Raw genomic sequence first — 141,031 nt, 5'->3', positions numbered from 1 at the left:
GGATAGAAGTGTAGCGACTGATGGGTTTTTTCGTTTCACAGTTTCTGTGAAGGTGGAGAATTTATTTTCATCGGAACGTGGAATAGAGAGCTCGTAGGAGGTGGAGTTTAGATAGCTGAAAGCGCAAAGAAGGTGAGTAAAGAGAGCAGAATTATTCTCCGAAACGGCAAAACCGGTACCTTTATACCGGTAACCGGCTTTTACCCAAACTAGTGATTTTGCTGGTTGATTTATTTCTAAAGAGAGGAAAATACGAAAGGTATTAATAATTTTGCTCGCCATCGAAGAAAGCTCATGGCAATTAAGTATGGCTATGGTAAATTTATAGAGAAGATAGCTCACTGTTAATGCTCTTGGTCAATTTTCACGGCTAGAAAAATTTATATTGGGGTCTGATTGGTGGGGAACCCTTGGCCTTAAATACCACTAAATTTATAGAGAAGATAGCTCACTGTTAATGCTCTTGGTCAATTTTCATGGCTAGAAAAATTTATAGTGGGGTCTATAGGTGGGAGAAACCCTTGCCTTAAAGGAACACATTTGGTGGATGTGAGATTCAAATACGAGATTCTAATATTTTCATATACAAATTAATTTTTAGGACAAAGAAAAGATAATTCTAGCACTTCGAAGAGCTAGGAACCTCCCAATACAACTTTGTGAAAAATCCCATGCCCTAACCTTCTTATACCCAATTATCTTAACAAACTTGATGCCCTCCTCTGAACCTCTTGGAATGTTTAGTTTCCTATCAAAGACAAAAAATAAGCTTAAAGTAAACCAATAAAATGAAAGCATCAAGTCAAAGTCATCGTATTGGCCTTTTCTTTGAATTATCCATATAATACAAGAAGAAACCACAACCAATTAATCGCTTCCATAGTTGGCATCCTAGTTTAATGGCAATAGGTTCAAATATTGCAGAAAATTATAATGGTCAAATTAAGCAGCTTCCTTAAAGTAACACATTTGGTGGATGTGAGATTCAAATATGAGATTCTAATATTTTCATATACAAATTTATTTTTAGGACAAAGAAAAGATAATTCTAGCACTTCGAAGAGCTAGGAACCTCCCAATACAACTTTGGAATAATCCCATGCCCTAACCTTCTATACCCAATTATCTTAACAAACTTGATGCCCTCCTCTGAACCTCTTGGAATGTTAGTTTCCTATCAAAGACAAAAAATAAGCTTAAAGTAAACCAATAAAATGAAAGCTCAAGTCAAAGTCATCGTATTGGCCTTTTCTTTGAATTATCCATATAATACAAGAAGAAACCACAACCAATTAATCGCTTTCATAGTTGGCATCCATGTTAATGGCAATAGGTTCAATATATTGCGAAAAATTTAATGGTTAAATTAGCAGCTTCCTACCCTATCTCCAAGGACCGCCAAATATTGGTCTTGAAAAGCCTAGAGTCATCTTGCAACCACTTCAGAATTGTTGCGTCACAACCAAAATTAATCCTGAACTTTTGTCATTTTCTTTTCATCACTTTGTTCTGGAAAGCAGACTTCTTGGGGCTGATTACTGTATTTGTGGATCCAGTTTGAGCATTGAGGAAATTCTAACATGGACGGTCTATCATTTTGGTTTTCTTGGACACATAGTAGAGCTATTTGCAAGCATCTCATTAATTTACAGGAGGATTGTGTATCATCTAATGATGGATCCACAAACTCCATGCCTTTGTCATCTTTCCACGACTCATATGTCTGAAATTTTATATGAAAATATATATATCGAATTAATATTTCCAATGCTAATTAGTAATATTAATGGCCTGTTCTTGGGGGAACTTACATGCTTTAGAATGCTCAAGTCTTCATGGGGCATATAAAGATGAAACCTCTTTTCCACTTATGATTTGTAGAAGTAGAACCCCAAAACTATAGACATCAAGGTTAGTTGAATATATGCCGCTTTGACATATTCAGGAGGGATATAACCACTGCATTGAATTATTAGAGATAGTGTGCTAAGCATGTGTCTTAACAAGTGCAAGCTACAAAGAATATAGAAGAAAAGAAGGTTGATGTTTACTACTATGTTCCAATGATTCGCTTTGTTGATGATCATTTTCCTCAAAAATTTTGGCTATACCAAAATCTGATATTTTAGGCTTCATATCTTCATCAATAATATTTACTAAGTTTCAGGTCTCGATGAATAATAGTCAATCTTGATATTCTTGGAGATACATAGCCCTTGGATAATCCCCTAGATTTGAACACGTTTTGTCCAATCCAAAGAATTCGTCTACAAGGGTTGCATTTATTATAAAACCAAATTAGTAATACTCTAATCAATGTTTTCAAAGCTGCAAAATTGCAAAAATAAGTTAGTTGGAGAGAAATTATTGTACCAAAAAGGTGGTAGTCCAAGCTTTTGTTCGGCATGTACTCATAGATCAATATGTGTTCTTCTTTATCAATGCAAAAACGTATAACTTTGACAAGATTTACATGTTGGAGCTTTGCAGTAAGCATAACCTCATTCTTGGATTCCTCAAACCCTTGCTTTGAAGTTTTGGAAAGTTTCTTCACTGCTATTTCCTGACCATCTTCGAGGATACCCTAGTAAAATACATTCATTGTTTTATTTAGCTAAATAAACTAATTTTCTTGTAACTCTTGAAAATATGTTGATGATCAAGTGAAGAATAAAATGTTTAGGTAGTGCAGAAACATTGTGTTTTAAAAAAGGATAAATTGCCCTGTAATGTTGTACCTTGTAAACAGGACCATATCCACCTTGGCCAAGCTTATTTTCGATTGAAAAACTATTGGTAGCTGCCTCAATTTCAGGTAAAGGATATTGCTTAACAGTGGGAACATCGCTATTAAACTCTCCATCAGCTCTTAATTTATCTTCTTTAGCAGCAATATTACTCACTATCCCTAACATTAAAAAAATAGAGAAATAATTAAAACTTTGAGAAAACATTAAACAATTATCAAGTGTGTTATAAATGAAAAATACTTGAAGCTGAAAATGTTACCTTCAAATTTGTGCTTTCTCCCCCAGCAATAATATATAACAACTGCTAGTAAGAGAACAGTTGCTATTGTAACAATCAGGACGATTACTAGCAAATTTGTCTTATTTCTTCCTCTTTTATTATCCTCTGTAGCTGAGATTTTTTTTTCTTCCCAAAATGAAAAATGATCACTATATTATAAAACGATCTACAAAGATACTTTACAATAAATTTGTGTTTAGCAAGGATAACTAAATGCTAGTGGTATAGAGGTAAAGTATGCAATACGCTAATAATTAATTAATAGAGCATGTCAAATCCAAGTATAGACATTGATAAAGAGATTGAAATAGTTTAACAAAAACTAGTACATATATCTATGTAATGTTGAGAATATGCAAAGTCATCTTAAAAGTATAAAATTTTGCATTCTCTTTAATGTGTTTCTCTCAATGTAAATTTTATAAATACATTGTACTATAATACAATCCATGCAATCTTCAACCAATTCAAGTGATATCGGTATCTTTCCTTCTTCTTTTAGCAAATCAACCATGCCACCCAAAGTTAATATTTTATCAAATTTTAAATTTTTATTATAGTTAAGGTATTTTAGCTAAATTCTTAAATATATGGAGTTAAAAGTAATAATATAAATAATAAAATAATAATAATAATATTATTATTATTATAATATTTAAAAAGAATGACAATTCAATAAAAGGTTCTTCTATAATTCTTTTATTCTATCAACCAAACATATTAATTATTTATATCCATTATATGTATAATATAATATTCCCTTTAATCTTCAAAGTATAATTTATCTTATTGATAATCTTATTTTTTTAGTAATAAAATATTCCTGAAAACAAACGCACCCTATATGTAAAGATTTTCTAATGTATATAAATGCACACTTCCAAGTAGATATATATGAATAAAGGGGCCGGTAGTGATTTATAATGTTGCTGATGCATATAATTCACATCGGCAACATTATGTCACGACAAAAAATTACGAGAATATATGAGATAAAAAATCATTATATATCCTACCCAGCAGGAGGCTTACCCTTCATCGATCTTTCATTTTTAATCTATAAATTTTTCAATAAAGGATGAATAAATTCATATTACGTAATTCTTTCAGCACTCTCTCTGTTCAAATTAATAAACACAGTCAAAGGAAAGTTAACAAATAACTGAGTGAGCCGTAGAAAATTTGCAGCAAGAGTTAAATATTAATGGTTCTTTCAGCACTCTTCTCTGTTCAAATTGCTGTTGCTACTATTCCAAAAGTGTTGATTCATTAACATAAAACAGGCTGTTTATACTCTGTTTTCCTTTTTCTCACAGTTTCAGACCTTTACAAAGTGAATACATAGCTTTTCTTGAAAATAAAATGCATCCAAGGTGTTCCCACTTTTCACCAAAGAAAATAACCCAGCTCTAAGTACATGTTTAACGTAGACAAAAACATAAAAAACAGGACAGTTTGAACGAAGATATCTGCACATTAACATGGATAATTTTTTTTCATCTGAAGGTGTGGAATAGAGAGCTCGTAGGAGGCGGAATCTAGATCGGCAAAAGCACAAAGAAGGTGAGTAAAGAGAGCAGAATTAATCTCTGAAGTGACGAAATTGGTACCTTAATTTATACCAGTAACCGGCTTTGATCCAAGCTTATGATTATGCAGGTTGCAATATTATATTGTTGAAGAGAGGGAATATGGAGGACAATACTTATAACAAATTTACATGCCATGAAGGAAACTTGCATAAAGCAAGTTTATTGGTATCGAATTTATAGAGAAGAAGTCACCTTCTTTGTCAACTTTCACTGCTACAAATTCAGAAAGGGCCCCTCAGGCCTCAATCAGAGGCGGAACTAGGATTTCTATATTGGGTCTCAAATATAATGTAGTCTTATATGGAAATTTAGCCTTGATTGACAATATTAATGGCTTATTATTGTAGAAACGTGCTTTACAAGGCTCAAATCTTCATGCAGGGCATATAGAGATGAATTCTGTTTTCCACTTATGATTTGTAGGAGTACAATCCCAAAACTATACACGCTGGATTTAGTTGAGTATATGCTTCTCTAAGCATATTCTGGGCCATGTAAGTTAATTTCTTTAAAAGCTAATATTGGTTGCAAGTTATGTATATCAAAATGTACTTAGCAATAGAATTTATAATTTGATGATTTCAGGCATATAAGCAGTGGATTGATGGCAAAAATATGGAGTTTATGGATGAATCACAAGATGATACATATTCATCCTGTAAATTAATGAGATGTTTGCAAATAGTTGTTCTGTTATGGGTCCAGGAAAATCCAGTTGATCAACCATCCATGTTGGAAGTTTTCACTATGCTCAAAAATAAAAACATGGTGTCATTTTTCCAGGGAAGCCTGCTTTCTCTAAACAAAACGAGGAAGATAAATACATAGGACAGTTGGAAGGTCATTCAGGGAGCAGTTCTTCAACTAATGATGTAACACTTTCAGATCTTGTAGCTAGATGAATTATGTAACGTATATTCTGAGATTGGTAATTTGTGCCCGAAATTCTGGCAAACTAGACAGGATTAATTCGCTCTGCTGCAGTGCGGATCAAATTTATTAGGTGTAGTTTCTGTATTCCTTGTTAATCAATTACAGTTCAACCAATTTAGGTTCAATGAAATCATGTAAAACATCATTGCTAATTGTTCCTCTAAATTTTGAAATAGCATTAACCGAAAATCGGCGAAACAGAAAGCACATTACTTGGGCAAATATGCAAAAGCAGAGCATCTATGAAGGCCTTAGAGCTCATTCCAAGAAATATGAACTTGTTCTTTCACCAGGGAGAGGATCTCTTCATATCTCTGCAACAAATCATTCTCATTGTTCAACTTCAGCAGGATTCCAATGTTGAAACATACATTCAACTGCTCAAGTTTCAAAAGAAAAGAGTTCGTTAAGAATTTCGTTAGCTCTGTTTTAGGGCCTGATTTTACGCCTGTTAATCAGGAAGTTTGACAAAAGGATTGATTAGCTGTACATTAGAGTATAAACACCACAGCTTGGTTGGCAATCAAAGTTTTTATTTTGTTATGCTGGGTATATGAAGTCTGTTGGGATTTAAACCGAATTCAAACCTAACTATAAACACTCACAAACTCAATCACAAGACTAACCAATCAAGAACACAATCAAGATTTTTACCGTGGTTCGCTTATTCCAATGGAATAAACTACATCCACGTTGAGCTCCAAGCAAATTGGGACTCATTGCACTATAAGGATCAAAGTATTACAAGTACAATTCAAATCACAACCAAATTACCCAACTCTCAACTCGTTACAACAAACCCTCAAATCTCTCTGTAATCACAATAAGCAAACCCAGATACAGAATGCTTACACCAGAAGAACTACCTAATCCTTCTACTCGCAATATTCCCAAAAACTGAGACCCAATTACAAGACTTGATTAAGAGTATCAAACAAGAACCCTAACCCTGTTGCAAAACGCGAAAGAGAGAGTTTCAATCACTGTTTGTTTTCCTCTGATTTTTGGCTTTATATACTTTGACTTGCTGGGCTGTTTGGAGTCGTTAGATCAGGCTGAATCTGATGGCTGAGATTCATCACTTGAGTTAACTTAAAAACGACAGCGTATTGACAGGTGAAATACGACACGTTTAAAGCTTCACTCCACAATCTCCACCTTGAAGCTTTAACACATCATCAAACCAAGAGAACCAATAAACCTTACCAGTGCAGTTTCATCACCAATTGCTTATCACAGCTCGATATCCGCAGGTCATTTGACATGCAGTAAGTTCAAGCAGTGCTTGAACTTGGCCAGAGTGACCACGTTTGTTCCCATATCAGCAAGGTTGTCTTCAATTGGTACCTTTTTAAGGCTGATCACTCCTTTCTCCACTAGCTCCCTCACAAAATGGTATTTAACATCAACATGTTTGGTCCGTTCGTGATACACCGAGTTCTTGCACAAGTAGATAGCACTTTGGCTATCTGAATAGACAGTAACTGTACCATCCAACAACTCTACTTCTGATAGTAATCCTTGGAGCCAAAGAGCTTCTCTGAATACGTCTGTAACAGCCACATACTCTGCCTCAGTGGTGGACAGGGCAATGATTGGCTGGAGCTGAGATTTCCAGCTTACCCAATTTCCTCCCAAGGTGAACAAGTATGCAGTAGTTGACTTCCTTGAATCCTTGTCACCTGCAAAATCAGAGTCTACAAAACCTACAAAATCAAGTGAGTCAAGTCTCTTTCTATATTCCAAGCCAACATCCAATGTTTTGTTAATATACCTAAGCAACCATTTGAGGGCAAGCCAATGTTCAAAACCAGGATTTGACATAAATCTGCTTAAGAGGGAAATTGCAAAGGAAATGTCTGATCTAGTGCTAATCATGGCATACATGACAGACCCAATTACATTAGCATAGGGGATATTTTCCATTTTAATTAAATTTGCATCTGTTTTGGGACATTGAGTCTTACTTAACATAAAATGTCTAGCCAAGGGTACAGTCACTACTTTAAAACCTGTCATGCCAAATTTGGTCACCAGTTTTTGTAAATATGAAGTCTGATGCACTTTTAGTTCATTATGCTTCCTGTTTCTATTTATGATCATGCCTAGAATCCTTCTTGCATGTCCTAAATCTTTCATATCAAATTCAGAGTTCAATTTTTTCTTTAGCTCTTCTATCCTAGACTTAGACTTGCAAATTAAGAGCATGTCATCCACATACAGTAACAGATATAAAGGCATGTTATCAGAGAGTGCATAATAAAAGCAGCTATCATACTTACTTCTATTGAAACCAATGCTGAGTATGAATGCATCAAAACATTTGTACCACTACCTAGGGGATTGTTTCAGTCCGTATAATGAATTATGAAGTAGACACACATGATTGGGTAGGTTCCTATCTACAAAACTAGTGGGCTATCTCATGTAAATTTTCTCATCCAAATTCCCATGCAAAAATGCAGTCTTAACATCCACCTGTTCTAATTCTAGGTCCTTATGGGCAACAATGGCTAACATGATCCTAATGGTCTTGTATTTCACAACGGGGGAGAATATCTCATTAAAGTTTAATCCCTCCCGCTGTGTGTAGCCTTTAGCTACCAACCTAGCCTTATACCTAGGAGTGTCAGAAGAGGTTATACCTTCCTTAAATTTGAATAACCATTTGCACTCAACCAATTTCTGGTCTTTGGGATTTGGAACGAAAGACCAGGTTTCATTTACCTTTAGGGACAGTATCTCTTCCTCCATTACAGCTTGCCATTTTTCTCTGTCTTTGGATCTAACTGCTTATTCATAATAGTCTGGTTCTGTCATCTGAACTTGGGCCCCTGCCACCAGGGCTGTGCAGATCAGATCAGCATAGGAATATCTGGTTGGTGGCTTGATCTCTCTTCTACTTCTGTCTCTTGCCAGCTGGTATTGTGCTAAGGGGTCAAGCTGGTGTTCATCAAGTTCTACAGTTTGTTCTTCTTCCAACTCAGGGTCCAAGTCTGATCCATTGACACCAGCTTCCAGTTGCTCCAAGTCAAGTTGAGGTGCAGCAGGCTCCACTTTAATTTGGACTCTCTTGGATGGTTGTTTGCTGATCCTGTATCAAGGTTAGTAATTTTGCAAGGAAATAGTTTTTCATTAAAGATTACATCCTTACTGATTATTATCCTAACCCTAGGGGCACTCCTCTCCCAAAGTCTATACCCTTTTGTTCCCTCTTGGTAGCCTAGGAACAGACACCTGAGTGACCTAGGTTCTAACTTCCCTTCATTGGTGTGCACATAGGTAGTACACCCAAAGGTCCTCAAATATCATAGGTTAGGTTTCCTATTGCTCCATCTTTCTTCAGGGCACATAAAATTGATTGCACTTGAGGGGTTTCTATTAATCAAATGGGCTGCAATGTTGAGGGCTTCTCCCCAAAAGGATTTTGGTAGGTTGAAGGTGAAGAGGAGAACCTAACCTTTTCTAAAAGGGACATATTCATCCTTTCAGCAATCCCATTCAGTTAGGGTGTTTTCCTAACTGTTCTATGTCTTAGGATGCCCTGTTCAGAGCAATAAGAGTCAAATTCCAAGTTACAGAACTCTAGGCCACTGTCGATCCTAAAGGTTTTAACCTTTTTGTCAGTTTGGTTTTCTACTAGGACCTTCCAGCTCTTAAACTTACTCAAGGCCTCATCCTTAGTCCTAAGTAAAAACACCCACACCTTCCTACTGAAATCATCTACTATGGATAGAAAATAACTACTACCCCCATGTGATTTGACCCTTTCAGGTCCCCACAAATCAGCATGCAAATATTCTAAGCAGTTAGTAGCCAGATGAGTTCCCTTTTGGAAACTCAGCCTGTGTTGCTTACCCATGATACAAGTCTCACAAAACTCAAGGGGTTCAATGGGGTCCTTAACAAATAGGCCCTGCTTATAGAGGATGTCCAGGCCCTTCTGGCTCATGTGATCTAGCCTTAAGTGCCATTTTTTTGTAGCATTTAGGTTAGTGGAAAGCAAAGCAAAATTTAAGTCACGGCAGTAATTTCCACACAGTATATACAGTCCATTTCGTTTTACACCCCTAAACAATACATTTTTATATACATTAAGGCACCCATTTTCAGCTTTGTAACAGCATCCACACTCATCTAATGTACCTAATGAAATTAGGTTTCTCTTTAATTCTGGAATGTCCTAACCTTAGTCAACATGACAATTTTTCCAATGTCTAGTCTTAGGGTTACATTACCTATTCCTAGGACTTTACAAGCATTGTTATTACCCATATAAACAGTTTCTAACCTAGTATCCTCAAAGTTCTGAAACCAATCTTTATTCGGGCTCATATGGAATGAACACCCAGAATCTAAGACCCAATCATTTATTTTTTCTATTTTAGAAACAGTTAGTACTTCAGATTCTTCTAAACTGGACTTAGAGGTTGCTAGGTTGCTTTCAATGTTCCCTTGTTTTTGTTTCTTGAGCTAGGCATAACAATTCTTTTTCAAATGGCCAGCCTTATTACAAAAGAAACACTTCTGGGTTTCTCCTTTGGCCTTATAGTTTTGTTTTCCCTTTTTCTTATTTCTAGAACCATTATCAGACTGGGTAGAATTGCTCATCTGGTTAAGATCACCCTTTCCCTTAACAAATAGGTTACTACCAGTTCTTCTCTATATTTTAATTTCTAATTCTCTGGCCTTTAGTCCTCAGACTATTAAGTCCATGCTTGGGACAATGCCAATGTATTGTAGGGCATTTTTTACAACCTGGTAATCTTTAGTTAATGAGTTCAACAGAATCATAGATAAACTAAAGTCCCCGAGTTCTTGATTTGTACCCTTTAACACTTGGGTCATCTTCAAGAACTCGTCTAGGTTTTCATCAATAGTCCTAGAGCTATCCATTTTGTATGCAAACAATACACCTTTTAAGTAGGCTAAATTAGGGGTAGACTGTAAAGCATAAAAAGATTCGAGTTTACCCCATATGGCAATTGGAGTTTCAAAGCCGTCTACCTTTCGCAGAACACTATCGGAGAGATTCATTATGATCAAGTTATATGCCTCCTCATCCACCTCTGCTTTCTTTTTCAGTTTTTCCTCAGACCATTTGGTTGCATCCATTTCCAGTGCAACTTTTACCTTGTTATGAGATAACAATGCCTTCATTTATTTCTTCCAACTATTGAAATCAATTTTCCCATCAAATTGGGTGATTTCAACTCGAGTAGTAGTAATGGTGAAGGGTTACTGTTTGGATTTAGGGTTCACACAGAAACCCTAATCTGGTTAGGATCGAATTCGAACTAATTTCAAGAAATTGACTGGATAATATAAGGTTTTCCAAGCCCTAAGACACCAATTTGACTGATTATAAAGAAACCCCTAATTTGTATAAACCCTAGGTTTCAAGAATCACTCAAATCAGACCGAAAAACCCTAATCTCGCTCTAATACCACTGTTGGGATTTAAACCGAATTCAAACCTAACTATAAACACTCACAAACTCAATCACAAGACTAACCAATCAAGAGCACAATCAAGATTTTTACCGTGGTTCGCTTATTCCAATGGAATAAACTACATCCACGTTGAGCTCCAAGCAAACTGGGACTCACTGCACTATAAGGATCAAAGTATTACAAGTACAACTCAAATCACAACCAAAATACCCAACTCTCAACTCGTTACAACAAACCCTCAAATCTCTCTGTAATCACAATAAGCAAACCCAGAAACAGAATGCTTACACCAGAAGAACTACCTAATCCTTCTACTCACAATATTCCCAAAAACTGAGACCTGATTACAAGACTTGATTAAAAGTATCAAAAAAGAACCCTAACCCTGTTGCAAAACGCGAAAGAGAGAGTTTCAATCACTGTTTGTTTTCCTCTGATTTTTGGCTTTATATACTTTGACTTGCTGGGCTGTTTGGAGTCATTAGATCAAGCCGAATCTGATGGCTGAGATTCGTCACTTAAGTTAACTTTAAAATGACAGCGTATTGACAGGTGCAATACGACACCGTTTAAAGCTTCACTCAACAAAGTCAATCAAAGATTTCAAGGTATACATAAACCAAGAAACCATTCTCACATACGACACCGTTTAAAGCTTCACTCAACAAAGTTAATCAGGAAGTTTGACAAAAGGATTGATTAGCTATACATTAGAGAATAAACATAACAGCTTGGTTAGCAATCAAAGATTTTATTTTGTTATGCTGGGTATATGAAGAGTCAATCAAAGATTTTATGTGAGAATCGTTGCTTGCCAATTAAGAAAAGTTAGAACAAGGTATAGATAAAGAATGGTGTAGTAACTAAGGGGTTCTTTTGTTTCTCAGTGTCCGTGAAGACAGAGAATGGTATTTCATCTGAAGGCGATACATAAAGCTCGTAGAGGTGGAATTGAGATCAGCAAAAGTGCAAACAATGTGAGTGAAGAGAGTAGAATTTATGTCAGAAATAGTGAATTACTCTTGAGACGTCCAGATATACCCAGCCCTGAGCAATCATGAATAGAGGAGCATATGAAAAACCATAATCACAATCTTGGATGCCATTTAGAAAGTTGCTTTGCTTTTCAGTTTTGGTTGTTGAATGTCTAACATATATATTGATGGCAACTTGGTTTCCTTTAACTTTAAGGGATTGATTTAACGGTCAAGGAGATTTACTCATTTTCTTGAGTTTTTGGGTTCAATCCTTGGGGCCACCTACCACAATAACATTGTGGTTTACCTGTCCTTTGGACTTGTAGAGTATTCAATGGATTCTGAAGTTTAGTTAAGATACACGTAAGTTGGCCCAGATACCCTAACTACCAAAGAAAAAAAAAAAAACTTGGTTTCATATTGGTGGTGACTTCAAACTTGACCTTTTCCTATCTCTAATTTGGAGAAGAGATGAGTTTATTAGAAACTTCATATTTTCGCATACGGAATTCAATATTTCAATAGATGTGACGGCCAATGGCTTGCTCCACAGTTGTAAAAATATTGGACACAGTTGGGTCCGTTGGGTTTTGGACTAACTCGATTCCCACTCAAGTAACTTTCAGCTTGATGGATCCGAAAATGAGTTATTTATGAGTTATTTAATTTAGTAATGTGTTCACATAACGTCATTCATAATGCAATGATAATACAAAAAATAAAAATATACCTGCAACACCATGTTGTTTCTCATGGCATGTAGGATTGTTGAGAATCGTTATATGATTGCCATTTAGGATGTCATTAATTGGTCCCCGTGTTTTCTGTTTATTGGGGTTGATAAAATAGGGATGATTCACATGCATTCAATTAATGTATTCAGTACAAATCTTTCACATTCCCCCTTTAATTTGATAAAATACAGGTGATGTAAGATTGGATTAAAATGGTCAGTTTGTAATTTAGCAAGAATTGAAAACTATATACTTTTATTTTAATTATGTTATTGATAACATAGGGGAAAAGGAAAAACTATATACATAGCGTTTTTCTAATTATTTTGCTGCCTTATCTGTAGTTCAACCTCCTTAGTAGTACCTAAAAACTCACGTAAAGTTAAATCAGAGATAATATCCATGGTTGAATTCATTATCTCTAACAGACCATGGATAATATTCAATTTTTAAAATAGAGTATGGAATTATGAATTAACAAAATTAGGAGGCAAAAAGAGAGATTTTACCTTTCCTTGTAGGGCTCATTCGGTTACTGAATTTCAATATCTTGAAGAACCCTCCTGCCCCTTCCATCTCCTAATGCATTCTTCTGCTTCACTTCCCCTAAATGATCTCTAAGAAATTCAATTTCCAAAAATCTTTGTTACAAAACAGATGACCAACAAAATCACATAGAAAACTAATAAAAGAAATTTCAACCAAATGTTTGCAAGATATAAAGAAATAACAGTATACACAATCCCAAATTAACATCTCTCAACAACCCCAGTTGCGAAAACCATAAACACGAAAGATGGTGAAGCTGGGACGAAATTTAGTTAAAGATTCAATGAAAAAAATGGTACTTTAAGCTAATATTGAAAACTTTGTTATGATTATGTTATGCCTGAAAAAGTAGGGCTGACACAGAGTCCTGTCAACATAAGCAGTCAGAGCTTAGGTAAGTCTTACAGCCATCCAGGTGCAGCCACATTGCATGCTGACATGAGCGGCATGCTCCTGCCAGTGTAGTAGGTATGTGCCAGACTAACGAAAGGCTGGAGACGGTCCACGTGTCCAATCCCTGCACATATCGCGTAAATCACTCGAGCAGGTGAGCAACGGGACACAAGGAAGGATTTGCATGGCAATCTAACCTACTCACATATTTAATAATCATTACCTCAACTCATCCCACTATAAATAGAGAGCTCCTCTCCCGTTTATGGGACTAGCTAATTTCTCTCTGGAATAGCACATATATTCTCTCTTGCAATCACTTGTAAATCAGCTCGCTGAATGCGATCTGATCTCATATATTAATACAATACTAGTGGGCGTAGAATTCGCTTACTTAAGCATTCGAACCACTTTAAACATTGTTCTTCATATTTTATTCAGTTCCATAATCCCATTCACGTGTGTCTTCTGGGTCAGCTCAGCATTTCACACGTGTGTTTAGTTGGTGTCGAAATCAAGCGTCAACAATTTGGCGCTAGAAGGAGGGTCTGATTTAGTGCTTGTTCTTCATCAGGAGAATCTCTAACTAATCAGTCCCACAATAGCAAACGGCTCGCCGATTCGAATTTGAGCGAACCAATCATGGTGATGAGAATATCCTCCAGGTACAGGATGACACTTCTCCCAAGGTGCCCTCCGTCCCACAAAATACCGTAGGGCATATCTCTTCAAGCTCACAGCTTGACCCAGCCGTCATGAGCTACCTGGAGAGGTTCAACAATACTCTCTAAACGGTCAGCCAAAGGCTGGACCGATTGGATGGAGTCATGCCACCCGAATCAAATAAGGCGGTGCAACCGCCAAAAACTCCTGCAGGTCGCATGAAAGCACAGAAAAGGGCAAAAGCCCATGCCGCGCTCATTGCAGCGCATGAAAGAAAGGGAAAGCAAGTGGTATACGACGAACCTAGAGGCTCTGAGGGGCCAGCAAACACTGACTGCGCCCCCGGTAAAATACTCAGGGCGTTAAGGCTCGGTGACATGTCGCGACCTGAGCCGTCCTGTGTCACGTCGCGCGAGCACTCCCATAAAAGTGCAAGGCGGGGAGATTCTTATTATCGCCAAAATGACAATTCTGATCGTCGTCTCCCACACTCCGCAGGTCGATTCGTACCACCGTCGAGGTCGTGAAAGTTTCCCAAACCATGCAGCGCCATCACACTACTCTAGCCAACGTGTGTTGAGATTGGTCAGAACTATCGATAGAGGCGAGGAGGAATCTGACCTATGGTCATTCCTTAACTGTAACCATGAAGGTCGAACCCACGTTGTGAAAAGTGATCCACGGGTAGCTCCGCTACCTCAGATTGAGGAGCTGCAGCGAGCTCTGGATTAGTTAAAGGCTCAACAAAAAGAGCGAGGGCAAGTCATAGAGGCGTCTCCCTTTTCTCTAGCAATACTAGTCGCCTCTCTCCCATCGAGATTCAAAATGCCCGACATGTGGGCATTCGATGGGAATTCTGATCCGCAAGATCACCTGTACGAATTCAACGACGTAATGGAACTTCACCAAGTTTTTGACTTAGCAAAATGATGTTCCTTAGCAGTAACTCTAACTTCATATGCTAAGCGATGGTTCAGGTCACTCCTAGCGGGATCGATCAGCTCGTGGAATCAGATGAGCTCGACATTCCTGAGACACTTCTAAGCGAACAGGAAGTTCTCAATGCCTTTGAGCTACCTCAGCAACATAAGGCAACAGAGGGATGAGTCCCTCCAATCTTACATTGACAGATTCCATAAGGAGCTCCATAAAGTAGCTCACACTCCCGAAGAGTCCATTCGAACTCTCATCATTGTGGGAGTTCGTCCATAGATAGATATGTGGAAAGAGCTACAATCAGAGGACAATGTTTCCCTCGCCCACTTCTACAACCTTATGGAGAAATAGCTCCGCATTGAGAACTCTATGGCGGCTCTCCATGCCACGACCCCGGCACTTCAAGCGGTGCACCTGATCGAGGGTAAAATAGGAGGACTGATCACAGATGGGCTAATGATGATCAGCGAAAAGGAAAGAAACCACGGTTTAAGCCCAAGGAGTCTTATGCTCTAGTTCTTTGTCGCGATCGCGACAGGAATCAATATACCTCTTTGAATGCATCTGTCTTGGCCATTCTCGACAAGTCAAAAGAGGCCGACCTGTTTCGGGAGCTTGAGCCCATGAAAGGTCCCCCTTCATCCAGAAACAGTAAAAAATATTATCGCTATCATCGGGACAATGGGCATCACACCGATGAGTGTCGAGCTCTCAAGCAGACAATCGAATACCTTATCAAGCAAGGGCATTTCAAAGAGTATGTTGATGACTCTGCTCCCGTACGGGAGAAAAATCAGGGGGAACTAAGCAAGAAGCATCATGGTCGTAAGGGTATCTACAGCATACGAGTTATATTTGGAGGACCGCATCTCGCAAGGAATTCGCGAGGTGCCCAGAAAAGATATGCTCGTGCAGCCCATCACGACCCCATCAGCATGATGAACACGACGCAACAACCACCAAAGGTTCACATAGAGGAGGAAATCACCTTCTCTGAAAAAGACGCAGTCCGATTACATCATCCCCATGATGATGCTCTCGTCATCATGCCCCAAATAAGGCGTTGTAATGTCCACAGAATGTTGGTGGACAATGGAAGCATTGTGAACATTCTGTTCCAACAAGCTTTCAAAAGAATGAAATTGGATGAGGCCGACCTGAAGCCCGCCTCAATCCCCCTATATGGTTTTACAGGGGATCACCTGATCCCCAAGAGAACGATCTCGCTTCTAGTCACACTGGGTGACTCTGACGAGGTGACCAAGATCACTGAATTCTTAGTAGTGATTGCCCGTCCACTTTTAATGGCATCCTAGGGCGACCTCTACTAAGGAACTTCAAAGCAGTCACTTCGATCTACCATCTCAAGATGAAGTTCTCCACCCCGATGGGAATAAGGGAAGTAAGCGGATCTCAGTGTGCATCTCGCGACTGCTATGTAAGGGTAATGTAGATGGCGTGTAAGGGGAAAGGCATCTCTCGTGGCATTCCCAAACAGGCAATGACGATCAGTCGGATCGAACCACAGCTTGTCCCAACTGAGGATAATATGGATCCTCGTATCTAGGAATGCCCTTCCAGTAGGCTAGTTAAGGATTTATCTGAAGTGTCAGTCGACCAAAACGAGCCTAGCAGAGTGTTGAGGATTGGAAGCAATCTTAACCCCTAGCTCACCAGCGACCTGACTAGCTTTCTCAGAAAAAACATCGATGTGTTCGCATGGATGCATACCGACATGATCGGGATCAGCCCGTATGTCATTTACCATGCCCTAAACATCGACAGTGAGGCTAAGTTGGTCCGCCAGAAGAGAAGAGCGATGGATCCAGAACGATATGCTGCCTTGAAAATCAAGGTAGATAATCTCCTTCAGAATGGGTCCATCTGGGAAGCTCTCTATCTGAGCTGGGTTGCCAACCCAGTTCTAGCAAAGAAGCTCAACGGCAAGTGGCAGACCTGTGTTGACTTCATAGACCTCAACAAAGCATACCCAAAAGATAGTTTTCCCCTACCAAGGATCGAGTAGCTCAAGGATGTCGCCACCGGGCACGAGTTACTAAGTTTTATGGACGCATACTCGAGACACAATCAAATTCTGATGTATGCACCGAACGAAGAGCATACCTCTTTTGTTATAGATTGGGGGCTGTATTACTTCAGAGTTATGCCTTTCGGCCTAAAGAATGCTAGCGCAACTTACCAGCCACTGGTTAACCGAATGTTTTTCGAGCAGATCGGGAAGTTGATGGAAGTCTATGTTGATGACATGCTAGTCAAGTCGCATGTTGCTTCAGATCACATAGCGCATCTTGCTGAGATGTTCGACATCCTCCAAAAGTACAAAATGAAGCTCAACCCCCTTAAATGTTTCTTCGGAGTTTCCTCGGGAAAATTTTTGGGGTATATGGTTAACCAGATGGGATTAGAGATCAACCGTGACAAAATCCAAGCTCTCCTTGATATGAAGAGCCCGACCAACAAAAAGCAGGTTCAAAGCCTCAATGGGCGAATAGCGGCACTAAGTCGCTTCATATCGAGGGCAACAGATCATTGCTTGCCATTCTTCAACATACTCAGGGCCAATAAGAAGTTTGAGTGGACTCTCGAGTGCGAACAGGCATTCCAGAGCATTAAAGAGCACCTCAGAAAGCCACCTCTTCTGTCCAAGCCTCTCTCGCAAGAAATTCTCCTTCTGTATATGTCCGTCTCTCAGTACGTAATCAGTGTAACATTAGTTCGAGAAGAGAACAGGGTTCAATGGCCAGTGTATTAAGCAAGCAAGCGTCTACTGGATGCCAAAATGCGGTATCCAAAAATGGAGCGATTAGCTTATGCCCTGCTAATCGCTTCTCGAAAGTTGTGACCTAATTTCCACGCCGATACAATTCATGTAATGACCAATTACTTGCTCAAGCAGGTCCTCTAGAAGCTAGAGGCGTCTGGTAAATTGCTCAAATGGGCTATGGAACTAAGTCGGTTCGTCTGCAGTATAGACCAAAAGCAACCATCAAGGGGCAGGCTATTGCCAATTTCATTTCAGAATTCTCATATCATCTAATCAAGGAATCTGAGCTACAAGCCAGGGAAGTCAATCAAGAAACTATTTAGAATATGTCGACCTGGAGCCTATATGTCGATGGATCATCGAACAAGAAGAGGGTCAGGGTAGGTCTTCTTCTCTTAAGTCCCGAGGAGACTCGTATTCATGGCATCCTCCGGTTTGGATTCAAAGCGACCAACAATGAGGCTAAGTATAAAGCTCTGCTCGTTGGATTGCGGTTGGCTAGAGAAATGGGATCAACCACGATTAGTATCCATAGCGACTCCATGCTAGTTGTCAACCAGATTTTGAGGGAATACCAAGCCAAGGAAGAAAATATGATCAGCTATCTGAAGAAAGCTAAGGTCGCGCTCAGGCCATTCAAGCACTTCAAGATCACACAGATTCCTAGAGATAGCAATTCTGTAATAGATGCCTTGGCAAGGATAGCCTCGTCGTTGGACTCAGATGCATTGAAAAGTATTCTTCTTCAGTTCATAGAGGCCCCTAGTGTCAGATCGATCAAATAGGCCGTGAATATGGCAGAATTAGTTTCCTGGATGACCCCTATCATTCAATATCTCTGAGATGGGACCTTGCCCAACGACAAGACCGAAGCAAGGACCCTGCGAACAAGAGCTGCTCGTTACACTCTAATAAGAGACCAGCTATACAAGTGAGGGTTTAACGCCCCTCTTCTCTGATGTGTAACCGATGAGGAAGCAAACTATATCATGAGGGAGATACATGAAGGAATCTGCGGCAATCACACGGCCGCACAATCTCTTGCTAAAAAAGTTGTACATCAAGGGTATTACTAGCCCCTCATCTAAGAGGACGCCTACAACTTTGTCAAAAGGTGTGACAAGTGCCAGCGGTTTGTGAACATACCGCGAGCTCCTTCCCACTAGCTGATAACCATGACCAGCCCCTAGCCATTCTCCATGTGGGGAATTGATCTCATTGGCCCCATGCCAGTTGGTAAATGAGGAGTCAAGTATGCGATGGTCGTGGTAGACTACTTCACCAAGTGGGTCGAAGCAGAACCATTGGCCACGATCACCACCAGAAAGCTCAAGGACTTCGTCTTCAAGAACATCGTGTGCTGCTATGGGATTTCTCATACCCTCATATAGGATCATGGGAAGCAGTTCGATAACGAGAAATTCAAGCAGTTTTGCGACGAGCTGGAAATCCATAAAAAAATTTGCCTCAGTCGCAAAACCGCAAGCAAATGGTCAAGTTAAAGCTGTCAACAAAACCATCAAGAACACTCTGAAGGCCAAACTTGGCGCAGCCAAGGGGAATTGGGCCAACGACCTTCTTGAAGTCCTGTGGGCATACAGGACAACTCCGAAAACCTCTACCTCAAAAACCTCCTTTTCGCTAGCATATGGTTGCGAAGCAATGATCCCTGTGGAAGTAAGGACCGGTTCACTTCGGAGGGACCTATTCAACGAAGCAGACAATAAAGCTCTTATGCGCATAAGTCTGGATCTAGTTGAAGAACATCGCAGCAAGGCTCAGCTAAGAATAGCAGCCTATCAGCAATGCGTGAAAAGGTTCTTCGACTCTAAGGTCAGAAGAAGAGACTTCCAGGTCGGCGACCTCGTTTTGAAGAAAGTCCTTCTCGGTACTAGAGAACCAAGTGTGGAAGTTTTGGGACCGAACCGGGAAGGCCCATACTGCATCGCCAAAGTGATAAGATCGGGGACTTATCATCTCAAAAGGCTAAATGGTTCCGAGGTACCACGAGCTTGGAATGTTGAACATCTCTGACCATATTATCAGTAATTCGGAACTCAATTTCTCCTTGTAAAGATTTTACTTTTCGTAATCTTTGTAAATAACAAGTGTATAATTCTATTCTTTTGTAATCATTTTTCTATGTGTATAATTTTGTTTGCATAGACTTGTACCAATGTTATTGTAAACAGTTAGAATGCGATCTCATGTATAAAATGGGGTATGGAAATTGTAAGTACTCATGAAAGATTAAGAAAGACATGTATTTATTCATTGATAAAAGGGAAAGTACATAAGCGAGCAAGAAAAAGGCTACAAGAGGAGATCACTGATCCTCACCCCGAAGCCCTAGGAGGGCGACCTCAACGTCCCCAGGATGGTTAACGACTGCCTGTTCAGGTGAGGGCTCCTCCGAGACGTACTATGGATACTCCTCTTCCAGGTCGGGTCCCCGAGCCGCTTCTTCGTCCTCGGCCAGCGCCATGGAAGCAAGTTCATCTCGATACTCGTCGGGGAGGTCGGACAGATCCATCACAAGGTTCTTTGGCCAAAGGGCAAAGATGGACTAAATCGTCCATGCTGTAGCGCTCCTCTCAATCTCCGTCTCCTGTTGTTGCATCTCCATAGTTAGTGAAGTGATGCGACTTCGAGAGAATTGGAGCTCGGCCTCAAGCGCCCATTGTTGCTTCTTAGTAGTCTCCCACAGCTTACCCCTTTCCCGCTCTACTCGTATGGCCCGCTCGGAGGTCGCTTGTAGCTCCTAGTCTTTCTCGCCAGCCTCCCTAGTGAGTCTGGTCACTGTCCTCTAGAGCTCTTTTACTTTCTCGCTGTGCTCCTCTAGCTCAACCTTCTGAAAATCTATCGTGAAAAGTGCAGCATCCCTTTCGAACAAATGCTGATTCGCTTGAACGACGGACTAGTCTCTGTCTGCTTATGCGGCCTCTAGTTCCCGGTTGAGCCTCGTATTCTCTTCCTTTAGCTCGACCAGTCCCTCAGTAGCCCCCAACTGAACCTTCTGTAGGGACAGGTGCATAGAGAACAGGGCTTACATAACGAAGAGAACAAAGAGTTAGTCATTCCTCTAAAAAAGCAAATATAAGTCCTCGCCAAGGGCAACTCGTTTACCTGGCTCAGGTGCTTTAAGGAAGTGGACACCAGGTCTAGGGGGTTGGAGGCCACGGACTGCTCGAATGCCTTTACAAGCTTGCATTCCAGCAAAGTAAAAACTAACAGCTACAAATGATCCGGTAGCTGACCCATTGACTCCAACACGGGTGTGCTTGTGCCCGCAGTAGGTAGAGTTCCCTCTACTGGCTCTTTACCCGACCTCCTCCCGGGGACTATAGCCTCCCTTGGCCTTATCTGCAGACCCTTGGGGGTAATAGAGATACCGATCGTGCCCCTGGACGGTCCTCCCTAGTAGAACGGTTGGTAAGGTTGCGACCTCTCAGGTTGAACACCTAGACCCTCCGTGTCGGACTCCGACTCTTCGGTCCAAAGTTGCCTCCTCTTCTTGGGCCTCTAGGATGTCGTCTTCTGCTTCGGGCAAGCAGCCAAAGGCTAAGGAGCGCCCACAGGTTAGATCGGAGCACCCACCGATATCCCTTCAACGGGGGGACTATTGGGAGCCGCTCCAGTTGGTCCGGTGGCACCAATTTGAGGGAAGGAAAATTGCCTTGGTCACAGCGATCTGGGCACCTTTGGAGGCTTGGTCGCTGCATGGAAACATTGTTAGTCAAACAGTTCACTGCATGCGAAATCTAAAAATAAGCTAAGGTTACGAAGCTTACTCGATGTGGTATCTAAGGTCACTTCAGGGTTGAAGAAACCGTACTTCTGCAAATTTGTGGTTGTCACGAGCAATCTTTTATCACGACTCTCTTTGGGCAGAAAGCCAAAGACAGTGATCATGTCTGGATCCTTGAGGAGCGTTAACCTGGTTGTTTTGTTAACTGCGAAGAAACAAATAGCTCGTTAGCGAAGAACAAAAGTAAGTTCGCAAACTCAAAAGAAAGGAGAACCTACTTGGCTTCTGAAAATGGCAAATGCCATCATGACGAAAGAAAAAGAACTTCGTCTCGTACGCCCCTACGTTGCTCGGGTAACTATGTATTCCCGCTTCGATGGTAGGTTGCTCGGAAAGATAATAGGAATCCTTGTCCTTACTCTTTTTCAGAATGTACGAGCAACCGAGCTCTAGCACGGTTAGCTCGCCTAATCCGTTTTTCCCGCATGCGATGTACATAGCCACGGCTATCATATACATGTTTGGCGTGAGTTGTAATGGTGCGATCCCGAAATGATCGAGGACCGACCTGACAAAAGGGTTGAAAGGGATCAACCCTCCACTCTTGAATAAGATCTCGAAGATCGCAGCCATCCCTCTTGGCAGACTCCGAGCTGTGTGTATCCTATCTCAGAAGACCTCCATGCTGGGAGCGTATTAGTCTACCACCTTCTGAATCTCCTTGGTAGCAATCATCGATAGGATCTCTTGAGGGGGACCCGCAGGAGCATCCTGCATAGGCGAACTGGTCCCCTTCTCAGTTCTGGTCGTTGGGGAGTCCATTCCTCCGCAGTCTGAAAAAAGCGACATGCAGGAATCACTCAGTTATCGTACACTATTTTGTATGATGACATGGAGGAAAAAATAAAAAAGCTTCCTCCTTTAAACCCTAGAAAAACCCTAACATAATACTTTTAGAGCCGACATCTATGGCTCAAACCCAAGGAGAATGTTTCATCTCCGATCAACTACCGGTAGACTGTCAGTGCATGGCAACTATTAAGAACAAGAAGTAATAAAAGTGGTAGAAGGAACAATCGTTACCTCTTGGAATGAGAAGATTAATCCTCCTGCTCCGAATATCAAGTGCACGCCAGTCTGAAAGGCAAGGAACCAATGCTCACGAAAGTTTCTTGCTCTCTTTGAGAAGATGAGTATTTTGACATTGCCTGAAGTGGAGCTGGGGTTTTATAGTGAAGGAAATAGTGCTTTGGTTTCCCGAAGTCAAACTACGTTTGGGCAGAAAACGCATCTCACCGTTGATCGTGACCACGTGTCGCAGATCAGCAAAGAAGAGTGATCGTCACGCTTCGAGAAACCGAATCGTCATTCTTTTCCGTTGAAACACTTAAGCGACGGCACATAATCCCTCTTCCACATTAAATGCGCCTACGTCTACATTTAATGCTCTGATAGGGAATGTCGTTTCAGCATGGCTTGCATTTAATGTGCATGGCTGGCACTTATTGCGCACAGGACACGTCTGTCAGAGCAAGAGGTATTTCATTAAATGTATCCGCTACAAAAGTGCAATGGATAACATCTAAAGAGGTCGTTATGAAGAACACTCTTCGTCTTGTAACTCGCGAAGCGACGTAACTCTTCTATCTTGTCCCATGTCAGTCGCGAGGCAACGTGACTCTTTGACTTCGATGTATATCAGTTTTGAAGCAACATGATCCCTTGCCTTTAGCAAAAATTCCCCTAAGTGCAATCAGGTCGTGAACCTCGGATGAAGATCAAAGTCATCGTCATGGCACTAAATATGGTCTTAGAACAGGTTGTTGACCCTTAAAGTAAAGTCCATTTCAGGTCCCCTGCATAGCAATGTTTCCTCGACCTCTTTGCAACCAGGTCGGGTCGACCAGTATCTTTTCAAACACATCAAGTCATGGCATAATATGTAGTTTCCAAGGTTTGATTCTCAAACCTAAAAAACTAAGGGACTTCTGTTATGCCTAAAAAAGTAGGGTTGATGTAGAGCCCTATCAGCGTAAGCGGTCAGAGCTTAGGTAAGCCCTGTAGCCATCTAGGTGCAGCCACGTCGCGTGCTGATGTGAGCGGCATGCTCTTGCCAGTGCAGTGAGTGTGCGTCAGACTAACGAAAGGCTGGAGACGGTCCATGTGTCCAATCCCTGCACATATCACGTAAATCACTCGAGCAGGTGAGCAACGGGACACAAGGAAGGATTTGCACAACAATCTAATCCACTCACAGATTTAGTAATCATTATCTCAACTCATCCCACTATAAATAGAGAATTCCTCTCTCGTTTGTGGGATTAGCTAATTTCTCTATGGAATAGCACCTATATTCTCTATTGCAATCACTTGTAAATCAGCTCGCTGAACGCGACCTGATCTCATATATTAATACAATACCAGTGGACGTAGGATTCGCTTACTTAAGCATCTGAACCACTTTAAACATTGTTCTCCATCTTTTATTCAGTTCCATACTCCCATTCATGTGTGTCTTCTAAGTCAGCTAAGCATTTCACATGTGTGTTCAGTTGGTGTCAAAATCAAGCATCAACAGATTACCATCCCCATTGCTCACTTAATTCTCATTAGCACCACACGCAATGTCCTCGGCCTGTTTCGTCTGTTTGTTCTTTGTGAATAAATAATCTTCAATTCTTTTTACTTGAAGAAGAAGATGGAAGGCTTGAGAATTTATGTAGATCATTGATACCAGCAAATTGAAATTTAAACTCTGGAATAGCAACTGTTAGTTCCTTGATCTCCTCGATAGAAGTATTTATGAGAAATTGTAAACGATAAGCACCTTCAACAGGCTTGTATGTAGCAGAACATGATATAACCTTCACATTTTTAATCAGATATATACGGCCTTCACAAATTTGGTTCTTAAATTTTACAACTCTATTTTTGGGTATAGTATCATGCATCACATCATGCTATAAAATAATTACAAATAGAAAAGGTTAACAAACCTACACAATTTCAATGTTAGTAAAATTATATAATTTAACAAAAATATATAATACTTGTTCATCAATAAGAATCATATCAAGACTAATCAGCTCGTTGTCTCTTCTGAAATTAAAACATTCCCACAATCTAGAAACCCTGACAATCAATATCCAATCATCTCGCAATTGATTAATATCTTTAAAAAAAATATTCGAAACTGTCATAACTCTCCAGCAAAGATATTAATCCAAAGAATCAAAACCTATGCAAAAATCAATTCAATAATCCCCCAAACACATGAAAATTGTTTTATCTGACAATGCAATACGTCAGACAATATACAATACAATTACATATATGCTAGAAAAAACATGGATGAACATCAAATTGTACAAAAAACAGTATATAATGCAAACAAAATATTGTTCGGCAATGTATTTGTAACAATTATCATGACTAAATAAAAACAAAGTTTCAATATAATATCACCACGAATTAACACTATTGTTCGCCCAAAAAAAAATATAAATCATATACAATGCGAACAAATTATTTAATATCTTTAAACATAACATTCGACACTGCCATAACCCGCCTGCAAAGATGTTAATCGAATTATTAACAAACAAATAAGCATATTACAATAATTCATGCTCCCTAACTAATGGCTCACCTCGATTGTTACAATTAGACGCGGTCATTCAACAATAATTTCAATCATAAGGAAAGGCGATAGCACTGTAATGATTTTTTATATAGTTTATCTCAACAAATAGAGGTGTTTATGCTGAATTTATATAGTTATATAGCTTCTCCTGGATCATAATATTTGTTCACATTGCTTAAAATTACGAAGTGTCAAAGGTATTGTATTAGAAACAAATAACCATATTACAATAATTCATGCTACCAATTGCTTTCGTTTACTCAAATTGTACAAACTAATAACTTATATCGATTGTTAAAATCAGACGCGGTCATAAGGAAATGCAACAGCAAATTAATCAGTCAACCACAACAAAAGCATTGTTGGAAGCTGTTCGACAAATATACAGACAATTGTTCGACATAACTTGACTTTTATTGTTGTTAATTTTGACAATGTGTGTTATTGTATATACATGTTATTAAAGTGTTTCAACACCAAATAATACGGAAATTAAATAAGTCAACCGCAACAAAACATAATTTAAAAAGGAATGATCAATAACAATTACAATTCTAAGAAATTCAGCAAAATAACTAACACAATTGTTCCCAATGATCTGCGTAGACACCTTCAATTGAAAACAATATTTATTTTTAAATTTAACCAACAACTACAATTATACAAAGATGGTTCCTCACATAAATGACTCAAAAGCAACAAAAAAACACTGTTCAAAATTGTTCACCACATACATAAAACAAAACCTACACTTAATAATAAATAATCAAACAGGACCTCTAACAATACAACAACAGACTAATTCCAACCAACTGAATGATAATACCAAAAAATAAAAAATACCTGCAACACCGTGTAAGTTCCAAAACAACAACAGATATTAAGATATAGCCAAAAGCATAAAAAAAAAATAATAGACTGATATATATATATATATATAAAAGAGTTATGCAATGTATCTCTTAATATTCACGGAAATCAATAACACACTTTATCAACGAATTAATAATCACGAAATACAATCTATCTATATATATATACTATGAATGTGAATATCAAACGTTTGCATAAAACATTGAATATATAAGAGATATAAAATGTGTCTCTTAATATTTATGGAAATCAATAACACAATCTATCTATATCTATTTATTGTGAATGTGAACATCAAACGTATGAAACATTGAATACATGAATCGAATGCATGTGAATCATTAGTAATTTATCAAATTAAAAGAGGAATGTGAAAGATCTGTATTGAATACATTAATTAAATGCATGTGAAAAATCCATATTTTGTCAACCCCAATAAACAGCAAACACATACTTGGCAATCATATACCAATTTTCAAAAGCATATCAAATGTTTGCATAAAATATTGAGTATATAAAAGATATAAAATGTGTCTCTTAATATTCACGAAAATCAATAACACAATCTATCTATATCTATATACTGTGAATGTGAATATCAAACGTATGAAACATTGAATACACAAATCGAATGTTGTGAATCATTAGTAATTTATTAAATTAAAAGAGAAATGTGAAAGATCTGTATTGAATACATTAATTGAATGCATGTGAAAAATCCCTATTTTGTCAACCTCAATAAACAACAAATACAAGAACCAATTAACGACATCCTACATGGCAAATTAGAAGAGGAATGTGAAAGATTTGAAGAACAAACCAAATAGCAAGCCCAATAAATAGCAAACACGTGGACCAGTTAACGACATCATACATGGCAATCATATACCGATTCTTAACAATCCTACATGGCATCAAAAGCAACAGTCTGCTTTAGCAAAAGAGGAATGAGAAATATTTGTATTGCATACATTAATGGAATGCATGTAAATAATCTCTATTTTGTCAACCTTAATAAACAGCAAACACGAGGACCAATTAACGACATCCTACATGGCAAATTAGAAGAAGAATCTGAAAGATTTGAAGAACAAACCAAATAGCAAGCCCAATAAATAGCAAACACGTGGACCAACCTATATGGCAATCATATACCGATTCTCAACAGTCCTACATGGCGTCAAAAACAGCAGTCTGCTTCAACATTATATAGATATATAGATGGGAGGAAATAAAAATCCAAAGTAATGGAATGACAAAGGCCTCAAGGTACTCTAATATTCTACTATTAAATTAATTTGTTATCATTTGTTTATTTCTTTGAATTTTATTTTCTTTAATCGAGGTGTCCAAACCAGTTTAAACACACTTTAACTAATTCTCGGAGGATACATAAGTTGGTCCCAACATCTCAGTTAACCAAAAAAAAAAATATTTACTAAACCCTACAAATTTATTATAGTGAAGTCAAGACTTTCTCTATTCTTCATGATCCAAATTACTCAAAAAAAGGCTAAAAATAAACAAAAAGTTGAAACTCATCCATTAACATCGTTAAAAATACAATTTTATTTTCTTTACCAAACAATAATTTTTCAATTTATGAAAAAACTATAGTATAAAATTCAACAATTGGACAATTTTTATTTATTTATTATATATATTAAAACTTATTAACAAATAATATATTTTTCTCTAACAATAATACTATACTTACAAAGAGATCTTATAAAGACTTTTATACAAAGTGAGGTGGCAAAAAATGAATGAAAGAGTGAAACAAAAAGTCAAACTCATTAAATTCACTTTTCCATTCATTTTTTATCACATCACTTTGTATGGAGATCTTTATAAAATTTATTTGTAAGTGTAGTATTACTCTTTCTCTAAATTCTTGGAAGACCAACGCTAAGATCATATTGTCGGCTACTATCAAGCCACGTGGCTCCTTGAAACATATTCCCGCCGGTTCCATTTCCCGCCCACTAGAACCAACCATATAAAAACCACCACCGCCACTGATACACACAACAAAACTCTTCGATTATCAAAACCCACAAACACTCTGAATCTCTTCGAGTTTGTGTTCAAATGGCGTTTGAACAACTGACTGAATACGAGCGAAAACGACTCCAAAACATTAAACGAAACGACGAGGTTTTTGCTTCTCTTAAAATACTCTCCAAGGCCTCCGATCTCTCTGCTGCTGTAAAGCGCCAAAAGTATATGTCTTTTTTCTCTCTATATGCGTTTGTGTTTGATTTTTAATTTTTATTTAAGACCCATCTTTATTTTCTCATTTTTTGGGGTTTCATTTGGATTAAAAGAAAAAAAAAAAAAAAAGGAACCTATTTTTGCCATAAAGCCATCATTTTTCCTAGAGAAATCATGTGGGTATTGATAATGAGCAAGGCTTGTGATTTGTCATGTAAATTTTATTTCTATTGAATTGATGCTTGATATGTACAAAGCTGGGTCGGAGAACAAACCCATCTTCATTTTCTTATTTTAGGTACTAATAAATAGATATGAAAAAGAAAAACTATTTTCTGCACCAAATCTATCATTTTTGTGGAGATATTTTTAGGGTTTTAGTAGTGAATGAAGCCAGTGATAAGATAATATTGACCGGTAATTCTGAAATATTAAAACTTGTAACAACATGAATTATAGCATAGAAAGATGCAAATAGGCTTTGAAATGTTACATATTTGATGTTTGGTTTTGATATATAGTGGTATTTGTGAAAATAAGTCTTTTATTGTTCTGATTGTGCATTGATGTGTAAACAAAAAAGTTGATTTGTGTACTTATGTTACTTTGTTGGTGGCAGAGTTGAGACTAAATCATATAAAGTCAGTCCACAGAAGAAGGTCAAATCCGAGACTCCAGTTGTGATCAGGCGATCTCTAAGAACTCGAGGGATGCCACCAGATTCTAAGGGTTTAACTGATGATTTTGCTCATTCTGATAATAAAAATTCGAAGTCTTTTAGTTTAGAGAAGTCCTCTTCTCCTGATTTAGAGGAGTCCTCCTCTCCTAATGTGAGCGGTCCTATTAGTTTCAAAGATGCTTATGCTGATAGAAGTGAGTCTGGTTCTGATAGACCACTTATCGATGCCATTTTGAGTGTTGCTAAGCAACACCATGGTGGTTTAATTGAAGAGAAAGCTGATGGAGTTTTGGATATTGAAAAGAAACCACAAGTGACTGTTTGTGTTAAACCAGAATGTGATGAGAACTTGAGTGAAAAATGTGATTTCGGTTCCTTAGTTAAAGATTGCGATGGGTCTAAGGCTTGTAAAGATGAGTTCAGTGGAAAGCATGACGCTTGTTCTTCTGATCTAATGAAGGGTGTGGTTAAGACAGAGAAGAGTGAACATGGGAGTCATGTTGATTTGGGATCATTGACTTTGAAGCCAAACAATATAGCACGACTTATGCCTGGAAAGATACTGATAGTGAAATTTTTTCCTTCTAATGACATGAGGATGATTATGGCTGGGAATAAGTATGGGAACGTTGGATTTTGGAATTTAAATCCTATGCAAGAAGGAGAAGATGGGATTTATTTGTACCGCACTCATACTGGTCCTATATCAGGAATTGAAGTTCAACAATCTTGCTTGTCTAAGGTACTTGTTGTCTGAAACATTTAGAAGTCTCATACATTATCTTTGCAGTTTCCAGTTTGTTATACATTTCTCTTATGTCTTTCACATGTCACTTGGACTAAGCAACGGAATTTTAAAATGCTGTAGGTGTTATTTAACCAAGTACCGAAACATAAGCTTTTAGTCTTATTTTGTGATTTTGTGAGGCAATTAGTGTTAGTATTTTGTAATCTTCCGTGCTATTCTTATATTATTTAATGTGTCTTGTCCTCCATGAGATGTTACTGATCTAAGTGTTTTGATTTTAATTTCAGATCTTTACCAGCTGCTATGATGGTTTCATCCGATTGATGGATGTTGAAAAGGAGGTATTTGATTTGGTTCACTCCAGTGAGTACTCCATATATTCTCTTTCACAAAACCCAAACAACGTGAACACCTTATATTTTAGTGAAGGTCAAGGGGGATTAAATATCTGGGATGTTAGAACTAAAAAATCCACAACTGAATGTCGTGTTCATGAAGCTAGGATCAACACCATTGATTTTAACTCACAAAACCTTAGTATCATGGCTAGTAGTTCCTCAGATGGGACTGCTTGCCTTTGGGATTTGAGACGTATGCATACTCATAAACCCAAACCTTTGAAGATAGCAAGTCATAAAAAGGCTGTGCATGCTGCATACTTCTCACCCTCTGGGAAATCCCTCGCAACAACAAGGTTTGTTATTTTATTAAGGTCACACATTTAGCTTTTATTCCTCTGTATTAGATTAATGCTATTTCATTAAGCACTAATTTCTAGTTTTTTCGTGTAGTTATGATGATAAAGTTGGAATATGGAGTGGAGTCAACTTTGAGGACACTTCCATGATACACCATAATAATCAAACGGGCAGATGGTTATCATCTTTCAGGTCTTCCTCTTGCCTGAAATGCTAACATGGGTCTTTCATTTCAAATTATCTGCTTTATGTTTTATGACCAATCCAACAGCTTTTTGATGGAAAACATTTTTCTGATCCTTATTTTCTTAATTTTCCCATCTTAATCTGTGGTTTCCTGTGTCAAATGCAATTTTTGCAATAAAATGGCATCAATGCCAAGACTCCGATAAATAGTCTAATCCCTTGAAATCGGAAAGCCATGTCTAACAGGCCTAAGTTCAGGCATTTCTTGCTTATTTCTCATGAAATGAACAGTATGATGATGCTGTGGGGACAAAGTTGGAGTTGTAGCCAACATTTTCTGCTTCTGCAGTGCATGCTTCTTTGTATATTATGAAAGTTGAGTATATTTTTAACACAACTTGCTTCTTTATGTTGGAGCAGAGCGGTATGGGGCTGGGATGATTCATATGTCTTCATTGGCAACATGCGAAGAGGAGTCGATGTAATTTCTCCAGCTCAAAGAAGAATAATAAAGACTTTAGAGAGCCCATATTTGTCTGCAATTCCTTGTAGATTTCATGCACACCCTTATGAAGTTGGGATGCTGGCAGGAGCCACAAGTGGAGGCCAGGTTTATGTGTGGACATCAAGCCAGGAATCTGCAGAAGAGTAATAATATTGTTGCTAAATGACACGCAACTGTTTTTGTTACCCAATTTAGAAGACACTCATGGCTTGCAGGATTTACTTATGGTTGTCAAACTGAATTATACTTACAGTTTTGAAACTGCTCTATGAGGGAAAGTATTATACTAGTTTTAGTGAACTTTCATGTAATCTGTAAATTTACAGTAAGATCGAGTTAATTTTTGATGTAGCAATTAAATCTCATCCCATGTTATCATCAAGGTATTGTTTACAACTCTAAATTTTCACAATAAAACGGGAGTTGATTTTTGATGTCTCTCTTCTTGTTGTGAGAACAGAGCAATTTGGGGTTGATATTATTCTTGTGTCTTCACCGGCAGAGTTAAAAGAGGAATTGATGTCCTGTCTCTAGCTGAACAAAAGATGATATGTTTTCAAGGAATCTGTAAAAATATTATTGAAACACTATAACCCTTGTTTGTTTCAGTATTTTGAATCATTTTTCTGTTATTTTATTTGTATTAAAAAACAGATGTTATCATTATTTTTAAAATTAATCCACATTAAATAAGATTTTTTCTATTGAAAATGAAAAATCAAAATTGGGTGTTGCTTGTTTTCTATACTCTTGTTCTAACATTTTTTCAACTTTATTCAACTAAAAACAATTACATTTTACAATAAAAGTTTATACATTAACAAAAACACTTTGACTCATCCAAACCATTCCAAGCCACCAACAATCATCGTTGGCCACCATCGACCGCTGTCGTCGAAATGATGCACGACCGGCCTGGCCAGAAACAACTAGATTTATGACTAGAGAGCTGGTCATTGATGATGGCCATAATTTGGCCATCAACAACGACGGCTAGATCCTAGTCGACCAGATTCAATCGATCATGTGTCATTCTGATGATTGTTGTTCGACAATGCTGATCAACTGTCGAAAGTTTTTGGGTGGATGAGAGTGTTTTTGTTAATTTATTAACTTTTATTGTGAAGGATGTTTAACTAAATTAACAAATGTAGAAGATTAAAAAATAATCTAAATTTTTCAGAAAATGTACCAAACAACTATTCTATTTTTATCCAATTCTGATATATTTTTCAAATATTATACCAAACACATTCTCAAAATCCTATCTTATCATATTCAAATAATTTTTTCAGAATAACTTTTTTTTTCAAATAACCTACCAAACAGGACATGTTTCCGAGAAAACTTTTAAAGACAACACAGTATAGTGGAATTTGAGATTGTAGTTGACTATTGATTTATATTCTTCCATGCGGTTAGTTCAGCTGGGATTCTATGTTCATTACAAGAAAGCACAGCCTGTGCCATTAATTTTCCAAGCCAAGCATGGTACAATAAACCTCTTGAACCAAGTCCTCCAAATAGCCAGAATTTCGAGGTCTGAGTTTTACCAATTAGGTCTTCAATGCAACCCAGAAGTGGAAGTGATCCGTTGGCTGAAAGTGGTGGCATTGCTCTCAAACCTGCCCTAGCTCCAGTGAAAGACCAATTCTTTATGCCTGGATATATGGACGATGCCTTGGGCAGAAGCTCTTCTAAGGCTTTCGAAGCTTCATCCGCTGAGACATTTGGTGACGAATTTCTTGATTTCCATTCCCATGTTGAGCCCATATATACACTGCGAGGTCCCTGGACAGCTAGCCATGCATCTGACAATATTGATGGGCCATCATCTGGATAATCTTGCCTGAAGTATAGCATTCCAGAGAATAAGTCTTGCAAACGAATAAAGTTTTACCATCAAATGGTAACAAAGCACATGGTATTGTTCACTAAACCATAGGCTTTTAATGCATAATAAAGCATATAGTAACTTTACCCTATACCATCAGATGGTTGTAGGCAAGCAATGACTCCTCGGCATGTTCTCAAAGGAAGCTTCCCGGAGAGCTCTGGCAGTACGTCTGCTTTGGCACCCATGCATATGATCACCGCATCATATTCCCCTAAACACATAAAGCAGAGATCAGAGTTCTACAAAAGAAAATGTCTTCATTAAGTATACTATGTTTGGAGCATGAAATATATGCTTCACAACTCTGGAAAACACCCATGACATGAGCTAAACACAATTAAGCATATAGAAAAATGACAACTGCCTGCCTGTCTATACATAAGAAACTTAAGTATATCATAAGATTGTTGCATACAAACTAGATGGGCAGTACCTGGGAATCCTAAAACATGAAAATCTGTCCAGCAGTTTTAATCACCGTTTGTAATATACAGAGAGAAAAAAAAAAAAAGAAGCTTAATCAACAGAATGAGAGATTACCTTCTAATTCAAGGAGATTGCTGATAGATTTTTTATGGAGACACAACTCTTTCCTTCCAAAACCAGAAGTAGACAATTCCTTCACTAGATTTTTACATGCTAAGAAGAGCCCCTAGTAGATAACCACAAAACAAAGAAAATTTACAAAAAGCAAATGAAAACTGATACACCTCCTATAACCAAAGTGTACAAAAAGAAGAAGAAAAAGGGCAACCTGGTCATTTCAGTGGACAAGGGCAGCAAGGGGAATTCAGATTAGAATTAGTTAAGGGGTATCTCCACGTAAGGGAGTGTGGAAAGTGTGAATTCGGTTATATATAAAGAGAGCAGTAGCTAGCTGTAGGGTAGGAAAAAACCCAGGGAAATATTGGGAGGTGCTAGACCCTCGAAGTGCTAGCGATCTTTTTATCTTTGTTATCGCGTTGTTATCATTTTTGCCATTGTTGTTATCACCTGCTGCTTGCAGAGTTCATTTATTTTAATCCTCTATATATATAAAAATCAGTGACAGAGTGTGTTTCTGAGTTTATATTACAGTTTATTATTGTTTGGACTGGTGTTCTCATCAAAAACTCAAAGTAAAAAGGTCAGTGTCTTAATTCTTCACACCTGAAGATAGCGCTGAGGATGAACATTGACAGCATCAGGCATATAAAAGGCTGTGTTCAAAGGAACACATAAATTTGGAACAAGACTTCGGGCAGCATCCTTACCAATAGTCTCTATTCTGCAACTGGAAAGGCAGTTCTGAGCATTCTAATGACATAAGCCAGAAACATCAATATTACCAGAAAATCATTTATCAATCACAAATATATCCAAGTTCCATTCAGGAGAATGAGAAAAATTACATCATTCAATGTAGTCAAGGTCTTCATATTGGTTGCAGGCCTCAATATGCCCCTAAATGAAAATGAAAGCAATGGAATATGTAAGAGCTAATTGATGCAGAGAATAAGATTTCAGCTTATATCCAAAAAAATAGGAATCTAAATGAATTTCCAAGTCCCCTGTGTATAAACAACAAAGTGAACATAAAAGGAATCTGATTCGACAACAACATTAATTGCACCCTGGAGTGCGTATTTTTTATACCACACTTGTTTGAGAAGGAATATCAAGATCTAGAAAGAAAATTTAGCATGAAATGAAAGAGAAACTTGACTGAAAAGGAGACAAACCTTCTCCTTACTACAAATTCACCCAAATTTGGACCAGATTCCACCATTTCAGAATTCGATTCTCCTGAACAAATTGCTGCTTCTGCAATGCTTAAAAGCTTTAAACTTTCTTTCCAACATTCAGCACCCCGCCAAAGAAGCTTAGCTGCAAAAATTACAACATGTAATTCCAAAGGAAAAAAAAAATCTCAACTTCTCAAACAACATTCACATAGTTACCAAAAACCATCTAGGCTAGACAGAACTGGTAAAGAACGTAAAACAAACACAGTACGAAGTTTTCTACAACTTATCTACCAACCAAAAAAAACTTTCTAGTATTTAAATTTATTGTCAATTTTAAAATGAAGTCAATAAGAAAAAAACATGTTATTTCAGAAATTAAAACAAGCATTTTCTCATGTGATCAAAACATTCCCGATATCTTTACCTTCAATAACACAGAACCATCTTCCGGAACTTAGTTAATAAACCGTACAAAACGGACCCGTATCAAAACAACAAAAGTAGCATACATCTAAAGAAGATTATTCAATGAAAACCTTTAGGAGAATAAGGATGAAGGAGTCCTCCAGATACTCCAGAAGCACCACCTCCAATGCCAATCTCATCATATATATCAATGTATACATCCAACTCCTTAGCACTCTCCTGCACATTCAATGAAACCAAATTCAACTTCAACAACACCTTCAAAGCCAGCAAAAGGCAAATTTTTTATTAATAAATCCATACATTGCAAAATCTATCTTTTTTTTGTGTTTGGGTAGATATAATACATTAATCTAATCAAAATTTATACCTTTTAGTGCCCTTTATGTGATTTACTTAAAAATAAATAAAAACAAATAAAAATAAAAGAGTACTTTCAACAAATGCCAAGCAACTGAGAGACCAGCAAAGCCAGCACCGAGCACGGCGTATCTGCATTTAATTATTATAATTGAAATTATCTGTCTTTAATTAAAATAAATAAAAAATAATTTAAAAGTATTAGAAAGATGACCTGAGAGGACGTTGGGGGAGAGACGAGACTACAACTTGTGAAGCGGTTCTTCTACTGCGTAAACGACAGTGGTGGTGGTGGTCGCCGCCGATTACCGGCGACTTCCAATCGGCCAGAAGACTCTTGCCGGCCGGTAGCGCCGGCGGCGGCATGGCGCGTTTTGAGATTATATCTAACAGTTACTGGTACGATATAGTTAATTCTGCCGGTGGTTTTAACATGTCTGTTAATTACATGTAGCCCCAAATATAGGATAAATGTACATTTGGATCCATAAGTTTCCAAAAGTATCAAAAAACCCCCTGAGAGTTTCTTCTGTTCATATAAACTGCTGCAAGAAATGCTATGTTAATGGCAAAAAGTGTTAAGTTTAACACTTCATCCCATTTAAGCCCTCCATGTGAAGCTTCTCTAAGCTTGGAGAATTTGTTCTTCAACTTCATAATTCCCCTTCTAACCAGACTAGTTTTCAACTCAAACTTCAAAACAGTGCTTTTTAATATAATTTGTCAAGAAAATTTAATAAAATTAAAAAATCTAATTATTATTTATTTTGTAAAAAGTGATCATATATAACTTTTGTTAGTTTTTTAATTTGATGATTTTTAGTTTTTCATTATTTATTTTGTAAAAAAGAATTCAATTACGTCTTTACCCTTATTTAAATTAAATCTAACATCTTCCCTTGTGGTCGGGTGGCGAGTTCTTTAACTACTGGAGTTAGATATATCCAAGGGTCTTATGTAGGATCTTGTGTTTAAGTCGCGAGAAAAATACTTATCATATTTGTACAATTATCTTGATCCATTGGATTTGTAGAATGTTCTGTAACCTTGAAAATTAGGCAGGCTCAATTAACAATGGTGCCCGAATACCTCAATTATTTAAAAAATTATAATAATAAGTCTAACCTTAAGTAAATGTTCATTGTCCCTTAATTGAACAATTTATAACTTCTATTTTCTCATTAATAAAGTTTGAAGAATTTATACCGTAATTGATAATATTTCATCCCAATATATATATATGCTTAGTCTAATGCAACATATATTTCGACCAATATTAATATTATATCGTTTCAGTAGCCAGCATTATTTGACACTCATCAACATAGTTAATAGAATTCGAATACTGCACAAGTGCACATACTTCTTGCAATAGTAGTGAATAAATGTCAATTGATAATGCTGAACATTGTTTTAAAACCCGGTTCGGCCAGTTGAATCGGTTCAACCGGGACCCGAGACTTTCTCTGGACCGAATTATCCGTTTCACTATTCATCAAAAACATTAAAAATTGGGATAATGATCGACGAATAATTGAACGTTGAGATATTAGAGCTTCTAAAGAAAAAGTGTCTATGAGTGTGATGGTGACAACGAAGTTGATTTCTGATAAATGAATCGACCAACTTTTGCCAATGATTGACGAGGCTAACGAGGATAGGCTCAATAGGGAGAGGTGGGTTTTAGTCAAGAGGCAGGGGGGACTATTTTCAGAGTGATGGGGAGGTTTGTCGACGTCAACATCAGTGAAATCTAATATAGAATGTCGACGTCAACATCAGTGAGATCTAACCGAAATCGAACCGATATCAGTCAGATCTTGACTAAATTTTCTAGGGAATGAGCTTAAGGGATGATTGAAATTGCATTTGAGATATCGCTGTCGCCAACTAGTCGACTACTGATTTGTATTTGGAATGTGTTCGCTAAATTTGAAACATGTAAAGACTGGACAAACTTTTAAGGGTGTATTTGCAAAATTTTAAATTTTTTGTCACCCAATTTGACCACCAATTAAACCGGTCAACCTGAGATCCGACAACTTTGTCGAGTTTCACCTCGGGTTGGGTTTTAAAACATTGATGCAAACATCAAAAACCTAGTCTTCAAAATCCTTTTTATCGGGCCTTATACAATATAGAGAAATACTACACTTACAAAGAGCTATACAAAGTGCCCCATACAAGATGTTGCAAATTCCTGAGTCTTCCTAATACACTCGGCCTACTCCCTCTCTATTTCTAAGCCATTTCCCCTCCAATGTTATAAAATCAAATGTTGATCAATCATATCAAGATATTTTTCCATGTAATTAGTGTTTAGATACTTGGATCTTGCATGCCAAAGTCATACATCTAGTACAAAATTCGAGCAACAGTAAACACTTTAGGGAGTTAATGTTCATGAAACATGATACACAGACAAAAATAAAAGACCTCCAACTGTACAACTTCGATGAACTCTGCAGTCAACCTAAGGCTCATGATCTTTGTCTTTGTGATGGCCAAAGCATCTATTAGCTAGCCATCTTTAGTCTTTACCACCCTCCAATCAGCAATCATATCTATGCAATAACTAAATAATTCTTGAATTCGCTCAGACAATTTACAGCAACTGCAAATAACAAATATTACATATATAAACATGCCTCACTACTGAAACTGATTGCTTTGTCAAATCTACTTGTTGACATTTCTTTTAACCGGATGCAGAAAAAATTGCGTCGTCCGAGTCCACCTTTTGCTGAAATCATGAATAAGATCGAATGGGCATGTCAGAAACTTGTGGGATTAAATTTGATTGCAAAAAATGTGTTATTAATCTACAATACAACATACCAGCTTGAGATGTTTCAGCAAAGCTCCATGTAGTATCCTTCTTAGCTTTTCACACTGATCAACCATGTGACCCAACCTGGTCATATCCTCGAGTTGGCACCATAGACGCTCTATTGTTGTGTATGGGAACCAAACAGCAAATGGTCTTTTCCTATTAATAATGTCAGCTGGTCTCTGCAAAAGTTTTACAACGGCAGCATTCTTTAGTACTCAACCATTGGAATATCATTAAAAAACACTTGTAGATGAACATAATATCTAGAGCAAAAACAAATAAATTAGGTATAGTTAGACTTTGTAATTTTCTTTTTTAAGAAAATATTAAATTTTATTCAAGTTTTATGGGTTTTAGGGATTCGCCCCAGCCAGGCCAAAGACATCAATCCCTGCCCCCGAAATCAAATTAGGGATGAACGATGATCCCCATCCAATAATTTGGACACTTAATCAATGCCTTTAAGATGACCGAGAAGACTTATCCAGTATCTACTACGGTTCCATTACTAAAGATGGGACAAGGATTGCTTAAATTAGAATTCAGAGATATACATAAAATTATGTACAAGTGTGATTAAAAAAAAGCCAATATTGATGATGCTTAGGCATTGCACAGCTAAAAGCACAAGTTATCAAAAGTTCTCTCTTCGGACAAAGATTTAAAAGGCTCACACAATTGCTTTTCTCACAACATGGGGAGAGCAAATTTGCATCCAAACCATGTCCAAAATCAGTTGTATAGTAGCATAAATTTTCACAATTTTAAGAGTTCAATGATAGTCCTGGTTAAAACAAACATACAAACAGGGATATTGGCTGGTCTAGTATGCAAGATAAGATAGCCAGGGAAGATAGAAACTTACCATTGACGCAAATGACTCTATGTACTCCAGCAGCAAATTTGTTGCCTCTGTATATCGACCATAATCAACATATAGTCGAAACAAGGATGCAGGACTTGATTCTTGGCCAGTCATACCCTTGGTCCTATCTCTTTGACCATCCTGTCAAACCAATGGAAACACAAATAGATTTTGGCATGACATATCATCATACTACAATGATGAGAAACTATGCAGCTCTAGTGAAAGACAATGGACTTATAAAAGAGAATTAATTGTGGAAAGGGAAGAGCTTGATGAAACGGATCATCATAAACATCTTGGACAGCTAGAATCATATAGAGTAAACTAGAGTCACTTAATCAAGCTTGCCAACGCAAGAAGGGCCCTCAAGAATAATACTAGGTTGATGAATATATCAATAAAAAAACTAATAAAAGGATCAGTATATGTTTGTCCCTTCTGGATTCATCACACAGTCGATAAAAACAAGATGTCCATCGTCTAGCAAGAAAAATCACCTTGAACATATGAACCAACCATAGAGGCAACTCAATCTCTGAATCCATGCGAAGAAGTGTCTCAGCAACAACTACTGGTAATCCAGCATGGAAATCTTTATATTTTTCCTGCAATTATGAAATATTCCGTCAGGGGAGATTTGACGGAGCAAAAATGTTTTTTTTTTTTAAAAGAAACTCAAGAAAACATTATAAATTGACAAGAGTATTACAAAGAAGTGAACAAGCTGTCCACAGTATATCTATACATGTATGAGTAAAGATAGCCCAAAAACAAAAACTAACTAAAGATACAGGACATAAAAAAGGTCCTCAAATCCAAAAATAAATAAATAAATAAATAAAAAGGAAAACACTCCGTTAATCACATCACTTCAGCCTCCCAATTGTTAAGAATACAAGGCACATAAAAAATTTATGTGACGTAGAAGCCCAAAAGTTAGCGTTGTCCCATCAGTATTCAGTTTCAACACAAAATCAGCACTTGCAATCCCTATCAACTTCCTTCCAATCATATGTAGAAACAGCATGAGGTGCAAGTAAATGTACCACTAAGTACTTAAAGAACTCTCAATATCAAATTTAATTCCCAAGAGTTTTACCAATTAGCCGTATTAGAAAACAAAATAAATCTCTAGACTAGCTTAGCCCCATCTGAACTAAATTGTGTAAGTTCAGGACTAAGAGAGAAAGGAAAAAAAGAGACATTAGAGGGAAATGTTGAGTGAAAAAACATAATAATAATATATGTTAGTTAAGCTACTTCTGCTAGAATTATTTTCATACTACTGTCTTCATCTAGACATAGTTAATATACAGTATTAGGTATTCAAGTTGAAGTGCCGCAGGCAGAAATATATATTAACTTAGTTAAGAGTAGCAAAAAGAAAAAAGGAAGCCAAAAAATTAAAGCATGCAAATAATACTGACAAGATAGAGCTCAAGGGTTTCCCATTGACCATTCGCCTTGTGTTGTTTAGTGGTTGGTATGTTATCAGGAGAACCATGAACAACCACTTCATCTTTTGATGATGTAAGCAAGAGACCGGGAGTCCTGAAATCCTTCCTAAGATTAGTGAATCACAGTATAATACATTTACAAGGAGATACACATGGTTCAAAGTAAATGAACAAAAGCAAACCAGAGTTGCTCGGATGAGAATTGTCTTACCCGCTATAAGAGGAACCTGCTTTACTCGGACAACAGTTTAATGACATAGCAGAGAAAACTCTCTCCAATTCACTGAGCAAAAGGAAAAATGTAATATTACTGAAATGTGAAAGGAAGCATGTATGCTAACTGTGGAATATATTATGCAACCCAAGAACAAAATATATATACCTCTTCAATCTTGAACCCTTGCAAAAGTTTAAAAGAACTGTAAATGCCATATCATACAAATTTTTCTGGACCAGCAGATCAACCAAATCTAATGGGGCTTTGTCAATTCCTGGAAGAAATTTAGTATATAAATAATACGTTATTTAATATGGAAAAGAAAAGATAAGCAACAAAGGAAAGCTAATACTCAAAAAATTCTTAGAACAAATCTTGAGAAAAAGAAAATAACGACAATTTTTTTAATAATAGATTTCGTGATTTCCCCACAGCAAGCAAAGATAACAAGGAAATTAAATTTAACAAATTGTTAGAGACCGTGGGAGTATATGTGTCAGATACCACGGCATGAGTACTGATCTGCTTTGTTGACATTCCATTCTATACCCATGCCAAATACTATGTTATATAGGAGACAACTACACTAACACATTGAGTTTAAGGTCTAGTAGATGCACCCGGTTAAATCATAATAATATAGGACCCCATAAAGAAGATTACCATTAAATGTCCATTTGACATTTTCCACTGAGAGTAAGTATTCAGCCGAAGTTAGCACAAACTCTTTCTCAAGTTTCTGAATATCTATATATGAATGCAGCCTTTGAGGTTGAATATCATTGCCAGCCACTGCAATGAGAAAGCATATTATTTCCTTGAACTAAATATTACATCCGTCATTTTATAAACATAAAGAAATATCAACTAAATATCCAGTCAATAAGTCACCAGTGGGCTGCAATATAAACATATACCAAGGAAAAATCAAATATGAAGAGCCAGTTTGAGACTGCTGTAGCCAGGCTATAGAAGATAATCTACTGTACAGACAACGTACAAGAAATTTGATAAACTTTAATTAAAACTTGTGTTTTTAAATCGTATATGTATTTGGTAATTGTAATTGGTAATTAATTTGGATAATGATTAATATAATACTATGTTGCAATATATATTATTTTATTAGGATACCTTTAGATTTATAATTTTATCAGACCATGATATAGGCTGATCTTGAAATCCTACTCCTAAATGATTTTGAAAATCCTTAATAAAAAATCAGCTTATAGCATAATCACTTTTGTAAGATAATTACCCAACACTTTTGAGTTGTTTATTTATTTCATAAGTTACAGCAATCCCAAACACGCACAAAACCTAGTAAAATAGCAAACATAAAAACCAAATTTCTTGGTTGACTACTTACATTGTTCTTTTACCATCTTTTTAGCCTTTTTACTAGGATAATTCCCATTTTGAAAAGAAGTTTGCCCAAGCAAAGGATCAATCCAAGCATATGTAGGATGAACAAGATGCAGGGCATTGATAGCTGCAGAGAGCCCATTCAGCCTCTCTTGAAGCACCAATAAAATCTGCTGGTGATCTTTTGGAAGTGGTCCATTTCTCAAACGAGCAGAATACAGGTATATGTAACTAGCTGCCCTTCTCCAGTTATGCCTTTGAATTTCAAATGCATAAAGCAACTTATATGGGTTTGGTCTCGCCAAGACATCTGAACGTTCTGCCTGATTAGTGCAAATATGTCAAAGATAAACAGTAAGCAAGAAACTATTGAGAATGCAGAAGCAAGGAAACTTGATTTTCTTCTTTGCAGCTAGGACATACCTTCCAGGCAAGCTCTCGTTCAATCTTCTCTGCTAAACCAATGAAGGGTAGTTGACCATCACAAAGAAACTGTAGTAAACATATATGAAAGTCCCCAAATAATTAAAATATTGATTAAAAAGTTTGTTTCCTAGGAATAAAAATGAGGAACTCTATAGACACTCGCAATAAACTTTGAGCAGGTTCTCCCACACATCACATAAAATAATACAACTCTATTTACTTTGGTAAACAAAAATAATTACATGTGTAACACTAGACAAGAACTGTAAACTTGGAAAGTGAAAATGACATAATAACAAGAAATTGATGGTGATTCCCTGCTAACATTTATGGCTTTTTCAGTCCCCGTTAACTCCAGTGTTTGGCATATACTTGATTCCTAATTTGAAAACAGAAGTATAATTGGAGAGAATATGTTCATCACCCCATGGAGGTCAAGTTATAAAGTGGTTCATGTTCCTAAATTACATTACCCAAACTCCAGTTTAAGAATATAATCTGTTTTCATTCCTTTCTAAAGGCAAAAATTAATAACGATACCAGTAACAAACAATGAAGAACAAAAGGAAGAATTATGATTTGGTACAGAACCTTTGTTGCTTTGCGCTCGTAGAGAACTATAACAAAACGTCTCAGGCAGATGTATTTGCTCTCCTCATCAGGATTTGAAATTATTGCACAGTATGCATCATGTAAAAGATTAAGATCTAAAGTAAATTTGAAGACATTCGCCCAAAGTCGCCCTTTGATAGTAGTGGCTGATTCATTTTGTGGATTTCCACCATAACAATCATCTTCTGGACCAACAGCTTCATCAACTTGCTCAAGTGCAGCAAGAGCAAACTGGCAAGAACCTTCACTACTATTATATTGCTCAAATATCTGCATTGCCCATTGATAGTAATGAAGCTTCCATGCAGCAGATGACAAACAACCATCTGGGTTGAAAAATAAAGATTTAAATTAATGAAAAAATTATATCAGCCATTAGTTCAAAAGATCAAAGAATTGTTGCTTTGTGTGGAATTATTAGAATTTTCTTGAATCAACTTACTTAAACCAAGATGTGGCAACCCTGTTTTGTGAGATAAACTTTGCAAAGCCTCACAAGCTCCTTGTCCAGATGAAGCTCTGCAGTAAGTAGTTTAAATGCCAATCAAAAACCACGCTATAGGCATTTAAGCNGGATACCTTTAGATTTATAATTTTATCAGACCACGATATAGGCTGATCTTGAAATCCTACTCCTAAATGATTTTGAAAATCCTTAATAAAAAATCAGCTTATAGCATAATCACTTTTGTAAGATAATTACCCAACACTTTTGAGTTGTTTATTTATTTCATAAGTTACAGCAATCCCAAACACACACAAAACCTAGAAAAATAGCAAACATAAAAACCAAATTTCTTGGTTGACTACTTACATTGTTCTTTTACCATCTTTTTAGCCTTTTTACTAGGATAATTCTCATTTTGAAAAGAAGTTTGCCCAAGCAAAGGATCAATCCAAGCATATGTAGGATGAACAAGATGCAGGGCATTGATAGCTGCAGAAAGCCCATTCAGCCTCTCTTGAAGCACCAATAAAATCTGCTGGTGATCTTTTGGAAGTGGTCCATTTCTCAAACGAGCAGAATACAGGTATATGTAAGTAGCTGCCCTTCTCCAGTTATGCCTTTGCATTTCAAATGCATAAAGCAACTTATATGGGTTTGGTCTCGCCAAGACATCTGAACGTTCTGCCTGATTAGTGCAAATATGTCAAAGATAAACAGTAAGCAAGAAACTATTGAGAATGCAGAAGCAAGGAAACTTGATTTTCTTCTTTGCAGCTAGGACATACCTTCCAGGCAAGCTCTCGTTCAATCTTCTCTGCTAAACCAATGAAGGGTAGTTGACCATCACAAAGAAACTGTAGTAAACATATATGAAAGTCCCCAAATAATTAAAATATTGATTAAAAAGTTTGTTTCCTAGGAATAAAAATGAGGAACTCTATAGACACTCGCAATAAACTTTGAGCAGGTTCTCCCACACATCACATAAAATAATACAACTCTATTTACTTTGGTAAACAAAAATAATTACATGTGTAACACTAGACAAGAACTGTAAACTTGGAAAGTGAAAATGACATAATAACAAGAAATTGATGGTGATTCCCTGCTAACATTTATGGCTTTTTCAGTCCCCGTTAACTCCAGTGTTTGGCATATACTTGATTCCTAATTTGAAAACAGAAGTATAATTGGAGAGAATATGTTCATCACCCCATGGAGGTCAAGTTATAAAGTGGTTCATGTTCCTAAATTACATTACCCAAACTCCAGTTTAAGAATATAATCTGTTTTCATTCCTTTCTAAAGGCAAAAATTAATAACGATACCAGTAACAAACAATGAAGAACAAAAGGAAGAATTATGATTTGGTACAGAACCTTTGTTGCTTTGCGCTCGTAGAGAACTATAACAAAACGTCTCAGGCAGATGTATTTGCTCTCCTCATCAGGATTTGAAATTATTGCACAGTATGCATCATGTAAAAGATTAAGATCTAAAGTAAATTTGAAGACATTCGCCCAAAGTCGCCCTTTGATAGTAGTGGCTGATTCATTTTGTGGATTTCCACCATAACAATCATCTTCTGGACCAACAGCTTCATCAACTTGCTCAAGTGCAGCAAGAGCAAACTGGCAAGAACCTTCACTACTATTATATTGCTCAAATATCTGCATTGCCCATTGATAGTAATGAAGCTTCCATGCAGCAGATGACAAACAACCATCTGGGTTGAAAAATAAAGATTTAAATTAATGAAAAAATTATATCACCCATTAGTTCAAAAAATTAAAGAATCATTGCTTTGTGTGGAATTATTAGAATTTTCTTGAATCAACTTACTTAAACCAAGATGTGGCAACCCTGTTTTGTAAGATAAACTTTGCAAAGCCTCACAAGCTCCTTGTCCAGATGAAGCTCTGCAGTAAGTAGTTTAAATGCCAATCAAAAACCACGCTATAGGCATTTAAGCAAATAAGCATAAGCCAAATATAATAATCAATTTGAGAAAGAAAAACAGTAATTATCTATTGAAAAAATAATGTTTATTAAGAAAATATGATTTTAGAGCTGATTTTGCTACCTATTATAAAGAACTCACATTATGTTTTACACTGCAAAAGAATTTGAAAAGAAGTAAATTATTAAACATACAAGCCAAATCTGCTTTATGCCAAAAGCAAGAAGTCTCGACATGGTCCAAAAATATGAAAATCCAATTACTGAGATGAGCACATAGCCTCAATCATACAGAGAGGTATTAAGTTTTGAAAAAGATCTCTAAGATAATAGTCAAAAATCCAATAAACTAAACAAATTTAACTAAAATTAGTATAATATTTTGGGCAAACATACAGCCCAATGCTCTCAATCTATCATCATTTAATGGAACTTTGCATCAAAACAAGTACAAGCTCCCAAACAGCTCTCATTAACACATGTCCAACAGGTTCAGTAGCTTTTCTCATTCTCAAAAACTGAAGCCTGTCTGCTGATGAACTTTTGAACCATTAGAAACAAAATTCTGAAATATGAAATAAAACGAAGTGAAAATTTTACATTATCTTTTTTCTCAATTTGCCAGACAAGTCAGATTCCAGTGCCCCCTCTGGAGCTGATTTCGTAGGTTACACAGTAGAACACGAAGATTATAGCAAGTAATTACGATATTTATAAAGATATTAAATACCTGAAGAAACAACGAACAGCTTCAGTGACTTTCTTCTCTTTAAGAATTCCAGGTAATCCACATTGTGCTTGTGCCAGAAGGCAACATCCCAAAAGATGTTGAAGAAGAGACCAATCACCACCAGTATCTTGGATACTTCTAAATATTTTCTCCTTTTGCGAATTTGACTCCACAAGGGTAAGTAGGTACTGAAAAAGTGGCCAGGAAAAAGAAATAGTTCAGCAAAAATTCTAAAAAAATATATGTACATCTGTGTGTTTATATGTCTATGTAAACTTTTCTCCAAACGAATTTTAATGCAGAAAAAGAAAGGCACAGGAATAACCTGAACAGCATCATACTGGCCATGCTTAAGCAGGATCAGTGCAAGCTGAGTTGAATGCCGCAAGAAAGAAGAAGATTCCTCCCCAGTTTTGCCCCAAATGATCCAGCTAGTAAAGCCCCGAACTGAACCAGTAACTTCTTGTGGATTAGGGAGACATCTTGGTAAGATGCAGCTAGGATCTCCCAAGGAACTTTGATTATTTAGTAAAAGTATAAAAGCTAAGGTGAAATCGCATTTGCCAAGCTTCTCATTCCATGATCTTTTCCCAATGTTGCTATCTAGAAAATTGACAGATATTAGGATGATTATCAAGTCAATATTACATCAGAAAAAATGATCTATTCAGTAAACGCACTAATGGCAGACTATTTACTTCAGCTCCCATGTTGTCAAGCATGTTATCATAGAATAGGCTAAATAGTAAATTTATTGTTCTAACGCTAAAGTAACATGGATCTTTCAAGTGACATTTAACTTTAAATTTTTCTGTAAATATGCAGTTTAGTTATTCCAACAATAACCAAGAAGAACTAAGTACACTATTTACAGAATTACCAATTTCATAAATAGTGTGAAAATACTATTAGAAAAGATTGATTTCATCCAACTGAAGAAAAAGAAATGGCAGAATGTAGACCAAAAATTCTGTTGATTCAACTATTAAAAGGAGATTTCATTCTAAACAACTAATAAAGAGGTGAACTTGGATCAGACAGGATGGAATATACTCACGAGCTGGTCCCCAGGCTCCCCACTAGTTAGAGAATGAGAGTTTGGGGAGATCAGTTGAATTGAGTTGAGAACAAGCACTTGCGATAAAGAAAATTTTTGAGTTTTCATTACTTTTAAAGTTTCGGGAACTTCCTTTCTTCATTATTCAACACAACTGAGAAGCTTCAACTATGTAGGTGGAAAAGATTTTAGTGTAGATCTTGAGTAAGGTTTTCTATGGTTTAAGAATGAGACCTATGTTACCCATCTTGTATATTTTTCAGAGCTTTTGGGTCCTTGAGACCGCTTGTCCTTTTTTGTTAACAACTTGTCCGTTCTTGTATACTTTTATGTTCTAATATGTTTTCTTTGTTTCCTTGGGACAAAAAAAAAGTTCAAGGAAATTTATTCGAAGAGTACATGTATTTTCTTTTGTGTCAATTAATTTACAAGGATTTCAATTTTAAGCCCCAAAGCCCTTAGAGTTCGAATCATATTGGCTGTAAATACAGAATATTAATCAAAAATCAAATTATACAATTTTGAACTTAACTGAATTGTCATTCAGGCAAAAATATTTGTCAACTCATCAATTTCCAAGAAGTTGATTTTCTTTTCGTTTATAATAGCAATTAGATATAATATTTCAACAAAACTTACCTGGACATATAAGATACTAATCAAAATCAGATAAGAGAATGCAACTTTTATTGTAATTTCGTTTGAATAAAACTATCCGTCAACCCATCAATTTAGAGTAGGAAATTGATTTTCTTTTGGTTTATAGATGAAAATTATTTATTACCTCAACAAAACTTACCAATTTGTAATGATGAAAGTTGAGAGCTGAAATCTTCTATTGCAGGTGATTCAGAAGGTGTGGTGCCAAAAAAGAGAATGATAAGCCACTCAGTAACAATTTCTTGAATCATCGGAATCAACTCAAGTTGTATTCTTGCTATGTCATCATGCAACATACTAATCTGCAAGCAAAGACCAAGAACTTACATATAGAATTTTAATAAATGCAACCAAACAAATTACAAAGCAAATTATTAACAAACACACAAGGGAAACATTTACAAAAAGACAAATAGATGATGTTAAAAGAAGCATATCTTGGATCTTTCAAGCTTCGTTTGGCTCACATTTGAGAATACTAATAATAGTATTCCCAATAAAGTTAAATAGTAAAATTGTAAAAACTCACAATATTATTTAGTATTATTCAAATTTTTTTAAACCCCCTAAATTTGTTAATTTAATTAAATACCCCTAAATATTTTTTTAGAAATTGCAAAAAAACCCCAGCAACCCACATTTACCAAATTCCGGCCACCACCGTCGGAAGATGGCCAGAATCTAGTATAATGGCGCACTACCGACTGAATCTGGCCGATAGTACGCCGATCTAGTCTTTTCTGGCTAGATCCATCGAAAAATGCCAGATCTAAGGCCAAAGATCTGGCTGTTGACAGCTAGATCTAAGGCCGTAGCCAGTCGTCAACGACGGCCAACACATGGTCGTCGTTGACCATCAACGACGCCGTATCTTTCGCCGTCGTTGACGAGCAAATACAGCCAGATCTAGCCTTCAATGGCCAGATCTAACCGAAGATCTGGCATTTGCAGGCCAGATCCACCATGGATCTGGCCGGAAAAGGCCATATCGGCGCACAACCGACAAGAACCAGCCGGTCATGCGCCGATACTCCGGCCACCCGCCGGCGGTGGTGGCCGGCTGTCCGTATTTAATGGGTGAGTTAGGGATGTTTTTGTTAACTTTTAATGTTTTATTATAGGGGTGTTTAGTAAATAAACAAACATAGGGGGCTTTTTTATTAATTTCCAAATCCTACATCGTAATACCCACCCAATTCAACTTTTTTTAACTTTTTTCAAAAAACTTTTTTAAAAAGTGTAAAAAAGTGAACCAAACGGAGCCTCAATTGTTAATTTTTCAATTTAGATCAAAAGCTCAGCTCTACAGTAGAAAAGTTCATTTACAATGGAAAAAGTAAATAATAGAAATGCAAAAGCATTCTTGTTCAAATAATTAAGGATAGGAGCACCATAGATAGTTCAAGACTTCCGACAAATTCTCTTAACAACTTCAAGTAAAAAAAAAAGAAAAAAAATGGCAATTTTATCCTTTCACAAAAAAATAAAATGAATTCTTTAATAGTCAATTCCTGATAAACAATAAGTTGTTTATGATACTACAGATATAGAATCCTTAATAGGAAACACAATGAGAATGCACACAATAAAAAAAAAATAGAGTTAATGACAATAATTCCCCTGAGGTTTGATTTAATAACAAAAATCCCCCTATGGTTACTGAAATAATAGAAATCCCCCTACCATTAAGTTTTAGGTTTAAAATAAAAAGTAGGAGGATAATTTGGTAAATATTCATTAACTCATATAACTGTATGATCTAATGGCTCACTAACAATTCACTAACCTTGAGGATTTCAGAAACCTCAAGGGGATTTTTGTCATTACATCAAACCTCAGGGGTCTATGATTTAACCCTAAAAACTATGCAAACATTATAGATGCTACAAACATGATATCAATATAAGAGGAAGTACAAGAAAGTTCTTCAAAAATATGGACACAGAGCAGACACTATAGTTATTCTATGAAGTAAAGTGCAACATTGAAATTGAAGTATAAGACAATGGGAGAATCTGACCTGGCCACTGATGTTCACCAAATAGCTTACAAACAGAAGAACATCTAATGTAGACTCAAACATCACCTTCGCAATTTGAGAAGTTGCCTGGACTAAAATGAAAGTATTGATATTCAAAACTATTTCAGAGTCAAAATTTTGTATGATTTTGCAAGGTACAAGAAACTGCAGATAGCTCTCGATGACATTTAGGACTCTATCCCAAGATGCAGCCTTTTTGCCCACAGCATGAAGAGACAGTAGCATGTCGACAGAAAATTTCCTAAGATTTTTGTGATCTACAAGCTCCTTCTCTCTAGCAACATCAGCTCCAAGATCTGATATATTGAGTGCCGTTACTGATGAACCATATCCTGTTTCTAGAATTTTCAGTAAGCGAGGAACAATTTCTTCAGCTGAGATAATTGATGTGCCCACAAGTGATTCATAAAATATTGCAGAAGCTGTTTTCCCCAATTGTTGGCTGATGCTAGTAATACATCTAAGCACTTCGAAAAGAATCTCACGTTCAGAACCATCATCCGAAAACTCCAACCCAAAACTTGTTGGCTGATCATCAAATTCATCAGAAGAACCTAGAAGAATATGGAAACATCAAAGTGTCATTAAAAACAACAATCAATCAGAGAACAGAAATAATACAACCAAGGGAGTGTGAGAGAGAGAGAGCATAAAGAATAACAGAAAAAAAATTGCTAGAAGCAAATAAGAACAAACTTCTTCATTCTACTTCATTTAAAAAGCATGAATCTCTAACATACCATCAATAAGCAGCTCAATTTTTTCTAGATCACGAAACACAGATACTGAATTCTTTCGGAGTAAACCAACAGCACCTGTTGAAGGGTGAACAAACAAACCATATGGCTCATTGATCTTGCACCAGTGATGGAAATAACGAGAACAGAAATTCTTCCAGCCATAAAATATGGACAGAGGATTTTCAGCAATGCCCTAGCACAAAACATACACTACATTAGTAAGCAAACAAGCAGAACAACCCTCCTAAACCCCTTTGAACGAAGATAAAACTAAACTCCAAAACAGTGGGACTAAGACAGAAGTTAAACAATAAAAACTACAATAATAAAGCCAAACGAAAAACCTCATGTTCAACAAGTGAAATGATCTCCTTTTTAAGTCCATCGACAGTTAAAGACTGAAACTCAGAATCAGTCCAGTGCCTATTATAATCCAGCAAAGTTGCACGTAAAACCATATTATGATGAACCCCAGGATGAAGCAGCCTGCGTATGAAAATAGAAGATAAAAACAGAACAACGTAATCCTGCAAAAATTAAAATGCACGGTAAGCAACATGACTTTTGAATTTAGAACTTCCAAAATGATGACGATGATCAGGAAATAGAATAACAATAAAACATAGATACAATAAAGTACACTTGCTGCAAGGGGAATTATTGGTTAGGCAAATGTCCATATCACTGGAAACGGGATTTAGAGAAGTAAATGAATAAACAACTTGAAAAGGAAAATATAAAGTAATTAAGCAAAGCATTCATGCATAAACAGTAATCCTAGGTGACATATTTCATTTATAAAAACTAGAATGCCAAGTGAAAATTGGAGGAAATTAGTGATATTTTCTCATTGTGTGCAAATATTAGAATGCCATGTAATTCTCTATATTAACGAGTAATTTGAAAACCTGACGGGAGGGTAATTGAATTTCCCTTCAATTCAATTCATAGTGTCTTCAGTAATATGAGAAGTGTGTCAATAATTCAGTATGTAAAACAAAGAGGGAAATATATAAAAAGAAAAAAGCAAAACCCTGTATCCTTTCTAATCTAAATGAAATAAACCAACAACTCCAACAGGAGAATCTAAATTTTATTATAAAGCAACAAAAGCATCAGTGTAGTCATGCACCTTGGGAGATGTAACTATTGAATGGGTAATTGACAGAAGATCATCAGATGGATGTTCAGAACTTTGAAAAAGCATGTCAGCAACAAACTCTTCCTGCAAAGCATAACAGTGTGCTTCTTCCCTGACAACAAAAGTCGCACAAATAATTTAGTTAGAAAAATGATACATTAGAAGTTTAGTCATGACCAATGGAGAAAAAAAAATCCAATTTCCTAATCAAAAGTCTGTAGTTCTAAATTAAAATATTCCTGCCATACTTCAACGCATTCTTTCCATTTTTTCATGTAGCATAATTTGGATAAACTGAAAGTACTACATGAAGTTTGAACATGATAATCTTAGAATTATTATAAAGTGTGTCAAATAATGATTAACTAGAAACTCACACAAGACCATCCTTATGGAACAAATTGTGAACTACCAATCCACTATCCTTCAATATCCATATCCTGTCTGAGGCAAGTTTGACATCAATGCATGAACCCTGACATTAAAAAAAAGAAAAAAAAGAAAAAAAGAAAATAGCAAATAGCAAATAGCAAATAGCAAATAGCAAATGTCAGCATATCAAAATACAATAAGGCAATATATATCTCTCTCTCTAATACTAGTGTTTACCTCCTCCATTGGAACATTTAGCATTGAGGGTTCCAGTGACAATATCGGCTCTTTCCCCCAACTACATTGAAGACTATATACATCGATTGCCTCCATGCCAACTTCCTTCACACAAGTATCAATCAAAATTACAGCAAACAATGAGAGACTAATAAGACATTAAAATGATCATATTTCTTAAAAATGTTAAACATAGATAAAAATAGTGAGTAATCAGATAAACATAACTAAATAAAAATACTGATAATAAAAGGACTTAAATATTGCATATTGTCTACAAAAGATCTAGACTGAAAGAAGACTAAAAGATTTAATCAGAAGTAATTTCTGACGTCACTACAAACAAGCATGTAAAATAAGCACAGTAGAATGCGACGAACACTGTCAACTATATACACAAACATAAAATGTATAAACAAAAAAGAAGAAAAAGCAAAGTCAAGCAAAAGATTGAAGAAAAATTGATAACTCCAACAAAGGGAACTTCAAAACTTCTGTATCTTTTCAATTGCATTCTATAACATTGTATCACATTTTATTTAGCAATATTTGAGAATCAACTTCAATACTATCGTGTGGGACAGGGATAATCCCTCCATTAAATTCCAATATATGCTTAGGAAATAACAAAACTCCTTGCCCACTTTATACAAATCTACCCATGCCAAAAATTTGCTCTAGTAGCCATTGTCATCCGTGTTCCCTTAGCATTGTTAGCCTTGGGTTTAATATAATTACAACAATATTGTATAAAAGGTACACAGCAAGACTTAAACATGGTAATCTAGCTGACACAAGAACGCATATCAAGGGACAAGATGAGGGATAAAAAAGGAAACAGATATATATGTAACAAGTCAATGAAGAGCTTTTTAAGACCTAGCCTTATCAACAATCACCTTCGGGCCACAATTACCTCTCTTTCTTGCTCTTTCTTCCCAGCTCAATAGAGCACATTATTACATCAACGAGTATTTATCCTAACTCCAGTCAAAATTATTTTGGCCAAACAGTTACAGAAATTTTGACTTGAGGCATGGCCAACCCTGACTTCCAAATCAACATTAGACATGAACCAAAGCTTAATCCAAGAACCCAAATAAACCTATCTGGTAAGCAAACTATCATATTTTTAACCCTATGAAAGATGTCAGAAACTGAACTTGAATGAAAAGGAAGAACTTATAGTTTGCCACTTGTATCAAAATCATTAAAAACAACATAAAAATACATGCTACAACCATGATCTTTAGTCTACATCAAATATTGAAAATTCCAATTCATAAAAAAATTAAAAAAAAAAAAAAATGTAAGATAGGATATAATAGATAAAATATGCAAATCCAAAATTTTATGCTTTAAAACCAATATAAAGACTAGTCATTCATTTGGGGTGCATACCGAAGTATATCTATACCAGATTGCCAAAGGAATAACACTTGAGTTGGAATTAGTTTCACCCACCCACAACCTCACAAATGGAGCTCCTGAAAGTAAGTGGAAGAGAATATGCAATGATAATATTAGTTTCAAAGACTAATAAATTGAAAACTTTAAAAAAAGCACTTTGATGTTATAAATAATTGGAGGATATCCACTTTCATGGTGCATTGGTGATTTCGGGTGGAAAAACAAAGAGCTCTAGCATTTTTGTCTTATTCACGATAAGTTCATCAAGCCACATCATCTATAAAGTAAATCTGAATCTCGATACATGCTAACCATATAATTCAAAGTGTTTAAAAATAAAACCCTTTTGTTCAAGAGCTAAGGCATAGACATAAAGGAAACATATTTTAATTTGCAATTCTGAAAAAGAGAAGCGATAGACATTGCCTTCCACTGATGGATTGGTAATTGTATGACTAAATATTCTGCTCCGAGAAGAAAGATCCCATACTCGAAAAATGCCACCAGAATGAAGCACATACACCAGTATTTTCCCTTGCACCTCTGTTATAACCAAATCCTGGACAGCCCCTACCATCCTACCCCTGCATCACATGACCTTAAGCAATATAAAAATCACCAAAGTTATTGTTCCACTAAATTAAAAAAAAAAAAAAAAAACAAGTACAAGTACCTTGACATTAAACCCCACAAACGACCAATTCCTGAATCGTCCCGTAGCTCCTGCACAAAACCTAAAACATAACAGGTAATAAAATTGGAAATTAATCATAACCATACTCATGGTTGATAAAGAATAAACCATTTATAGCATACCAGGAGCGGTGGGGTGATGAGTGGCAAGTTGAAAAAAAGCAACAGATCCATCATTTCTGCCCACAACCAGGCATCCAGAAGTGGCGGCTGCACTTGTTATGGGAATGTCTCCATAATTTACCAAATTAAACTGTAAAAGGTCTTCTTGTGGAAAAATAGGATAGGTTTCATAATCAGAGAAATTTGCAGAAAGTTTGAGAATGAAAACGATTCCAGAAACGGATAAGACACAAAGCGAGTAAACATTGGGGGCGAGTTCAAAAAGAAAAGCAAAAGAAGACAGTTTACAAGGGAAATTGATTCGCAAACCAAGAATGGGAAATGGCTTAGAAAAAGAGAAAGGGAGTAGGTCGAGTGAATTAGGAAGACTCTCGCGAATTCGCAAAATGAGATGGAGAGAAGGATCACCAACAAGAGCGCATGAAGCGTAACCATCAGCACGAGGAGCAATAAAATTAGAATGTGACTGTGACTGTACATTACTACTAGAAGAAGAAACCGAAATCTCAATAAATTTAAAGGAGTCGCTACCGATGATCGGCACTTCCGTCCCCGCCCACCTCCATTTACTTGACATGGTTTCCGCTTAAACCCTAGCTCCACTTGGTTAACTTTTGAATCAAACCCACCGTTGCAACAAATTAAAATGAAAGTACCAGAAGATCCTGTTAGGGACTCTTTTTAGAATTAATCTAATCAATAGGGGTGTTTGTATCATTTTATAAAATTATGTGTCAATTAAAATTTAAAGTTAGCCGGGTCAGACGGTTTAACCAATCCATTATGCTGACATCAGTATGATGATGTCAGCAAAAAAATCCAGAATCCTAATTTCTTATAATTCAAAAAAAAAAATATATATATATATATATATATATACGTTTTTTAATTTACTATTCTATCTTTCTTCCGTTCAAGTTAATGAACCCGGAAAGTGACCCGGCTAGTGGCATGTTCCCAGGTCAAACAGTTTAACTGATCCATTATGTTGACATCAGTATGATGATGTCAGCAAAAAAATCCAGAATCTCTAATTCCTTATAATTCAAGGATGTATATAATATATATTGAATTTACTATTTATCTTTTCAGTTTAAGTAGTGGACCGAATTAACGGTGTAGGGTAATTGACGTTTTACAACTTTTTGGTAGTCAATGTGGTTCGGGAAAACTTCGGGTGGGAGATGTCAACAATATAACTTATAAGAAATTAATATAATTTTAATCCATTAGTCTATTAGATCAGTTTAAAACAATTTTCCAATTTATCCTGATTGCTTTGCATAAAGATTATACAAGTTCAAAAGCAATAAAATAATTTATATAAAATATGTAATTATTATAGTAAATTAGCAATTAATTAATTGACTTTAATTTGGACCATTTAGATTTGAAAAGCGACTGGTATATAAGTGCTTTTCCATAAAGCACTTTAATCTGTATGGCTTGAAAATATAACAAATGGAAATCTTTATGTAGTTAGTAATATATATATATATATGTATGAAGCTTCATATGTCCCTTAATAGGCTGCTTATATATTAATTTTCATTTGCCTTTCAAGTTCTAAATTATAATTACACATGAATACAGTCAATACACATTAAAATAAATAAATAAATAATGGGTGGGTAAGGTTGTTTTTGTCAATTTTAAAACTTTTATTGTAGAGAGTGTTTAACTAAATTAACAAATGTAGGGGATTAAATTTTTTTTATCAAACACATTTTCAAATTCAAATCCTATTATCGTAATAATAATCAAACTCAACTTTTTTAAAAATACTACTCAAAATAATAAAACAAACACACCCTATAAATTTCAATTCAAACCTGGCAAAACGAGCAAGCCAAGTGTGCATGGACTGGGTTGTCGTGGGTACAGGTAAAACGGGTGGACTTGGAGGTACTTTTTTTTTTTTTTAAAGTTAATTTTAATTTTAATCTTTTCCAATCAACCAAAAATTAAATGATCCAAAAAGTAAAACATCATATTTCATAATAATGGTTACCAAAATAATTTAGTCATCAATCAACAAAAAATTAAATGATCCAAAAAGTAATTAAATAATTTTAAAATTTAAAATGAATTATATAATTTTTTTTATAATTATCGCACTCTCAGGTATACCCGATCCATCCGAAAAAAAAGGTTAGATTAGGTAGGGATAATTTATAAACAGGTCCTACGTTAGTAACCCGTACCCATTTTTAGTATAAACCCGCTTTGCTAGGTCTAAATGTTTTAAAAAATATTTAAATAATTTTATTTAAAATAAAAAAAAAATACATGAAATTTGAATTTCATAATTCATTAAAATTATATTCGTAATTATTTTATTAAAATTTATACATAATAATGATAAGTACTACTCCTTTAAAATATCATGTCACTCATTGTTGAATGTTTGGTGCATTATATTCAAATAAGGTAATTCATGCATGTAAGTCTTTCATGAAAGACTAATTCAGTTTATGAAAGAATCTACATACACAATAACTAATTAAGGTTTTTTTTTTTTAATTTGTTTATCGTTAAAACATCTAACTGAAATGACAAAAATACCCTTCATCGATCATTAAGGACAATTTTTCTTTCTTAAAAACATGTCCTATGAGACTAAGAAACTAACTGTAAACTGATAACATACATTTTGAGGGATTTTACAGAGGATTTGATTAAACTTTCCTGAAAATAACCCGCCTTTCTCGTTTGTATTCAACTTCATCTCTCTGGTGCATAACTATAAGAGCTCTTCTTACCTGCCAAAATGTAAATATCAATCTCAGTCCAAACACCAAAACTTTTAACTCAGAAGAGATTTAGCTGTGAAAATGATATCTATCTAATGAACAATCAGCCAAAGTAACAATGTATAAACTTTACTGAGAATCATTTCTTAACTACACTTTTCTCTAACAGCATACTCCAATAATACGTGAGTCATCCTGACAACAATTGTTAAGTCACAGACTCATAATGTCTTTTCTCCTCTGATTAGAAGGTAAAAGGACATGAACATTGAAATAAATACTTACTATTGATTCATTCATGCCCATTCTGCTGAGATCATCGATCAATCTTCTCTCTGATATTTGGTTTCCAATGCCTAGTCTTCTCTTTATCTGGGTTTCAGCTGATGTTTAAAGGGAACCAATGATTAATGGGAAGTCGGGGGGTGGGGGGTTGGAAAGGAAAAGAATGAGATCATAATGCATATGGACACCTTTTCATAGCCATCTCCCCGTAAGATTCACTGTTGATGTATTCCAGACGTGCTGCTCCATTGTGGAAACAGTAAAAAGTTACTGCTTTAACTTCAATTCGCACGGGACCTATAAGGTCATAAAAGATGCAAGTCAGTTATAGGATTCTAACCACATAGGGAAGACAAAAACTTGAGAAAACCTATGGCTATGATAGTTTTGTTAAAATCTCAAGTTTAAAGCCAGTACTTACAGTTCATTTTAGCAAGTGCCTCGCTAACCTTACATAGCTTCAAGCTGCCTTACAGTAATGGGTATTACAGAGCCTCACAGTTTCATTTGCCTGCGTCGTCATGTCCTCAAGCATAATCATGATATAGCTTATTGGTAAGCAGACTAGGCCACAGTCTACACTTGATATTCACAATATAATTTTCTGACCATCCAATAAATGTCCATTTCAAACCCCAAACTACTACTCAGAATTGAATATGATGGTATCCCAAGTTTCTCCAATAAAAATGTAGCAATGTTTTGAAAGAAAACTTCTGCTCAATAATAAAGAGAATTATGAATAAGCTAGTTCAAGAATACCTTTCTATTTGGACATACTGATCCTGAAGCTTTGCTGTGCAGATTCTGATAAACGGGTGGCATTCAACTCTACAATATTGTATATACCTGCCAAATGTAACTCACAGTTGAGCAATACATAATATTTAGTAGCACTTTGTGAAAGACATATGCCCGAGTTAATGATATAAATTACCTCTTCAGCCAATTCTCTTCTTTAGAAACTTTGCTGTCACCGAGACAGCATCTGCAGATCATGGATTTTGATAGGCTAGCAATAAGCTGCACAAATAGAAATTTAATTTCAGAAACCGATTTAAGGGAATTTAATAGCTGAGCAAGTGTGGTATATTATTGTCTGACTGTACATCTGACATCTTTAACAATAAAAATTAAATCAAATATTAAAGAATGGTTGTCTGCAAATCAATTTATCTGGGCTGTCTGGAAGGAGAAAACTTGTAGTTACTAAGCAGAAACCACAGTATGACAATGAGAAACAAATTCAAGTCAACGATGCTGCACGACCTTAAGATCATCATAACGTCCTGATGGAGGGTTAGCAGCAGCAAGAACTGAGGTTCTTGAATTGAGAACAGTTGTTATTCCTGCTTTGCAATGGATATTTCTGCTGCTCCATGGCTTCATGAATAGCAACCCTAAGCCACACAAAGAAAAAAACTCTTAAGGAGCCATAATCATGAGAGAGAAATTAGTTTTCAATCTATTATACTTTAATTACCTATCCTCTGATCTCATTTTTAAATTCATCAATGCAGACAACACCACCATCTGCCAAAACCATGGCTCCCTCCAAGATAAAATTCACGCTGATTTGGAAGGAAATGATGTCACAAACTAATTAATTCAAGTAACAGGATTTATTAATCAAATGGAAGAAAATAATTTGATGAGACCCTAATATGGGTTTATGGTAGGAGACATAATGGTGCAAAGTAGAAGTTTTGGTAGCTGGAAAGAAGGTCTTTGTGCGTGTGGTTTGTTTAGGAGGGACGATGGCATTAGGGGATGGGTGACTGAAAAGTCAATAGCATAAAAGGAGAGACAAGGGATTGAGAGGATTTCAAAAGAGAAAAAGTGGAGAATGGAGGTTGCTGGCGCACTATCTGGGGAGTTGGCCTCCAAGACCAAAATTATCTTTGATTTCTTGTTTTGGTTTTATGGTTTATTTGATTTCTTGTTTTGGTAGTTTTGTTAAGTTTTTGTTGCTGTGTATTTTGTGTTGCTGGAATATCAGTATAAGTGCTAGTGTTTCTGAATTTTGGCTACTGATTCTTGTGTTTCTGGGTTTATTCAATGTTGCTTGCTATTTCTGTTGTGGTTGGTTGGCTTGGGATAGGTATCTATCAAATTTCCATGAAGTAGGGGAAAGAATAAAATAAGCAGTATAAATTGTATCAACACAGAAGATCAAGAACTTACAGAATGCTATCTCGGATCACTGAGCTGTAAGACCAGAAGCTGATGAACCTTTCCCGAAGTAGAAACAGCTGTAGGAGCTGTCTTCTCGACAAACTTAGAAACTAATAAAGGTTAAACATAAAATCAGCACTGTTGTGGCAAAAGAGCAAGAGAATGAATTCTCTTGAATTATTTTATCATGCCTAGAGAAAAAAGGCTTACATAGAAGTTAGAACTTTCAATTAGAGCAGGGATAAAACAGATCGCAAAGCAACCACCGAACAGTGACTTTAAAAACCCATATGCCAGAACTAAAAAAAAATTACAATATTAACCTGTGATTTAGCAGTAGAGGGTCTCTGATAGACCTGACCTGCAATCTGGACAACTACCACACAATCCACACTCACACGCCAAAAATCAATATTTAACGAAAAGAATCTGTTATATTAATCACCCTAAAAGCATACAGCCTTATCAATAAAGCTAACAGACCTTTCCTAGCAAAGCTCAAAACAAACAACAATTAACTCAGAAAGACAATGTAAAAACACCAGAAATAATGAGTAACAGACTGACTTCGCGAGGGTCAGCCACTCCCCAAACAGACTCGAGGGTCAGTAGCCTCCTTGCAATTCACTCTCAAAATCTCGTTTATCTCCCCTTTCTCTTCTCCCCTTTTTTATTTTGTCACCTGTATGTTCTAACTGAATTCTCCCCCATCCCCTCATACCTGCCACCTGTTCCACAGATATTCCTAAATATTCCCCCATAACAAATCCCAACATGCTAATATTCCCACTTTCTACCACACCCTTCATGTGGTACACCAGCTTTGTTTGATGCTCATCATTAACCTCCCAAGAGAACCACCTTGCTCAGGTGAAATGTAGGAAACTGAAGGTGAATAATGTCAAAATTTCCATGTGTGTTTTCATAGGAAGGTAATCCCTTCCATTGAATCAGCACTTCCACTGGCCTTAGAAGTTTCCTTTTCTTGAGGACTGCTCTGGCTCAAGTTGTAAAGTTAAATCATCATTAAGAGCTGCGGGAAAGGCTGGCTGTTGGGAACTTGGAATGTTGCTTTCTTCAACTGCGAAACATGGAATACATTATGAATGCGGGCTGAGAAGGTAATGCTAACTTGTATGCACAGCTCCAATCTTGTCTGATGACAAAAAGGGACAATAAAACCGCGGGCTCAACTTCTCATTATAGCGACGGGCTAAGGCTAGTAACCGATATGGTTGTAACTTCAAGTATACTGATTCTCCTATCTCAAATGTCACCTCTCGGCGATGTCGATCAGCATACATCTTCATGCGCCCTTGAGCCTTGAGAAGATTTGTCCTTAATTCTTCGATGATGTGATTTCGGTGCTGAAGTTGTTGGTCAACCTTCAACTGGAGAAGTATGATCAGCATATCGTAATACGGTGGAGGTTCACGACCATAGAGAGCTTTAAAGGGGCACATTCCTGTGGAACTATGATATGTGGTATTGAACCAAAATTCTGCCCATGGCACCATTTGGGCCACTGCTGGGGATGGCTATTGAAAAACACGGAGGTAAGTCTTAAGCAAACGGTTGACTACTTCGGTTTGACCATCCGTTGCGGATGGTAAGCTGAACTCATGTTCAGTTGGGTTCCAGACTGCTTAAATAACTCAGCCAAAAATTACTCATGAAAACCCTATCTCGATCGGATACATGGTTCTTGGAAATCCATGCAACCTGATCACCTCTTGTACAAACAGGTCTGCTACTGTCTTGGCTGTATATAGGGTGTTTAAGAGTGAGAAAGGGGTATACTTGGTGAGCCCGGTCGAGACGACTAGAATAGTATCAACCCCATGTTGCTTGGGCAGCCCATAATGAAATCAATTGAAATATCATCCCAGACATGGTGAGGATAGGTAAAGGTTGAGTAACCTGCTGGACTCAGAGCATCGTACTTATTTGTTGGCAGATGTCGGCAAGCCGCTACAAATCCTTGATGTCATTCTTCATTCCGTCCCAAAACAACACAATTGAAATTCGCTTGTATGTCTTAAAAAAACCAGAATGACCTCTAATTGGTAAAGTATGGAATTCCTGCAGTATCTGATCAATGTGAGGCCCTGATTTGGTAAAACCAATCTGTTGTGATACATCAAATGGGGTCCCACCAGTCTGAAACGAGGGTGGCTGTTTGGGTCAATCAGGAGCTGTGGGATAATCTGCCGTAATTGACATCTTGTTGTACGCATCCTCAAAAACTGTCAAGGCCCGAAAAAACAACCCATCGAAACAGCATGATACTCAACTGTCTCTGACATCCTGGAAAGGGCGTCTGCTGCTTTGTTTTGTGGTCCGGGTTATATTGAATGATGAAGTGCAATCCTAAGAGTTGATAACCCACTTTTGCTGACTTTTCATTAGCAGTTTCTGGTCAGTTAGGAAATGTAAACTCCGTTGATCTGTCCTGATAAAAAAAACGTCGCGGCCCAGGAGATAATGCCGCCATTTTTGCATGGCAATACAACCGCCCATTAATTCCGCTATAGGCTGACTTAAGTTTGGAATTGATAGACAAGCTTACTGAGAAATGCAACGGTCACCCTTTTGCATCAATACTGCCCCCAGTCGTTCCCGAAGCATCTGTCTCGATGACAAATTCTTGAGTGAAATTGGGCATCCTGAGGACAGAGACGCTGGGCATGATTCGCTTTAACTCTTCGAGAGGCCCGTTGAGCTGCTGGATTCCATGCAAAAAGAGTCTTTTTTAAAAGGGCAGTGAGTGGAAAGCGATCTTACCATAATCGCGAACGAAAACGGCGGTAGTAGCCTGTCAACCCAGAAATCCCCTAAGTGCTGATGTCCTTTGGTTCTGGCCATTTAGTGATGCTTTCAATTTTGGTGGGATCAATGGCACACCCTTGGCTGAAACGACATGCCCAAAATTCCAGCTGAAGTTGCCCGAATTGACACTTCTTTTGATTAACCACCAGCTGATTCTCCAATAAACACCTGCAAAATAATACCTAAATGCACGGCTGTCATCATCTGCTTACTGTAAATCAGTATATCATCGAAAATACCAATAAAAATTTCTCAAATATGGCTGAATACATCATTCATAACTGCTTGAAACGCTGCTAGTGGCGTGGTAAGGCCGAAAGGCATTATGAGAAATCATAGTGCCCCTCAAGTGTCCGAAAGGCAGTCTTTGGTGTGTCTTCGGGTTTCACTCTGATTTGATGATAAACCGACTTTAAGTCGAGTTTTGAAAATACAGTTGCCCCATAACTCACAAGTTGTCGATAGCGGGGATTGGAAATTTATCCGGAACTGTCACCTGTTAACGGCCGATAATCTACACAAATCGCCAGCCTCGTCTTTCTTTTCACTAATAAAATAGGGCTGGAAAACGGGCTAATGCCGGTTTTATAATTCCTTATGCCAACATTTCTTTGATGATCGCCGATCTCATTTTCTGATAATAAGGGTATCGGTAGGGTCTGAGGTTTGGTGGCTGTGTGCCGAGAACTAGCGAATGGCATGGTCCTTGACTTGGTTGGCGGTAACCCGGAGAGTGGCTCGAAGACTTGACTATACTGTCCCAGTACCTCAACAGTCTGTCATCAATAGCCCCCATATTTTCACTGAGTCTGCAGCTGCCCGAACGATCAAATAGCCCTGTCCTTCACTTCGTAATGCCTTAATCATCCACTTGAGTGATACCATGGTCTTGCTAAGAGAGGGTCACCATACAACAGACTGCCGGGGTCATTGTGAATTCATAGTTTGTTTTCTCAGGTCTGTAATGTCTACCCAGTGTCTCAGCCATGCGATCCAGGACTACGTCCGCGCTACTCATCTCAAATGGAAAAAAGTTTTGCAGATTGTCACCGTCGATAACTCCAAACACAAATCCTTACATTCCCCTCACATCACACTATATCCATCACCCACTCTGACCCAAAGGACTGAGTCCTTTCCACTGGTATCCCCAATTGTCAACCACTTCGAGCTAACGAAATTGTGGGAAGCCCCACTATCAATCAACACAATCCATTCCTTACCTTGGATTATTCCTTGAGCTTCATAGTCTTTGGTCCTGAATCCCCACCACCGAGCTAAGGGAGAGCTCTACGTTTTCCTGTGGGTGCTCTGATTCAGTGTGACAGTTTCTCCACCCCACTTGGGTCCGGGTCATTCTTCATCGTCAATCAGGAGGATTTGAAACTTATCACCACATTTATGCCTAGCGAGTATTTCATCGTATCTGAAACAGATTCCCTTCTCTCGTTTCCTCTGAATCTCGGCGTCTGTCATCCTACGAAAAGGAAGTCACGTCGTGGAAAGCCTGGTCTTTCAAATGGCGAGAGTTCGTCGTTGTAGATTCACGAGTGGAAGCCGTCGTCGATGAACCTGGTTGGAATGATTCAGGTGTTCGTCGATTGGAAGGGGAAAAAAAAATTAGAGTTAGATTTTAGGGATTCTATCGCGTTAGGGAATTTGGGGTATTTTCATTTCGGTCGGGTTGGGGCTGAATATCAGGTACACTCCGGATCCATATTGAAAACCAGGCCAACTGAACATGAACCATTGTTTGCTTCTCCTTGGGCTTTCTTCAAAGCATGGTTCTTATCTTCAATCCGTGGTGCTGCTCAATCATTTGAGTTAAGGAGTTGGGTTGGGCCAATCTCACCTTAGCCCTAATCTTTGTTTTTAACCCATTAACAAATGCAGCTTGTAGGATCTCCTCTTTCTCCCCTACCAGTAGTGCTGCGACTGCCTCAAACTAACGACAGAACTCCACCACTGAGCTTGTCTGTTTCATTGCCATTAATGATTCATATGGGTTGAGTTCTTGGGATCCACTAAATCTTTGCAGTAAAGCTAACTTGAACATAGCCCAAGAGCTCGCCGGCGTCCTGGATTCTGTCCACTGGAACCAATTGATGGCTTCTCTTTCCATGCAGACAACTGCTTCCGCCAACCTTCCTTCCTCCGATATTCCATTGATGTTGAAGTACCTTTCAACCCTGAAGATCCAACCGTAGGGATCTTCCCCTGAAAAGATGGGCATTTCCAATTTTCGCCCCCCTATTTCATTATGGTTATGGTGACTACTTCCTGGCCCACTGGCTCCATTTTCGTCATGGTGAGACTAATTATTTTCTCCAGAATGTCCCTCTGCTCTCTCACCCTCTTCTTCATTCTTTCGTCTAACCCAAGATTGTAGCTCCACCAAACATTCTCTGATGTTACCCATTTCCACTCCCAACATTGTCACTTCTTTCTCAACAATATCAAGTCTAGAATCCATCCTCGTCAAAACCATTACCCAGACCACTCTGCTCTGATACCAATTGATAGGACCTGACCTGCAATCTGGACAAAACTACCAACACAATCCACACTCACACGCCAAAATCAATATTTAACAAAAAGAATCTGTTATATTAATCACCCTAAAAGCATACAGCCTTATCAATAAAGCTAACAGTCCTTTCCTAGCAAAGCTCAATAACAAACAACAATTAACTCAGAAAGACAATGTAAAAACACCAGAAAATGATGAGTAACAGACTGACTTCGAGGGTCAGCCACCTCCCCAAACACTGACTTCGAGGGTCAGTAGCCTCCCTGCAATTTCACTCTCAAAATCCTGTTATCTCCCCTTTTCTCTTCTCCCCTTTTTATTCTGTTTTGTCACCTGTATGTTCTAACTGAATTCTCCCCCATCCCCTCATATCCTGCCACCTGTTCCACAGATATTCCCTAAATATTCCCCCATAACAAATCCCAACTGCCTAATATTCCCCTACTTTCTACCACCACCCTTCCTGTGGTACACCAGCTTTGTTTGATGCTCATCAGTCTCCCAAAAGCAGGACATTGATATCACCTCTTAACTTCACACCATCCAACAAATTCTGTATTCACGGATAAATTAATTATGAAATCAATAAACTAGATCAGCATCAAACAGTCAAAGTTCAAGATATACCTGTCTTGATCCTCCAAACAGGAGGCAAGCCACGGCTTTCTTCACATCACCATGACCGAATATGGAGAGAGCAATTTTAGAGCATATTGTTTTTTATGCATCCGGTTGTGAAGAAATTTTTTTTAATTCTTCTATCTGCAAGTAGTGAAATTATATAAACAGTTTACAATATGAAAAAGGGACTCCCACGACAGGATCATATCATTCTTCAAGAAATATTTGCTCTTTTTTTCCGGGTTTCATTGATCAACACTTAGTACATGTGAATAGGGATATTATTACAAAAGGACTCAGTTAATGAAAATAATTTGAGAAGAAAAAGGCACAAGCTCTAAGAAGTTGGGAATCTAATGAAGATGACAACACACCAAAAATAAAAATATCTGGTCGTGCATCATAACTTCCAATGAAATTGTAGTTTTGTTCAAATAAAAATTTGACAAAAATCAGCTAACAATTAGCTTAGAGTTTGCTTTTCTCAACCCAAAGGAAAAAAAAACATGGACTTGTAAATGAGCACCACAATGAAGAAAATATCATTTATAAGAAAACCTTCTAAGAGAATGCACACCAGTGAATAGGCACTGCACTGTTGAGATGATGGTACAATTTAGATAAAGTGTTCAAAATAATTTCACTGCTTACCTCCTCTGGCGTGAAAGCAGAAGGACCTCGAGAGCTGGCCTCATTTGTTTCTTCTAAACCTACAACCCTGATATAAGGTTGTCTGACTGCAACTGCTCCTTTATGACGGAATAAAATAGAAGCAAAAAAAAGAAAATCAGCAACGGAATACAGTTAAGATATATCATATATTATAACTCCATTTCTCAAGGTGCAATGATTCTTACGAGGCAGATGAATTGGCGGCTTGAAAAATACTGTAAATCCCCATAATGGTCAATCTCGTCCCAGGTACAATAGATGGCGATCAACTGAGAGAAGCAGGTTCCTTGGAAGCTCTCCAGTGGGGACATCCTTAGTTATCAAAGGAAGGCATCAAGTATTTGAAGATTAAAATTCTAATTTCAATGTCTCACCAATCAAATAAAAATTTCATTACCTCAGGATTCTCCTGTAGTTTCAGGGTTTGTTGATCAACATACTGGCTCTTATCAGGAACCACAATCCAAGGATCAATTGGCCAAGCTTCTTCTCCCACCTACGAAAAATACCCATAATTCCTCTTTAACTCATAATTACAAAAGCATGAACTATAACAAGATTTCATGATATTAACCTCAGGGAGATGGCCACACGATCGAGGAACAATCGCCCTAACAAGGCCTGGATGAAAAGGGACATCAATTGTACTTTTACAATTCTTGCATGATAAATGCACATAAGTTGCCTTTGCCTTAACCCTGGAAGCAGCTATAGTAATCCCAGATATCCTTACCAGCTTCGAGATATATTGAGCCTGCCCATCAATTTAAAGAAACATCATTACCCTTAATTTGCCGCAGTTTTCTCAGCTTTCAAAACAGAACAAATTGACAATAATGTATAATAAAAATCCAAACCCACTTACGCCAAGCGACCTCATTGACATTGAATCCTCCTTAGAAGTAAGTAAAATCTGCACCTCCTCTGTCTTCGGTTCCTCCATATCCACCTTCATCTTCAAACTCGCCAAAACCTCCGCTGCCACCGTCTCAAACTAATAAACACACACATTTCAAGCACACAGGACTTAATAATTATCAAACCAATTACAAATCAAAATAAAACATTTATCAAATCCTTCATTATATGTGCTAAAATGATGCTATATTTTCAAGATTCACTTATATTAGACCACATCAAATGTTATAACCCTGATTTCTAATACATAATCAAAAATAAATAAACGTAAAAATAAAAACTTTTCAATCCGTACAAATAATTAAATTTGAAAATTAATCGAAAATTAGAGAGAGTACCAAAGGAAGGTAGTCGGCGAGCGAGGAGCGGAGGAGAGAGGGGAGGTTGGCATCGAAGGATAGGAGGTCCTCGAAGTGAGCCAGTAAAAACTTAGAGTTTTCGATCAAGCTTTCTCTTCTGTACAGGAACACGTTCTTTTCTTTCTCAAAGTTTCTGATGAACTCCCTGAATTTGATCTGAACCGAGTGGCAGTGTCCTCAGGGAACTGCACCTGATCACTGTAAAACGTCGCGCCTTCGTCCCATTCCGACATCCTTTTTTGCAATCTTTCGAGTTTCTTCTTCTTCTTCTTCTTCTTCTTCTTCTTCTTTGTTTCAGTGGTTGGAAGAGCGAAACAGGCTTAGACATTGTCTCTCTGCGTGTAAAAAAATGGAGGGAATATGGGATGGCTTTGTATTTTTTGGCGGGAAGACTTCGTGAGGTGATATATATGTATATAAAGTTGAATACTCGTCATGGCACATGATATATTTTAGAAGTTTTATAATTATTTTATTTTGATACATTGGATTGGGAACTAGGATGTGTGGTTTAATAAGCTCAATCAAATCATTTCATCTTGACATATTAGGTTTATATTTATTGCTACATCTTGATATGTTGGATTAATTAAATTGTTTCATCTTGATATATTAGTTTTGTATTTATTGTTGCATTATGTTGGATTTATATTAATGATTAATATTAATAAAAATTGTATTTATAGTAAATAATAATACTAATTATATAGGTGCATTACATTAACATTCAAAATGTCTAACCATAATGACACCTTAAATTTGTGATTGTCATGTAGTTGAATTTTATTGATGATGATGTAGACAATATTAATTGTTGCATTGGTATTTCAAAGTTAGATGTGTAGTTTAATAAGATATTACTGCATTGCATTGATATTCCAAATATTCATATCAACCAAATCATTTCTTATTATTTTAATTAATAAAAATTATTGGATATATATTAATAATTAATAATAATAATATAGGTGCATTATACTAGTATTCCAAAGCTGTAATTATTTTGACGCATTGGATGTGTATTAATAATAAATATACAAATGCATTGGATTGTTATTAGTAATTGTGGTTTAATAATATCTGTTTAAGATTGTTATTAATATATTGCATTGTATTGACATTGCAAACATTTTTTCGTATTTAATTGTGTTGGCATTCGAAATGTCTAAATAAGGGGTTATAAAAAGGGCATATGTTCAGTTGTGTATTATCGCAATATATTAGTTGGTGTCAACAATACTTCTAGTCTTTTGTTGATTGTTTATAGGTCATGTTAGTTTGTGTCAACAATACGTATGTTCTTCATGATTTTGTTAATTGATGATTTTTTTAGTTATTTATGTTTTTGTTGTTTACAGATCAAAGATTCATGAATGGGCATAGAATAAATGAAGGCATGATGTTCGATCGACATGAAGTTGTTATTTTGATTCGTTCTTCTAAACTATAAATATATCTTTTAACTATTTTAATACAAAATCGTAAATACATCTCTTAACTATTTTAATGGGTATTTTTTAATTGAATGATTGTTTTTATTCGATAAATCTATTTGAATGATTAATTGTGTTAGTCTTGCAAAACTGTAAGTATATTCCTTAACAATTTTAATATGAAGATTAATTAACTTTTGTTGATTTTGTTTTCAGGTAATAGTTGTTATACGAATAAATAATTATTCCTTAACAATCTTAACATGAAGATTGATTAAATTTTGTTATGTTTGTTTTCAAGAAAATGTTCATGAACTCTACTAAGATCAAATCGAGGATAATCTTATCGTCAGTTGAACTGTGTCATATCTATATGAATGATTAATTGTTTATATCCTGCTAATGTATGAGTATATATATTAAATGAATTAATTTTGGCTGATCCATTTTTCAATTAATAGGTGTTATTTGAAATATTTCTTATTAGTTATACATGATAATCCCTTAATGTGGATAAATCTCCAGTTAATGAGAGCTTTGAATATTTATAAACTAGACAGATAGAGCTTTAATTTGATGTATTATGCACTTAATGTGGATAAATGTAGCCTCACTTCTGAATCATTTCTTTTATCATCACATACATTTCAGTTTCCCGTGTTTCTCGATTTCTACTGAACAATCAATAGTAAATTGGCTATAACTTAATAAAAATCCAATTGATGAGCGACTTGAACCCCTGAAAACCAGAAAGATAGAAGTTTAATTTGATATATTATACAATGAATTTGAATAACTATAGACTTACGGGCGAACCATTCATTTTATCATCACATACATAAAACCAATTTAATTTCAGTGATGACAAAGGAAAACAAATATTGATATGTAGTTTTAATTGTATTTGTTCTATATTTTTTATGTAAACAATTGTATAATATGAAGGACTTGGGTTTAAGCAAACATTATGCATGTAATATATCTTAAGCCAAGGGCGGTTGCATGCATATTAAATGGGGAGTTCGTTGAATTAAAGTTGTTAAAACCTTCGAGCAAAACCGAAGCCTAGACTTTTCGATTTCATTGTCAAATTTCGTGGAATTAAAGATGCCATATTATACTTACATAAGTTACATTATCACATATGCTCATATGGGTTTGAGCCGACTACTTTCTGTTTATGTATAGCTATTTTTCTTAGGCTTTAATCCATGGCTTGACTAGCTATCGTGTGGTTTGCAAATGACCCATCAACCCACATTGCACTTGACCCAAGCCCATCAAGTTCATATAAGCCCATTAGTGGTGAGATGACCATGACCCATAGATATGTTGTGGTTACTTGGAAACAAAGGCCAATTACTTCACAAACAAAAAGATGAGTAGACATGGAATTGACTTGGAAAGACACAAATCTCAAGTCAAGCTAAAAGCTTGAGCTTGAGCTTCTTATCAAAGACTTCTCCTTAATTGAAATATTATTCTTTTCTCATTAAATGGTTATTCTTAAGGAATAAATAAAGTAGAAAAGCAATTTCATGTACACTCTTATTAAAGTAATCTTACATTTACTCAAGATCATTCGGATTTTATCTCTTAAATCCACCTCAAATAATGGGGTCAAAGTATGTTCTTCAACTCAAATATGGATGTCAACTTTCTAAACGAGTAAAGAATATCAATTAGGTTCATTTTATAATGTAAATCGACAAAAGTCCTCTCAACCATTTTTTCGTAGATAATTTGTTTATTAATACATTTATTATGAACTAATGATTCAAATATTCATAAAACCCTAATTTTTTATACCAAAAACTAGTGGAGAACCAATTGTACACTTTGCTTAGAATTGAAACACACACATACGAGAAAATGACACCAAGAAATTGCCATATTAACACAACCTCACCAAACGTACCCTACCATCAAAACCAAGTAGTCCCATAATTAGCCAACTGGACTTTGCATAAAAAAACAAATACAATAATGATAATACCAAACATAAACATGTTATCCCATATATAATAAACTACACTTGTATAATATAAAGATTTTAATCATATAATATAAAAAAATTGATAAATTTAATTTTTAAGTTATCCATATATAATAAACTACAGTTGTATAATATAAAGTTTTTAATCATATAATAAAAAAATATTTTGATAAATTTAATTAATTAAAAAATTCCAATAAATTTTGTGATTGCTTGTGGGTAACACCTAAGGCCTAAAATAAAGGGCTTAAAAAGTCACAAAAACTCAAACACAAAATTTAATTGAAACTTTTCAAATTCTCTCTCTTTCTCTTCTCTCCTCTCTCTCTTCAGTCTTTCTCGCTGAAATGGGTTCGGGCAACAGTAGACTTGGGTCGGGTCATCCTCGTACCCGGGTCAATCGCCGATCAAACCTACTCTCCTCTCTCCTTTGCGGTGGCTCCACCTCTCGCGCTGCTCCCGTCGAGGTAGCTTTAACGTTACTGTAGTTATCGTCGTCGTCGTCGTCATCATAATCATCGAGTTCTTCTTGTGTATTTTCAGCTTGTTTTTTTTATGTATAGCGATGCTCGATGATCGGTTTCTGTTGAAATTAGTTCTCATTTTTGAGTTTTTTTAGTTCTTTTGATTGGTTTACCCATTTTTAAAGTATTTGACTTTGGGGTTGTTTGGTTATTTTTTTGTTGAAGTTTGAACTTTTATGTCCGGTGTGTTGTTTTGGGACTGAGAGGATAATTTATTGTAAATTTTATTATTGGGAATTTGATAATATTAGTTATTGTTGATGCTGTGAGAATTTGAACCGTCTATTGATGTGGGTCTTGTGTAAATGAACGGTTTGGATATCTCTTCATTTGTAAGTGATAGGGTTTGGAATGATTATATGGTTGATTTGGGAGATGAAATTTTGTACAGGCATGGAGTTAGGTTTGTTGTACAGTAAATTTTGTTGGTGTGTGAAGTTTTGAAGTAAGTTCTATGCATGTTTAGATTAGTGTTGAGAGAGCCCCTTTTATGGTCTTTAATTGTTTATGTTTGATTGGGACTGTAAGCTCCTTTACATCGAGTTGACACTGCAATTTGGTGCTTTTTTATGCGCACAGGCCTATTTAGCTTTTAAATGCAATGTTTTCTTATCAATGGAGTATCAGAACTGTTGAAATTGTTTTGAAGTTCCGGAATAGCTATGAAGATAATTGGGCATCATGGCCTTTCAGTTGTATCGGAATCAACCGTCGTACCTTCGTGGTTGTCATTTCGGGAACAATAGCCAACTGGTCATAATAAGTTTGACAGCTAAAATTTTTTGTAGATTTTTTTTGGGTAACTTTTTTTTTTTTTTGGTGGATTTTGTTGTCATTAATATATTTTATACCTTGTTCTATCATGATTTTTTTGCTTGGTAATTCTAGTATGAAGTAGAGGGGCTGATATATTTATTTTTTCCTCTTTAGATGGAGGAGTATTCCAATGTATATCTGGTGAGTTCGTCAGAGCATTGTCCTTCTTCCACTGATGTGGTCCAAAATCTCCCTGGAGGTTCTTTGATTAGCAGCACAGGAACACAGTTTAGCAGCCCTAGTACTGAAACTGGGGCCTCATCTGGAAGCAGCATTGCAGCCAGTGGATATACTTCTGCTGAAGATGGTAGAAGCAATGTTGAGACTACTAATCATGGAAAATGTTTGGTTCATAGTAACGAGTTAATTTGTCCTCATCTGGTAAGTGCTAATTCTAGTCATGATGAATCTTATAGGGATAGAAGTAGTACTACAGCTAGTACTTCATTTAAAGAACAAGAAACTTCAGACCCTGTCTCTGTAAATGATTCGGCTAACAAGAATGCAGTCAATGGTATTGACAATTCAGAAAAGGGTGTATGTCAAATCTGTCCTGGGCCAAGTAGTTCGTCTTCTCAAACGCTTGGAGATTCTTGCTCTGATGGGGTGTCTGCTGAGAATCATGCAAGTGAAATAACGACTGCCCCTAATTCTTCTGTTTCTCATGTCCCTGATTTACCCGCAACTTTACACTCACTCGAGGATGAATCTATTAGAGGGGCAATGCCTACTGGTTTAGGATTTCTTGTGTCTAATAGGGAACAAAGCCGGCCTGATGGAAGTGTGCTGCATGTTGATGTTGTGAGTATCTCTTCCAACATTTTGTCTAGTGGCAGTGCTGATGCTAGTAACCGTGAGGCCAGAAGGAACAGTAGAAGGTTGTTTTGGGATGCATTTTCAAGGCGCAGTTCTAGGAGGCTTACTGACTCTCCAACCATTGTTTTCTCTGCGGATGATGCTGACGATCTGGGATCTCATGACAGATGGCTCCTTGACTTCAGTGGTGACTTCTTCGATGATGGTGTAAGAGGTGATTCAGGTTACTTGGGAAGTAGAATTCACAGCTTGAATGAAAGAAGACGACACTCACGATCTGAGGTAACCTCCTGAGTGTTTCAGTTTTGGAAGATTATACTTTCATTTCTGTGTCCAACTTGCTCTCAATAATGAAAATCAGCTAAATGATTTGTAGGTTGGGTCTAATCTGACTGTGGTCTGTGGTATGCAGCGATATTACTACAAATTATTTTAAACAGAAAAATTGTATGCTTCCTGTTATTTATTGCAAATGTATTTTAACATCATGTTAGTCTCTGTGCTTCACTCTGGTTTACATTGTCAATTTAGTAGTTAATGGAATGTTGGTTTTTGTTCAGTTTTCCTTTCACATTGTTTCATCTTCTGCACTGTGTTGTAGTTTTAGTACATAAAGGGGGAATGGAACCTAATGATAACAAATTTTTCATTTTTGCCTCTCTAATAATCTTATGTATTGCTTTGCAGATTTGGGATAGACTTCGCTCTGGCCTTGATGAGAATGGTCGGCGAACTAACTTCTGTCCATCTGGTATCCATCCTGATGGTTCATGCTCGTGTGAGTCATTCATGATGAGTGATGAGTCTAATTCTCGTGCAATATCACGAATAGTCATGCTTGCTGAAGCTCTATTTGAGGTAAATTCCTTAACCAGTTGCATGTGTTTTGGCCAAGAAATAACTTATGTCATCAGATCTCGTTTATTTCTTTGTTATTTTTCATGTACTATTCTGCTTTTGTATGAATCTGGTGTGTATGTGAATGTTTGGCTGGACTGCTGGTGACAAATAGATGCGAGGGCCAGCTTATACTAAATGTTGATGAGCCTTGAAACAAAGAGCATGTACATGTGAATCTTATCTCAACATTTTTTTGAAATGATTGGTTTCCTTTAGAAGTCATTTTTTTCGATTCCTGCTTAGCTATTCAAGTGTACTTTGTTCTGCAAGAGAGTGTTATCATTTCTTTCTTATTTAAAGTGCCTTTTCCTGGATGATAAAAGCAAATATATTTTTATGTGATTGTATCTCAAAAGGACCAAAAATTTCTGGGCATAAGAGATGAGTGGTCTTCACATATCTTTCTTAATCATGGACTAGGAAGTGTTAATTTCATTCATCTTTTTCTGTTGTTTGTTCATTAGAATTTTACGATAATAATACTAAACCAAATAACTGTATTTCTTAGCTTTATATACATATGATATTTACAGGTTTTGGATGAAATTCATCGCCAACCTGTATCACTTTCTCTTTCTATGGTCTCACTTCCTGCCCCAGAATCAGTTGTTGACTCATTCCCTCTCAAAAATCACAAGAAAGTGGACAAAGCTGCGGGCAGCAGGGATGATGTTGAACAGTAAGTTTCTATATTTATTTACCCTTTAGAATGAAGTGTATATATTTAGCTCAAATGAAATATAATATTAACTGCATGTGTGTTCGACGTAGAGGACTAAAAGTTACTAATTATTCTTCTGGGTAATTGCTATGATTGATTATTTGTTTAATAAGAATTTATATTTTAACCAATCATTTTTGTTTGGTAGATGTTACATTTGCCTTGCTGAGTACGAGGAAGGGGATAAAATACGAGTTCTGCCTTGCCACCATGAATATCATATGTCTTGTGTTGATAAATGGCTAAAAGAGATACACGGGTACCATCTTCATCATGCTCAACATTACATATGTTGCCATTTCTTTTCCTCATGATTCATGTGTGCTAGCCTTTTTTCTTTACTAATGGTTCTTCATCTGCTCCCTCTCTCTTGCTGTTTACAGGATATGTCCACTTTGTCGAGGAGATGTTCGTCAGGTTGCCACTGAATCATCTAACACAGAATCTCCTAATATTTGAGTAGGATTGTGAATATCAATGTATATATTGACAGATTTTTTCCCCATAAATGTTGTATTACAGATATTGTCTACCGTATCAAAATTTCTTGTTATGACGCTTCCTATCTTGAGGCAACTCTTCATCATGATTTCGCTCTGTAGAACTTTATGCATAGCAGTTAAGGAAATGAAATTTTGCTGGCATAGCAATCCTTCCATCCTGCTGTTATATCACCTCTTATCAGTTGTAATAGTCTAATTTTTTTGGATCCCAAACTTGATATAACTCAATGTTTCATGCATACAACTGATCACTTATGTTTCTGCACATCATGTTATTCTGAGCGGGGCAGGAATACTACTTTATGTTTGGTCGATTGCGGACATTCTTTTTCTCACACTCCTGGGTCTTATTGTGCAATATGGTACTGTTGTTGAAGCAGCTTTATTTTTAAGGTAACTCTTTTTAGCTTTATAGAGAGAAACATATGGCTATGATAAAGTATTCACAGGTATTGAGGATAGATTTAACTCTTGAAGAAAAGAATTTGATACCAAATTTTTATCAACTATTCTTTGGAGTTAGTTGTGAATTGAAAAAGAAAAGTTGGTGGGAGAGAGTGTGATTATACCTTGTTCCCTTTGGAACTTTTGGGCAAGGAATGGTAAGTAAGAAGCCTGGTTGGAGAATGGTTGTTGTTTGAGATTTTGGTAGTGACTTGATACACATAAATCTCAATCAATCACCATTGCGAAAGCATCATGTTTGGAAAAATAAATAGTGGTAAGAGTCCTGTAAAGCTAGAAAGATTCAAAATTTTCAGTTGAACAGATTAGATTGCAAATAAGAGTGAAAGAAGAGAGATATTGTAACTTCCTTTTACAAGTAAACCCCCACGATACTATTGAAGAACAGTGTTCTTCTTAAATAATAAGAGAAGCAAGTACAAGTCTTCATGTGAACGTACTAACAATACTGCCTGCTTTCAGCTATTTCAGCAAAGAAGAGCCATGAGTTGGTGTCCAGAATGGATTATGGTCTTCGGAAAAGGCTGATTCAGACCTCAGGTTGTGTACATTTTTCTCATTGTAGTCCTGGAAGAAAGGATTCTTTTCCAGGTTATTGGTGGTGTGATCATCGTTCCAAGAAGCAAATTTTTGCTTCATAACTTGAAATGAACGATCCTGGTGAGCAAAGAGATTTGGGTGACAGTTTTCATCATCATCTTCAAATGTCGTCCATCGCGATGAGCTGCCATGCTTCTCTCTGCCAGCATTTCGCATACTCTCCATTTCTCCAACATGGTCCTTGAACTCTTTTTTCACCACATCTAATACAACATCACCATACCTGTCACACCATGACCTTGAACATTCAAAAAGAACCAGAACAAAACACAATTCAGAGGAGTTATCAGCTAGAAAAGAAGTTATTGATCTCAAAGAAAGACACAAGTGTCGCTACATATTACTTAATAATGTTACTTTGTTCAACATATTGAGTCATCCTAGACTATACTGTAAACATTCAAGTAGAAAAGTGTATGACAAGTTTAGGGCTGATTTTATTATATTAAAACTAAAGTTATATTTCACCTTTGATTAAAGTAACCTCTTTTTATATTACTAAAGTTGGATGTGATTTAGGTAGTGATTTGCAGGGTCGTTAATGCTTATATGCTCACAAGAAAACAAGATACAGTTACAGGCAGGCCTCACTTGGGAAAGAACTTTTTGAGGTCAGCTTTATCCACAGGAAGCTTGGTGGAAATTGCTTCAATTTGATCATTCCTGACGGAACCAACATCAAATAACGTCAGCCAACCATGTTAGAACTCATTGGGAACACATCAACTATACCAACCCTGAAAACTAATCATAATACAGTTTCATTGAATATGCTTACGAGAATTTTAGATTGGGGTTTGTGGTACAGAGTTCTGACTGAATTCGCGATAACTCCTTCTTTATCTTGTCCCCTAAAACCTGCAGATAACAATATACATTCAGTTCAAGGCTCGAAGTTAGCCAAGTCTTGTTACATACAATTATAGTTTTAAGCAGCATTTAAGAAAACTTGAACTAACTGAACTTAAAAAACTTTGGACCTTGTCAATGAAGAAATCTGATGGAGCGCCATTTGCATGCAACTTCTTCTTAATATCTCTCGTGTTGGGACCTTCTCCCATGGGGCTTGAAACAAGCTTGCAGGACTCCAAATAAGCTTCTGAGTCTGATCTTTCATTGAGAGGCAGAGGTGCAGTCTCATCCTCTGAATCATTTCTCTTCCATTTCTTCAACCCCTCGAATCCCCATTGTTTTTTGGCCGATTTCGATGTTTTCTCCTCAAAATCAACACCATTTTCGCCTCCATCATGTCCCTCTTTTTGTTCTCTATGAAACAAAGTCCTAAAGGGTTTTCTCTTTGCTTTTTCAACACTATTGCCACCACCATTTCCTTTGATGGATGACTCATTTTGTAGGCCTTCCTGCATAAGAATTGATTGTGTTTCACTTTCTTTATGCTTCAACTGACTATCCCAAAAAGGGTTTTCCTTGGAACACATCATATCATTCTTATTATAAGCAGAGAATTTTGATTCAGTATCAAAAATGCTCTTCTCTTCTCTGTGTTTTTTATGAGATGATGCAAAGCTAAAGACTGAAGCTGCTTCCTTTATTTGCTTCATTGCAGAGTTGTTGTGCCTCAACTTGTTTTTGGAATGCGAATTCTCTTTGTTCATTTGGCATTTCTCATCCTTCAAGTCAATGACTGACCATTCTTCTTCTGAGTTCTCTTTGCCATCTTTCGGATTCGCAACAATCACATCTCTAGCCTCAATCTCAGCACCTTGAACCGCCAATTGCTGTAACAAAGGCCTTTTCGAAGAATGGTACTCATCTACTGATATGCATTTCGCATAAAGCAGCTCCTACAAAAGCAAATAAAACAAACACAAAACTTAGTCAATCAATACTGTTATAACCAAATTAAGTTCACTTCATGTTCTAATAGCATCAAAAACTTAACCAAACAACACTAATCAGCAAGCAAATTATTCAAATTCCCATAAAATTTTAAACCATTTACCTGCAAGAAGACCAACTTATCTCTCAAAATAACAGCTTGTTCTTGTTCAGCTGGAGAAGAAATAAGGGTCTCAAGCAAACTAGCTCTAAAAGCAGCAACTTCACTTTCATCAAGAATCCCCTCTTTGTGCAGACCCATCAAGTTCAAAATCTGGTGGTACGAGTCCTGCTGCCACTTGAGATTATCAGATTGCAGCTTCGCCAGCTTATGATCCGCCGACGGCAACCACCGCCTCTTCTTGAATGAAAACGGCAGAATGTTCTTGCAAAGAGAAGTGATTGAGTCATGAAGTGAAGAGTAGTATGTGGGTGTGTAAGTATACACCATTTTCTTTGATTTTCTTGGGGTTTTGGCTCTGGTCGCTTGACTTTTAGGGCTTTTAGCAAGAGGGTTTGATTGAATATTTTCGTTGTGAGTAGCCAGATCTGTAGATTTGTGTAGTTTTTCTGATAAATTTTTGGTTTTTGATTTGTGTTTTATTGAAGAGAGTGTTAGAGATCGTTTTCAGAGTTTGAAATTTGGCCAAATTTAACGGTCACTTGAAACTAGCCGTTGTAGGAAGTGAAAAAGCTACAAGGCAATTATTTGTTTACTAATACGTTACCGTTTTGCTTGGACAATCTGTCTATGCTGTGACCAGTTGTACCTTGGAAGAAAAAACAGAAAATCATTCATTATTAATTAAATATAATTTAATTTACTTGTTGAAGCTATTAATCAATTAATTGTATTCGCCTTATACAATATACATACCTTAATATAGTCGTTTTGTCACGTAAACGTTTCTGATATATTTTTCTTTATGTTCTGTCTCTCTTAAGCTTTGAGAATGAAAATTTTGGTGGGTGTTAAAGTAATTAAATTGGTTGGAAAGAAAATATAATAATTTTCCAACATTGGATTCAACATGTTGTAGGCCCACTTCTAGAAAAGTCTATTGAGCATTATTAGAAATTGAATGGAAAGTGGGGTAAAATAAAAGATAGATAGTGATCTCTAGTGCTATAAGAATCACTTGTTTCTCTTCTACAAATCGATAGTCTTAGTCAATAAAATAGGGTAACCCATCTCAGCTTTGACTTGATTTAACCTAACCTTAAACCACCAACACCCTCCAACCCAATTATGCTGAGCAGCTTCCAAGAAATTCACATATCATTTATCTTCAAACATAACCCTCAATTCCATACCTTAATTAAAATGGGTTATAGCTGTCTTTCTATTATACCCCTAATATCTTTTAAATGAGAACTACGCTTATTGGTAGTAATTAACAGTTTGTTATTTCAACTACATAACATATGTTTTACCTGATATTGTAAGTAAAGTTCGTCCACTAGAAGTTCAATTACCAATTGAATTACAGTTTGTGATTCAATAACATATGTTTTATTACAGACATATGCTGTCAAAAAACATCACTTATTCCAATGTTGGTAAGTGTCATTGAAACATGATTATCTTCCAACATTTATGTTGTAGAGAATATATACTATAACATCAAATCACGTTATACTATCTTAACAATCTAATAGTAAAATAAAATTCACCGCTGCATATAAATAGAAGTATTGCATCACATAATTGAAAGCAAAGCATTAATTACAAATCAAGAAACTAAAAAAAAAAAAACCAAAAAAAAAAGGTGAAGAGATAAAATTTATTAATTTGGTGAAGGTAATGGTGGTGGCAACATTTCCATTCTGCAACAAGGGCAATGAGCATTGGCTTCTAGCCATGGAACCAAGCACCTTCCATGGAACCTATGAGCACATGGAAGATGAACCAGAGTCTCACCCATCTTGAACCTCTCCAAGCAAATTGCACACTCTTCTTGCTCTGAAGCCTTCCAACTTAGCTTTGCCCAATTGAACCTCTTTGATCCACTCCTGCTGCTGCAGCTCTTTGATGATCCAAACACTTCTGTATGCAACTCCCCGCCTGACCTCCCATCCACACACCTCAAGCTCTCTTTCCCACCACTTAATTGCCTGACAAAATTAATTCAATTATGTATCCTTGGCGTCAGAATAAACCACCTCTCTCTTTGGCAAAATGGAAAGATTAGATTAAGTAAAGTAAATTTACCTTTTGGCTTCTAATGACTTCCTTTGAGTTCTCAATCTCTCATCTAATCTTTCTCTTGCTTCTCTAGCGGCTCCTCCTAGCTTTTCGTCCTCATATGCCTGGCTCATTATGCTTCTTTGCTATTTTTTTTTTTTTTTAAATTCATTTTAGTAATTAATTGATAAATCAAAAAGGGTTATAAATTAAAGAGAGAACAAAGGAAAAGGAAAAGTTTAATATATATATATATATACCAGGGAAGAGATTATAGAAGAAGTATGGTGATGAGTTTCATGGTTGCTTGTATATAAACAAAAAGAAGATCTTCTTGACCAGCCATGACCCGCCATACTTGGAGAATCTGAACACCCTCCACTTTGATGAAACCTTCTTCTTCTTGCACATTCAACTCCAGGAAGCATACCCGCCATTGAAACCCTTCTTCTTCTTCTTCTGATAATTACTTACAAAGAGAGGAAATCTGCAACAGGTAAAACCCAGATGACAGAAAGATTTAATAAGAAGATTTTAACTTATTAAACAAAAAGGAGATTAAAGCTAGTGGGGGACAAAAGCGGGTCCATGCCATTGAAGAAGATCACTATATCAATCTCCATCAATCATTGTCCACGTCTACTCTCTGTAAAATGAATTTTAACCTAAAGTTTAATTATATATAATTGAAGAAAGGAGGAGGAAGGTTCATGTTTGAAGAGGTAGCACAAAATAAATGAGCGGCGAAATTAACCGGCAGTTGCGTACAAGAAGTGGCACGTGAGTAACCTAATTTTATATATAAACCTCGTCATCCACGTAACTACAAAAGACTCCTGTCTGGTTTTGTGTAATTTTATTGGCTTTATTTGGTAGAAGAACATCAGTTACATATTTCTTGTAAATTGTCACAATCGAGGTACTCTTTGCTCGGTGAATTATAAATAATTAGATTCGTGTACTAATTTCTGTGAAATTTTTTATATGAATAATCATAAATTTTTGGTATTGTGATGTTATTATAGATATTAAGTAGAAACAAAGTTGTTCGAAGAAGTACATGATATATGTGTTTTTATTAATTAAGACATTTAAAATATGCGTATGGGATTCTCTAGTGTTGGTATAGGTCTATTTCAATTGCTTATTGTGGCACCAAGTTTGCGTCATGAGTGTTAAATTCCTTATCTCGATACTCGACACAATATGACATTATGGTACAAGATTTCTTAGAATTTGTGAAATTATTGTATCGTGAGTGTTAAATTCCTTATCTCGATGCCTGACACAACGTGACATTATGGTATGAGATTTTTTAGAATGTGTGGAATTACTCTATCACGACCCTTATTGCATCACACAATATTAGAGCTAGTCAAAGACCAGTCCCAAGCAAGCCCAGGCTTGGGCCCGTTTGGGACTGGTCCCAAATGGGACCAGTTGCTCATGGGCCTAGGATCGGTCCCAGGCCCATGAGCAATTCTAGGACCCGGATCGGTCCTTAGGACCGATCCTATGGGCTTAGAAAATTTATTTTTTCCCTTTGGTTTTTTTTTTTTTTTTATATTTTAGGGGCAAAATGAATTTTTTTAGGGGTTGGAAATTTTTTTTTTTTTTAATTTTGTAAAACTTTCTTTTAACCCTTATAATTTATGTTTATTTCAAAATTTATAGAGGATTTTATGTAATTATACAAGGGACTAAAACAAAAATATGTAAAAAAATTTGGGCCCTAGCCTAGGACCCGGGCCTTAGAGGAGGGACCGAGCCTTCCTCCTTAGGCTTAGTCCCGTTTTGGGACAAAGCCTCCTAAGACCGGGTTTTTATATTGGGTATTTGGACCCAGTCCCAAATGTCCACCTCTACACAATATACTAAGATTTAATGACATTGCATTTTCATGACATGAAAGTATTGCTATGACAAGCATTCCTAAACAATTTTTGTGTTAGAATATTAAGTAATAGACCACCTAATAACATGAGGCACATGACAAGAATATGTTCTAATTAAATTCTCACTAATTAAGTTCCATGAATCTTACAAATTAATCAGATAATCATCTTACTAAATCCATGTATCATTGTAATATTATTATAGTTAAAGATCTTGGACCAGATCATAGAAATCCACTAACTCAATGAAATTAAGATTATATATAGATAGTTGGGTAGGCAGATTTGGTTCACAATTATTAATTTCATAGAATCTCTAAGATGATCCTTATCATGTGAAGTAAAGTAAGGATTATCAATGGAAAATACAGTGGGGATTCAAGTCATGGTACCATAAACATATATTAAATTCATAATTTGGGAATTTAATATATAGTTTAATGAGAAATGAATGTACCCACAATTTCATAGGGCCACATCAATAGATATTTGTTATTGTGATTAAGATGTGACAAAACAGCTTGCTCATCACTTTGTCTATATTCTCATTCAATTAAGAGGTTTAAAATATGTTTCTTTTAGAGGTCCAATTGGTGGATTCCAGTGCGTCAACTTAGCTTTTGGGCTTAGGCATGTTGTTTGATGGGCCAAGGCTGTCTTAGCCCAATTAAGATGTTTGCAAAAATTGGATCGGCAGCCCGTGATCACGGTCCATGGGCCGATCATGATACCTACCTCAGTTAACCTTACTTTGTTTTGGTGGGGGGAGGGAGATTTCCACATATTTGATTGTAGTATTTCATTGAAGTAATAATAAAAAAAATTCCAAATACTTTACAAGAAGATTTTGGGAGGGGACTAACGCATCAATCCACGGTCACGCCCCTCACTTAAATCCCGGATGCTTATATATAGAATTGAATATGAGACTGTGTGTCTATTTATATTATTTTCAATTCGTACTAACCATCTTAAAAAAGATACATATATTATATATCAATTCATCAAAAATAAAAAGCAACCACAAAAATATATTGATATAAGCATATAAATGATATTGTTTTATTATAGTAAATGTAACAATCAATCTCATGAACAATGTTCATCACCTGAAAAATCACCAAAAATTCACCCACAACTCCCTTCAAATTCGGCCTCAACATCAACCGTTCTGTCTTTCTTACCATCTTCAACCTCAGATTCAAGTTTATTTTTTTAACTCTACCTCTTATATAAACCACCCTCACAAAACTCCATGCATTTCTCTTAATTCTATCGATCGTTCTTCTCTCATTATGGAACGTGAAGAGCCATTATCTTCTCCATCTTTGAAGCAAAAGCTGAAATTATCTCTCACCCCCTCATGTTTCCCGGTACACCACAAACATCATCATCACCACCACCATCATCAGAGTAATTCAAGTGAAACCATAAGTACTCCTGATGCCAAAACTAGACTCATTCGGATGTCCTCCAACCCATGGCTGAAGAATCGGTCGCACCACAGCCACGACGTCCCTGAACTCAAAGACAAGTGTCGCTACCTCATTTCTCGAATCGGAGGCGGGTCAAAGCACTCCAGAAGGCATTCCATTGACTGCAATTACGATGCATCCAGTTATGCTCTAAATTTTGATGATGATGACAAAAACTTGGATGAAGAACCTTTAAAAAGTTTTTCTTCTAGGTTGCCACCGTCTCCAAACAGAGAGCTCAAAGCATTGTAGTTTTACAATTTTTATTTTCTCTGTTTATAATTTTTTTGCTTAGGGTTTCTGGTTTGAATATCAAAGATGCATGGATTTGGGTTCAAGATTAAGGTGGTATATATTATCCTGTGTCTTTAGTAATTACATGTAATTTAATTGTCTCTCGAATATGTATAATATTGTATGCATGGTTATTTGTTTTATTTAATTGATTGATTTGTAAACGAAATGAAATGGGACAAGTAAATGTATATTGCATTTTCAGTAGCAGGTTTGAAAAAGGATCTTAAAATGTGTAGGGTTGGGTCAGAAGGGTCTCTTAATGTCTTCTTTTTTCTTCACATCGGAGTTATTTCACAAATACTTGCCGTGGTAAGGAAAAAATGGGGAATGAGCACACATGCAGAGCGTAGTACAATGGATAGTGAGTTACCGGGAAGGATAAATCACTCCTGAAAAGGAATCTGTTGATTCTCTCTCAATTGATTGGACCGTAGGTGCGATGATTTACTTCACAGACGAGGCCTTTCAAATCCAAGATATTTTTGAGACATATGTATTAATTAATATTCCTTTTAAAAAATTTGAAACAAATGATTTGTAAATGAAATTTTGTTTAGGAAATTCAAGTTTCTAATATACATATTGAGTCATTGACAATATTTTCTGTCTTTTGGATTATGTTGAGATAGTAGGGTTTTTTTTTTCTTTCTTTCTAATTTTTAAGTTAATTATTAATTATTATCTTGGGAAGTTTATCTGCTGAATTATATATTTTTTCAAAGAGCTTAAAAAATTTGACTGAAATTATTTGTAATACAACTTTTTAATGGTTCATGTAATGCAATCGAACAGATTCATACAAGGAAATAAAGGTAATATATTTTTCTTTTTTTTCGGTAAAAGCTTTGAGATGTTTCCATACCCAAAGATATGAGACTAATTCTTGATCGGGGCTCGGGTAAATGCCCCTGGCCATGAACTGCTTCCAGTGAGATTCAAATTAGATTTTAAATTAAAAAAGTTTAATCTTGGAATTAGTTATAATTATTCATGGAAATACTAATAATTTATTGATTAGTGTATAATACAGGAAATTAATTAACCAAAATCGCCAAAAAATCAGCCTACAATATGTCCCTTCAAATTCGGTCTCATTAATAACCGCTCTCTCTTTCACTCTTGTTCTGATCAGAATCTCATTCTCACCTTCTTCTCCACTTCGCCATTAATATATCTCTATACATTACTTTACTTCCATTTCTTTCGAAACTTTTTATGAAGCAAGAAGATCCCATGTCTCCATCATCATCTCTTAAGCACAAACTCAAGTCTTCTCTCACCCTCTCCTGCTTATACAAACCAGGTTTCGATCATCATCACCATCATCAACCGGAAACTCTAACACTCTCCGCCAATACGACGTCACGACTGCAACATGGTATGGATGTCAAAGACAAGTGTCACCATTTCGTTTCCCGAATGGGAAGGGGACCAAGACAAAGATGTACCAGAAAACAGTCCCCCTTCAGATATGATGCTTCGAGTTATGCTCTAAATTTTGATGACAAATACTTGGATGAACCACCTCTAACAAGCTTCGTTTCTCGGTTGCCACAGTCTCCAACAAGAAAGATAAACGCGTTGTAATTAATTAGAGTTTTTTGTTAAGGTAATTGTGGTTTAACTAATGCATGATTTCGGTTACAAGTTTATTTTCTTCTTAATGCATGGTTATTCTGTAGGACATGTGGAAGTGTTTTCAGAAAAACGTACTAATAAGTCATTGATCTGAAAGTGTTTCCAAATCAAACCTTTTAACTGTTTTCTGAGAGTGAGAATACTTTAACCAAAACTAAATAAATACAAGTGTATTCTTTATTTTTCTTCCTCTCTAAATTAGTTACTAAAAAAAAAAAAAAATCGGTTTTCTTGCAGGAAATCATGGTGGATGCTTTCAAGATTTTATTTGAAACAATTTTCTGCTTTATATAGAAAATTATATGGGACAATCCTTTCACAACGATTCTTGATTTAAGAATTTCCGTATATATATATATTAGATTTAGTTTGTCTTTAATTATATATTGATTTCAGTTTGAAGCATAGGAGGAAGTTTATGGAAATTAAGTTTATAAATCTTATTAAGATGTTTTATGTTTTATCAGTCTGTTTTCTAAAAACACTTTCAGATGTCTTAAATATACGAATCAACCATTAGTATAAAGGCCATGCATGTACACATATAAAGTATTATACTATACGTACAAATTAAATGCTCATATTGAACAATTTCACAAGTGTGCATGGGGTTGTCTAGTTGTTGAACAGTTGCTTCATATTCAAAAGGCAATTTAAATCTAATTAAGATGACAAAATTTCACTCATCAAACAAAAACTATATCAGAAAAAAATAAAATAAAAAAACTGAATCATAGCCTACTTAAAATATGATCAACCTCGCCTTCAATCCACAACGGGGGAGTAATATAAATAATGGAAGTTCCTTTGAAGTGTGGCTCAATCCTTCCATCTTCCATCCTATAAATTCCATTCCTTATTTTTATATGTAGTTAAAAGTTATAGTGATTACTTGATATTTTTTGTCTAACCTAGGGCTTGTCCTATGGTAGGATGGCCATTTTTATATGGCATTTTGTAAATTATATTTCTTTTCTAATGATATTTTACTTAAAAAATAAAAATAAAAATTGGGCGCCTTAGATGGCAACTATAATGTTAGATAAATATATATATATATATATATATTATATATATATATATATATATATATATATAATATATATAGAAGAAATTGCTTATAAAATTACAATTAAATCATTATTAATAATTAACGAGTAATTGAAATGGTCCTAGTGTTTAGAATTAAGAGTAAGCCATGTGATATGATGAGAGAGAGTGGGTAAGAATTTGCATGTGAAATTGCAGCTTCACATGGGAACTGTGGGAGAGGTTAACAAACCTTAGGGGAGTTATTGTAATTCTCCCTCAAGATGTTATAAATGTGAAGAGGGTGGTCTCCACTTGAGACTTGTGCTCGTTATTTGTTAACCAGAGAGAAGAAGTTGCCAGTGGGAGAGCAAGAAGAAGTTGCAAATATTAATGATTTTAAGAAATGTCTCAGCTTATATTTATGAAAAGTTTGATAGTTCCTTTAGCGGTTTGAATCTGTTTGCTTAGTTAGTGTATCATGTACCTGACAGACATGTGAATCCTTGACTTTTGGTCCTTCTCATGCAATCGACATAACGAGGGAGGTAGGGATTGGAGTCATTCTAGATTGCCCTTGAAGTTTGTTCAGGTCCTTCCCATGCTGACGTTGTAATTGCAGTTGGAGGAGAGAAACTCTACATGGGTGCAGTTTGTTTCTCTTTTAAATAGTATATTAATTTCACTATTTTATACATTAGAGTGTATATTTTTTCTGCAACTCAGTAAGAGATCACGGATTACCGTTTTGGCAACTAATGAACTTTCTATGTGAGCTTAGATAGATAAATAAATAAATAGCAAGGAAGGAATATGTTTAATAGTTATTCAAATATATGGCCTTATATTCTGTTATCATAGGCCCTCGTTAAACCAAGTTTGAACTAAATATGTTTATTGTCAGCTTTGGATTGAGAAAAGTAGGGTAATGAACCATTAGTGGCTTATTTTGCTTGTGCTGCATAATGTTTTAATCTTGAAAAAGGCCGACCGACTTAGAAGTACCCAAGGTTTTGCGTAACGACAATTGAGTACCCAAAAGGTTTGTAATCGATAAATAAGTACTTTCCGTTCTATACCGTTAGTGATTTCCGTTTAATAAAGGGTAATACAGTAATTTTGCCCAGCCACCAAATTTTTAACTTTCAAAATATCTCTTCGAAATCTGGAGCAAAACTTCCTTTAGAAGCTTCACTTTAAAAATTAACACGTGTCCCATTAGTTGACTTTGAAGGAAAAAAAAAAAAATAAATAAACAAAAGTTGGCTTGCCTCTTCGTTTTCTTCTCATTTCTCTATAACTCTCTCTCATTTCTCTAATTCTCTGAAGGAAGGTTGTGAAAGAAGTTGCACCATTGTTTGGGGACCATCATCGACGACGACGACGACTGAACATCGAAAATTGAACAGAGGTCGACGACGACAACAACGACAACGAAAACGAAAACTAAACAACGACGATGGCTAAATAGCGACGAAGCTGCGCCATTGTTTGGAGACCATCATCGACAACTATGACTGAACAACGAAAACTGAACTGAGGTCGACGACGACAACAACGACAACGAAAACGAAAACTAAACAACGACGACAACGAAGACTGAACAACGACAACTGAACGAGAGAATCATGGGGTAACGATGACGGTGGAGGATGACTGAACTAAGGCCAGCGTTATTAACAATATAAATTATCGACGACGATTGAACTACGAAAACTGAAGGGTAAAGTTTCTTCTTGGTTTTCCTGTTTGTTCTTCGGTATTTTGTTATTTTAGTGCAGTTCTAAGTTTTTGGTTTTTCTTACTTGCATGTTTGGTTGTTTTTAAAGTTTTTTGTTAGATTGTTTGGTTTAGGGTCGTGGGTAACTACGACGATAAAGGATGACTGAACTAAAGTTTTTTGTTTCTTTGTTTGGTTTTTGGTTATAATGAATGTTTTTGGTTTTGCATGTTTGGTTGTTTTTAAGGTTTTTTGTTTGTTTGTTTGGTTTAGGGTTTGTTCTTAAAAGAGTTGGTTATATGCTAGATTGTGTAATGAATAAAATCTAGCCAAACGGTGGGACTGGTTTGCTTGACTTGATTATTGGGAGTGTGGATAGCTTGTCTTATATATTTTTGGATTGCAGGATGAACTTACAAAAAGATTTTTGGTGTTGTTAAAGCTGGTTATGTTTGGTGTTGTAATTTTGCAATGTGTATAAAAATCTGTTATATGTGTTAATGGAATACTATCGTCTTGATATGGTGAAATTTTGTTAACTGAGTCAAATACTGTGGTCTTGATATGTGTATAAAAATCTATAAAAATCTGTTATATGTTTTAACTGAGTCAAATACTATGGTCTTGATATGGTGAAATTTTGTAGAAAGTGAGAAAAATTACCACTAAATTTTATCCTTCTAACTATTCCAGTTATGCCAGGAAAAAGACTTAAAAAGTTGCTTGATTTCTATAAAAAAAAATAGTCATAGTATGGTTTAGCACACCTCTTCAACATTCCATTAGCAACAAGTAAAACAAAATGATTTGCCAATAAAACAACATTTGCCATTCCATTTCCCAACCACCTTTTTCTCTGAATATTTGCTTCACATAAGCACAACTCATGAGTGAGAAATTTTTAATCATTTCTGTCCCAAATAAACTTTCATAAGTCCTACCCCACTATATCTTTTGAGTGTGTGAGCGCGTGCCTGTCATCCTATGTATGCATGCGTAAGTAGCAATTCATCTGCCCTAAGTTTAATACCTAATATTAACTATGTTAATTTCCATTTTATAACAGATTCAACCTTAGGCTGAAGGATGAAAATGGAATAGATTTAGCCTTGAGGGAGGATTTTTGTTGTTCATGTGGAGCGTGTCCAGCAAAAATATACGGGAATGATATCTTATTTGAATGCCTTTTGTTCCAGGTTGCAGTGTCATAACATTGGATAATAATAGTATTAACATCTCATTAATAAATTTAGTTGAATGGTAGTGTTCTGTTGCTGGTGGCTTTTTTCGAGCCTTAGAATGAGCTTCCATCATTTGTGTATGTTCAATATAGAACTGAATGCAGCCTTTTTAATAATAATGGATATAAAAAAATTTATGCTTTCCTTGTTGACCGAATGAAATTTAGGTAGATAAAATGTTTGATAACCTCATGGCAAGTTCTCACATGTCAGATAATTTCTATATATCTTCATAATTTGCATTGATGAATGGGTTAGACTTGATCAATACCCATGCTTGTGAATCGTTTATGTTGATTTTGCGAAAAGAGAATACATTTTAATTTTAAAGATGATTTGTTGCCTGATGCTGGTTTAATATACTGAATTTTGTTTAATCTTTGGAAAAGATAAATATTTTCATGTCAAAGACATGTTTAATCATTCACTTTGCATTGAATTATTCTGCTTTAATCTTTGTATAGTTAAATCTGAAGGTGATCATTAGAGAAATTATAAGGTCTTTTAGTGAATATTGAATAGAATATAATTAGTGAATCTGAAAGTGATCATTAAATGGTGTTTTATATTCTCATCAACCCTGTTCCTTAATTAATTTAAAAACACACTTCAAATCTGAAAGTAGGTTAAATTTTAGTTAATTATTCAATAATAAAAAAGGGTTTAGTTTAATTAAAGTAATTGTTATTTGCATGTTTAATTAAAGTTTTAGTTTATTGATCATGCCTAGTTTATTTGCAGGATGGAGCCACAACTATTTAATTTGAAATTTCAGTTGTTTGGTATTGATAAAGGATATGAAAGATGTGTTGCAAAAGAGAATGAGGCAGTTCAACTTAATCTTAATGAGAAGTTTAGGGTGGAATCTATTTTACCATTGTTGGGGTAGAAATTTTTAATAGATAAATGGTTTGATTGCATTATGCATTCCCATTATTGTGGATTTGCAATGATGATGTTTGTACTAGAGAGTAAATATCTACAGTTTATTACATTGCAATTGTGCTTGTTTTTGCAACTTATGGGTGTGCATTTGTGGATTTGCAGGATGGAGAAGAGGAAAATTTTGTGCTTATTTTTGCAGCTATGGTGTGCATCTGGAAACTGCTCAGTTTTTTCAAACCTGATTTGAAGTTTGAAGTTTCAGTTGTATATCATATTTTCATGTACTGAATTCATGGTTTCTGTTTAAACCTGTTGAAAAATGGCTTTTAGCAAAATCACATGGGGTAGAAGTGATAATGGAGAAAGGTTTAGGGACTTATATGTAATAGGCCAAAATGAGTTAGTTTGTCCCACATTGGAAAGGAATGAAAAGTGGGAAACTTTTGGGGCCTATATATAAGCACCTAAATCAATGTTATTTGTATCCCAAGTTGTAATTCCATTACTTCTTTTGCAAGTGGTTCTTTCTTTAAGGACCCTTTAGTTTGCAAGTTTTGTTGTATCTCCCCTTTGTTTTGGGTATTTGTTGTATTGCCCAAATATTTGTAATATTCTTTGGAGATAGTGGAGCTTTCTTTTGCAGCGCCTGAGGACGTAGGTTTCAATACCGAACCTCGTTAATTCCTGGCATAAATGGCATCATTGTCCGAGGATTCATCGTCTGAGGCATCACCGTCCGCGACACCACCATCCGCACCAGTAAAGATGATAACGGTTTCAAATGCAAAAATTGATGTTGAAAAATTTGATGGCCAAAAATAATTTTGGCTTGTGGCAGAGTAAGGTAATGGATAGCTTGTATCAGCAGGATCTATATATCGTTCTGGAGGAGGAAAAAACCAGAAGATGTCTATGAGAAAGACTGGGTGAGGTTGAATGTAAAAGCGTGTGGGATGATTCGCTCATGTCTTTTGTAGAGAGCATAAATATCCATTCATGAAAGAGACTTCTGCCAATAAGTTATGGAAGGCGCTGGAAAACAAATACATGAATGAGAGAAGAGGAAGATCTCGTTCGAAGGGAAAACTTAGTTGGGATCAATGTGCCTTTTGTCGTGAGAATGGGCATTGGAAGAAAGATTGTCCGAAGTTGAAAAAGAAAGAGGGCAAAGCTGCTTCTGATGCATGCGTTGTTGAGCGTGAAGAGGATGAGTCAGATTTCTGTCTAGTTAGCCTACCATCCACCTCTGGATCAAATGAGTGGATTATGGATTCAGGTAGTACCTATCATATGTGTCCTCACCAGGACTGGTTCTTTAATTTTGAAGAACGTGGGAGTTGTTTATATGGGAATGATGATGCTTGTAAAACAACTGGGATAGGTTCAATTCGGTTGAAGAATCATGATGCTTGACTAGAACTCTGACAGATGTTCGGTATGTACCGAAGTTGAAAAAGAATCTCATCTCTTTGGAGCCTTGAATCTAAAGGCTTCACGGTGAATATGCGAGATGGAATTCTACAAGCTTCTTCAGGGCTCGTGGTAATGAAAGGCATGAGGAGAAACAATTGTATTACTATAATGGTAGTACCGTTATTGGAACGACAGCTGCAGTTGTACAGGAGGATGCAGATCAGAAATGCTCAAGTTGTGGCATATGTGTGTGGAGCATACTCGGTAGCAGGTGGAGTTTGAAACAACAGTTGAACCAGATAGTGTCCACGAGACAGAAAGTGATTCTGAGGGACTAACGTGGATACTATAGATGAAAAGGAGATTTTACCCCAAGAATCTCCTCAGCAACAGGAATTGATTGCATACAATAGGCCAAGACGAGAAATTCGCAAGCAGCTCGTTTCGCTAATATGGTGGCTTATGCACTTCCAATCGTAGGTGATATATTCCTATACTTATAAAGAAGTAGTTAGGAGTTCAAATTGTGAATCATGGAAACCGACCATGAATGATGAAATTCGATCCCTACATAAGAAGGCGATTGGGTGCAAATGGGTGTATGCAAAGAAGAAGGGATTTCCTAATAGAGAAGATGTTTGACACAAGGTTAGGTTGGTAGTAAAGGGATATGCTCAAATGGAAGGATTTGATTACAGTGAAGTGTTTTCTCCTGAGTTTGGAAGAGGAAATCTAACGACTCAGCCAGATGATTGTAGGGTTGCGAAAGAAAATTGGGTTTGCAGATTGAAGAAATCGCTATATAGTTTGAAGCAGTCACCAAGACAGTGGTACAAGCGATTTGATCAATGTATGATGGGCCATGGGTACACAAGGCCTGATATTTCACAAGCAGTTAGTATGGTGAGCAGGCATATGTATGATCCTGGTAAAGGACATTTGCAAGTTGTGAAATGGTTTCTCAGATATTTTATGTACTATAGATATTGGTTTAGTTTTATGTGTAGGATATTGAAAATGGGAAAATGATTTTCCAGAAGATTGGCACAGAAGATAACCTACAGACATGTTGACTTCAGTAGTGACAAGGGTCAAGTTATTTATTGTTGAACTTGATCAATCCTGCGAGCTTGACTGGGTCTTTTGGTGCTTTTGAAGGTGTTGCAAAATTTGGCAGAAGAACACAAAACTTTGAAGATTTGCTAATTCGCCAAGGTGGAGTTTGTTGAAAAATGGCTTTTAGCAAAATCATGGGGTAGAAGTGATAATGGAGAAAGGTTTAGGGACTTTATGTAATAGGCCAAAATGAGTTAGTTTGTCCCACATGGAAAGGAATGAAAAGTGGGAAACTTTTGGGGCCTATATATAAGCACCTAAATCAATGTTATTTGTATCCCAAGTTGTAATTCCATCATTCTTTTGCAAGTGGTTCTTCTTTAAGGACCCTTTAGTTTGCAAGTTTTGTTGTATCTCCCTTTGTTTTGGGTATTTGTTGTATTGCCCAATATTTGTAATATTCTTGGAGATAGTGGAGCTTTCTTTTGCAGCGCCCGAGGACGTAGGTTTTAATACCGAACCTCGTTAATTCCTGGTATTCTTTATTTTTGCATTTAATTTTGGCAATTTATTTATGCTTTATTACTTGTATTATTATATTCAATAAGCTAGCGTTAGAGTTTATGTTTCCGTTGCATAACAAAACCATGAAGAATTAATTGATACTGAATGAATTGATGTTAATTATGAACGCTTTCTTTTAAATTATGAAAAATTTCAATTTTCAGCTACATTTGAGTATATTGATACTGCTTCTACCAAAAACAGGGATAAATTGATCACTTGCAACATGAGGGCATAATGTAATTCACCATAATGATGTAAAAGAGAGATAAATTGGTCACTTGCAACATGAGGGCATAATGTAATTCACCATAATGATGTGGGTATTTATGTAATTGAATTAATCGACTAATGATAAATTAATAAAAAACTAAGCTGTCAAACTTCAAAGGGTATTTTAGTATTTTCATTATTATAAAACGGAATTCTATAACAGAATAGGATGAAAGGTATCGATTTGTCTTTTTGAAACCTTTTGGGTACTAATTTATCGTTATGTTAAACCTTGAGTATGTTTAAGGGGGTATTTGTCTAAGCTTATAAGCTGGTCAAACTAGCTTATAAGCTCTAAAGTTAAGCTGACCTGTTTGTTTATAACTTTTTTGAGCTTATAAGCCAAAAAAAAATAAGTTGGGGGGAGGTACTTTTTTTTTTTTGGCTTATAAGCACTCTGCTTATAAGTTAGTTTGACCAAGTATATTACCACATTATCCTTGTTTAATTTTAAAATTCCATAGTACACCCTTATTTAATGTAATACCCTTTTTAGTCATTTTATAATAAAATGTACTTATAAGCCACATTTTACCAAACACGTCAACTACTTATCAGTCACTTATAAGTATTTTAATCAAACACGTAATTGCTTAAAATTTCAAATACTTATTACTTATAAGCTAATTTTTATAAGCTCAGACAAACACTCTTTAAGTCGTTCCCCCCTTACAAAATGAAAATGTTATGGAAGAGGCAGAATTACAGGCGAGGAAAGTCCTCCCTATTAAAGGAAAGGTTCACGAAACAACCTTAATGATCAAAGTACTTAAAGTCAGTCTTGTCAATTAGGGAACAAAGCTAGATAAACGTGTTGCATGAAACCCAAACGGGCCTGCGTAGGCCCAAAATGAAAAATATCTTGATATAACTGATTTCTTAGAATGCAAGGACTTGGAAAGTTTCCCCTACAGCCTGACCCTTAAAAGACGTAATAAATGTTGAAAAGAGTAATGTTATACTTACATCACTCTTTTACATAATTTTTATTACATCATGATGTAGTATATATCATAATTATATAGATTTTTAATTATTTTTAATTTTTAATATTATAATAAAATTTGTGTGATTGTAACACATGTCACATCATAATATTTATAAAATTGTATAAAAAAATAGTACAAAGTATAACATTACTCCACTGGAAAACATCTTTACATTTTCATGGTGCGAACTTCAAAAACTGTAAAGCCAATTCCATCTTGTTGGCTCTTGAAACATGTTATGTGAATTTAAATAAATACTAGAATTGTCATCTTGTTGCCGATTGTTGCAGGTACTTTTTCCCATGAATGAAGCAATGCACCTTTTTTTTTTTTTAATTAAAAATTTCATATATATATTCTTTTCTAACATTGGATTGAATGCTAATTACAGCAAGTGTTAGAATTTTGTGGGTAATAAACCTTTGTTTTTTTTTTACTAGATTCTCATTGCATTGATATCTCTTACAACCAGATAATAATATGTAATTTATTAACCATATTAACCATCCATGGGTAGGGCGATAGAGACTCTTGAGTGTATTACTTAAGATGTTTTGAGTTTGATTCCTCTCGGACATTGTTAATAAGAGTGGTCATTAGAGATTATACTTGGTTTTTAACTTCAAAGCTTTAAGGATTAGTCGAGGTGCGCACAATATTTATTTGATATTTAATTTTTCAGAAATTAACTAAAAAAAATGTGCAATATTTATCATGCTCTGTTTATACTATTTTCAATTTAATTTAATTAAAAAAAAATGCAATCAGTATTAAAAATATCAATGTTGATTCCACTTAGCAGACCATCTCTTGACTTGACCAAAGACTTCATTTGCTCAATGTGTTCCCAAAATTTTATCTTATACACTAAAACCGGTTATTTATCAGCCATGTCCATGATGACAAAAGACTTTTGGTCATCGTGATGTTACCTGAAGAAAGCATAATGTGCCGGTACTGTTCCTGATGAAAAAAACTTCTAACGTAAAAAAAGTACATCTTTAAACAGTAACAATAATTGGGGCAAAGGTATTCCAGTACCCTTTTTCCGAAATTTGCAGTAGGTAGTACAAATAAGTTGAGTTTCAATACGAAGGGACAACAAAATTCAGACAAGTAACAATGATCCAAGGCAAGAGAGGGAACATTAAGAACTTTATTAAATTGGAATTCTTCAAAATTAACATATCTTGCATACATAGTTATGGCAATTCTAACTCTCAATCTCACATGGAAATTTAGAATACAGAAGATTGAAGATTACTCAGAGACAGACTATAGCAGCTTATCCAGCTCCCAAATACTACTCTTCCATGTTTATCAACTCTTCCAAGTCGTCTGAGAAAGAAAAACAAAGTGTGATAATCTAAAAAATTGTTGGATTAAATATGAATTCAATGTCTCTTTTCTAGCCATGTTCATTATGATAAAGCTGTCAGGAAGAAAACACAATTTATAGCTATAAGAGGATTAGAGCACTTACAAAATTGAAGAGCAACTTTCAGATGCTAATTTCTTCTTCCTCTACTTCCCCTATTCAGCCTTCTCACCTTTTTCGGACCCTCTCTTTCAATCAATCTCACAAACCATTGTGGTTTTCCTGTTGAGAACACAATGTAACCAATAGATATGCCAAGTACCAATCCACATCCGTATCCCATCAAGGCAATTTTCCAATCAAACCAGCTTGAAGCATTGTTTTCTTCAAGGATTACTGATGTTGGTTGATTTGGTTCCTCATTGCTGCATTTTTTTGACAATGTTGATCCACACAAACCCAAGTTTCCAATAAAGGAATCGTTTAGAAATGTATCAAATTGCTTTCCTTGAGGTATAGGTCCCACAAGCTGATTGTATGACAAATTTAGCACTGAAAGAAATGTTAGACTTGTCAATTGCATTGGAATATTTCCAACGAGCTGCTTGTAAGAGAGATCTAATGCTTCAAGTTGTGTCAAATTTGACAATGACGATGGTATATCACCAGTTAAGCTATTGTGAGAGAAGTTGAGCAGTTTGAGTGACTGTAGCTTTCCAATCACCTCTGGAATTGGTCCTCGAAACAGGTTGTCGGACAAATCTATGGTTGTGAAAATGGTTAGAATCCTTTCCATTTCCATCTCACCTCCTTTGATCGACAAAGTTACTGAATAATATTCGAATTCAGAATTGAACATATATCTGAATCCGACATTATCCATGGACGAAGGCATCATAGCCACAAAATTGTTAAAATAATTTATTGGCAAAGGACCAGTAAATTGATTGTGGGAAAGGTCGAGTATTCTCAATTTAGGGAAGGGAAATGTTGCACTGGAATTGTTAATGGGACCATGAAATCGATTAGATCTCAAAATAATAACACGAAGGTTTTCAAGATCTTCTAGAGAGTAGGGGAAGGTATCATTAATCATGTTATTCCCAATATCTAGGATTTCCAAATCGGTACAATTAATCAAAGATGGTGGTAATGGTCCCTCCAATTGATTGCCATTAAGCATAAGAGCCGTCAAACTACTGGAAGTTGGAAATGTTAAAGATCCAAGGCTACCATGGAAGTTGTTCATCTCCAAATTCAGGGAATCGAGGCCCGTACCAAATTTTCCGAAACACGGTGGAATTTATCCACTAAAATTGTTATTTGATAAGTCAATATACACAATAGAGCTCAAATTGCAAAATGACGGGAGGATGACTCCTGTTAAATTGTTGGATGACAGGTCCAAAACAGTGATATCAGTAAGGTTTGACAGAGGAAATGACCCAGAAAAGTTGTTCTCTCAAAGATAAAGATGAGTGAGCTGGCCAAGTTTAGATATCGATGTTGGTATTTGACCAGTAAAACCGTTGGATGAAAGATCCAAATAAGTGATTTTAGTAAGGTTCTCGAGTGACAGAGGAAATGACCCAGAAAATTTGTTGTCTCAAAGATAAAGAAAAGTGAGTTGGCCAAGTTTAGATATCGATGTTGGTATTTGACCAGTAAAACCGTTGGATGACAGATCCAAAGAAGTGATTTCAGTAAGGTTTTCGAGTGACAGAGGAAATGACCCAGAAAATTTGTTGTCTCGAAGATCAAGATAAGTGAGCTGGCCAAGTTTAGATATCGATGTTGGTATTTGACCAGTAAAACCGTTGGATGACAGATCCAAAGAAGTGATTTCAGTAAGGTTTTCGAGTGACAGAGGAAATGACCCAGAAAATTTGTTGTCTCCAAGATCAAGATGAGTGAGCTGGCCAAGTTTAGATATCGATGTTGGTATTTGACCAGTAAAACCGTTGAATGACAGCTCCAAAGAAGTGATTTCAGTAAGGTTTTCAAGTGATGATGGTAATGACCCAGAAAATTTGTTGTCTCCAAGATTAAGATGAGTGAGCTGGTCAAGTTTAGATATCGATGTTGGTATTTGACTAGTAAAACCGTTGAATGACAGATCCAAAAAAGTGATTTCAGTAAGGTTTTCAAGTGACGGTGGAATTGACCCTTCGAATTTGCATCCACTTAGACGCAAATCATTCAAGTGCATCAGATTGCTGATTGTGTCGGGTAATTTCCCTGAAAAGTTTGTGGAAGAGAGATCCAATAATTAAAGAGGATTGCTCCTGTTGAAATTTGGCAAATTAACCGTTATGTTTTGATTGTCAGACAATCTGAGCAGCTGGAGAAATGGAAATCGGAAAAGATCATTTGGAAACTTGCCTTGCATGTAATTACTCTGAAGACTCAGAGATATCAAAGAAGAAGGCAGGTTTGCAAAAGAACCAACTGCAACAGAAGACATGTTGACAGAATCCAGATGAAGATATCTTAGTTCTGTCATGTTTTGCAAGAGTTTTTTAAAACCATGTTGACGCAGTTCCAGACTTCTAGAGTAAGAAAGGTCAAGCAAAACAAGCTTAGATAAGTGAAAGATTTCGGTTGGAACTAGGCCATAGAAAGAGGATACAGAAAGGTTAAGATGTGTCAATTTGGTGAACTGACCAAACTTGGGTGAGATGGTGGATGGATCGAAAATATTGTAAGCTAGATTGAGCTTCTGGAGATGGTGAAGGTGGAAGAGGCTGCTATTGTCGTTGATAGGACCAGTAAGCCCAGAAGAACTTAAGTCAAGTCCAATCACATGACCGGTGAACCTATCACAAGTAACCCCATCCCAAGTGCAGCAATCACTACCCTCTTTCCAGGAATTTGTCTTGGAAAAACTTGAAGACTCCTCAATCGAAAAGGTGTTCTTGAAACGGAGAAGGGCAGAGCTTTGGAGAGCAAAGTTTCTGTAACGGAGAAGAAGAGTTAAAAGAGGATGAACAGTGGCGGATTTACTTAATGACGAGTGGAGACCACGGCCCCACTCAAACTTTAAAAAACTTCCAATGGTATAAATATTTATATTTAGTTGCATTTTATCCCTTATAACACTTCGACATTTTGCCCCCACAAGAGTTTGATATTTTGTCCACTATATAACTTTGACATTTTGGGAAAAGAAAAGCTTTTTTGGTTTTTGAACTCTTACAGTACCAGAACAAAACACACGCTGAAACCTCTCTTTCCCTTTTTCTCTTCCCTTTTTCTCTTTGGAAAATTTTTTTTTTGTTTATTTTTTGCCTCCATCGAGTGAAATTCCTGGATCCGTCACTGAGGATGAACAAATAACTTGAAGATGGAAGAACAAGAAGAAGACGTAGAGGACTAGATAATGCCAAAATAATCCCCACATCTTTTTCTTTCCAAGAAGAACAAAAGCAAATTTTGGACATGGGAAAATGAATATGAATATGTAGATATATATACGCACATCCTATGCATTTTCTTTCTTCTTTCTATGCAATTATTTTACACATGCAAATGGGTCCAACTAGAGTAGTTGAAGTTGAATTTATCCCACAACGTGTTATGGTGTATATAAGTGGGCTCCCTCCTACATGCCCACTTTATCAATTAGTTTGTTTCCTATTACATGTGTTATGTGTATATAATTGGGCTCTCTCCTACATGACCACTTTATCAATTAGCCTGTTTCCTATTACATGGGACTCCCTTCTCTCTTGAACTAGTTTTAAGTTTGAGCTCTATTCAAACCCACTTTATCAACTAACTTATTCATTATTGCACGACGTGACAATCACCTTTCTTTAATACAATAATGCAAGTTATTAGTAATCACATAACAAAAGCATCTCTCATAAGAAGGAGGATTTAACAATAATATATATATATATATATAATTATATATATATATAATTAATATATATAATATACCTATATATAAAACAACACATGGTTTTTAGTCGGTAGTCTTTTTCTCTGAGCCTAACAGCAAAGACTTATTTGGGTCAAGTAAGAGTTTTCTACATGTTGTAATTGTATAGCCATGAAACACGTTGTAATTTTGTCAAGTGACCGCCTCTCTTGGGGCAAGGTGTCCCATGGGGTCGACCACTGTGGGACCTGCCTCATTTGTTGACCTTAAAAGCATGTTTGGTAATTACTTGGCCTACAATCGTTCAACAAAGGATTTGAGCATGATAGTGCCAAACAGTTGTGAACCGCAAAAGCAAATAAAAATGGGTTAAGAAAATTGGGGGTTTGACTTTAGGGTTTTGTAATTTGTTAGGGGACCGGATTTGACGTTTGGACCGGATTTATGTGTTATATTGCTTGGACCATCGGGTTGCTATAATGAGATGGTCTAACAACGGTTTGAGATAGTCTAACGTGAAATCTCAGTTTTTTACTCCTTTAAAACCGAAATTTCCATCGAAATCTGATTGGACCGGTTTGACCACCCAGTCCGGTCCAGGTTTCAAAACATTGGTATGGACTATTAATTTTATATGCAATGAAGATATTTGATATCCAGATTTTTTTTTAATATTGTGTCACTCTTACCTTGTTAATGTTGAATGTATAAACCACGTCAATTACAAAACTCATATACAATGGGTTACTATCAGGGTCGGCCCAAGGGGTAGGCAGGTAAGGCATCTGTTTAGGGCCCAAAAAAAAAGCCCTAAAAAGGGCCCAAAATTATTTTAAGATTTTTTTAAATAGATTTACAAAAATACAATTGGGTTTAAAAAAGTTTATAATTTTTTTTCTAAATCGGTCCAAAGGCCCCAAAAAAGCCAAAAAGGCCCAAATTCATTATAATTTTTTTACATAAATTTACAAAAAAACCATGTTTCATATTTTCCATTCACACCCCTAAATTAACTAAATTAATTATTTAAATGCTAAAATTTCAAAACACCAATTCAATCCCTAAAATGATGAAAACATTGCATTTCCACCCTTTACACCACCATAGTGTCATTGTTGGCGTTAAAGTGATGATTTCGGTCAATTTTCTCACCAAAATCGACCGGATTCATCACTCAATCATTTCCGAAACGTTTTCCCAGCCTTGACAACCCCCAATTTGGTCGATTTTTACTGATTTTCACAACCCATTTTCATTCTTCACTGCGTGCGACAGTAATTTTTTGCATGTATCCGCTATCGTTGACCTTCCCCGACACCACCATCTTCGTCCCCTTAGCCCCCTCCCCAAAACCCCTCACTTACTTGACCCCCGGTAGCCCATCGTCCACCTCTCGCCTTCACAAGAAAGATTAAGTAATTTGACTATATTATCAATTGAAAAAGATTTGGTTTCTAAACTTGAATATAAAAATTTAATTAGTGTTTTTGCATCTCAAAAGGCAAGAAAAATAAATTTGAAATAATTTTTTAATATATGCTTATATTATTAAAAGGGCCCCAAAGTAACTCTTGTCTAGGGTCACAAATGTTCTTGAGACGGCCTTGATTACTATATTATTTAGATGCAAAAAAATAATTTTAATAACTAAATCATTAGTTACGACTTACGAAATTTAATAAACTAAATTGGGCATACACAGTGCCCAACTAAAATGAAATGCTTTTGCCACTAATTATTTTTTTATAAAAACACACATTCATAGTAGCGGAAAGTAATTTACTAGATTTGGATTCAATATTTAGCATTTAAAATTATTAGAATTTACCACTAATTTTTTGTTCACTAAAAGATACATTTTTTGACTAATAGAATAGTCGTGAAACATTTTGACAAATTTCTCTTACACATTCAGCTCCTAATTTTTTTGAAATTCGCAACTAATTTTTTTTCTCTCTAAAAAGTGCATTCTTCAACTAATTGAGTAGTGGTGATGTAATTTTATCAAATTATCCTTACACATTCAGCATCTAAGTCAGAGGACAATTTCAAACAATAATTAGTAACTAAATTGCTAGTTGCTAAAAAAACGCTTTCCACGTCTAACCTAATATTTAGTTGCCCATTCCTTCTATGACTACGATTCTGCAACTACATAGTGATTACGTAAATTTAGACGCACAAAACAATTAGCATCTAACTTGGACGATTTGAGTCTAATTTTGCTAGATACCGAAAGTCATTTTTCTTGTAGTATGTCTTGAGATCGGGTGGTTGTCCTTTCTTTTGGTATCGCATTGTGTTTTGTTTAGAGTTAGTTTGTCTCCTCTTGTGCCCAGTCTTTTGTTTATAAAGATTGCAACACAAGAGGAGTGAGTGTATTCCTTGTTTTCATTTTTGCCTTGTTGCTTTGTTTAGCTTTTGTTAGTTTAGCAATTAGTTAAGAGTTATAGTGATTATTTTGTGCCTAACCTAGGGCTTGTCCTATGTTAGGATGGTCATTTTTATATGGCCTTTTGTAAATTGTTTTTCTTTTATAATGAATATTTACTATAATGTTAGATTAAAAAAATATATATATTAGAAAGAAAATGCTTATAGAATTACAATTAAATCATTATTAAATAATTAACGAGTAATTGAAATGGTCCTTAAAATTGTCCTAGTGTTTAAGAGTAAGCCATGTGATATGATGACAGAGAGTGGGTAAGAATTTGCATGTGAATTTGCAGCTTCACATGGGAACTGTGGGAGAGGTTAACAAACCTTAGGGGAATTATTGTAATTCTCCCCCAAGATGTTATAAATGTGAAGAGGGTGGTCTTCACTTGAGACTTGTGCTCGTTATTTGTTAACCAGAGAGAAGAAGTTGCCAGTGGGAGAGCGAGAAGAAGAAGTAGCCAATGGGAGAAATGGCTGAACAAGGTGGTGGCGGCGGACAAGGTGGAGGACGGGAAGTGTTGGCTGGACCGTTTCCTGTTGCAGAAGGACGGCTTGTTTGCTCAGAATGCCAAAAGATCTATCCCAATGAGCGAAGTATGAGAAACCATCTTCTTTCTATGCATCAAGTCCGAGTGAATAACCAGACAAAACTGTTTGTGTGTAATGTGTGTCCTGATAGGTTTCGAACTGCAGAGGAGTGGAATGCTCACCTCCTTTTCGAGCACGTTATTGGACAGTGAAGGTTTAAAGCGTTTTATGTTTTATGAATGTTTGGATTATGATCTATGTTGTTTTAATTATGAAATGCACACATCTATTGCCCTACTCTTCATCTTTGTCTGTTTGAAGACACTGCTGAGTTAAATGCTCATATTGAACAATTTCACAAGTGTGCATGGGGTTGTCTAGTTGTTGAACAATTGCTTCATATTGAAAAGCCAATTTAAATCTTATTAAGATAACAAAATTTCACTCATCAAACATAAAAAAAAAAAAAACTGAATCTAGCCTACTTAAAATATGATCAACCTCGCCTTCAATCCACAACGGGGGAGTAATATAACTAATGGAAGTTCCTTTGAAGTGTGGCTCAATCCTTCCATCTTCCATCCTATAAATTCCCATGTCCATCATCGTCATCTCCAACTTCTCTTCCTCATCCATACCCAGATAACTTTCCAAGCAATCATCAGTAAAATAAATCGAATTACGGTTGTATCCCATAACTTCTGATGCTTTAACTGAAAATGAAGAATTATCACCCACAAAAACTGTGTTATTACCTAAGTTCTTCATCTCTTCGCATGTATTACTCTCAAAATTTACTTCAAAAACACGGAATCCATGAGTTCCATAGCAACAAATTTCACTCCCTTCATAAATAAGTCGTGCATGCACGCCTTCTCGGGTAATTGCTAAGAGAGATCATTCTGATTCAACCAAATATATTTTCTCAAACAGCATCATTGACGATGGCAAAGTTGCTACTACTTGTGGCTCAGTCGGATTGTCACCTTCAGTATCACATGACATTATTCTACCATGACAATTTACCCCATAAAACTTCCCTTTGAAATAAGTAACATCGAAATAGCAAGCACTCGCACCATAACCTTAATAACCATAGAAATAAAATGGAGACGTAGCTTTGGACAAAGGTGTTTCAATTGTGGTCCAAGCTTTATCACCCGCTTTACAATATGCCAATTTTCCCATCTCTCCATGAATAACCATCGCTGTATAATCTGATGTGCATGAAGGACTACACGATAAAGCAAATTTTTGGATAAACGTCTTATAGACGTTATCCAAATTTGGAGTAAAACTATCCCATTCCCAGTCTTTGAAAGTCTTCAATGGAGGTAATTCAATTTGAAGATAGGTAAAGGGATGCAAAAGAGTCACGTTCCAATCCTGTCCAATTGTTAAAAGCCAACCACGGGAAGAATAACACTTCTTATCATAAGCTTGTGGTAAATTGAACTGTTGAAAAATACCTGTTGAGAGATTGTAAAATCCCCAGTGGTGAGAAGTGAGATTCGCTTGCGCCGCTGTTGTTTGTTTCTTGAGCAAGCATAAGCCATGTTTGCTTCTTGAGCAAGCATAATGTTGGAGGAGCCATGAAAATAGAAAAAGAAGGCAAAGAAATAAAAGAAGCAACGAGAGAATACAAATCTAAAATAAAGCCTACTTATATAGGCAAGGTTAGATTAGATTACTAACCTGAAAAGAATTTGATCTCCTATATTTACAGGACTTCATTCTCCTTTTCCAATTAAACTTTCCCACTTCTTCTTTTCCGATTAAATTAAAAATCCTGGTCAGATCAGGATTATCGAAGGAAACAAAATCTCAATCGGTATCTTTTTCTTTCTTTTTTTAACTGAATAGGTAAATAAATCCCATTTAGGATTATAAACAACGTTATACGTGATNCCTCAAGATGTTATAAATGTGAAGAGGGTGGTCTTCACTTGAGACTTGTGCTCGTTATTTGTTAACCAGAGAGAAGAAGTTGCCAGTGGGAGAGCGAGAAGAAGAAGTAGCCAATGGGAGAAATGGCTGAACAAGGTGGTGGCGGCGGACAAGGTGGAGGACGGGAAGTGTTGGCTGGACCGTTTCCTGTTGCAGAAGGACGGCTTGTTTGCTCAGAATGCCAAAAGATCTATCCCAATGAGCGAAGTATGAGAAACCATCTTCTTTCTATGCATCAAGTCCGAGTGAATAACCAGACAAAACTGTTTGTGTGTAATGTGTGTCCTGATAGGTTTCGAACTGCAGAGGAGTGGAATGCTCACCTCCTTTTCGAGCACGTTATTGGACAGTGAAGGTTTAAAGCGTTTTATGTTTTATGAATGTTTGGATTATGATCTATGTTGTTTTAATTATGAAATGCACACATCTATTGCCCTACTCTTCATCTTTGTCTGTTTGAAGACACTGCTGAGTTAAATGCTCATATTGAACAATTTCACAAGTGTGCATGGGGTTGTCTAGTTGTTGAACAATTGCTTCATATTGAAAAGCCAATTTAAATCTTATTAAGATAACAAAATTTCACTCATCAAACATAAAAAAAAAAAAAACTGAATCTAGCCTACTTAAAATATGATCAACCTCGCCTTCAATCCACAACGGGGGAGTAATATAACTAATGGAAGTTCCTTTGAAGTGTGGCTCAATCCTTCCATCTTCCATCCTATAAATTCCCATGTCCATCATCGTCATCTCCAACTTCTCTTCCTCATCCATACCCAGATAACTTTCCAAGCAATCATCAGTAAAATAAATCGAATTACGGTTGTATCCCATAACTTCTGATGCTTTAACTGAAAATGAAGAATTATCACCCACAAAAACTGTGTTATTACCTAAGTTCTTCATCTCTTCGCATGTATTACTCTCAAAATTTACTTCAAAAACACGGAATCCATGAGTTCCATAGCAACAAATTTCACTCCCTTCATAAATAAGTCGTGCATGCACGCCTTCTCGGGTAATTGCTAAGAGAGATCATTCTGATTCAACCAAATATATTTTCTCAAACAGCATCATTGACGATGGCAAAGTTGCTACTACTTGTGGCTCAGTCGGATTGTCACCTTCAGTATCACATGACATTATTCTACCATGACAATTTACCCCATAAAACTTCCCTTTGAAATAAGTAACATCGAAATAGCAAGCACTCGCACCATAACCTTAATAACCATAGAAATAAAATGGAGACGTAGCTTTGGACAAAGGTGTTTCAATTGTGGTCCAAGCTTTATCACCCGCTTTACAATATGCCAATTTTCCCATCTCTCCATGAATAACCATCGCTGTATAATCTGATGTGCATGAAGGACTACACGATAAAGCAAATTTTTGGATAAACGTCTTATAGACGTTATCCAAATTTGGAGTAAAACTATCCCATTCCCAGTCTTTGAAAGTCTTCAATGGAGGTAATTCAATTTGAAGATAGGTAAAGGGATGCAAAAGAGTCACGTTCCAATCCTGTCCAATTGTTAAAAGCCAACCACGGGAAGAATAACACTTCTTATCATAAGCTTGTGGTAAATTGAACTGTTGAAAAATACCTGTTGAGAGATTGTAAAATCCCCAGTGGTGAGAAGTGAGATTCGCTTGCGCCGCTGTTGTTTGTTTCTTGAGCAAGCATAAGCCATGTTTGCTTCTTGAGCAAGCATAATGTTGGAGGAGCCATGAAAATAGAAAAAGAAGGCAAAGAAATAGAAGAAGCAACGAGTGAATACAAATCTAAAATAAAGCCTACTTATATAGGCAATGTTAGATTAGATTACTAACCTGAAAAGAATTTGATCTCCTATATTTACAGGACTTCATTCTCCTTTTCCAATTAAACTTTCCCACTTCTTCTTTTCCGATTAAATTAAAAATCCTGGTCAGATCAGGATTATCGAAGGAAACAAAATCTCAATCGGTATCTTTTTCTTTCTTTTTTTAACTGAACAGGTAAATAAATCCCATTTAGGATTATAAACAACGTTATACGTGATATGACTAAAAGTTTACTCAATTTTCGCATAAACTAAACACTATTTAGTCCATAACATTCTTAAATAAGTGTACTTAAATCATAGATCAACTACAAGAATAGCATAAAACACCCCAACATTATCCACAAATAATATCTAACAACTACGACATGCTCTGCATTATCCAGAGTAATCTTCTGGTCTGCAGAAATAATGTAGGGTTCCATAATTAATCTGGTATCTTAAAAAAACACATTGCAGCAGTGCAGCACTATTTGAAAATACAGATCAACTTCACTATCAACGGTAAAGGTAGCCCGGAAATAGTTTAATTAACTACGCTTTTCTCTTGCATCATATTCCAATAATTCATGAGTCATGTTAAGAGTAATTGTTAGTGACAGACTCATAATGTCTTTCCCTTCTGATATTTGGGTTCCAATGCCTAATCTTCTCTTCAGGTAACTGTTTAAAGGGAACCACTGATTAACATGAAATTGTAGTGGGGTTTGAAAAAGAAAACAGAATGAAGCTCATATTGCATCAGAACCCACCTTTATCTCATTGTACGTCCTGGAGGTCTACTGAAAAATAGTACCACCGAATAGGCCATTAAAAATTATTCTGGCTATTAGTTCTCACACTTTCGGAATTTTGGGTAACCAATTCACTACACAACTCAAAAGTTTTGCAAATATTGGATTTTACTACTTTTAATTGCAACTCAACATCACAGGCCATTATGGAAATTTAAATAAATCACCCAGTCTCAAGTTTGGAACCCGACTGCTTAACATTACAATAGCGTACGTCAAGCTGGCTTGCAGTAATGGGTACTGCAGCAGCCTCACCAGTTTCATTCGCCTGCTGCCTCATCTCCTACAAGAATCACCATGATAACAGCTAGTATCGATTAGCAGACTTGGGGCTGTTAGTCTTACACTTGATGTTCACATTAAAATTTTCCAACCAATCATAGTCAATTTCAACACTCCAAACCATTCCAGAATTGGAATAATTGATGGTAATCTCCAAGTTTCTCACAGTGAAATGGTATCAATGTTTTTGAAAGAATATAATTACAAAAAGTTGGAACTTAATGTTTTCCAAATGAATATAAAGAATCAGAATAAATATCGGTTTCATGATTTTGCAACCACAGTCCAGTTTTTCTTAAATCCATTCCAAACAACGTCTGGCATTAACAATATGCACAGCTGCTTTATCAGGTCAGGTTCACATCTGCTCAACTTAATAAATAGAATTATGTCATAAGCTAGCTCAAAAATACCTTTCTTATTTGGACATACTGAACATGAAGCTTTGCTGACGTAGATTCTGATAGACGAGGGTGGCGTTCAACACTAAAGTATTGTATATACCTGACAAAATTGCAACTCAAACAGTTGAGCATATCATAAATATTTGAATAGCAGCTCTTTGAAGAACATATGCCTGAGTTGCATAATAAAAATTCTGTTAACTGCTAGAATTTTCCAGATGGTGTGAGTTTGTGATCTTCTCAGTGTCAGTACCTGTTATATTGTTTAATCTATTGTTTCCCCTTTGCTTGTTGGAAATTATTTTCTAATTGGTTAATAAATCCTGAGTTAATAATCAGTTCCCTGATACCAAATTTTCTTATTTTCAAACCAGCAAGAATTTTATCTTGAAGGAGGAGCCATGGTTTTGGCTGATGAATTTGACAGAATGATGAAAGGATAGGTAATTCAAAGTAGAATCAGATTTCTCCATCTCATGATTATGGTTCTTTAACAGTGTTTGCTTAGGGTGGCTATTCATGAAGCCATGGAGCAGCGGACGATATCCATTGCAGAAGCAGGAATAACAGTGAACCATCATCAATCAACCTTCTAACAAATTAATGGAGTTTCTTTAACACTATCCATAAGTCTAGTCTAGCACATTGGGCCTTCAAGCCCATACATACTGTGGCAGGCCTTAAGTGGCCCAATTGGTACATAAACCCACATTACTTCCATATAACATCCGATAAATCTAGGGGTATGTTTGTCACTTTCTGAAACCCTTTAATTGGTTTTGTAATTTTCCTTGTCCAAGAGTCTTTGGTTTTTGAATTGAAAAGACAGCCTAAAGCCCTAAACGTGTAGATTGTTCACATCATTCTTAGTGATATCCTCATGGGAAACATATCCTACTTAATACCATACCCCACAAATAGTCAAAAATTACATCTTCTTCCCAACCTTTCGGTTGTGAATTTTAATGATTTGATAACCACCAATGACGAATCGACACGTATTTGAATTTGTATCAAATGGGTCGTACTTATAATGGCGGTGGTCTATATTGCAAAAAGTCATAGGAATCTAAGATGAATATTCTCCTTTCATTAGAAAATTCTTTCAGTCTTTTTATCCCTTTTCACTTTAGTCAAGCAAACTTGTCCCACATTCAAGTTGATCACATAATCTAACTTTGCTTAGTTGGTTAATTATAGTTTAAAATAGACTTGACTTTTGACCATAATATTGGATGCTTCTACAAAACACTTTCTTTAATTAACTTTTTCCTCATCAACTTCCTTGTAGTTTCCACTTTATCCAAATTTTAAAGATTTAATAAACAAATCACAAACTTGAAAGTTACCATTATTAAGTAACAAATTCTACTTAGACCAACTTGGCTACCATTAAAAATTAAATTAAATAACAAACACCTATAGCTATGCCTTGATTTATGGCTCTTTATATTATACTATTATATATTATGTTGAGTAAAATAAATGGTGATAACAACAATGTAAGTGGTAGGACAAACGTTGAGATATGAAGTTAAACCACATAATCTCAAATTTGAATCTTCCTAACAATCGAGATTATTTGAGGTATGTAAGTTGATTGGAACATTTTGTTTCAAAATAAATAAATTATATGGGTATTTGTTTGTGTGTGTTTTTAAGGTAGGTTTGTAGAAATTGATTAGATTAATTAATGTTTAATCCTTATCGTGGGTTTCAACTTGTCCCAAACTCCCAACAAAGTCACACCATTTCATAATTAATCCATCAATTATGTATTCAGAAAATCAGTCACTAAAGATTTCACATAAACTTATTATGAAAGATGATTTAAATCACCTATTAGGACGTAATTCAGATAATTAAGACGAATTAAGGATAGTGTAGATATACACACGATCTTAGATAAAATTTTTCATTTGAATATCCACAATTTACGTGGTGGTGGAATGCAGGATTAGTCTCTTTCAAGGATTATTATGGTGCACGTAAATTAATCTGGATAGCTTAGTTACAAGAAAAATAAAAATAAAAAGATGATTTAAAACATAACGTTACGGTGTTTACATTGTGACATGTTTGACGTTAATAATATCAATAAAAGAAATATTATAAATAATAAAAAAAAATTGAAAAATCCCAATCATAAAAAGTTGAAGTTGAAATAACACAAAAAGAATGTCACATTGCATGAAACGCTCCACGTGCCATCACCCCTTCACTTACACTGTCTCCTCTTTCCTTAAGAACTAAGAAAAAACACAACACAAACAAATACGAATACAAATTTTAACAACACCATTTCTTAGTTCAACCTTCCCCTACAAAATCCAAACCTTTTATTAAAAATTAATAATCAGAGAGAGAATCTAGTGAGTGAGAGAGGGAGGGAGAGAGAAACAGAGAGAGACTTGAGCTCAGATTCTGAATTAAATAGGTCCTGAATCAAAAGCTAGCGCCAGCTTCTTTCACCGACTCAATCTATCTCTTCTCTCTCTCTCTGTCTCTGTCAATATCAGGTATCCATCTCTTTGATCACTCTCTTTTTGTTCCGGTTTTGTGGAAAAATAAAATAAAAGAAGAACCCTTTTTTTTGTTCTTTTTGGATAATTAAACCCTTTTTTTGTTGTCTCTGGTTTTGTTTAATCTTATTAGGGTTTTATCAGTTTTCAGATTATTTAGTCGTTTCTACACCATTTTTTGCTCTTTAATTTAAAAGTAACCTATTCTCAGAAGTGAAAGGTTCCAGCTTTATACTGATTTAGTGACGTTTGAATATAAATCCCATTTTGTAGATATGGCATTTGATCAAAATTCAATACCAAAAGATCTAAGACCGTTAAATATAGCCAGAAGTGTACCTGAAGAGCCCCGCATTGCGGTCGTATCAACTGCCAATCAAGGGTTTTATCCTAACCCGGTTCGTGAGCCTGGTAGCCCTAGGTCTATACCTGTTTTTTATCCGGCACCTGTTGCTGATGCCGGGTTTGTAGGTTTAGGGTACAGCAATGCGGTGGCAGCTGCGCCAGGTGTGGCCCCCACCGTTTGGGGTTCACGTATGCCCATGGCAGTGCCGGTTGGGCATGCGGGTGTTAATCCGGTTGTTGGGTACGCATATAATCCCAATTTGGGGAGTAGGGTTGTTGGGAATGCTGTTGATCAGGCTAGTAGTGAAATGAGGGCTGGGTTTGGTTATAGTCATAATTTGGGGAGTAGGGTTGTTAGTGGTGGTAGTGGTAGTGATCAGGTGAATAACAATGATTTAGCTACGGGTTGTGGTGTAATTCCTAATTTTGGGAATAGGGGTAGTGGTAATGGGATGGATCAGGTTAGTGATGAGGGTGGGGATGATTCAGTATCCGGGAAGAAAGTTAAGTTTTTGTGTAGTTTTGGAGGCAAGATTTTACCTAGACCAAGTGATGGTATGTTGAGATATGTTGGAGGGCAAACAAGGATTATTAGTGTGAGGAGAGACGTGGACTTTAATGAGCTAGTGCAAAAGATGGTGGATACTTATGGGCAACCTGTAGTTATCAAGTACCAGCTTCCTGATGAGGATCTTGATGCATTGGTGTCAGTTTCGTGCCCTGATGATCTAGATAATATGATGGATGAGTATGAAAAGTTGGTTGAAAGGTCTTCAGATGGGTCAGCTAAATTAAGGGTGTTTTTGTTTTCGGCTTCGGAGCTCGATCCTTCTGGGATGGTGCAACTTGGGGATATACCTGACACTGGGCAGCGATATGTTGAGGCAGTGAATGGGATACCAGATGTAGGTGCTGGTGGTATCATGAGGAAGGAGAGTATAGCTAGTCAGAGTTCAACACAGAATTCTGATTTTAGTGGGACTGAGGCTATCGATGGTGTATGTTATGGTCAAGTGGATGGTAGTGGGCCTCCATCAAGCAGCATATTATCACCAAGAGAGAATTCTGGCGCTTCTCATGAAATAGCTCCAAAAATTGTGGGTGTGGATCCTAGTACTGCATTTTATGCAGATGCTTCGCCTGTTTCATTAGGCATTCCGATTGTTAGGTCCAGCCCTCCTCAGACTTTATCTTCTCAGCCTGAGGTTGATTCAGAGAGGGCAGCAGCCTTTGCCGTACAGCAGCAACAAATGGGGGTTGATCTGCATCAACCTGGGGGGGATATTCCTCCAGCTGGGACATATGTGCAGGCTTATTTGGATCCTCGCCAAGAGGTTATAGGCCGTCCTGACTATATACATCTTCCTCCACAGATGGCATTCGCAAATCCTCAACTGTTGGGGCATGCCGCACCTATACTTAATCAACAGCAGCCTTGTGATAATGCACCTGGCCTCCCTTCTCAGCAGTTTATTCCCATGGGGCACATGACAATGGGTCCAACATCATCTTATGTTGGTATAAGACCAACTATGATTCAGCCCTTAATGCAACCACAACAAACTCGGTTGGAGCGTTATTCTGATGAGAGTACATTGGGGACGAGGCTTGTTCAGCTACCTGTTGATCAGAACTACAATGTGTACCAGGGCCAGGTTCCCCCCGCCATTGTTGGAGGAGCTTATGGTTGGCCTCAAGTTTCTCCAACAGAGCATGTTGTCTTCTCTGATGGATCATTGTCTCATCAACATGTAATTATTCCTCAGAAAATCCCCAAGTTGGATGACTGTCATATGTGCCAAAAAGCATTGCCTCATGCACATTCAGATCCTACGGAACGAGACAGTGTGACAAGCCCTGTAACTGATTCGAATTCAATTTATCATAGTCTTCGCATAGAAGATGCAATGGGAACTCGACCAGTAAACAGGGTTATGGTAACTGGAGCCTTGGGCGAAGGTGTTGTTGAACAGGGAACTGTGCCTCAAACAACAGTCTTCAGTCATATTGATCATCAGGTTGGAGCACCTCAGTCAGAGGCTGTTGGGCTCGCTCAGAATGTTGAGGCTCTGCGTGAAAAAGAGCAAATCCTCCAGAGAATAGACCATTCCGACCTTCCTAGGATTGCAGTAACCCATGGTGGGATTGGGGTGGCAGGTGATGTACAACCATCTTACGGTGTGTTCGCAGGTGCTGCAGCTGTTCCTCTGTCTTGCCAAGAAGAACTTTCATTGCCACCAAACTACCAGGTCAAACAAGAAGCCTTACTCAACAAACCTGTTAACAGTGATGCCCCTCTTGTGGGCCTCGTACATGTAAAATCTTCAGAACACCTGACTCATGAATCTCCAAAAGAATATTCCAGCAAACTTCCTGTTGTCTCTAAAGAAGATACCATAAACCCTTGCACATCATATGAACATATGAGGCTGATTGATGGGATGATGGAATCTCTCTGGGTATGCCCCACTGATAATATAAAGAATGAACAGAATAATTTACCTGTTGATAAAATTAGAAAGGATGATATCTTGGAGTGCAGACCTCAGCAAAGAGTGGGAAGGGAGCAGCTTGTAGATAACACCTTTAGCCAACCCCCATTAGTTCTTGACACAAATCAGAATAAAACGACTGAAGTGCTGCCTTCTTCCAGTGCAGAAGTTCCATACATGAATAATCCTCAACCCATGGAATCCTATGAGGTAGCACAACCTCCCATTACCGGTAATCCTGGATTATATCAACAGTCAAACGGTGGAACTCATCACGTGGATTCTGGTGAAGTTCGATATGGCAACCCTGCATTCTCTGCTGCTGAACCAGTTCATTTGGTTGGTAGAATTCCAACTGCTGCTGATTATGAAGCCATCCCTGGAAATGTTAATACATCATCTCTATCACCATCAAGCAGGGTTTGGGATTTTCAGGATTCCTCAAACTCACTGTTTAGCAATCAGGATCCTTGGAATTTACAACAAGATACTCATGTTCTTCCTCCTAGACCTAACAAGATCGCAACAAAAAGGGAAGCCTTTCTTCCTGTGGATCCTTTCAGTGAGAACCGTTTGGGCAAGAGTGCTGAATTAATTACAGATGCCCAATTTGAGGATGCAGTTCAGCAGCCTCTGAATGATGCAACCAAGGATTTCAATTCAGAGCATACAATCTCAAAAAAAGGTTGGAAATTTGTGGTTGGATGGTTTCATCTGCTTGTTAATAACATAGTTTTATATCTCTTAATGTCTGTTGAGTGGTTATTTATTGTTTTCTATATCATTTTAAAGGATCATCTGAGGAACTCATCAAGCAAGAGCTTCAGGCTGTTGCTGAGGGTGTAGCTGCTTCTGTTTTTCAGTCAGCTACAAATTCTAATCCTGATTCAGTGGTACATGAGAAAGATGAGTCTGCTTACGAAAGCAATCAAGAGAGAGGAGTTCAGGATAGTGATATAGAAATGAAGCACAAAGCCAAACTTGAGGTGCTCAGTTTAATTTTTCACACCCCATGTGTGTGCCTTGTGCTTGTGACTTCCTTAGTGTTTCTGCTTGTTTAATTTTTATGTTGCCTTTTGCTGATTAATTATGTTAATGTTTGCCAAACGGTCTTTTCCTTTTGTTCTTTCAACTCAGGGTATGAAGAATAAAGTGCCAGAGAAGTTGAATTTTGGTTTTCCTGCTTCTGATGTTGGTCGCTTGCAGGTTGAAGACTTGTCTTCATTTGATTTCTCTTTTTCTATGGTTTTCTACTTTTATCAGCCTTTTCATTTCAGCTATATATTTTACTTGGCAGATTATAAAGAATAGTGACCTTGAGGAGCTGCGGGAACTGGGTTCTGGAACCTTTGGCACGGTTTACCATGGGAAGTGGAGAGGTACTGATGTCGCAATTAAACGAATCAATGACAGATGTTTTGCTGGAAAACCTTCAGAACAAGAGCGCATGGTTTGTGTCTTTTCATTTGGCATTAAAATCTCCAATTTTAATTATTTTACATCCAGTTAATGATATTTCTTGCTAAAATTTTGTCTGCATTTAATCAGATTGATGACTTCTGGAATGAGGCCAGTAAGCTCGCTGATTTGCACCATCCAAATGTGGTGGCTTTCTATGGTGTTGTGCTTGACGGCCCTGGACGCTCTGTAGCAACAGTAACAGAGTATATGGTTAATGGTTCTCTAAGAAATGCTTTGCAAAAGAATGAGAGGTATGAATTTGTTTTGGTTTTCTTCTGTTTTCTTAGTATACGTTCACTTCTTCTTGGTAAGGTTATCTGGTTGTAAGCTTTTTTTTCATAGTGAATAATGAACTGTTTCATAATTGCTTTTATCATACATCAGGAATCTTGATAAGCGTAAGCGTCTCTTGATTGCCATGGATGTGGCCTTTGGAATGGAGTACTTGCATGGAAAGAATATAGTACACTTTGATTTAAAAAGTGACAATTTACTGGTTAATCTTAGAGATCCTCACCGCCCAATATGCAAGGTTAGTAACTGGGGGCTGGGAGTTTATTTGCAATTCACTTTGTTGAAATTTGTGGAAGATCAACTGTTATACGTATAATTTTCTATTAGGAAACCAATTTTTTAAATTTGATTCATTCTTGTTGGAAACATGTATTTTCTAGACAACATGTTCATATTGGTTAAGGAGTTGGACACATCTTCTATGCACATAGAAGACTGAAATATTTGAAGTGGTTATGTCCCTAGTCAGTAACTGAATTCTGTCTGCAGCTCTTTAGGAGAAGTTTGAGAAATTAAGCTAATATTGGATTTGGTGTTGAATTGTTTACGGTATGTATATATTGTCAGTTGTCTGTGTGCAGGTTTGGGGGGTTATTCTGGATTTTATTCTGTTAATGGATTTAACTTGTGGTGCAAAAATGAATACTGAAGTTAGAGTTAGTGGTAGGTTTTGGGGTCATGTGTGTTTTAATTAAGTTTGGCTCAAGATAACACAACAGTTTCTAGTAACGTAGCCGCTAATAAGGCAGCCTCAATAGAAAGCTTGAAGGTGGAGATTTGTAGTCACTACTCATCAGCAGGGATAGACTATTATGAATGAAAAAAAAATAATCCAGTTTCCTCTCCATTCTCAGTTTTTCACTTGAGCGAAAATTTCTTCCATCATTAATGAAATCTTTCCCCAAGTAAAGTTTTAACAAAGGTTGCCATAAGAATCTCTGTATATAAACTTGAATTGGAAAAACTTATTCCTTTTCTCCCTTAAGCACTGTAGCTTTCAGGTCAAGCTAATGTAAATTCTGATGTTTTGGCTGGTTACAACCCAATTCAGTTGCACAGCCAATTAACCCAACTGAATCCTGCAAGTTGATAGAGAACCTTAACTTTCTCCGTTTTTCTCACATGGCTGTTGAGAGGTTCTCTTAGGTTTATTCTGTTGATTATACTGCTCTGTATTTCCAAACTGCCTGTAAAACATACTCTAATTGTTTCTGATTTTGCATTTTGAATATGAAAAAGATTTAGCTCTCAGTTGTTGTTCTGGTACTAGGTCGGCGATTTGGGTCTATCTAAGGTGAAATGTCAGACTCTGATCTCAGGGGGTGTTCGGGGAACACTTCCATGGATGGCGCCAGAGCTTCTGAATGGTAGCAGCAGCCTGGTCTCTGAAAAGGTTTGGACTCTTATATTTATTGTCTGAGATCATTCCTTAATGCGAAAATTTGTTATCCGGTCTCCTCAAAACTTAAAAGTCTATTTTTGCATGTCTTGTTATCTAGGTTGATGTGTTTTCATTTGGCATTGTGCTGTGGGAACTTCTCACCGGTGAAGAACCATATGCAGACTTGCACTATGGGGCAATTATTGGTAAACTTCTAACCTCAAATAATTTATTTTGTTTTTCATTGATGGGTACAGAACTTGTATTGCTGATCATTGACCTGAAATGCTAACCAGGTGGTATTGTGAGCAATACATTGCGGCCACCAGTGCCGGAATCTTGTGACCCAGAATGGAGATCTCTGATGGAGAGATGCTGGTCATCTGAGCCAGCAGAGAGACCAAACTTCACTGAGATTGCAAATGAATTGCGGTCAATGGCAGCCAAGATTCCTCTCAAGGGACAAAACCCCCACAGCAAGCCTCCTAGGCACAACCCCAAGTTGAAAAATAGTTCATGCTAGTTGCTGGCTTGCCAGTGGCTTTCCTACTTTTCTTTACCAGTTTGTTGAATTCTTTAAATCTTTGGCCATACGAAGGCATGCTATGTCTTCACCTTGAAATGTAACACAGAAATGGTTTTCTTTTTCACACTTTTTCCTGATACAAATTATAGGTCTTATACTTTGTGAAGTTACGTTTCCCTCTGTTTCAAATGAAAGAAAATGTCTCAAGATGCAAATTAGCCTTTTTTTGTGACATTCTTCAGTTTCTCACTTGAGCATAACATTGACTTGAACCTCCCAATTAGACCATCAATTATCTATAAAGATTACTCTCATTTTGAGATTAACAGCATGCAATCAAGATGGAAATGTAACCTTAATGAAACCAACTTTGCTCTTTTTCCTTGTGGGTGGTTTCAATTTTCCAAATGAATGGACCTAGTCAAAACCTTATCATTAGTTTCAGCTTTCAACGGTATGAACTCTTATCGAGAATTAAGATCCTTTTCTGATATTATTTTAACAGATAATATCAAGAGAAGATATTCTTACATGAAATCTGGAAATCTCGAAGCAATTTCTAATGTTTTAGATATTTTTTGCTTTGGTTTCTTATTTCTTGTTTGACCAAAACAAAATTTGGTATGTTTTGGTTCAGTTGTTCAAAAATACCGCGTGAAGTAGCGAATAAGAAAGCAAGTAAGCCGGCAAAATAATGGGTCAATGTCAATTTTCAGTGTGGAATTCGCTTACATCTATTTCGATATTTTGTTTCCAGAAAACGTTATGCAAAAACATACACGTTCTTATGATGTTTCCTCTTCTATTTCTCTTCAACCTCCAATAAAAAGCTCTTCTTTGTCAGTTCATTACATATTCTTCTTCTCATTTTGTCACGTATGGCTCTCTCTCAAGACAAATTGAGCTTCATCTCACCATTAAACCAGCAAGATCAAGGAGATGATGTTGATGACTACCATGAAAACAATGTTTCTTCACAAGGGTGTGATTGTTTTCTACTTTTCTGCTTCAAATGGCGGCAAAGCAACAATAGCAATCGGCTTTTGCACCAGAATGGAGAGGAGTACGGAGAGTCATGGCTGATAAAGAAGGCGAAGAAAGTTAAGGAAGTCTCTGAGGTATTTGCAGGGCCTAAATGGAAGACTTTCATTAGAAAAGTTGGTGGATATGTTAAGAGAAACAAGTACAAAAATACATTTCAATATGATCCTCAAAGCTATGCTCTCAATTTTGATAGTGGTGTTGATATGGAAGATAAAGGTCTTGTTTCATGATTTGTTAGTGTTGTTCATACATGATTCTTTCATTGTTGATACTGTTTCATTTTTATGAAAATGAAGTTGATTCCCATATTTGGTTTTCTTTATTACTCCCTGACTTAACTGCACATGCTTATCATTTTAGCACCAATTGGGACTAAATATTGTGGTCATGATTCATAAAAATAAAGGTTTGGATTAGCCGTTGTGGCAATTCCACCAAATGTGGTAATCCTCCAATGCCAAGCGTTTTAAGTTTAAGCCTTGTCCTACTGTGATCTTGGCGAACTTCGTCTCCTTCCAAATCCATTTCTGAATGCAGATTCAGGTTTTCACAATCACTAATTATCAATGTGCGAAGAAATTGAAGCAACCAATATCTTCAAACAAATATTCTAAGTTGTCACAAAAACCAAAGAGAATTCAAGCACCCAACTCCAGTCTCTTGCAGAGACTTCTGTTTGGTGGTTAACACAAACATCTCTAGGCAACTCCTTCAATGACTGACATCCATAAGTCTTAAATGTTGATCATAACTTAGTCTAAGTGCAGGTAAAATGACATATTCCTTCTGCTCTAATTTCCAAATCTCACTATCCTTCAAGTATTTCCAGTCTTATTCATCACCTGAGGCATAAAGTTGACTTCCTAATGTTCTTACAGCTAAAGGAATTCCCCCACAATTTTTCACTATTTCTTCTGCAATTTTTTATAAGGTCTGGATGTTGCTCTTGTCCTTCCTTAAATGCACATTTGATGAACAAACACAAGCAAATCTCATAGGGAAGACCTTTTAAGTTGTACCCATTAGCATCTCTCATTGTGCTCATAATTGAGGCAACTCGATTGCTGTGCGTAGTTACAATAATTTTACTTCCATATGCTCCTCCCATTAACAACGTTTTCAGTTCCATCCATTTTTCTGGAATCTGGTTCCATACATCATCAAATATCAGTAAATACTTCCTCTCAAATTCTGCTGCAATATTGTTTGCAACTGGTCTACATCCAACTTGCTATAGTTTCTATTAGTTGCAGACTTAATAATCTTCACCATCAATTGTTTCAAATTGAATTCCTCCGAGACACAAACCCACATTTTCATCTCAAAATGCTTATCCACCCTATCATCATTGTACACCATTTTCGCAAGTGTGGTTTTTCCAAGCCCTCCTATTCCCACAATGGGAATTATGGACACAATTTCGCCATTACTCGAATCTATCAATAATTTCACAATCTCTTCTTTATCTTTATCTCTACCAATAACATCTGACACAAGCACAAAGGAGTGAGTCATTTCCCTCCCTCTATTCACAACAGGCCTATTTTCATCTCAGTGGATGAGATGAAATTTAGCCTTAACAGCTGCAATCTCATCAAACTTGTTTCTAATTTCTTTCATTTTATGGCTCATCCTGAAACGAAAAGCTAGTGAATTTGAGCATGAAATAAAGTTGCATACCTTTCTTCCAATGACTTATCTTTGTAAAGCTTCAATCTCGAACTCGTCCAACACATCTTCTGCATCAGAACAAGCATCAGTAAGCTTTTCCAGCCGACCTCTTAACTGGTGACTCAACTTGTTTTTCATCTGCATCCAAAATCAGAGCTTTGACAGAAGTGTCCTCAAGTTTTTTCAGGTCATCTCTGACACCCCATACTGATGAAATTTCTTGATATACAAAGCTCCCTAACTTGCTCAAGACCTTATCAACAATGCTAAAATAAAATGATTCTGAAATTCAAGAAAGAGGGTTGTGTTTGTTTTTGGACTATTTAGTATATACTTCTAAGATATTCAGTAATAAGGTGTACCAGTTTCATTAGTCAACAGCAATATCTTCAACTTCAACTAACTTTTGGATTGCTTGTTATTTTGTTGACTCTGTAAATAATTCCTTATTGCTCAACTTGTTTGGTGAATGTTCAGACTGGCAGAAGAGATAGCAACTTGAGGCAATTGTCTTAAGATTCCAAGTCCTCCCCTTGAATTTAAGTTTCCATTGAATCACATCATATTTTCCAGACTACTCTACTGCTGTTTGATTGCAGAAGTCACTTTTATCAATATCAACCCACAGATTCACGAAATTTTACAAGTGGAGTTTGGAGGTTTAGTGTCATCCAAATTTTCAGGAAATTATAGAAGTTAAAACATGATGTAATAGCAATATCATAACCTAAGCTGATGAAGAAAAATATCAAGAGTTTTTGAATTTTCAATGTCATTGTCTTCAATGAGCATTCAGCTTTGCATTGGAGTATTTAGTTCAGCCCAGTTGAGCAGCTATCCAGGAGAAAAACAGCTAAGAATTGAGAAAAGGATAGACTACATATAGAACTCAAGTTAAAATGCATTCTTATTCACAGATATAAAACCATAAAGCAAAGTTTTCTCAAATTACAGGGACCATGATCAAGAAAAGCCATCCAGAAGAATTTTGTTCTAATCTCATAATGCTTGAAATTTGATCCTCTAAAATGATAAAGCGTTACAGAGGTCTTCAAGCATATCTATACATGATAGGAATTAATCAGCGTTTGAGTCGAATGCTATTGTAAGTATAAAAAGGCAGCCTTGTTTAGTTGAATGATTAAGGTTTCATGTATGAGTAAAGCAGATATATGCTAACAGTCTTCATAAGTTTCCCTTCCAGTTGCATTGTGCCCCTAACAAGTGATCTGATGTTGCTTCCCACCAAGAAGTAGACATGAAGTGAAACCTGGTAGTGATGCTTCAATCCTTCCTTTACACGAAATTTTCACTGCTAGACTTACCTGCATTACTTCTTTCCCAAAGTACAGTTGGAAGATGTACAAAATTTAGATTCGATACAAGAAACACTTGAGATCAACTAATAGCCTACCTCTTGCGTTTGGTCTTCGAAGAAGTAGAAGATGAAGGATTACTATGCCAATTCCTTTTTCTTTGGTTTATAAACCAGTTATTTATCTGCTTTAAATGCAAGCCAGTTTCCTGCACCAATTTTGCTTTGTCTTCCTCCTGCAAAAATAAGTAGTTCCAAACAGGAGTTTTAGAAGCTGTTGAAATGAACTGATGGCTATATAAGAGTTGTATATACTTACAGTTGGGTATGGCCACTTAGCATGTGACTGCCACCAAGCTTTTAAGAGTGAGGTGGTGTCACCTGGCAGTTTCCCAGCTCTTCTCTTTCGCAGAATTTCTTCTCTGATGTCCACAATCTTCTCCTTATAACCCTGAAAAAAAAGAAATCGGATCAGTTGCACCATCAAGTAGTACACCAAAATAATTTATGCATCTTACCTGTTTCAACTCATGCTTCAGTTCTAGCCGAACACGCTCCATCAACGATCTCTCAGTTTCAGTTGGAACAAGAGGACCAAATCCCATGCTATCAGTCCCATCCAGACTTCCATCATATAAGTTTAAGTCACTATCTGCCTGGTCTTCATCATCATCCGACATGGTTGCACCTGTGCCTTCACCCGGGGATACACCTGTTTGTGCACCAAGGTTTAGTATCAAGTTGAGAACTCTGATCTGAATCTAATCTGAGGTGAGAGTGAAGAGATAAAGAGATTCAAATGAAAGAGAGCAGAGTAAGATTGAGTATAATTTTCATTACTCAATGGGCTGCTATCTGCAGCCAAGCTAACAGAGGGTGTCCTACAGTTTCTCTGAGCTATAATTTCAGGTTTTACCAGTTAAGGAAGACACTTATATAAGATGTCAAAGACAACTACAGCAAGAAAATCAATCTCTATAACATGCAGGAAAACCAATTGATAGTTCATAAGAGAGTCCATAAGCCGATAAGCACCACATCAACTTGCCATCATATCATATTAATTGAAATTTCTGATTCTCCATATAATATACATAATTGTTTAAAGTTGAAACAAAAGAATTCCACTAAACAGAAAACTGATTTTTTTTTTCTTCTTTTTGCTAGGAAACAACAGAAACTGATCTGATAAGTAAATTGCTAGTCTACAGCAAGTTCTCAGAATTCCTTTGATGTTACAAGGCCCTTAACCGGATAGAAGGAGGCTAAATGAAAGTTGGTAATATCAAATATTGTCTTATCCTCTTTTTGTTAGACTTATAGAAGCAAAATGACATTTTTGTTTAATAAACATATTTGAGATCTGATATATATTGCACATAAAGAAGCACCAGAGTAAAGTAATACCTGTTAAGCTTTGCAAAGCTTGCTCAAGCTCCCAACAAGCCATTACTGCTTCCATTGCATGGACACGGACATGTTGTTGCAATTGGTCTTTAAAGGAATAGAGCAACAGAACATAATGTGTCTACATCAGAAAGAACAAAGAAATGCAAGAGGAAAAAAAAGTTATTCAGATGATGAAAAAGCACATAATGTGTCTACAGACGATATGTGTATGTCAAAAGAACCGTAAATAATGCGAAATGTCATAATTTATCACATCACAAGAGAAAAATTCCTAACCATAACTTCAGAGTTTTTATGTCTAATGATTGATATAGAAGGGAAAATACTCATCCAAAACACATTCACTATTTCTTCTGCAATTTTTTATAAGGTCTGGATGTTGCTCTTGTCCTTCCTTAAATGCACATTTGATGAACAAACACAAGCAAATCTCATAGGGAAGACCTTTTAAGTTGTACCCATTAGCATCTCTCATTGTGCTCATAATTGAGGCAACTCGATTGCTGTGCGTAGTTACAATAATTTTACTTCCATATGCTCCTCCCATTAACAACGTTTTCAGTTCCATCCATTTTTCTGGAATCTGGTTCCATACATCATCAAATATCAGTAAATACTTCCTCTCAAATTCTGCTGCAATATTGTTTGCAACTGGTCTACATCCAACTTGCTATAGTTTCTATTAGTTGCAGACTTAATAATCTTCACCATCAATTGTTTCAAATCGAATTCCTCCGAGACACAAACCCACATTTTCATCTCAAAATGCTTATCCACCCTTTCATCATTGTACACCATTTTCGCAAGTGTGGTTTTTCCAAGCCCTCCTATTCCCACAATGGGAATTATGGACACAATTTCGCCATTACTCGAATCTATCAATAATTTCACAATCTCTTCTTTATCTTTATCTCTACCAATAACATCTGACACAAGCACAAAGGAGTGAGTCATTTCCCTCCCTCTATTCACAACAGGCCTATTTTCATCTCAGTGGATGAGATGAAATTTAGCCTTAACAGCTGCAATCTCATCAAACTTGTTTCTAATTTCTTTCATTTTATGGCTCATCCTGAAACGAAAAGCTAGTGAATTTGAGCATGAAATAAAGTTGCATACCTTTCTTCCAATGACTTATCTTTGTAAAGCTTCAATCTCGAACTCGTCCAACACATCTTCTGCATCAGAACAAGCATCAGTAAGCTTTTCCAGCCGACCTCTTAACTGGTGACTCAACTTGTTTTTCATCTGCATCCAAAATCAGAGCTTTGACAGAAGTGTCCTCAAGTTTTTTCAGGTCATCTCTGACACCCCATACTGATGAAATTTCTTGACATACAAAGCTCCCTAACTTGCTCAAGACCTTATCAACAATGCTAAAATAAAATGATTCTGAAATTCAAGAAAGAGGGTTGTGTTTGTTTTTGGACTATTTAGTATATACTTCTAAGATATTCAGTAATAAGGTGTACCAGTTTCATTAGTCAACAGCAATATCTTCAACTTCAACTAACTTTTGGATTGCTTGTTATTTTGTTGACTCTGTAAATAATTCCTTATTGCTCAACTTGTTTGGTGAATGTTCAGACTGGCAGAAGAGATAGCAACTTGAGGCAATTGTCTTAAGATTCCAAGTCCTCCCCTTGAATTTAAGTTTCCATTGAATCACATCATATTTTCCAGACTACTCTACTGCTGTTTGATTGCAGAAGTCACTTTTATCAATATCAACCCACAGATTCACGAAATTTTACAAGTGGAGTTTGGAGGTTTAGTGTCATCCAAATTTTCAGGAAATTATAGAAGTTAAAACATGATGTAATAGCAATATCATAACCTAAGCTGATGAAGAAAAATATCAAGAGTTTTTGAATTTTCAATGTCATTGTCTTCAATGAGCATTCAGCTTTGCATTGGAGTATTTAGTTCAGCCCAGTTGAGCAGCTATCCAGGAGAAAAACAGCTAAGAATTGAGAAAAGGATAGACTACATATAGAACTCAAGTTAAAATGCATTCTTATTCACAGATATAAAACCATAAAGCAAAGTTTTCTCAAATTACAGGGACCATGATCAAGAAAAGCCATCCAGAAGAATTTTGTTCTAATCTCATAATGCTTGAAATTTGATCCTCTAAAATGATAAAGCGTTACAGAGGTCTTCAAGCATATCTATACATGATAGGAATTAATCAGCGTTTGAGTCGAATGCTATTGTAAGTATAAAAAGGCAGCCTTGTTTAGTTGAATGATTAAGGTTTCATGTATGAGTAAAGCAGATATATGCTAACAGTCTTCATAAGTTTCCCTTCCAGTTGCATTGTGCCCCTAACAAGTGATCTGATGTTGCTTCCCACCAAGAAGTAGACATGAAGTGAAACCTGGTAGTGATGCTTCAATCCTTCCTTTACACGAAATTTTCACTGCTAGACTTACCTGCATTACTTCTTTCCCAAAGTACAGTTGGAAGATGTACAAAATTTAGATTCGATACAAGAAACACTTGAGATCAACTAATAGCCTACCTCTTGCGTTTGGTCTTCGAAGAAGTAGAAGATGAAGGATTACTATGCCAATTCCTTTTTCTTTGGTTTATAAACCAGTTATTTATCTGCTTTAAATGCAAGCCAGTTTCCTGCACCAATTTTGCTTTGTCTTCCTCCTGCAAAAATAAGTAGTTCCAAACAGGAGTTTTAGAAGCTGTTGAAATGAACTGATGGCTATATAAGAGTTGTATATACTTACAGTTGGGTATGGCCACTTAGCATGTGACTGCCACCAAGCTTTTAAGAGTGAGGTGGTGTCACCTGGCAGTTTCCCAGCTCTTCTCTTTCGCAGAATTTCTTCTCTGATGTCCACAATCTTCTCCTTATAACCCTGAAAAAAAAGAAATCGGATCAGTTGCACCATCAAGTAGTACACCAAAATAATTTATGCATCTTACCTGTTTCAACTCATGCTTCAGTTCTAGCCGAACACGCTCCATCAACGATCTCTCAGTTTCAGTTGGAACAAGAGGACCAAATCCCATGCTATCAGTCCCATCCAGACTTCCATCATACAAGTTTAAGTCACTATCTGCCTGGTCTTCATCATCATCTGACATGGTCGCACCTGTGCCTTCACCCGGGGATACACCTGTTTGTGCACCAAGGTTTAGTATCAAGTTGAGAACTCTGATCTGAATCTAATCTGAGGTGAGAGTGAAGAGATAAAGAGATTCAAATGAAAGAGAGCAGAGTAAGATTGAGTATACTTTTCATTACTCAATGGGCTACTATCTGCGGCCAAGCTAAAGGAGGGTGTCCTATAGTTTCTCTGAGCTATAATTTCAGGTTTTACCAGTTAAGGAAGACACTTATACAAGATGTCAAAGACAACTACAGCAAGAAAATCAATCTCTATAACATGCAGGAAAATCAATTGATAGTTCATAAGAGAGTCCATAAGCCAATAAGCACTACATCAACTTGCTATCATATCATATTAATTGAAATTTCTGATTCTCCATATAATATACATAATTGTTTAAAGTTGAAACAAAAGAATTCCACTAAACAGAAAACTGATTTTTTTTTTCTTCTTTTTGCTAGGAAACAACAGAAACTGATCTGATAAGTAAATTGCTAGTCTACAGCAAGTTCTCAGAATTCCTTTGATGTTACAAGGCCCTTAACCGGATAGAAGGAGGCTAAATGAAAGTTGGTAATATCAAATATTGTCTTATCCTCTTTTTTTTAGACTTATAGAAGCAAAATGACATTTTTGTTTAATAAACATATTTGAGATCTGATATATATTGCACATAAAGAAGCACCAGAGTAAAGTAATACCTGTTAAGCTTTGCAAAGATTGCTCAAGCTCCCAACAAGCCATTACTGCTTCCATTGCATGGACACGGACATGTTGTTGCAATTGGTCTTTAAAGGAATAGAGCAACAGAACATAATGTGTCTACATCAGAAAGAACAAAGAAATGGAAGAGGAAAAAAAAGGTATTCAGATGAAAAAGAACATAATGTGTCTACAGACGATATGTCTATGTCAAAAGAACCGTAAATAAAGCGAAATGTCATAATTTATCACATCACAAGAGAAAAATTCCTAACCATAACCTGAGAGTTTTTATGTCTAATGCTTGATATAGATGGGAAAATACTCATCCAAAACACAAAATCTGCGACCTCTTTTATTAATCACTAATTGAAGTATATATAATAGTTGAGTCAAAAGGAAACAATGAACATAGACATGAAGAATCCAAAAAAGTGCATATAGCTTGATTCTCAAGCATGGAAAAAATTTAAGATTACTCAAGAGATATAAAAAGCTACCATTTCATAAATATTTTCTAATTCTGAAATAATCTTTTAAACTACAAATGAAGTTAAACATGAACAATGTCTGGAAGTCTTTGTATGCTTTGTATCAATCTCCTCTGCTCAGAAAAAATTTTGTCCTCAAATTTGAGCATATCAGGCCTTTTGATGTATAGTTTATGCAAAATTGATATTCAAGAAAAGTTCTACATTTTGGTTCCACATCACAGAGAAGGTTAAGATGTTACAACGAGAAAATAACTACCAATGACTAGACCATAATTGTCTAATTGCAAGCCACCATCAACAAAGGTCATATAGAGAGGACTACCAGGAGCAGATCGAGGATGACTTCAAATAGCGAAAAGGTTAAGGGTAGTTTAAAGAACGACTAACATATTCAATAAAGATAGGCAAAGTTCTTCCATTATATGCCATCACAAATCAGTTTTGTATTTTATCTATCGAAGTTTTAATTTAAATTTGATCCCAGAACCTTATCTTCAGCATGATAGCATCCATTCTCATCACAGAGAAGAAAGCATGGATGTTGATAGTTGGAAAAGATAAACTGGGCCATCAATATTCTAGTGTCACAATAACAACCAACACTTCTGCATTTGCAAAAGGCTAACTTATATTTTCACAAGCATTTAATTAACCAAGAAGCAAATTTTCAAACAAAAACAAAAGTTACACTTTAAATTACAGATTTACTTAAGGGTGAAAAACAATTCACAAAACAAGAGCATTGAAAACTTGTTGGTAGAGTGTGGAATAGAGTAATAGAAAAGCAGTCCTCTAGCACAGAGACTTGAAGTTGGTTCTGTGAAGCAAGCACAAATTCCACAACACGCAACAAAAGAGGAAGGACTAAGTATACTAACCCATCTATCAAGTGGAGTAATACGACAAGATGATCATCAACAAAGAGATTCTCTAAAGCACCCCCAAAAGCTCAATTATTAAGTGTACCCAATAGGATGATTCTTCCAATGATGCCATCACATACCACACAAAACACCCCACCTAAGTATCATCATCATCTTCTTCTTCATCATCATCATCATCATCCACTTAAAAAAAACTCACTACCCTTTTCACATCCCCCTTTAACATCACACATTAAGAAACTCTCAAGTCTCAAGTCTCAAACCTAACATGGGTTTCACACACCAACCTAGTAAACTAAAAAGGGTGTCTCACACTCTTCGTTATTTACCCTCTAAAAACCCCAAAACCCCCACCCCACCAAAAAAAAAAAAACAAAAATTAAAAATTCTAATTCATCTCACATTGAAAACCAACAAGAACATAATCAAGATGCATAAAAAAGCTAAAAACCAACATAAAAAAGAAAACTTTAAGATAATTAAAAGCTAACCATGAACTGATCGAGCTCCTTACTGTCAACCAAGTGTCCAACTCCGTTTCCAAGAGCTGAGTACTTAGCCATGACATCCTGAGACTGACCTAACTGAGCATCAATCCTTGGCAACTGATCAACAGGCGTGGCGATCCTTAAACAAGACACGTGTGCAGTCAAAAGTTGTTCATACAAAGGATGTCCTAATATCTCAGCTTTACATTTCACACTCTCCCAGTCCTCTCTAGAGTTGTTACTATCACTGTTGTTGTTGGGGGCTGAAACTGAACCCTGGTGGTGGTGGTGGTCAACGTCATCGTTTTGTTGCTGGAGAATCGCGTTGTTGAGCCACGTTGGTGGTGGTGGAGGAGGAGGATTGGCAGCAGTTAAAGCTGATGTTGGTGGTGTTGTTGAAGTAGTTGTATTTATGTGAAGAATGTCAAGTCTTTGTTGCATGTTGTCTTTGGTGTTAAAGGCCATTTCTGGGTCGTGAAAAGCCATTAGATTTGAGTGTAAAAGAAAGTGGTTTACATGCAACAAGAATGAAATGGAAGTTGTTGCTCTGAGACAGAGTTTGAAGAAGGAAAAAAAAAATGTTAGATAAAGATCAAATTTTGAAAGGAACGAGGTGGGTGAAAATGGGATCACACTTTGACTTATAGTGGGGGGTTTAATGGAGATATTATTATTGGAGGATGTGTTATACTAAAGACAAAAGCAGGTGGTATTACCTTTGTTTATACGTTATTTAATACGTCCAATTGTTTGATATTATACTGTATATGAACATTGTATTTCATAAGATATACGATGCCAATTACTCACCCTAGAAGATATACAAATATACAATAACTTATTTGTAGATTTCTTACCATGGTTATAATCGTCTAATATGTATATATGACAGATATATCAGACGATTATACGTGCATGCAGTTCATAATTGATAGTATAATACTATAATGTGACAACGTTATCTTTTTATTGAACATCACGGTCCACATATCTAAACTCGTCTTGTCATTAAACGATCGTATATGAACCCATCTCGGATAAGAATTTTTCCTTTTACCCTCTAATTTACCCAATACCCATTTACATTTAAATAATTTCATCTTTAACCACACATAAATTATGAAGTACAAATTTCTGTTATTGGTTAATATTTGCTTTGATTAGTCAAGTTAGAAACCTTCAAGCCAAACGTGAAGGCAATAAATGCTTGTACTTTCAATCAGCTGACCAGATTGTACCTCTTTACTCCACTCCGACCTTTTTCACTGCACTCACTGTTAACTTAACCGCAGACAGCAACCAAAAATTACCGCACAGAACACAACATTAACACATGACATTGACGTTGTTTTTGTGTTTTGATTTGTTGCCTGCTTTAACTTGGGCGATTTTGCGTTTCGTACAGTGAGACACGTGTCGGCTTCAGGTTTCATGGACCACAAAACTGTGGGGACCATCTTGGGAACACCCGCCAAGAACTGGTCGAATAGGATCTCGACCCGTCACACCTAAATAGGACTGTCCTACCACCGGTTCTCTCTATCTTTGAGGAGAGAGTAAGCAGGACACACACAGCCACAGGTGCCGGCGGCTGAACAATATCACAGACTTCACGCGCGCCTGTTTCGTGGTCCCCACTTAGTGGTGGGCCCCACATTCCCCTCCCCCCGTTCATCTCTCACCGACGTAGCTCTCCTAGTCCTACTTCTACTACTAACTATTTAGTTTGAAAATTTTCGCATTCAGATTTGGAAAATACAATTTTACCCCTACAGACTCGAGGATTTGTACATCTAAAACTTTAATGAGACAAGTTTTATGATTAACATAACATAATAATGCGTATACAAAGTCGTGATTTCTTCATTATTTTATAATAATTAATGTGATATAAACACGTTAACAATACATATGGATTTGAATCTCGAGTCTAGGTTTAGAGTTGAAAAAGTCTGACGATCCTAGATTTGATTCATTAGCATGCTTGAAGTTGAGTTTTGGATATAATATTATCAATAAAATGTCACGATCATATTGGGATAAATACAGTACATTTATTTCCTATTTTATGTGTTGATAGAGATTACTAATGGTAAATTTTTAAGCTCAACACTTGGTTTTGTCTTTCTCCTTTAATTTGATGGATTAGACAAGGGAAGATGAGAGTAGGGTTTCATTTCTTTATTATTATTATTAGTAGGTAATGACAAGAAAGCTTGACTTATTTATTAGGCAACTTTTTTTTGTTTTGTTTTTTATATATATTTTATTTCCCGAATTTTTGTTAGATATTTAGAAGTAAAATTACAATTCTACCACCAAAACTCAAAGTTTTGACCTAGTCTTGACATTAAGAATAAATGTTATTTATTGGGATTCGTTGATTGGATTTTCTTTCTATCTATATGAATAGGACCTTTATTTTTTTGCATGTGCAGAAATCACAAGGCAACAATTCTGTCTCTTTTTTCTAGTAGAAAACCAATTAGGTCTTTTGGGGTGTTATCTCATAAACATATTATTGACTTGGTGCAACCATTAGAAAATTTGTGGTTCAAAATGAGCAGAACCACTTAGAAATATTTTGACTAGAATCAATAATTCTTCAATATATAGTAGTACCCCATCGTCAATATATGCGGCGTGTACACATATTGTGAATTTTGTGTCTACTCCATCAAAAGACTTTCACAAGAATTAATAATTTTTTAGAAAATAACATATATATATAACGTGCAAACACGCTCTGATTATGTATCTGTCTCATCAAAAGTATTTCTAAGTGGTTGTATACTTTTGTCTATAAACGATAATTATCAATATATATGACGTGCACACATATATTGTCAATTGTGTGTCTACTCCATCAAAGACTTTCACAAGAACTAATAATTCTATAGTACATAGCATATATATAGCGTGCAAATATGTTGTATGTATCTGTCTCATCAAAGATTTTCTCGAGAACTAAACTGACAACTCTTAATTTTATCCATAATCGTACATTAATATAGAGATAATCATCAATATATACGACGTGCACACATATAATGAATTGTGTGTCTACTCTATCGAAGACTTTCATAAAAACTAATAATTATTTGATACATATATATATCGGGCAAATACGTTGTAATTATATGTGTCTATGTCATCAAAAGTTTTCTCGAGAACTAAACCGACAACTATGATTTTATCCATAACCCTACATTAATATAGAGGTGTGAGTTGTTGGGTGAGTGGTATAAAATTAAATTAGAAAGAAGTGATAATGTTTGTTTGAAGGATGGATAAAGAAAGAAAGAAAGAGATGAAGTAGTGATGATGATCATCTTGAAAAAGATTTCAGAGGAAGATAAAAGGAATCTTGAAACTTTCACTTTGATTGATTGTAGATGGCAGTGAGCTAGGGAAGGTAAGTTTTTTTGGTCCCCTCCCTTTCTTAAACATTTATAGCCCACCTGCCTTTCGCCTCTGCCCTGCTCTCATTTCAATTTCCTATTACTTTGCCTTGTGTTTTTACCTTTTCAAGCTCAGGCTCTGAATCGGGATGCTGTTTCGCCACCGTGGTCCCCTTCCATTATCTTCTGTAGTACATTGTCACTTGATTGAAGGGCACTGGACCCAATTCTAATAAAATCATGTAAGAACCAACACCCCTCCCTTCTCTTGGGTAACTACATTTTACTATTACAGTTGTTCACTGGGTCAGTTTCTGTCGTGTACAAATTACACATTTGGTGTAGGAATATTCTCAAGGTTTTTTATTTGGTAGGCCTAATAAGAATAAGGACCTTTTGTTTGTTCATGGACTGGGTTCGACCTTCACCATGTGTTGGTTTTGGCCCAACATTAGTTTGCCTGGCCCCAAATTGCACCTCTATTCCATGTTGATTTTTAGGGATTGGTTTCTTTTGCACCTATAAGCACTCGGGGTCAATTTACGCGTACCTCTCACTTAAATCGCAGATGCTCAAATAAGAAATCGAACTTGAGATCGTATGCCTATCCATACTATCTCCAATTCGCTCTAACTGTCTAAACAACAATCTCACCAAATCATTATTTCAACATGATGATATGGTGAGACTGCAGTGTGTAAGTATTAGTTATAGTTTCAATATTTGCTTGTTCAAGGATTGAGATGTGCTTCTGTTACCAAAGTTAGACATGAATACTTGGTCATTTCATTTACAAGGTAAAACACAACCTTTTTCCCCATCTTGTGAACTAAATTACAAGGATCTTCAAGAGATGTAATTTCTTCCAATTTATGGACTAATCTGAGTACAAAATCTTTCTCAAGATGAAAAGATTTTACATATCATGCAAGAGTGAGTATACAGAAGTGGTTACCACAGAAGGCCTGAACAAATGAATAATGGGATTAAGGTAAAGTGGGTGAAAGAGAAGGTTTTGTGACTTTGAACTCGCCGCAGTCGCTTATGTACACAGTTTTAAGAGGTCGATTCCAAATTGTGCGAGCTTGCTGAGCTCTTTTGTCTCCGAGAAACCCCGCCAGATCATTGTATTGCTGGATTCTTTCGGATGGTTTGTATGTTGGAATGGAAGCAATGGCCGTGACAATATCCAACCCTGGAAAATTCGAATGAGAGGTGAACAAAGTGCTTAATAATGAAACTGCATACCATATATGCAGAATCTACAAAGTGTATTCAATGCATTGGCCTCTGAAATGAATGCAGACATTTTCAATTCATGAAAAACAGGCTGCAAACAAATGGATCCAAAGAAACATCAGTTGAGTGTTATCTTGAAAAATGCAGAGGCTTTAACCTCATGCAGCATCACTAGATTGCAAATTGATGTGAATTAGCAAAGCTAAACAGAGTCAATTCATGTAAAAGAATAGAGGTAAACGCTAAAGATTACTAGAATCATGTGCTTGGTCTAACAGATTCACCACAGAAACATCGAGTTTTTCCAACGCACAGATTGCGTTGCAATAATGTCAATACAGACACTGTATACCGACGCCATGTCCAGTGTTGGAGGAATTCAATCAACCAAACGGTGGTGAACAGATACAAAAAAATGAAATACAATTCACTTTTTAATCAGGAGAACTTGATTCAATCAATCCTTTGAAAATGACTTAAATTTTGAACAAATAACTCAAACATTTCCAAGCACTAAACCTCATTATCAACATCACAATTTCACAAACAAAAATTAGCCCACAAAAAACACAATCAGAAACCATTACTTCAATCAAAAACTGACCTTCAAGCACCACCCCAAAGACAATGTTCTTGCTATCCAACTGAGGGCAAGGACCAGGCCCTGTAGTGATCAAGAACTCAACATTTCTGTAGTCAGGATCCAGCTTTATCTCTTCCTCATCATCATTCTCAGACAAACACAGAGAAACAACGCCAGCTCTTGAATGCCTCAACATGAACGCCTTAGACTCCACAGTCTCAGTGTTTCGAGCCAAAAACTCCAATGGCGGGTGTACTTCACCTGTCAAAAGTACCTATTTATATTAATAAAAACTAAATTAAAACATATAATGGTTGTGGGAGAGTACCTTTGGTTTCTCTGCGGCCCTGGCGTCCGGCCAAAAAGTACTGACCGGGAAAGATTTTGTGGACAAGGGTGTTTTTGTAAGTGGAAGAAGTAATCATAGACTTGAAGTTGGAAACGGTAATGGGGACTTGGTGGCCATAGAGGCCGATGACGAGGCGGCCTAAAGGGGTGGAGTCAGTGCAGAGAGAGTCACGTTCAGGGCGGAAGAAGGTGGGGCAGAGGGAGAAGTCCATGAAGATACGGTCGGTGATGGTGGTGTCAATGGGTGGTTGTGGAGGAAGAGAGAGGGAGGAGGAGGAGAGCAGGAGGAGGGAACGGCGGGAGAGTGTGGCTGCCGGAGAGAGGAGAGATGGCGGTGACGGTGGTGGAGTGAAGGAGGCCATGAGACATGGCGGGTTTGGTCTGGTTTGAGAGATAAGTTTTATCGGTGGAGTTTGGGAAACGGAGGGAAGTAGGGCCTTCCTAATTGGCCTAAAATCTAGATGGATAAACATAAATTATTCATTTTATTTATTTATGGGGAATAAATATATGAGAATGTGCATATAATAGTAAATGGAAGGGTACAAAATGATATTTGGTTTTTGATATAATTTATTCCAAGTATTATTTAATATAATTATATTAATATATTAAAATAGAACCCATCAAATATTTTTTGTTTAACCAAGGTGCCTGATGTCCAGAGAGATTAGCGCATCAACCCACCGTCATGATCTCCAACTTAAATTACAGATGTTCAAATAGGAAAAATAGGAAATCGAACTTCAAAGTCCTATTTTGGATTATCGATCGATGCTCCTATTGAAAAATTGTTATGGTAATTTGTCTTTTGGTAATTTTCTTGGCGTCTCCTAAGATTTCTCTTAATTTTAAAAGCATCTCTAATATTCTGAAAATTATCACCAACCTCCTCTTGTAAGTATCAGCCATCCCCTTTTTCTCTATTGCAGGAGCTTAATGAAACTAAAACTTAATGTCTATTTATATAAGAAAAGAGATGAGCTTATATGGTGCTGCCATATATAGCAAACAAAATAAAGCATTATTTGGGAAACAAGGCCTGCATATTGCATACACCAAGAAAGTACAGACGTTTATATTTTCTTTTTATATGCGTATAATATAAGTTGAAAAATATATAACAAATTAAGATAGTCATGAGAAGAGCTACCTCTGTAACAATGGAAATTATATATATATCAAACAAACATATATAAAAGAGCTTTAATTAATTTCCTAACCTCTAAAATCTTCTGTCATCTATCAATTAAAAGTGATGATCTCCTTTGAATCTTGGACGTTCCCAATAGAGGACGAGGGATCAAGAAGAGAGGATTGAGAAGAGAAGTCTTCATGAGAAGCAATCACATTCACATGCAAAGAACACAGATTCCATGGCTGTTTCTTGGTGAATGAAACGTTCTTATGAAGAGAACAAGCGGCCGCCCCAACATTTCTTTTCAGCTTGTGCAACGCACAGCTGCAGTTGCTATGATACGGCCGCCGCTCGATCTCTGTGTGATCACACGATAAACTTCCCACAAACACACACCCTAGCACCATTGTCGCTGCTTGGTCTACCATTAATTTTTAATAATCAATTCAACTTCTCTTCCTTCTTCTCTCAAAACCCTTTTTTCTATGTCCGAGTGTTTATATAGAGAAAGATGGCGATGTTTCTCGAGAAAATATTAGTGGGAAAAGTCGTTACGCAATGAAGAAAACGAACGAACGATTCTACCTAAGGATTGATTGTGCCAAAGGCTTGTTTTGGATTGTAGTGTCTTGGCTTGACTTATAATTGGACGTTTTAGCTAGGGTTAGTTTCAGCATTGTTTGTAACGTAGAGGTCTTTTCTGACTAAATTGTTTGAATGAATTTTCAGCAACTGATAATAATGGTGTAATAATATTAGGTGCGTGAGTGATTGAGTATGAATTCAAGTTTTAGTTCTTAAGAATGGACCTTTAAATTGTCAATTAATCGAGTAAGTTAATCATTGGGGTCCTATGGAAGTTATATATATATATATATATATATATATATAGTTGCCAAGAGAGACTTGGAAATTGAAGGTAGTGGCTTGGCTTGGCTTTAGTCTTTAGTCTTTAGAATATGTGTTTATATATTCACAATTTGTTTGATCTTTAACTCTAAGTAAATTTTAATTGAAGCAGGATTGCCAATTGATTTTATTATAACATAGTGTGTGGCATGGATATGCATTTTCTATGCAATGAAAGATCTTCATCTAGATCATCGAATTACTTGCAATGTGGACAACCATATTTTTTGCAACTTAAAATTAATCAATCAATTAATTAATTAAATCGTGCATAAACATGTGAAGCATATTTATAATTTAAATATAATATATGCTTTCAATTAGATTTTCACTTAAGTAACATCGGATTTATGTTATATAATCTCCACGAGGAAAGATATATAACAATATCAATTTTTCCTTAAGGAAAAAAATCTGTTTCTTAATAGTTTGAAACCATTTTCAGGTTTCTAAGCAATTGTTAATAATAATGAAAAAAAACAAAACGTAACTTATAACATATTAATTTTTAGATTATAATATATACACTTGTATATATGTATATAATTAATGCATAATCCAGATCATGACCTTCTGTATATAATATTAATGATATTTGTTTTACCATTTACTATAATATTAATGATGATCATACATATATAATATATATTGGCTGTTAGATTACTGTTGAATCAATAGCCAAGAAGACACAGATTATCCAAGAGATCATAGAACTTTAATCTTGAAGATCAAATGGAGACTATGGCTGCAGAGATATAGAAACAATTGAGTAATGACATAAATAGATCATCATTTATTTACTCTGGATAATTGAGCATTTAGAAGCTGCTATAGACAAACGCTGATCTCTCCATGCCTCGACTTTTTTAGGGAATGAAACATGCGTTTTCTGAGAACAAGCGGCGGAGAATCCACCATTGAGCTTGTGCAGCGCACAACTACAGTTGCGATGATAAGGCCTTCGCTCGATGCTTGTATCATCCAACAATAAGCTTCCATGAAACAAACCCTTAAGCATCATCTCAGTTGCTCCAATGGCGCCCATATTTTGCCCCCCACTGGCTTCTTCTAAATGTCTATGTGTTGGGGTGTATGCTTATGGGTTTGTGTGTTTCGTTTTGCATGGAAGCTGAAGAATTTATATAGAGAGAGGAGTTGAGAAAATTATTAATTTATTTGTTAATTTAAAGGGATTTATTAATTAAAATATTAGTGTCTAAAGTAGTTGTGTTAGAATTTTAATTAATTAAAATTTATTGCCCTAAAATTACTATTTCGCCCTTCATTTATATATATATATATCAAAAAAAAATTAAACTGTCGAGTAGGTTTTAGCAATTATCCACAACAGTTACTTTAAATGGGGAATAGTTACAAGTCCCCAATACATGCAAACATAATTATTCTGATTCCCAAAAAGCATTGTTTTGAGAATTGCAATACATTGGAAGAGTCTGTAACTTTTGAAGAATACAACAACAACAAAATTGTTATGGCTGGAGGTTAGTGGTTAAATTATTTTATTTCCACAAATTTCCATGAATATATGAATATTATATGAATAATGATACGAATATATACATGTTGATCTCGAGTGATTTATATTGCTGGTTTTTAGCAAATTATACAATGTAATTAATTTGGCGACAAATAAGGGGTTGTTTATATATTAAAATATTTTTTATTTTAATAAATTAATTGTTCATGATCTCTTGAGTTAGCTAGAAGCGTGAAATAGTTCCTAAAATGAGGGCGTGACTAATTTAAAATTTTTTCATTATAATTAATATTTTCAACAGATAAGATTAAATATTTAATTATAGTTTAATTAATTTCAAACTACATATCTTTGGCACGAAATAAATTAGAGTTCAAATTTTCAAGGAGAATCGAGTGAAATCAGTGAGAGATGGATGCAGTAAAATATAGAAAAGAAACTACAATATAAGAACAAGAAATCATATATACTCTTATTGAGTTCCTTGATATTATAAAGTTCAATTAATATATAGCTCTAATTAATTATAACAAGTAATGTTAAATATAATTAACAATGTTGTCCAAGGCATAACGGATTCCAATTATTATTATTTTTTTTTTTTTGCTTTGGTGAATTCATAAACAGTAATTCTTTAGGAGAATATTGGAATGAATGACTGTTTTCTATAATATATAAAATGAAGAATCTGAATTTAAATAATGATCGGATCCTTAGAATTCGCAATCTCGACAAGACAAACAAGATTTGTCCAATTTTTAAAGCCAACTTCAAGAACTAATAACTCCAATATCCTTAATTTCCACTGATATATCGGATCCATTTAACTAATAACTGTTTACATTATTCTTTTAATTTGTAAATCACTTTAATAAAAAATGGCAATTTAGTTAATTAAGTAATTAATTTTTTTGTTTTCTCCTAGAAACAATGGGTAATTAATTAGTGGCTTATTATAGAGCCTCGTTTAATCCGGAGGAATTTCTTTAAACTGTGGTATGTAGGGCTTCCAAATAGTCACTAAAATCAACCGTTTTCACCGAAGGAATATTTTCTAAGTCTCTTTTGGGGCAATTAGATATACATATACTTTAGTTTTGCTTATATATATATATATTACTTGTTTAGTGAGAGTTAAGTTGATTGTGAGATTGGAACTTCCCTTATATATACATATAATTTAGTTTTTCTTCGCATAAATTAGATAAACTCATTGCTATTGAAACGTTATTTAATTTTCGTAATAATAATCTAAAAATTCATATCATATTAAGAGGAATTAAGATCTTTTTTTGATCTTTCACCAATCTCGTGACACACACACATATATATAAATAATTGAAATTTGTTTTTTTTTTCTTAAGTAATATGAAAATCAAGAGACGATATTGATCGAAGCTTTTGAGGAAAGAAATAAGGCAATTCCCACAAAACCAAGGAATTAAGTTAATAGTTTCTTTCAAAACCTGTTCTTCCTTGTAAGCAGTTCCTTGTTCCAATGAATAACTTTGATTTTGTAGAATAATAGGTCAAGTAATTAAGAAAGTTAAGGCTGAAACTTATATTCTCTAAAGTTGGATTTGCATTGTTATTATCACTTATCAAACAAAACTAAGTAGAATACAAAAGGGTATTGGCCTTGTTGGGTTATGATTTTTTTATTATTGAAATATTCCTTGAAGCCTCACTTTCAATAACTACGTATTGGTCTAAGATGCTGTAGCCGTGTATAACTAACTTCATTTGTCTCTTTGTTGAGCCTTGAGGGTCAATTAACTTGATTGCTTTTTTCTAATTATAACGAATTGATACCAATTAAGTAACTAGAAAACAATGGGGAGAATTACTATTATCTCCTCCTTTTTTATCATCGATTTTATTTTATTTTTAATCTTGCATATGTAGAAGTGGTTGTACACCATGTTTTGGTTAATGATTTTTCGTGATTTATAATATCATATTTTATTTGTGAAATTGGCTGAAATATGTTTAGAATTGTTTGGTGCACTATAGAATGTTATCTAATTCATTACATATTTTTGTTTTATAGGATGAAGCCACAAAAGTTCAATTTGAAGTTTTAGTTATTTGGAATTGACTGCCAGATTTGGAATGTGGACCCTGATGAATTCAGTTATATTGTGTTGATTAAGGACATGAAGAAATGTGTGGCCGGGAAGAATGAGGAAGTGTTACTTTATCTTGACGAGAGGTTTAGAGTAGAAGCTAGGTTACCTGATTTTGGGGAGAAATATTTATTAACTACTGATGAGGATGTAGCATTTCTTTTGTAGCAGTCTAGGTTGAAAGGGGTAGTAGACGTTAAGTTGATTGTTGAGGTTTTACTTGTAGAGAGAATTCAACCCTTACTACCTTTGCCAGAACCTAACCAGGACTTGGATTCTGTAGATGAGCAATCAAAAAATGCCCAAGAAGAGTGTTGTAAGGGTGAATTCCATTGGATTGATGCATCTAATGATGATAATGTGAGTGGAAATGGCGAGACTAATGTAAATGGTGATGGGACTATAGGTGGTGATGGTAATGGTGACGGTAATGGTGATGAGGAAGGGGTTGAAAATAGGGGCATGATGTATGATTGTGAATATAACAATGAGGATATCATAGGATCAAGGTCTAGAGGGGATGATGATGTAGTAAGTATAATGAGTAGGCATATGAAGCATAATGAGTTTAAGTATGGGGCTGATGGAAATAATAATTTTGAGGTAGGACAAGTGTTTAATGATGTTAACTATTTTAGAGAAGTTTTT

The 141,031-nt window shown here is 36.1% G+C and overlaps 15 protein-coding genes and 1 pseudogene across 25 annotated transcripts in view; 5 read left to right on the top strand and 11 right to left on the bottom strand.

The window, feature by feature from the left end:
• LOC116143470 (class V chitinase-like) overlaps nucleotides 1–282 on the bottom strand; it is a 1,122-nt gene extending 840 nt beyond the window's left edge. The window contains exon 1 of the mRNA XM_031428930.1: nucleotides 1–282. This exon is cut by the window's left edge and continues 840 nt beyond it. Coding sequence (XP_031284790.1) covers nucleotides 1–282 — 282 coding nt within the window.
• A 27,979-nt stretch (nucleotides 283–28,261) lies between these two features.
• On the top strand, nucleotides 28,262–31,712 carry LOC116143603 (WD repeat-containing protein 76-like). Its single transcript, XM_031429063.1, has 5 exons — nucleotides 28,262–28,532; nucleotides 29,144–29,945; nucleotides 30,239–30,645; nucleotides 30,743–30,841; nucleotides 31,256–31,712. The coding sequence occupies exons 1-5, from the start codon at nucleotides 28,402–28,404 to the stop codon at nucleotides 31,485–31,487; spliced, it is 1,671 nt and encodes a 556-aa protein (XP_031284923.1). The 5' UTR covers nucleotides 28,262–28,401; the 3' UTR covers nucleotides 31,488–31,712.
• Nucleotides 31,713–32,732: 1,020 nt separating this feature from the next.
• On the bottom strand, nucleotides 32,733–36,116 carry LOC116143469. The gene is made up of 9 exons (XM_031428929.1): nucleotides 35,965–36,116; nucleotides 35,825–35,882; nucleotides 35,501–35,609; nucleotides 34,959–35,103; nucleotides 34,629–34,680; nucleotides 34,387–34,533; nucleotides 33,778–33,889; nucleotides 33,322–33,448; nucleotides 32,733–33,189 (listed from the first exon to the last, which is right to left on the bottom strand). The coding sequence occupies exons 1-9, from the start codon at nucleotides 36,114–36,116 to the stop codon at nucleotides 32,733–32,735; spliced, it is 1,359 nt and encodes a 452-aa protein (XP_031284789.1).
• Nucleotides 36,117–38,296: 2,180 nt separating this feature from the next.
• LOC116143545 (nuclear pore complex protein NUP160) lies at nucleotides 38,297–55,750 on the bottom strand. Of its 4 annotated transcripts, none has more exons than XM_031428994.1 (25): nucleotides 55,140–55,750; nucleotides 54,997–55,057; nucleotides 54,750–54,907; nucleotides 54,315–54,400; nucleotides 52,914–53,018; nucleotides 52,682–52,779; nucleotides 52,296–52,416; nucleotides 51,508–51,690; nucleotides 51,164–51,356; nucleotides 50,403–50,977; nucleotides 48,522–48,684; nucleotides 46,991–47,268; nucleotides 46,666–46,853; nucleotides 45,819–45,895; nucleotides 45,356–45,702; nucleotides 44,762–44,830; nucleotides 44,343–44,661; nucleotides 41,789–41,917; nucleotides 41,291–41,399; nucleotides 41,120–41,191; nucleotides 40,879–41,002; nucleotides 39,949–40,056; nucleotides 39,449–39,589; nucleotides 38,589–38,762; nucleotides 38,297–38,493 (listed from the first exon to the last, which is right to left on the bottom strand). In XM_031428994.1, exons 1-25 carry the CDS (start codon nucleotides 55,714–55,716, stop codon nucleotides 38,449–38,451), a joined length of 4,500 nt encoding a protein of 1,499 aa, XP_031284854.1. In that variant the 5' UTR covers nucleotides 55,717–55,750; the 3' UTR covers nucleotides 38,297–38,448. The 4 variants fall into 4 exon arrangements, with proteins under 4 accessions (XP_031284854.1, XP_031284853.1, XP_031284855.1 ...); XM_031428993.1 differs by lacking the exons at nucleotides 44,343–44,661; nucleotides 44,762–44,830; nucleotides 45,356–45,702; nucleotides 45,819–45,895 and adding exons at nucleotides 42,495–42,813; nucleotides 42,914–42,982; nucleotides 43,508–43,854; nucleotides 43,971–44,047; XM_031428995.1 differs by lacking the exons at nucleotides 44,343–44,661; nucleotides 44,762–44,830; nucleotides 45,356–45,702; nucleotides 45,819–45,895 and adding exons at nucleotides 42,495–42,813; nucleotides 42,914–42,982; nucleotides 43,508–43,854; nucleotides 43,971–44,047 and having other exon boundaries at nucleotides 54,378–54,400.
• Nucleotides 55,751–58,346: 2,596 nt separating this feature from the next.
• On the bottom strand, nucleotides 58,347–68,514 carry LOC116143468 (annotated as a pseudogene).
• Nucleotides 68,515–71,992: 3,478 nt separating this feature from the next.
• On the top strand, nucleotides 71,993–76,145 carry LOC116143520. Of its 2 annotated transcripts, none has more exons than XM_031428966.1 (6): nucleotides 71,993–72,177; nucleotides 73,165–74,148; nucleotides 74,554–74,724; nucleotides 75,300–75,445; nucleotides 75,636–75,746; nucleotides 75,871–76,145. In XM_031428966.1, the coding sequence occupies exons 1-6, from the start codon at nucleotides 72,058–72,060 to the stop codon at nucleotides 75,944–75,946; spliced, it is 1,608 nt and encodes a 535-aa protein (XP_031284826.1). In that variant the 5' UTR covers nucleotides 71,993–72,057; the 3' UTR covers nucleotides 75,947–76,145. The 2 variants fall into 2 exon arrangements, with proteins under 2 accessions (XP_031284826.1, XP_031284827.1); XM_031428967.1 differs by lacking the exon at nucleotides 71,993–72,177 and adding an exon at nucleotides 72,755–73,033.
• A 587-nt stretch (nucleotides 76,146–76,732) lies between these two features.
• Nucleotides 76,733–79,501, bottom strand: LOC116143519. 2 transcript variants are annotated; one of them, XM_031428965.1, is made up of 5 exons: nucleotides 79,019–79,501; nucleotides 78,036–78,860; nucleotides 77,834–77,913; nucleotides 77,647–77,718; nucleotides 76,733–77,278 (listed from the first exon to the last, which is right to left on the bottom strand). In XM_031428965.1, exons 1-5 carry the CDS (start codon nucleotides 79,343–79,345, stop codon nucleotides 76,918–76,920), a joined length of 1,665 nt encoding a protein of 554 aa, XP_031284825.1. In that variant the 5' UTR covers nucleotides 79,346–79,501; the 3' UTR covers nucleotides 76,733–76,917. The 2 variants fall into 2 exon arrangements, with proteins under 2 accessions (XP_031284825.1, XP_031284824.1); XM_031428964.1 differs by having other exon boundaries at nucleotides 76,734–77,293.
• Nucleotides 79,502–80,538: 1,037 nt separating this feature from the next.
• LOC116143566 (probable E3 ubiquitin-protein ligase RHY1A) lies at nucleotides 80,539–81,792 on the bottom strand. Of its 2 annotated transcripts, XM_031429022.1 has the most exons (4): nucleotides 81,672–81,792; nucleotides 81,340–81,566; nucleotides 81,107–81,225; nucleotides 80,539–81,009 (listed from the first exon to the last, which is right to left on the bottom strand). In XM_031429022.1, exons 2-4 carry the CDS (start codon nucleotides 81,514–81,516, stop codon nucleotides 80,682–80,684), a joined length of 624 nt encoding a protein of 207 aa, XP_031284882.1. In that variant the 5' UTR covers nucleotides 81,517–81,566; nucleotides 81,672–81,792; the 3' UTR covers nucleotides 80,539–80,681. The 2 variants fall into 2 exon arrangements, with proteins under 2 accessions (XP_031284882.1, XP_031284881.1); XM_031429021.1 differs by lacking the exon at nucleotides 81,672–81,792 and having other exon boundaries at nucleotides 81,340–81,648.
• Nucleotides 81,793–84,269: 2,477 nt separating this feature from the next.
• Nucleotides 84,270–84,701, top strand: LOC116143467. Its single transcript, XM_031428927.1, has one exon. It carries the CDS (start codon nucleotides 84,270–84,272, stop codon nucleotides 84,699–84,701), a length of 432 nt encoding a protein of 143 aa, XP_031284787.1.
• An 11,983-nt stretch (nucleotides 84,702–96,684) lies between these two features.
• LOC116143612 (receptor-like protein 54) lies at nucleotides 96,685–99,821 on the bottom strand. The gene is made up of 2 exons (XM_031429073.1): nucleotides 97,038–99,821; nucleotides 96,685–96,892 (listed from the first exon to the last, which is right to left on the bottom strand). Exon 1 carries the CDS (start codon nucleotides 98,119–98,121, stop codon nucleotides 97,063–97,065), a length of 1,059 nt encoding a protein of 352 aa, XP_031284933.1. The 5' UTR covers nucleotides 98,122–99,821; the 3' UTR covers nucleotides 96,685–96,892; nucleotides 97,038–97,062.
• Nucleotides 98,479–99,954, bottom strand: LOC116143466 (receptor-like protein 6). The gene is made up of 2 exons (XM_031428926.1): nucleotides 99,255–99,954; nucleotides 98,479–99,110 (listed from the first exon to the last, which is right to left on the bottom strand). Exons 1-2 carry the CDS (start codon nucleotides 99,952–99,954, stop codon nucleotides 98,479–98,481), a joined length of 1,332 nt encoding a protein of 443 aa, XP_031284786.1.
• An 11,260-nt stretch (nucleotides 99,955–111,214) lies between these two features.
• Nucleotides 111,215–118,220, top strand: LOC116143596. The gene is made up of 10 exons (XM_031429054.1): nucleotides 111,215–111,500; nucleotides 111,777–115,025; nucleotides 115,133–115,326; nucleotides 115,478–115,546; nucleotides 115,638–115,790; nucleotides 115,889–116,052; nucleotides 116,186–116,333; nucleotides 117,366–117,488; nucleotides 117,595–117,682; nucleotides 117,773–118,220. Exons 2-10 carry the CDS (start codon nucleotides 111,779–111,781, stop codon nucleotides 117,997–117,999), a joined length of 4,413 nt encoding a protein of 1,470 aa, XP_031284914.1. The 5' UTR covers nucleotides 111,215–111,500; nucleotides 111,777–111,778; the 3' UTR covers nucleotides 118,000–118,220.
• Nucleotides 118,221–118,282: 62 nt separating this feature from the next.
• On the top strand, nucleotides 118,283–119,354 carry LOC116143598. The gene has a single exon (XM_031429058.1). The coding sequence runs from the start codon at nucleotides 118,881–118,883 to the stop codon at nucleotides 119,274–119,276; it is 396 nt and encodes a 131-aa protein (XP_031284918.1). The 5' UTR covers nucleotides 118,283–118,880; the 3' UTR covers nucleotides 119,277–119,354.
• Nucleotides 119,355–121,606: 2,252 nt separating this feature from the next.
• Nucleotides 121,607–123,584, bottom strand: LOC116143597 (homeobox protein knotted-1-like 2). Of its 3 annotated transcripts, none has more exons than XM_031429055.1 (5): nucleotides 123,440–123,584; nucleotides 122,551–122,744; nucleotides 122,352–122,483; nucleotides 122,132–122,268; nucleotides 121,607–122,053 (listed from the first exon to the last, which is right to left on the bottom strand). In XM_031429055.1, exons 1-5 carry the CDS (start codon nucleotides 123,492–123,494, stop codon nucleotides 122,014–122,016), a joined length of 558 nt encoding a protein of 185 aa, XP_031284915.1. In that variant the 5' UTR covers nucleotides 123,495–123,584; the 3' UTR covers nucleotides 121,607–122,013. The 3 variants fall into 3 exon arrangements, with proteins under 3 accessions (XP_031284915.1, XP_031284917.1, XP_031284916.1); XM_031429057.1 differs by having other exon boundaries at nucleotides 121,607–122,042; XM_031429056.1 differs by having other exon boundaries at nucleotides 121,607–122,050; nucleotides 123,440–123,583.
• A 1,857-nt stretch (nucleotides 123,585–125,441) lies between these two features.
• On the bottom strand, nucleotides 125,442–129,779 carry LOC116143530 (homeobox protein knotted-1-like LET12). Of its 3 annotated transcripts, none has more exons than XM_031428977.1 (6): nucleotides 129,145–129,779; nucleotides 127,275–127,395; nucleotides 126,386–126,579; nucleotides 126,187–126,318; nucleotides 125,967–126,103; nucleotides 125,442–125,888 (listed from the first exon to the last, which is right to left on the bottom strand). In XM_031428977.1, exons 1-6 carry the CDS (start codon nucleotides 129,625–129,627, stop codon nucleotides 125,849–125,851), a joined length of 1,107 nt encoding a protein of 368 aa, XP_031284837.1. In that variant the 5' UTR covers nucleotides 129,628–129,779; the 3' UTR covers nucleotides 125,442–125,848. The 3 variants fall into 3 exon arrangements, with proteins under 3 accessions (XP_031284837.1, XP_031284839.1, XP_031284838.1); XM_031428979.1 differs by having other exon boundaries at nucleotides 125,442–125,877; nucleotides 129,145–129,778; XM_031428978.1 differs by having other exon boundaries at nucleotides 125,442–125,885; nucleotides 129,145–129,777.
• Nucleotides 129,780–133,376: 3,597 nt separating this feature from the next.
• On the bottom strand, nucleotides 133,377–135,208 carry LOC116143552 (peptidyl-prolyl cis-trans isomerase CYP28, chloroplastic). Its single transcript, XM_031429004.1, has 3 exons — nucleotides 134,693–135,208; nucleotides 134,386–134,625; nucleotides 133,377–133,737 (listed from the first exon to the last, which is right to left on the bottom strand). The coding sequence occupies exons 1-3, from the start codon at nucleotides 135,183–135,185 to the stop codon at nucleotides 133,529–133,531; spliced, it is 942 nt and encodes a 313-aa protein (XP_031284864.1). The 5' UTR covers nucleotides 135,186–135,208; the 3' UTR covers nucleotides 133,377–133,528.
• Nucleotides 135,209–141,031: the final 5,823 nt, after the last annotated feature.

The sequence above is a fragment of the Pistacia vera genome, unplaced genomic scaffold (assembly GCF_008641045.1).
Source record: "Pistacia vera cultivar Batoury unplaced genomic scaffold, PisVer_v2 Contig430, whole genome shotgun sequence".
NCBI classification, from domain to species: domain Eukaryota; kingdom Viridiplantae; phylum Streptophyta; class Magnoliopsida; order Sapindales; family Anacardiaceae; genus Pistacia; species Pistacia vera.
The sequence above is the reverse complement of the archived record's forward strand: the minus strand, read 5'-3'. Positions and strand labels throughout refer to the sequence as shown.

Excerpts from the sequence above, each read along its gene's own strand:
- LOC116143603 (XM_031429063.1), top strand. The coding sequence starts at position 28,402 with ATGGCGTTTGAACAACTGACTGAATACGAGCGAAAACGACTCCAAAAC. Across the intron at positions 28,533-29,143 it reads GCTGCTGTAAAGCGCCAAAA|AGTTGAGACTAAATCATATA; the intron begins GTATATGTCTTT and ends TGTTGGTGGCAG. Across the intron at positions 29,946-30,238 it reads AACAATCTTGCTTGTCTAAG|ATCTTTACCAGCTGCTATGA; the intron begins GTACTTGTTGTC and ends TTTTAATTTCAG.
- LOC116143469 (XM_031428929.1), bottom strand. The coding sequence starts at position 36,116 with ATGCCGCCGCCGGCGCTACCGGCCGGCAAGAGTCTTCTGGCCGATTGG. Across the intron at positions 35,883-35,964 it reads CTCCCCCAACGTCCTCTCAG|ATACGCCGTGCTCGGTGCTG; the intron begins GTCATCTTTCTA and ends AATTAAATGCAG. Across the intron at positions 33,890-34,386 it reads ATCCTCAGCGCTATCTTCAG|GGGCTCTTCTTAGCATGTAA; the intron begins GTGTGAAGAATT and ends GTTATCTACTAG.
- LOC116143545 (XM_031428994.1), bottom strand. The coding sequence starts at position 55,716 with ATGTCAAGTAAATGGAGGTGGGCGGGGACGGAAGTGCCGATCATCGGT. Across the intron at positions 53,019-54,314 it reads TCTGGTATAGATATACTTCG|GAAGTTGGCATGGAGGCAAT; the intron begins GTATGCACCCCA and ends ACTTGTGTGAAG. Across the intron at positions 44,831-45,355 it reads ACGAGCGCAAAGCAACAAAG|TTTCTTTGTGATGGTCAACT; the intron begins GTTCTGTACCAA and ends TGTTTACTACAG.
- LOC116143520 (XM_031428966.1), top strand. The coding sequence starts at position 72,058 with ATGGGTTCGGGCAACAGTAGACTTGGGTCGGGTCATCCTCGTACCCGG. Across the intron at positions 74,149-74,553 it reads GACGACACTCACGATCTGAG|ATTTGGGATAGACTTCGCTC; the intron begins GTAACCTCCTGA and ends ATTGCTTTGCAG. Across the intron at positions 74,725-75,299 it reads TTGCTGAAGCTCTATTTGAG|GTTTTGGATGAAATTCATCG; the intron begins GTAAATTCCTTA and ends TGATATTTACAG.
- LOC116143519 (XM_031428964.1), bottom strand. The coding sequence starts at position 79,345 with ATGGTGTATACTTACACACCCACATACTACTCTTCACTTCATGACTCA. Across the intron at positions 77,914-78,035 it reads CAGATTTCTTCATTGACAAG|GTTTTAGGGGACAAGATAAA; the intron begins GTCCAAAGTTTT and ends TGTTATCTGCAG. Across the intron at positions 77,719-77,833 it reads AACCCCAATCTAAAATTCTC|GAATGATCAAATTGAAGCAA; the intron begins GTAAGCATATTC and ends TGGTTCCGTCAG.
- LOC116143566 (XM_031429022.1), bottom strand. The coding sequence starts at position 81,516 with ATGGCGGGTATGCTTCCTGGAGTTGAATGTGCAAGAAGAAGAAGGTTT. Across the intron at positions 81,226-81,339 it reads CTTCTATAATCTCTTCCCTG|CAAAGAAGCATAATGAGCCA; the intron begins GTATATATATAT and ends AAAAAAAAATAG. Across the intron at positions 81,010-81,106 it reads AAGTCATTAGAAGCCAAAAG|GCAATTAAGTGGTGGGAAAG; the intron begins GTAAATTTACTT and ends TAATTTTGTCAG.
- LOC116143467 (XM_031428927.1), top strand. The coding sequence starts at position 84,270 with ATGGAACGTGAAGAGCCATTATCTTCTCCATCTTTGAAGCAAAAGCTG.
- LOC116143612 (XM_031429073.1), bottom strand. The coding sequence starts at position 98,121 with ATGAACAACTTCCATGGTAGCCTTGGATCTTTAACATTTCCAACTTCC.
- LOC116143466 (XM_031428926.1), bottom strand. The coding sequence starts at position 99,954 with ATGCAACTAAATATAAATATTTATACCATTGGAAGTTTTTTAAAGTTT. Across the intron at positions 99,111-99,254 it reads TCAGAGTAATTACATGCAAG|GGAAATTACCCGACACAATC; the intron begins GCAAGTTTCCAA and ends CAAACTTTTCAG.
- LOC116143596 (XM_031429054.1), top strand. The coding sequence starts at position 111,779 with ATGGCATTTGATCAAAATTCAATACCAAAAGATCTAAGACCGTTAAAT. Across the intron at positions 115,327-115,477 it reads AGCACAAAGCCAAACTTGAG|GGTATGAAGAATAAAGTGCC; the intron begins GTGCTCAGTTTA and ends CTTTCAACTCAG. Across the intron at positions 115,791-115,888 it reads CTTCAGAACAAGAGCGCATG|ATTGATGACTTCTGGAATGA; the intron begins GTTTGTGTCTTT and ends GCATTTAATCAG.
- LOC116143598 (XM_031429058.1), top strand. The coding sequence starts at position 118,881 with ATGGCTCTCTCTCAAGACAAATTGAGCTTCATCTCACCATTAAACCAG.
- LOC116143597 (XM_031429055.1), bottom strand. The coding sequence starts at position 123,494 with ATGGAAGCAGTAATGGCTTGTTGGGAGCTTGAGCAAGCTTTGCAAAGC. Across the intron at positions 122,745-123,439 it reads AGCTTTGCAAAGCTTAACAG|GTGTATCCCCGGGTGAAGGC; the intron begins GTATTACTTTAC and ends GTGCACAAACAG. Across the intron at positions 122,054-122,131 it reads TCGAAGACCAAACGCAAGAG|AAGTAATGCAGGTAAGTCTA; the intron begins GTAGGCTATTAG and ends ACTTTGGGAAAG.
- LOC116143530 (XM_031428977.1), bottom strand. The coding sequence starts at position 129,627 with ATGGCTTTTCACGACCCAGAAATGGCCTTTAACACCAAAGACAACATG. Across the intron at positions 127,396-129,144 it reads AGGAGCTCGATCAGTTCATG|ACACATTATGTTCTGTTGCT; the intron begins GTTAGCTTTTAA and ends TTTCTGATGTAG. Across the intron at positions 126,319-126,385 it reads TGAAGCATGAGTTGAAACAG|GGTTATAAGGAGAAGATTGT; the intron begins GTAAGATGCATA and ends CTTTTTTTTCAG.
- LOC116143552 (XM_031429004.1), bottom strand. The coding sequence starts at position 135,185 with ATGTTTATCCATCTAGATTTTAGGCCAATTAGGAAGGCCCTACTTCCC. Across the intron at positions 134,626-134,692 it reads GGGCCGCAGAGAAACCAAAG|GTGAAGTACACCCGCCATTG; the intron begins GTACTCTCCCAC and ends TACTTTTGACAG. Across the intron at positions 133,738-134,385 it reads CTTTGGGGTGGTGCTTGAAG|GGTTGGATATTGTCACGGCC; the intron begins GTCAGTTTTTGA and ends CGAATTTTCCAG.